Raw genomic sequence first — 121,896 nt, forward strand, 5'->3', positions numbered from 1 at the left:
TGTAAATGTTTTTAACCTGCATTTATACAGTTTATAGTGTCTTTCCAAAAGAAATAATATTTACATGTAAATAGGGTGGCACGGTGGCTCAGTGGTTAGCACTGTCACACTTCTAACAGCAAGAAGGTTCGCGTCCCGACTGTTGGTATTTCTGTGCGGGAGTATGCGTGGGTTTTCTCCCGGTGCTCCAGTTTCCCCCACAGTCCAAAGACATGATCTATAGTAGGTGAGTTGAATAAACTAAATTGCCCGTAGTGTATGAGTGTGTGTGAATGCGAGTGTTTCCTAGTACTGGGTTGTGGCTGAAGGGCCATCCGCTGTGTAAAATATATGCTGGAATAGTTGGTGGTTCATTCTGCTTTGGCGACCTCTGATAAATCAGAGACTAAAGGGAAATGAATGAATAACTAGACTCTTGTGTATTATAGGGCTCCTTTCAGGAACAAAACAATGTCATAAAAAAACTCTGCTGAATATTAGGCTACTGCAATCCACTTTTAAGTAAGTACACAAGGTTTCCACACAGTTTAAGAGTTTGCCATATTGTGCAAGAGTGTTTCAGGACATTTCTGACATTTCTATATTTAGGAAACACTCAACAAAGAGCAAGGTGATGGTGATAATAGGGGAGCTTCACAAAGGCTGTCCTGAAGCAGTTTTTAAAAGTTTTTTTGTTTGGTGTTTATATACATTTGTTGAATTTATTTGAAATGCCAAGACTGATTTAATAGCTATATTATTTAGATAGCTATAAATACTGGTATGAGAAATAACCATAGACGTACTATTTGTTTTTCCTACTATGGATGTCAATGGTTAAAGGTTTCTAACATTCTACAAAATACCACATCTTTTGTGTTCAACATATGAAAGACACTCATAAAGCTTTGGATGTTGAATCTCTTGAGGAAGCATTTGAGTAAATAATGAGTAGATTTTCATTCATGGGTGAACTATCTCTTTAATAGTTATATTAATTAGATAACAATAAATAGGCCTACTGATATAATTTACATTCTGTCGTTTTTAATTAACATTTCGAAATTTGATGCTTTTATATTCACTTTAATTTTAATATATAAACATGAATGCTTAACACTTTCTAGGAATTTATTTCAGGACATTTCTAACTTGTCTAAACTTAGCAAACACTCAATAAAGAGCAAGGTGGTTATATAAGAGGAACTTCTAAACAGGCTGACCTTTTATTTTTAAAAAGGTTTAGAGTTTAGATATTTCTGGCTTTATTTGAATTATGAATATTAATAAATAGTGATACAAGGTGCAGTTGAGGACAAAATTAGACATCCTGTGAAGTTTGTGTTCCCTTTCAAATATTTATTAAAGGTGCAGTAGGTGATCTGCCAAAATGTTAACCGGTTAGCATAATATATTAGAAACACATTTCCTTCTCTGCCATCCAAAGCCACACCTCCTGAAATCACCAACGCGGATGTTAAAGATGACAGAGACCCACTAGATCATGTCATTCGCCAGTTAGAAAACTTTATAGTACTTTATTATACTACAACTCCAAATAAAAAACTGTATTATAGCTAGCACATTTACAGTTGAGTAGCAAGCAAAACTTGTCACAATGTGCAATATTTCATGCATGCAAGGATCACTGGTCTCACTCTCTCACGTGCTTTGTCCTAAAGCGACTTCTGTATGCTTAATGGTTGGCCAGCGGCGTGCAGGAATTATACTTATTACTAAGTCATACTTACATGCCATTTCAGACCGAATATTCAGAGTAGCACGGTAAACAATATAGGGAGCGCGTCACAGGTTGTTAGGCGAATAATTCTGACTTCAACTGTATGAAATAATATACACTACCGGACAAAAAAAAAAAAAAATGTAAAAAACGACCCCAAACTTTTGACCAGTAGTGTAAATATAATAGGAAAAATTGTGAAAATGTCCTCGCTTCAGTAAACATCACTTGGGAATTTTATTATTTTTTTTGAAGAAATCAAATTTCACAGTATGTCTAATAATTTTGCCATTAAGTTTTTTTATACACTATTCATTATCATTCTGACAATGTGTGCTTTTAGATTAGCTGCTTACGTTTTAATTTTAATTCTCTTATGGTTAACACACTGTTGGAGTTCCTCAAATTGGGCAAGAAGTGTTAGGACATTTCTAACATGTCTAAACTTAGCAAACACTCAACAAAGAGCAAGGTGGTGATAAAAGAGGAACTTTAAAGAGGCTGACCTGAAGATGTGGGAAGGGAAAAGCCAGTTGCAGGAGTTCGCAGAAAGCGGTAAAGGGTTTCAGATGCCATTTAATGACTCATGATGTATGAAAGAGGCGTGGAAACCTGTCTACCAACTCTTGCTCTCTCTCTCTCTCTCTCTCTCCTTCTGTGTCATTCATACCCACAGACCAGCTTACACAACACAGCCAATATCTAGAAGAACTTTCTCTCTTTGCTTATTCATGTTAAGATATTAAGCCATTCATTTCATTCAAAAGTCTTTCATGGACCCGAGGGCTTCTTCTTCTCTTTGGATTTTTTTGTCTTTCTGAAGCACTCAAGAGCAACAGGGTCTGATTACGTTCCTGAGAGAGACTCTTTGAAGAATCTCATCTTCTCAGCAGGTTTATTTTTTCTCTTTTGACCCCACTCCTCTGTTTTTACTTCACCACATTGTTGTGAGGGAGAATGTTAAGGATCTACTGTGGCGCTTATATTGTTTTATGGATTTTTGTAGTAGCGGAGTGTAAAATTCCAGGTAAGAGTGAATTTATTTTATCTTTTTATTTCTGGTCTGAATTTGTTTGTAGAGAAACATACTCCTTCGCGTTGTTAAATCAGCATGATTTGCTCATGATTTTTTTTTTGCAATCATGAAAAAGCAAAAAACAGACAGACAAACCCTTCAAATAACAATAATTGGTGCAAAATAAAAAATAAAGCATGAAAACAAGACTAAAAGTTAGGAAAATGGCAACGTACAAGACTATTATGACCAACAAAAACACTCTGCAGTAAATGTAAAGAAAAAAAAAAATAGTTATTACAAGTCTTCAGAAATGAAACTGCATTATTAGTTCTTTTTTTAATTTATTTTTTTGTAAGCTGGCTTTGATTTCAGTCTCTGACGTTTTCAGTTTGGTCACTTATGATAAGTTTATGCTTGTGCGTCACAGCAGCCTGAAAAGTCAGCAGGAAAGACTTGCGTTACAAATATACCTAATTACGTAACTCAAGAATAGGAGAAAGCTGTGCATCTGGTTGGCAAGATCAGTGAGACACACATCTGTTTTCAGGTTACTGGATTTCCTCATCAGGAATTCTTGCCCGTTATAGCTAGTTTCCTCCATTTCAGTCATATTTTTGTATATTAATATATTCATTTTTATTTAAGGCAGGATTAAATAGTTAACAAAAACAACACTAGTTTAAGGCATGTGTATTGGTGTTTGTTTCATTTTACTATGGTTTTAGTTTGAGTACTTTCTAGCGCTGGGCAAAAATTAATCGTGATTAATCGCATCTAAAATAAAAGTTTGTTTTGACTTAAAATATGTAAATATACAAATACACACATGCATGCATATATTTGAGAAATTGTTCATTTATATATATATATATATATATATATATATATATATATATATATATATATATATATATATATATATATATATATATATATATATATATATATATATGTATGTATGTGACAGATTATATATAAATTTAAATTTATAAATGTATAAATAAATCAACATTATCTATACATAATTTTTCTTTTTATTTATTTTTGTTTCATTTTAGGTTGAATTCTTTCTCATATATATATTTTAGTTGATTCCCCAAAGCAAGTTTTTCATTGCATGACTCCAAGAAAATGCAGAAGTGCAACCGGAGCCAGATTATTGCATATGAGATTTACTCACCATTGTGGCGATCAGCGTTGGTTAAACTGTAGATAGAGAGTAATTTGAGTGTATTACTAGAGTATTTTTAATTTAATCTATTTATTGATAGCTTTAACTGTGTTATTAGTTAAAATTATTACGTTTGAATATTTATTTTAGTTAATTCATGAGGCAGGATTTAAATAGTTATCAAAAAACAACACTAAGGCATGTGTGTATGTGTTTGTTTCATTTTACTATGGTTTTAATTTGAGTAATTTTTTGTGTTGGGCAAAAAATAATCGTGATTAATCGCTTCTAAAATAAAAGTTTGTTTTGATTTAAAATATATGTATATACAAATACACACATGCATGCATATATTTGAGAAATTTATATTTAGATATAAACTATATATGTATGTGACAGATTATATATAAATTTAAATATATAAATGTATAAATAAATCAACATTATCAATACATTATTGTTCGTTTTATTTTTGTTTCATTTTAGGTTGAATTCTTTCTCTTATATGTATTTTAGTTGATTCCCCAAAGCAAGTTTTTCATTGCATGACGTCAAGAAAATGCAGAAGTGCAACCGGAGCCAGATTATTACATATGAGATTTACTAACCCATTGTGGCGATCAGCGTTGGTTAAACTGTAGATAGAAAGAGAGTGATTTGAGTGTATTACTAGAGTATTTTTAATTTAATCTATTTATTGATAGCTTTAATTGTGTTATTGGTTTTATTTTAGTTCAAATTATTATATTGGAATATTTATTTTAGTCAAGATTTAAATAGTTAACAAAAACAACACTAATTTAAGCAATGTGTATTGATGTTTGTTTATTTTTTTATTTTAAATTTTTAGTAATTTTTAGTGCTGGTCAGTAATTAATCATGATTAATGGCATCCAAAATAAAAGTCTGGTTTGACTTAAAATATGTGTGTGTACTGTGTATATTTATTATGTATATATAAATACACAGATGCATGCATATATTTGAGAAAATGTTCATTTATATTTAGATATAAAATATATGTGTATGTGACAGATTATATGTAAATTTAAATATATAAATGTATAAATAAATCAATATTATTAATACATAATTTTTCATTTTATTTATTTATTTTTGTTTCATTTTAGGTTGAATTCTTTCTCTTATATGTATTTTAAATTATTCCCCAAAGCAAGTTTTTCATCGCATGACGTCAAAAAAATGCAGAAGCGTAACTGGAGCCAAAGTATTGCATATATACAGTATGTATGTGACAAATAATATATAAATAAATAAATAAATAAAATTAATTTAAATATCTATGTAACAAAATTGTTTTGTATAGTTTTGTTTCTATGTATGTGTGTCGAATGTACCTCGTAAATATATATAACACACATATATTACGTCAAAATAAACTTTTATTTTGGATGTGATTAATCAAGATTCTTTGCCCATGCAGTGCTAGTATTTTTAAAACTTCAGCTTAGATATACAGCTGAAGCCAGAATTATTAGCCCCCTGAATTATTAGCCCCCCTGTTTATTTTTTCCCCAATTTCTGTTTAACAGAGAGAAGATTTTTTCTTCAACACATTTCTAAACATAATAGTTTTAATAACTCATTTCTAATAACTGATTTATTTTATCTTTGCCATGATGACAGTAAATAATATTTGACTAGATATTTTTAAGACACTTCTATAAAGCTTACAGTGACATTTAAAGGCTTAACTAGGTTAATTGGCTTAACTAGGCAGGTTAGGGTAATTAGGCAAGTTATTGTATAACGATTGTTTGTTCTGTAGACTATCAAAATGTATAGCTTAAAGGGGCTAATAATTTTAACCTTAAAATGTTTTTTTAATTAATTAAAAACTGGCCAAAATAAAACAAATAAGACTTTCTCCAGAAGAAAATATATTATGAGACATACTGTGAAACTGTGAAAATTTCCTTGCTCTGTTAAACATCATTTGAGAAATAATTAAAAAAGAAAAAAAATCAAAGGGGGGCTAATAATTCTGATTTCAACTGTATAAATTTGCTTTATGTAATTGATCTAAAAGTAACCAGTAAGTAGTTTTCTGTGTTTAGCTTTTCACTTCATTTCCTTTTTAGGTTTAGTTAATATTTAATTTGTAAATATCTATTTTTTTTTAAATAAAAATGTATTTACCTCATTTGTAGTTTTATGTAGTTTGAAGTTTGTAGTTTGAGTTTTTTATATTTCAGTTACCAATATAAAATGTAAAATGGTTTTATTCATTAGTTAACAATAACTAAGTACATTAAGACTGGCATTATGCACTTTACACACACACACACACACACACACACACACACACACACACACACACACACACACACACACACACACACACACACTTTGATTTTTGTTCAAAATTCTGTTTGCTTTGATTTTTGAACTTCTACAACATCATCAGGCCACTTAAAGTAAATCTGCATAAATCCTGCAATAGATCAAGCTGCCAGGAGAGATGAGTGCAGGTCATAAATATACCTCATTATGTAATTACAGCGGATGCTTCTCTTAGATCTCAAGTGGAGGCAGAATATCAGCTAATGCATCTCTGAGACGCATCTCAAATGTAGGAGACGAGTGAGTTTGCTAAAAGTTGTTCCGTCCCGTCATCTGCTTCACGGTTAACATTACAGCAAGCCAAAACCTCTCCAGGGACTCACGGTAATAGATCTAGACTAGATGTTTAGCACTAAATAAAGTGTTGCATGCATGACAGAAAAAGACAGAACTACACATAAAAGTCACCATTGTGGTGATACATATCCAACAAACTGCAGATACAGATAGTTTAATGCAATCTCAGTCTTGCAGTGCATGCAAAACCACTACAGTGTCACATCATAAAGGTCAGCTCCATCTTGCTCTCTGCTGCTGCTGTGTTTATTTAGTATTTATAGTCTTGCCGATAAGGTGAGTGTGTTGAACGCTAAATAATCAGTCGCAAGTGGTCATTACTGATACTGTATCTCTCCTGTCAGATTGATGTTCTTAGTCAACACACAGTTGTAGTCTGCAGGACTCTCTTTTTCTCAGAATTGAAAGGTGACTGGTGCACATATACAGTAAATGTTTTGTACACATGCACACCCACTCATGTGTGGTTAGGAAACTGATGGTGGAGAGATACATTGTTTTTTATCCCCTTATCTGTCAGCTTAGATTTGTTATTCAAACTTAAACGTTATAGGTGATATATGCATATAATGGGTTCAGGTTTAGATTTTTCTTTCTTTTTTTTTTTTTTTTACAAATATGAATACAGTTTTAAATAGTTGCAAATGTCATTTGGGTGATAAACTTAAAATAGCTATTTTTCTGCTGTCTCAATATATTGTAAATGATTTAAATATTAGATTAAAATATAATAAAAAATGATTTTTAGATTACAATATTTACAAATATTTAAAATAGTTACAGAAATATTGATTCTGAACGTTCCCAGCAGGCACACAATGTCATAAGATGTTAATATTAAGTTAGATTTAGGTTGTGATGTCGGGGGTCCAAATTTCAACATCTAGCCAATGTCTAAGGACAACATTGTTTTGATGACTAATAACAACGTGAAATGACGTTGATATTTGGTTGATTTTTAGCTTGTGTTAGAAAGTGACCAAAATCCAACCTCGAGCCAACATCATACACCAGCGTTGTATTGATATTAAATACTGACATTTATTCATCAGGAATGGCAACCAAAATCCAACGTCTAATAGACATTATTAAGCCCTACGTCTAGGGGAAAACAACATGGGCAAAATAAACAGAAAAACAAATGTTGTGGGTGGTGGATTTCCCAAACAAAACAAAAACTTAATGCAAAAGATCCCCTTCGGTCGACAACCAAACTCAGACAATAAGTTGAGAGTAATTGAATAGATTTATTATAGAAAAATAGTCATTTTAAATGAGCATCTCTTCAGGGTGGCCACAGGCCAAAAGAACAAACAAAAGAATCTACAAAGTAAATGAACTAAATTACCTATAAATATTTAAAGAAAAATACAGCTTAACTTTCTCCCTAAACATAAACATAGTCAAAAGTAATCAAATAAATAGGTAGGCCACCCCTACAAGCTCAAACTCTCAACAAAGTTGAACACATGAGCAATGGTACAAATAATAATGTTAAATGTTGGTCGTCGGCCGGAGGGGTAGAGAAATCATGGAGCTCCACTCCCAACAATCGTCACACCACAAATGAGCTTTCCGAAAACTGCCGGAGGTTCCTTTTTTATAGGCCTCCGCAACCAGCAGCCAATCAGAGCATGGATCACGGTGGAATGGGAGCCTATGGAATAACCAAAAACAACACAAGAAGGCGGGACGAAGAAAAAGACACATGCAATGTGCAATTAAATAAATAAATAAATAAACTTTAGTCGTAACAGACGTCATAGTGGTAATGTCCACACAACGTCAGGCTGTAACATCATTAGACGTTGATATTTGGTTGATTTTTAGGTTGGATGTTGGACATTGACGTCGGCCTGATGTTAGTTTATGACGTCAACCCAATTTTCATTTCCAAACAAAATGCAATGTCCCTATGACATTGGGGTTCAACATCAATCTAAGATCATGTTGACATCCTGTGCCTGCTGGGTTCACTGGATGTCTAGTGTTAGAAAAGTTAAAGTTATCTTTTTAATTGCTAAAATATTATTTAAATGTTGTCTTTTATAATTGCACAAACATCATGAGAAGGTTAATTTTTGGTTGGTGATCATTTTGAAACAGGTCGTAAATAGTAATATATACATTTCCAGTTAAATTATTTCTTTAGACACACAAAAGCATACAGGCTGAAAAAACAATATAATGAAATGTATCAATTCAACTACCCCCACCCCCCTTCTGGTCTCTTTAAACTGGGGTCTCCAATGAATGGAAATAAACAAAAAATAACAAAGTAAAGTATCAATTATACAAAATAAGGCAATCATTCTGGATCCTGATCATTGTTTTATGTAATAAATGTGGAGATTTTGTCAGCAGCTGTAGTCCAGATCTTTAATGTACTCATTTGTACCAAGTTTACTCGAGCTGTGGATAATCCCAACATTATAATGTCCTTGTAACAACCACGTGTACGTGTCCGAATTATGTGGAGTCAGCCAATGTTGGGCTAGTAGGTTTTTTGCTGAAGTTAAGCCAGTCAGCCAGCCAAACAGCTTTTTGTAGCTTGGTAAGATTCAGTGTAGAATCATCGCTCTGTAATAGACTGGAAGGATTCACCAGTACAGGATATTTAATCATTTTAGATAAGATAACACACACCTCATTCCAAAATTTTGTACTTTCCACAATTCCACATCATATGAAAAAAGATTCAAGTTCCTTATCACCAGTTAAAATATTTCTTAAAAAATATTCCATAAACAACATTGTGAGGACGTTATTAAGGACAGGATAATTGTGAGGAAGCATTCCATTGGAGGAACTCATAACTTTGAGCTAAGGTTTTGAAAAGTTTCCTGTCAGCGGGGTGCATTGAGTAATACATTTGTCATAGTTTCTTTTTCTTATTAATTCAGGTCAGCTAAAACAGTAAGGGGCTTTTTGAGAATGTTATTAAAGGCAGGATAACTAAAAGAAACAGTCTATTAATGTTACTACAGGAATGTTCATACATTTCAGAGAACCTTGCCAGAATTTTCTGAAAACATTTCCTGTTAGTTAAAAATTAGCAAAACATGTTTGTTTGTTTTTCATTTGTGTAGGCCAGCAATAACGTTTAGGGCATAACCCATTTGGTAATTTTGCATTATCATTATGACAAAATACTTTTGAATTCTAAACAATTTGAACTGATTAGTAAGTAGAAATATTTTTAAAATGTTAGACGCAACATTTGTTTAAAAAAATATCCCACTGAATGTCGTTGTGCTAATAACCCCTCATTTTTACAGTGATGTTATTAAGGACAGGATAATTATGAGGAGCAATTCTGTCACTGTTATTGCAAGAATGTTAATACATAACTTTGATTTAATAATTTGATATCATAATCAGTTTTTTTGTTAATATATAATATATACCTTTTTTATATAAAGCATGTGTTAAGGTAAGTCGGTGCCTTGCTTACGAAAATGAACAATATTTAACAATCGATTAAAAACAAACTGCTATTCAATTAAACCATGGTTACCACAAATTCACCTGATTTTGCTATCCTAACCATATTTTAACTGCAGTATTGGTTGTTAAACTGGTTATACATATGGTAATCATTGCACCAAAAACATACCCGATTTTACTAATATAAATTCATTTTCAAAGGGATAATGTTCTAGATCGTGGGTCTCAAACTAGATTCCTGGAGGGCTGCAGCTCTGCACAGTTTTGCTTTAACCCTAATCAAATACAGCTCATGCAACTAATCAAGGTGTTCAAGACTACTAGAGACTATAAAGCAGGTGTGATTTGGAGGTGGTTGGAGCTAAAATCTGCAGAGCTGTGGCCCTCCAGGAATGGAGTTTGAGACCACTGTTCTAGGCTAATAATTTGAAAGATGATGATACTAGTTAATAATTCTCATGCATGCTTTTTTTATTGGTATGCAGAGGTTCGCGTGAGCTGCATATTCTCTGAGGACTGCGTTCTTCCCTGCTCCTTTACATCTACTGGTGGAAATGCGAATGTTCAGTGGTTCCAGCAGGAGGCGCTGGTCCTCAGTTTACCGCATGTGGGACAGGGACTCGGCAATGGAAACATGCAGTTCATCAGCAACAGTGCCTCTGATGGCAACGCTTCGATCATGCTGAAAAAAGCAGACAAGACTAGTAAAGGACGATACAAATGTGTGGTCAACAATAAGACTGAGACGTATGTTATTGCGATGGTGGAAGGTTTGTCTCTATTTAAGAAATACATTGAGTCATATTAGTTTAGGTGGTATAAGGAGTAATTTTTCTTTTTTTATTTATGATGTCCAACACACTGATATCCCATTTAAAATAAGTGTGAAATCAAAATTTACCATGTTTATTTTGCTAGCGCACATTAATATTCTTTAGGTGAACAATTAATTCACTGAAAAATTAGTTTGTTTTGGTAATCTTTAATCAAAGTCTGGCTCTTCTCTGATGACATAATTTTTATGCAGCTCCCATCAGGATGATCTCCATCAACAGCAGTGAGTCAGGTTTTGTCCAGTGCTCCACCAGAGACGTGTATCCCGCGCCGGTGGTGCAGTGGAGCTCAGAGCCCGCTTTAGCTCCTGCTGCCCTGCAGCCCGTCACCCGCATCAGTCCTGGAGTAAACGGCCTTTTCACTGCCCAGAGTGTCTTAAAACTGCACAACATCAGCCTGGAGCATGTCTATATGTGCACCATCACCTCTAAATATGAAACCCAGACACTGACAGCGTCATTTAAGCCGCAAGGTAAAATGTATCATGTCAAAAAGTGAAATGAATGTCAATAGTATGAGCATAATGTGACAAAACCGATGTTGTCTCATACACTCAGAAATAAAGGTACAAAATCTGTCACAGTCTGTACACTGTTATACCACACAGGTGAAAATTATTACCTTTACACTTTTGTACCTTTGAAGGTTCACTTTTGTACCATTTAAGGTATTACAGGGTGTCTGCGGAGTCTTAAAAAGTATTAAAAGTTGATAAATCAATGTAGAGAAATGTAAGGCCATTAAAAAGAATTAAAAAGTCTTAAATGCTATTTTGCAAGGTATTAAATTTGATATCATTTTTGATTATGTAATGTATGGTTGTTTGCTAAAGTTTGTCTGAATTAAATCTGTGAATATCAGGATGCGGTGTAGTTTATGAAATCAATGAATTCCTGCTAGATTTGACATCACGCTGCTTTGTTTACTGCAGTAATCAAGGCAACACTGTTATCTCTGCAGTTCTATAGGTGCCAACCTGCTGGATTAGCTAGATTTAATAGATTTTTATTCAGTATATGAATGATGTTTTAGTTTTGGATTAGTTTCTTACATCAATTTTTAGTAGTTAAAATTTCACCAGTGATCCGGGTGAAACCTAAAGTGGTTATAAGGTCTTCAAATGTATGGAAAGAGTCTTATAAAAGGTCTTAAAAGGTATTGAATTTCACTCTTTGATTCCTGTATATTCTCTATTAATATGTACCTTTAAGAACCTGTTTAGAACAAAACTGTGCCCATTGAAAAGGTACCGCCCCAGTGATTTTGTATCTTTATTTCTGGGAGAACAGGAATGATCAGCCCTGAATAAAAAGAGCTGTTTGTGGCACATATTTCAAACAAATGTTTAATTTACTGTAAAAACATCAAATAAATCAATTATTTGTATATAAAACAAGATGGTATTTAATTTAATTTTATTTAATTTTATTCAGTATTGTCTCACAAACAGGATTTATCAGATCTGAAGGGCAAGATCAGGTTATTAAATGTGTGCGTGTGTGTATAAACACAAGTACATGCATATTATATAGTTTTTCATTCACATAGGATAATAATATAATTATTTTAATAGCAAAATATAAAATCTATTTAATAAGATGCTATTAAGTGAATCTCCTGCTGGGATTTTATTTTATTGTTATTTATTTAATTATTTTTATTTTTATTGATAATGCACCTTTTTTCTACTTCATATTTTATAATGTATATTAAAATGTCAGTTTAAAGTTTAATTTATAAACTAAAACCAGATCTAATTATACTGTACACTTTTGTTTAATTTTATTTTTGTTGTTGTTAGATATCTTTTTCACATTAATGTTTTATAATATAATAAAATGACAGTTTTACGTTTAATAAATAATATGATGCAAGATCAAATCATTTGTACATGTAATGGGATGAAGATATTTTATTTTATTATTTAATTACCAGATCTGAAGGGTAAGATCCGGTTGTTAAGTGTGTGTGTGTGTGTGTGTGTGTGTGTGTGTGTGTGTGTAAACACAAACACATGCATAGTATATAGTTTTTAATCCACAATGTATAATAATATGTTTAATTTATAATAGAAAAACATAAACTCTAATTTGATAAGTGAATTTGCTGCTGGGATTTTTTATTTATTTATTTATTTATTTATTTTTTTTTTATTTTATTGCTAATGATTTTTTTCACCTAAGTTTTTTAGAATGTATAATAAAATTATAGTTATAAGATTTAATTCATAGCATAATACAAGATCAAATGATATGTACATGTAATGGGATAAATATTTTTTATTTTATTTTATTTTATTTTGTCTCACAATTAAAACTGGAATTACCAGATCAGAAGTTTTTACAATCTATCATAATATATTTAATTTATAATAGAAAAATATCAATATATAATATATATTATATATTTATTATATTACAATATATAATATCAATATATAATATATTTGTACATTTAATAAGATTTTAATAAGTGATTGTTACATTTTTTTTATTTAAGTACAGTTTAGCGTTTGATTTATAATATAATACAATTTGTACTTGTAATGATAAGATAAGGCCAAGATATTTTATTTGTTTATTTAAAAATATATATTTTATTTTGTTTTATTTTATTTTAATACTAACATCATCTCTCATACAAAACAGAAATTACCGGCTATACAGGGCAAGACCTGATTATTCCATGCAAAGCTCCCAAGCACCTCCAGGCCTTCTCTGCTGTCTGGACATTTACAAGAGCAAACAAAACCTCAGACATCCTCACATATGACAGCCGGACCCACAAATTCAGCAGCTCACTGGATCATGCAAAACTACAGGAGAAGGACAAAGCTGTGATAGGAGACTTTTCACTCGTCCTGAAGAAACCTGTGGCCTCAGAACATGCTGGAATCTACACGTGTGCCTTCACTGGACCAAAGACACAGCATCTGATACAGACACACGTCGACATCACTTCCTCCAGACAGGGGAAAGGTATTTATGAACTCCTCCATACATGATTGCTCAAAATCAAACATATTTTATTTTTGAAAGCAGCCCCTGTAGATGTCTAATCACGGCCATACAGAAATCTGATTTATGTTCATGTTTGGGGGGGCTCAAGTTTTTCGATTATGTTTGATAATATGCTTCAGTGAACCAAAGTTATATATTTAATTCATTTACATCTAATTTATTAATCAAACTTTGGTTTTCAGTGTTTTGAGAGATATTGAGTGGTTCTCAATGACATTTGTGATATTAAATAAACGGTGAAAGACTGCACATATTTTTTATTTTACAGTTTAACTTCCATGTGCGAGCAAGACTATAATTAAGTACAAACTATGTATCTAGTTTTATAAACACCTACGGTACAAATGCCTGTTCTAAAAGAAACATGTTCGCGTCTGTTAGTGCTCTAGATCAGTGGTTCTCAAACTGGGGGTCGTGACCCCTGCGGGGGGGGTCACAGAATAATTTCAAGGGGTCGCGAGAGTGATTTAAAAATTGTGTAATTTTCAGTGATTATGATATATATTTTTCACTATAACAAGTGAAAGCTGATATTTTCAGATTTTTAAAAGATATTACTGATGAATTCCTAAAGTATTTAGGACACAAAACTTGTCAAGTCAACTTGCCGCAGTAAACAAAGCCCGCAACGCTTGACCCGCCTTCGCGATCTTCTTATTGGCCCACTGCTCTGGAACTGAATTGGTTAAAATCAGCTGTCAATCACTCAGTCAACGCCTCCTGTCTTCAGAGGACAGGAGCTACAACCGGGAAAATGTAAATTGCTAAAGATGAGAGAATGAAAACAACACTGACAGATTTTGTCTTAGAAACACCTAAAGCTACAAATAATGGCACATCTGATTACTGATCATGTGCTGAATGTTAATCCACCATCTACACTTTTTGAAGAGTGGATAAAAGACTTCCATTGGCTTTAAGTCCGCTATGAAAATAACTAAAGCGTTCACTGTAGATTTTCAGGTAACTGTTTGCCACATCTACACATTTTAAGCACAAGAGGTTCTGTTTAATCCTTCATTTAATCGCCAGATGCTGTCAGCCGTACAAGTGGCAGCTATATGTACAATTTAACACCACATACACCATCGCAGAAGGGCTTGCACTGACTAAGATTAAACTAATATTGCAGCTCATGAAAAGACCGGTATTGCTATTAAAATGACGTATGCAAATAATAAGGTATATGTCAAAAGCATCTGTGCAATATCAGACACCAGGCGTGAGAACACAGCACAGTTATCATTAACAGATTCATTCATGTCAAGCAGTGCGTGCAGGGCCGGTGAGCGGTTCGTGTATCTTTTAGTCACTCAATTATGTTATAAAAATGAATTTTCTTGTGATAACGGGATTTCATTGAGACATATTTTCCTCACGCATGCATATATATATATTTTTGCTTGTTAGTTTTGATTGATGTTGATTTCAAATGCAATAAATCTGTTTATAAAACTTGTAATAACAGTGCGATAATTGGTGGGTGCAACAAAATTTTGGCTGGTGCGCCGACATTTTTAAAGTTAGGATCACCAGTGCTATCAAGCAAAAATATTAATTTCGAGCCCTGTGATGTAGAGTAAATATAGTTAAAATATTGTGAAAAGCTTTAAAAAAGTTATCTTTATTGTTTGTATATACTTTGGTAGTGGGGGGTCGCGAGTTCTTGACGATCCTACACTGGGGGTTGCTGGTTTAAAAGTTTGAGAACCACTGCTCTAGATTTGCTGCTAAATTAATATTTTTGGCGCAAACCAAACATTCACAATGCATTCACAATGTTATGACCCATTAGAGGGGTGGAGAAATGTATATTTACGATATCTATTATTTTAATTAGTAATACTATTTAAGATACAGATCAGAGCAAACTATTTAGTAACTATTAAAGGGCAGACGTCTTGTTTTGATGTTCTTCAGGGGGGGATCAAGCGTTAATTCGGAGGGTCAGACCCCCCAACCCCCTGTAATTCGCACCCTGCATATATTTTGGTATTTGAAATTCAGATGCTTGAAAAAGATGTAAACAATATTTTGACATATGTTGCATATATTACATATATTTTATGTTGAACTCAAACATCAACTTGTGTGTCATATTCACTTGAGGCGCGATTCCACTGACGCGCTGTCTACCAGAAATGATAAATATTTTAAAATAGGCACTATCCCTATAAATAAACTGCATAGTTGCAATCTAAACAGCTACATTCTCAACTAAAAAAGCCTCAAAAGTACATAATGTTGTCCAACAGCAGCAATATTTGTCAAACTGTAGAGTGTCCTCTGATTGTCGCTGAATGTAGGCAGAGTAATACACAAGGGTGAAGGTGAAGAGGCGGTACGAGTGCTGTTATTTGCAGAATATCGCACTGCTATCAGCCAATCAGATTCTAGAACCAGACAGAACTGTTGTATAAAGCCATATATAATAGGATGATCTTTAATATAATATAATATAATATAATATAATATAATATAATATAATATAATATAATATAATATAATATAATATAATATAATATAATGAAAAGTAGAAATGTCGGAGCTATCAATATATTCTGTATATTAATATAAGCTATACAACTGATATTATTTTTACAATGTTATGCTTAAGAGGAAAATACTGCCAGCATTTACTAAACCAATTTCAGTTTTTGTCATTCTGCTGAACACAAAAGAGGATATTTTGAAGAATGTTGGAAACCTGTAACCATTTGTTTTTCTTACTATGGAAGTCAATGGTTAACAGTTTTTTTTTAAATTCTTCAAAATATTTTATTTTTTTCAATACTAGTAAAAAACACACTAAAATACTGTTTAAGTCTCTGTTAAATTAAAAAAGAAAAGGATAGATGGCCTATACAGACTTTAAACGATTTAACATCTTGTTGTCTGGTCATTTTTATTAGTGGTTAATAATAATAATTTTAACTAATAACTAAATTTTGAGCAAATTAAGGTTCATTCCACAAAAGAGGACATTTTCTTTGATTCAATTTTAGATCAACATTAATGCCTAAAATGCCTTTCAATTCAGTTTACTTTTTAAAGGTATAGTTCACCCAAAATGTACTCACCTTTTCCTCACCATCAAGTGTTTACAAAAGCACACACATTTTAATAAATGTTGGAAACCGGTCACCATTGACTCCTAAAGTAGGAAATAAAATACTATGGAAGTCAATGGGTACTGGTTTTTAACATTCTTCAAAATATCTTCTTTTATGTTCAACTGAAGAAAGAAACTTAAACAGGTTTGAAACAAGTGGAGGGAGATGAAATGAGGACAGAAATGCCATTTTTTGTGGGGTGAACATTATAACTATTACAAAACTAACTTTTTTTTCTCTCTCTCTTTTTAGATTCTATGAAGTATAATCTGTGGATGTTGGGTATCGTCATAGGATTAATCGTTCTTCTTGGCATCGTCTTGATTATAAAAAGATACAGAGGTAATAATGTGAATCTAATGTATAATACAAGCCCGATTCCAAATAAGTTTTGGAAAATGCAATGAAATTTAAGAGTCTGTGATTGAGTTATTATTTCACTTAAACATATTTAATTGCTAAAAGTACAATGAAAAATTCTCTAGTGTTTTCACTGACAAACTTAACCCTCATGTCGTGTTCACATCCCACCCCTTACTCTAGTGTTCCTGGTCAAAATTGAACTGCTCTTATATTAGCACAAAAAACATTTTTCACCACCAAATTTTTATTCAACATTCTTTAGCTGTGAACAATGTCTTAAAGTAGGGTTTAACATTAATGTATAGAATTAGACATAAAATAACTGCTGTGAAAATACAAATGGGCACTGAAAATGTTTACAAAATGAACGATAGATGAAAGAAATCAAAATACTTATATATAGTATAGTAGAATAGATTCATAACCGATAGACAGCTCGCTAAATTAATGATCTCTGGGTCTGACCAAAGAAATTGACATGTTAATCCATCTGAATGATCAATTTAGCAAAGCACAAACAAAATAGTATCCTTTCCTGTTTACGGAGTGCTCGAATTTTCATTCAGTCGTTCAATTGGACTATATTAGTGTACTAATGTAGGGAATAGTGACTGGGGGTACCCATTCATTTCTTATGAATTCCTTTACACCACAGGTGTAACAAGGTGGATTAAAGCACTCAAAATTCAGTGAAAGAGGTGATCATTGCTTTAATATGTTCAAGTGCATAGTGTGGAGGATATCATAAGGCCTTGAGGCAATCAGATGTAAAACACATTATTATTAGTGTTTTAAGTTGTAAAATGGTCAGATTTGACCCGAACACGACAGGAAGGTTAAATGTATTTTGTAATTTATTTATATTTTTTGCAAGTTTTGATTTTGCTAGCTGTAGTTAGAGTACAGAGACATATACTGCCATCAAGATAACATCTTTCATGGAAAGTTCATGGTTATTAGATCAAGTCTCATTGTGCTTGTGCTACAGCAGTGTGGTTTCATAGTTACAGAGTGAATGTGCTTCACTGGCCTTTCTGCAGTCCAGATCTGTGTCCTTTTGAAAATATATGGCTTATCATGAAAAGGAGAAACCGATATTGATGACCACTGACTGTTAAGCTGCTGAGGTTTTGCATTATGTCAGAAAGTTTGATTGTAAAACTTAATTATTATTCTGAATTTCCAGATGATTAAACATTATAATTAATAGGAAAAAAATTGAGTGGCACTGTCTTAAACATGCCCTTTTCCCATCTTTTTTTTGGAGTGTTTTTCAGCCATTAGTTTATACTTCCAGAATGCAATTTATTTAGTCACTGAAGTCATTGGAAATCTGTTTTTGTACTTTTGTCAATTACATAACTAAAGAGAATCAGCAAGTCCTTGATTTCATTCCCATTTATTTAAAAATGTCCCAACTTTTTTGTAATTGGGGTTGTAAATGGCTTGCATATTAGTGTTTATTTTTAAATGGGCTGAGAATTGACATGTATTAATAGCTTATTTTAATTGCTAACGTAAGACCTAAGAAACAAGACCTTCCCTGACTTCCTATAGTATAAAAAACGAGTGTCAATAAACTTCTACATGAAGGAAACTTCTTTTTTTACTTCCAATCAAAGGATGAACAGGTACTTTTCTGTGGGTAGATTGGCTTTTTGAATGGCATTCAGTTTTTCAGAATTACCTGTGTGAGCACACGTTATAAGATTTAAGGTTAGATTCAACTTTGTCATTACACATCTACACAACATGTACAAGGCAATGAAATGCAGTTTAGGTCTAACCAGGAGTGCAATAGCAGCAAGTGCAGGATGTAGATATAATTTATAAAGTGCAATTATTGAAAAATATGGGTAATATTTACAAATGCGTGTACTATGAACATTATATGCAGGTTGTATTAACTATGAACATAGATTTACAATAGATGAATATACAGTTGAAGTCAATATTATTAGCCCCCCTGAATTATTAGCCCCCCTGTTTATTTTTTTAACCGAGAGAAGACACGGTTGTTTTTTTTCCTACACATTTCTAAACATAATAGTTTTAATAACTCATTTCTAAAAACTGATTTATTTTATCTTTGCCATGATGACAGTAAATAATATTTGACTAGATATTTTTCAAGACACTTCTATACAGCTTAAAGTGACATTTAAAGGCTTAACTAGGTTAATTAGGCAAATTATTGTATTACTATGGTTTGTTCTGTAGACTATCGAAAAAAATAGCTTAAAGGCGCTAATAATTTTGACCTTAAAATGGTTCATAAAAAAATAAAAACTGCTTTTATTCTAGCGGAAATAAAACAAATCAGACTTTCTCCTAAAGAAAAAATATTATCAGACATACTTTGAAAATTTAATTGCTCTGGTAAACATAATTTAGGAAATATTTAAAAAAAGAATAATAAATTCAAAGGGGGGCTAATAATTCTGATTTCAACTGTATGCTATTAATAAGTTGTAGGTTTCAGTTCACTAAATGGCCACTGAAAACATTGTGTCTGAATTCTACAGACAGTCCCTTTGATATACACGGTTTACATATATTCAATCTATATAAATGTTGTTTATGTTTGCAGCAAAGTCAAAAAGAAGTCCAGAAAAAGCTCAAGAAGATGCAGAAATGCAAGGAATGAACTCAGGTACTGTGCGCTCAGGTGACGTTTACACTAATGTGTCTTTGTTTTAAAATGCATTTTTTAAATTTATTTAATTTACAACTAGTTTATTAATAAAATGGATTTAAGTTAAAATCAAATGTATATTTATGTTACCTTTTATTTTAATTATTAATATTATTATTTAAGATACAGATCAGAGAAAACTATTTCCCATTTTTTCCATAGTATTTCCTATAATATTTTTTCTTCTGGAGAAAGTCTGATTTGTTTTATTTCAGCTAGAATAAAAGCTGTTCAATCTGTAAAAATTTTTTAAAAAACATTTTAAGGTCAATATTATTTGCCCCCTTAAGCAATATTTTTTTTTGATTGTCCACAGGACAAACTATCATTATACAATGACTTGCCTAATACCCTAATTTGCCTAATTAACCTAGTTAAGCTTTTAAATGTCACTTTAAGCTGAATGCTAGTATCTTGAAAAATATCTAGTAAAATATTATGTACTGTCATCATGGCAAAGATTAAATAAATCAATTATTAGAAATGAGTTATTAAATGTATTGTGTTTATAAATGTGTTGAAATAAATCTTCTCTCCGTTAAACAGAAATTGGGGAAACAAATATAATGTATACAGGGGGGCTAGTCATTCTGACTTTCTAGCCATGTTTTCTGAACATAGATTTTAAATGTAATGTTTTCCGTTTGTCCATTTGTAGACAAAGCAGCAGAAGATCCACAAGCTGGAATGAAACTTCTAACAGAGACTTCAGCATCTCACAGTTAACCATGAAGACAAGAGAGACGAGATATGAGAGAGAAACCATCTACAGGACTCAGTGACGGACAGACTGTATTTCTATGCCTTTTGATCAAGCACAATGTCACAGAAAATAACATATACATTTCATGTGTATTTATTTTTTTAAATGAAGCTTTATTAAAGATTTGTTTTCATAATTTATTCTGAAAGCAATAAAAATATGCATATTATTTATAAACTATTCACTGTTCCTTTTTTAACAGATCTCCTGTTGGCTGTTAGTACAGTAATTATGGTGCTGTTCAGAAGGCTAGGGTTAGAAAGAAAGATTTTTGGTTGGTTTTTTGAAAGAAATTAAAGGAATAGTTCATTCAAACTGAGCATTTTCTGGTACTTTACTCCCCTCAGGTCTTTTAAGATGAAGGTGACCTTTCTCAGTAATTGTTATTATGTGGAACCATGGCCATGTATTTGCTATTGAGTTGTCTGGGTATTCTGTGTGGTTGGGAAGAGGAGGCTAGGGTGTTCTCTGTAGTTTCAGGGGTGTCCAAACTCGGTCCTGGAGAGCCGGTGTCCTGCAGAATTTAGCTCCAACTTGCCTCAATAGACCTGCATGGATGTTTCTAGAAATCCTAGTAAGATATTAGCTAGCCCAGGTGTGCCTGATTAGGGTTGGAACTAAAATATGCAGGACACCGGCCCTCCAGAACTGATTTGGACACTCCTGCTGTAGTCGCTAGTGATTTCTAAGTGGTTGCTTTGCAATTGGGTATTCTGTGTGGTTGGGAAGAGGTTGGTATTGTTGCTTTGTGGTTACTAGGGTGTTCTTTGTAGTTCGGGATTTCTGCACTGTTTTTAGAGTGTTGCTATTCAGCTGGAAGACCAATCAATGAATTATTTCTATGCAATCTGCAGGTTAAGCAAGTTAAAAGTCACAGAAAAAAACTTTTCTAAAGGTTTTTAAAGGAACTTTGATAAAAAATGTTTATATAAAATGAGTACTGAACACGTCATGTTTTTCCTGGGAATAATATTAATAGCTGCTGACATGGAATTGAAACAGATTTAGGTAAAAACCCAAACAATACAAACATAAAAATATATGAAAAATAAAATGACACAAGGAGAAAGTACTGAACTACTGAAATGTAATTAATACTTTATATAAAAGGCTTTTTTGGTGATGGCAGCTTAAAGATGCCTCTCATATGGAGAATGAAGTCACAGACGTTTTTTTCACAGAGTGTCAAATCTTGATGGTTCTGTGGGTCTCGTCTATCAAATCTGAGCATTAATTTGTATTTTCTATTGGATTCAAGTCAGGGAAATGGCTGGGCCATTCTACAGTTTGATTTTCTTTTTCTAAAATCATTTGAGAGTTTTCTTGGCTGTATTTTGGATCATTGTCATGCTGAAATGTCCACCCTGGTTTCATCTTCATCATCCTGCTAATGTAGATGTTGGACTGAAGCAGCTAATATTAATTTACAATTAATTGATGAAGAGCAGAGGGTTGCTGAAGAGCTACTGAAAGATTTCACCCGCTGTCTGCGCTTTTACTGCCTTTCTACACCTCTCTTTCTTCATGTGTTCAATTCTTTTCCCCTGCGTCATCTCATTTTATTACACATAACTTCATTTGGAAACTAATTAGATTTGTTTTCTTTGCATATATTGATTTCTTTAATTGTTACCAACATCCGGGGAAAAATTCAAGGCAATGGCACCTTTAGAAATATGTTTTCTGAGAAAAATGGTGACGTGTTTAATACTTCTTTTCCCGCTATATAGCGTGTAAAATAAGTATGAAACACATCATGCTTTTTCGTCATGAATATATTTCTAAAGGAGCTGTTGAAATTGACCCCGATTTTGGTAAAAACCAAAACAAACAAATAAAATCAGACAAAAAAAATCCTGTATGGACAATGGAGCCACATACATTTCTCAGGTGTGATTTTTATTTTATTTTTTCCCAAACTTCACCAGAGTCTACAAATATTGATGGTTCTGTGGGTTTTGCCTGTCAATGCTGATCTTTTGTTCTTATTTTCTATTGGATTCAGGTCAGGTGATTGACTGCACCATTCTAGCAGCTTTATCTTCTTTCTCTGAAACCATTTGAGAGTTTCCTTGGCTGTGTTTTGGCTCATTGTCTTGCTGAAATGTCCCCCTGCTTGCATCTTCATCATCTGGTAATGTAGATACTGGACCGAAGCTGCTAATATTCATTTACACTAAGGAGCTGCTGAAAACTACAGCGAAAAGACCCTTTGGTGGAAGAAATTAAACATTAATTAATGAACAATTTTTATTTTGCATGCTGTTCTTTTCTCTGTTTTTTGCTCTGCTTAACTGTGCCAGTTCTATGACCAGACCGGTTCAGGTCACTATATGTCCACTCATGCACCAACAGTTAATGATTGACCACTTTAATTGATATGTCCACAAGGGTTCTCTCTCCCCCATTCTCACGGCTCACCTGCACATGTTCTGAATGTAAACTGAGATCCGCATCTGACCATCATGGAGCTGCTGTTTCTTTCGGCTGCGTTTCTGCTTTTTCTTAGGACTTGCGTATCTGGGATCACAATCACTAATGGTAAGGCTACATGTTCCCCTGTCATACTTTTTAATGTGATACATGATGTCTGAAAAAACTACAATTATCATCTCTGTGTTGTCGAAAATCAAGTGCATTTATTTATTTAAAATATATATTGTACTATTATTTAAATAAACATGATTTTGTATTTGTATATTAAATATCCATGCTATAGGGCGAATATAAGTCAATATACAGTATTATATATTGTATCGTTTATATGCAGTAGTCAACATTTAAAGAGGATCTACTACTGATGTTCAGTAGTTTTAACTCTGATAATGGGTTTGAACCATATCACATTAAATGTAGACTACTGTATAATGTGAAGGGATGTTTCAATTTTATTTGCTGACAATGTATTTTTACTAGGAAAAAAATCAATAGAGTATAAAAAGTTCAATCAAGATGATATTGATTGGTTATTTAATTATATTTGTGTATTGTTTGTCTTCGTCCCCTGTTTTAATTGTGTGTGCTGGTTTAGTGTCTAGCCGTAGCTGTTTGCTCAGTGAATGGATGAAAGCAGCACTTGTAGGAAACTCCATTAGTCTCAGATTAATGACCTGGTGAAAGAGAGCAGTCTGTGATTCGTGATCCTCATAACCAGCCTACAAGAACACATCTCGCCACCTACATTGAAGCAAAAGGCTGCTTTTTAATGTGTGGGTTTGGAAGTACATAATTTTTCATCATTAATTCAATTCAATTCAATTAAATTCATCTTTATTTCTATAGCGCTTTTACAATGTAGATTGTGTCAAAGCAGCTTAACACAGAAGTTCTAGGAAATTGAAACTGCATCAGTCCAGTTTTCAGAGTTCAGTTCAGTTTAGTTCAGTGTGATTTAATTTTCACTGCTGAAAGTCCAAACTCTGAATAGCAAATCCATCGATGCGCAGCTCCACAAGTCTCAAACCAAGCAAGCCAGTGGCCAGGAAAAACCAATTGACGAAGTGAAGGAAAAAAAACTTTGAGGGAAACCAAGCTCAGTTGGGCACGACTGTCTCTCCTCTGGCCAAACTTTTTGTGCAGAGCTGCAGTCTAGGTGCTGAAGGCTGGAGAATGCTGGACGTCCATCGTTGAGAAGCTGCAGGTGTGAGTACTGGAGGTCACCGGCGGGTGTGTTTAGGCTGGCCCACGGGATCAATGCGAAGACTTGTCTGTCACTGGATCTTTCAGGAATCAGTCTCATGCTCTCCGCTCCTCTATGAGCACTAGGCATCTGCTCAGGATACGGCCTGGTCCAGGATTATGGATACCTTAGCGTCTCTTGAAAGGTCATGGATCACATCAATTAAGCATAAAGCAATAAGGCACCTACAACAGCACGTCTTCGCCAGACTCAGTTTACTGTTGCATTTATGTAAACAGCACATTTATTTTAATTCATTAGGCAAAACTAAATTAGATGTATGCATGAGAAAGGCCAGCCGAAAGTTTTAAAGTTTTAGGCTGGTTGCCAGGGTGTAGCTAGTCATACTATATTAGGATGTTCCCTTTGGTTGCTTAATACTGTTATGGATAATTGCTAGAAGTTACTGTGGACTACTGATATGTGGTTGCTAGGGTATTTTGTGTGTTAGCCAAGATGTACTGTAGCTAGGCAATTGCTACACTCAAAAATGACATTTGCTGTTTGATCAGCTTACTTGCATAAAATGAGCTGAAGCAACTCAATTCTTGAGTATTTTGGGGACAATTTAATTGTTTTATGTTCAATTTACTTAAATTTGTAAAAACTAATAAGAGCGTAATTTTTGTTACAATGTAGGATGTTCTGTGTGTGTTAAGGACGTTGCTCTGCGATTTAATATTGGTATAAGAAAAACCAGTGGAAAGTTTTAAAGTTTTAGGCTGGTTGCCAGAGTGTAGCCAGTCATACAGTATTAGGATGTTCCATCTGGTTGCTTTATGGCGTTATGGATGGTTGCTTGAAGTTTCAGGGAGTTACTGTGGAGTACTGATATGCGGTTGCTAAAGTACTTTGCGTGGTAGCCAGGATGTAGCTAGGCAATTACTACATGCAAAAAATTGCATTCGCTGTTTGATCAACTTACTTATATAAAATGAGCTGAAACACATTTCTTGAGTTTTTTGGGGACAATTTAATTGTTTTATGTTTACTACACTTAAATTTGTCAAATTTAATAAGTTAATTTAACATTTTTTTAAATGTAGGATGCTCTGTGCATTTTTAGGACACTGCTATGTGATTAATATTGGTATGAGAAAGGCCAGCCGAATGTTTTAGGCTGGTTGCCAGAGTGTAGCCAGTCATACAGTATTAGGATGTTCCATCTGGTTGCTTTATGGCGTTATGGATGGTTGCTTGAAGTTTCAGGGAGTTACTGTGGAGTACTGATATGCGGTTGCTAAAGTACTTTGCGTGGTAGCCAGGATGTAGCTAGGCAATTACTACATGCAAAAAATTGCATTCGCTGTTTGATCAACTTACTTATATAAAATGAGCTGAAACACATTTCTTGAGTTTTTTGGGGACAATTTAATTGTTTTATGTTTACTACACTTAAATTTGTCAAATTTAATAAGTTAATTTAACATTTTTTTAAATGTAGGATGCTCTGTGCATTTTTAGGACACTGCTATGTGATTAATATTGGTATGAGAAAGGCCAGCCGAATGTTTTAGGCTGGTTGCCAGAGTGTAGCCAGTCATACAGTATTAGGATGTTCCGTCTGGTTGCTTTATGGTGTTATGATTGGTTGCTAGAAGTTTCAGGGAGTTACTTGGGAGTACTGATATGAGGTTGCTAAGGTATTTTTCATGGTTGCCAAGGTGTAGCTAGGCAATTAGTACACTCAAAAAATAAAGTTTGCTGTTTGCTCAAATTACGTATTTAAAATGAGCTGAAGCAACTCAATTCTTGAGTATTTTGGGGACAATTTAATTGTTTTATGTTCAATAAACTTCAATTTGTAAAAACTAATAAGTCAGCTTAATTTTGTTTTTACAATGTAGGATGTTCTGTGTGTTTTAAGGACGTTGCTCTGTGATTAATATTGGTATGAGAAAGACCAGTGGAAAATTTTAACGTTTTAGGCTGGGTGCCAGAGTGTAGCCAGTCATACAGTATTAGGACTGTTGTGACTTAAATTTATATATAACAGCAAGATTGATTAAAATAATGCTTTATTTATTGTTTCATTGTCATAATGTGAAATTATTTATTCATAATGTGAAATTTAATTATTTGAAGTCAAGAGGAAACGGAGGTACGATGTGTTTGACTATTTATAGGGGTTTAGTCTTAAGCTGATTGGTTAATAGAATGATTGTCTGTGATGAATTAGCCTCGCTAAAGACTCGTGCTCCTCCCGAAATTTGCTTATAAAACATCACTATGAGAAAGGCTATACTGCATGTCTTTGGACTGTGGGGGAAACCAGACCACCCGGAGGAAACCCACACAAACACAGGGAGAACATGCAAACTCCACACAGAAATGCCAACTGACCCAGCCAGGACTCAAACAAGTGACGTTCTTGCTGTGAGGCGACCCACTGCGCCACCGTGTCGCCTGTTTTATATTCAATCCACTTAAATTTGTAAAATCTAATACATTAACTTAATTCCTTCACGTTGTCCCAACACAAATCGATGGTGTGGAACCCAGCATTTTTTGCAATGTAGGGAGTTCTGTGTGTTTCTGGATATTGCTATGTGACATATTGGTATGAGAAAGGCTAGCAGAAAGTTTTAAAAGTATTAAGTTTAAGTTTATTAATCCCACTACGGGCAATTAAACTAGGGCAGTAGCATCATGATACAAACACACAAAGAGACAAATCACTTACAAACAATATAAAAAAAAAAACACAATCCAGCATGCTTCATAATAATTTCATAAATACTATTAAAAAAACAGTATTAAAATAAGGGAAAACCCATACATTAAAAAATGTAAAACTTGCTAAAATGTAAGGTTAATAAAGCCTTATTGCCTCAGGAACAAAGGTGAATTTATATCTATTAGGACCTTCTTCCAGAGGGCAACAGAGGGCAAAAAAAGGCTTCAGAGGATGAGAATCATCTCCTATCACACTTTGAATTTTTCCTCCTCATTTGTTGTTCATATAACTCTGCTAGACTCCGCAGAGGCAAACCAATAATCTTGGAGCAAGTCTTGACTAAGCTTTAATGGCAATTTTTGTCTGTAACTGAAAGTGAGGAGAACCAGTATAAAAAGGAAAACAACCCGGGCTCATATTAAAAACGTACCTCTACAGACGTTTCTGGAGACCGTGAAATACGTCCCGGCAGTATGTTTTTCTGCAGTTTTTGTCCGCTGTGTACACTTTTTGAGATCTCAAATTTCCCTCGCTAGTGCCATTCGCGCCTGCTGTTCTTGTGTAAACCCACCAGAGGCCTCTGTCGACTGACTTCTTGACAGACTTTTTGACTGACTGAGCGAACGATCGACTGACCCACCCTCCCCCTTCCCTAAACCCAACCAATTTTATCGGTTGACCCGCTCACCCACTTCCCTAAACCCAACCAACACGTTTCAAAAGCAATCCAAAAAAAGGAAAGCCCTCGTCTGATTTTTTTTTTTACCACGTTTTCAGATTTTACCACATTCTCATCCTGCTATTTACTTGTTTGTTTACATTTTTGGATTCTGTTTTTGTCCTGCCCGCTTTCTGGAACCTGGAACCGCTCTTCACCGGACTCGAACCCTATCATCGTGGTCAACTCCTCTGTGCGTCTCAATTCCGCCGACGTACATGACGCGCTAACGGGACAAAATGATTGCAGCGGGAATGCCGTCCATGTGGATGTGTCCACCACCCCGTAGCGTTCGTTTAAAAAAAATAAATCAATGCAGCTAAACGTACCTCCGGCTATGTAATTCACGGTCTCCAGAAACGTCTGTAGGGCTACGTTTTCAGAATGAGCCTGTGTTGAGGGAAAAGCTTAATATACTCTCAATATAACATACATTCTCTGATGCACTTTCTTTGCATCAGAGAAAAGCTTGAAATGTGAAACAGTTTGAATAATGTTTATATTTAGCAGTTTTAAAGCTCAAAATCTGACATTTTTAGGCAATTACAAGAGTAATCTATTGACCTCATGTTGCTAATGGTAATTTGTGTGGTTGCGAAGTAGTTACTAGAGTGTTCTGTGCGGTAACTAGAATGGGTACAAGGTGGTCGCTTGGAATTTCTGGGTGGTTACTACAGTGCTGTTGTATAAAATTGTTGGGTGTTGTTTTGAGGTTGCTGGGTTGTTCCTTTTCAGTCTTCTAGGGTGGAATGTATAATTGTGTGGTATGTTTGGTGCTTCTATGTGATTGATAGGTTGTTTTAAAGCACAGTTGTCAAACTCAGTTCCTGGAGGGCCGCAGCTCTGCGCAGTTTAGTTTCCACCCTAATTAAACACACCTGACCAAACTAACCGAGTCCTTTAGGCTTGTTTGAAACCTACAGCTAAGTGTGTTGAAGCAGGGTTGGAACTAAACTGTGCAGGGCTGTGGCCCTCCAGCAACTGAATTTGACACCCCTGTTTTAATGTTTAGTTGCTGCAGTTGCAATTGTGCATTATTGCGTTGTTAGTATAAATAGATAGAACAACAAAGTCTCTTGTGGAACTAACTGTACATTAAAGTTATCATCATGAAATTGGCCTAAGCTACAAAAAAGTTAGTTTTTTTTATTACAGGTGTAATAACCAAAAAACTACTTTAATGTATACACAAATGTAAGCTAAAGTACATTAGGTAACACTTTACAATAAAGTCTAATTTGTAAACATTAGTTAGTACAATAAATCAACAGTGAAAAGTAGTCAAACATGCTGGGTTCCACACAATTCATTCATGTTGTCCCAACACAAATCAATGAATTGAGTTGTTTTTTTACAAATTTAAGTGGATTGATCATAAAACAATTAAGTTATCCTAAACAAAACTTGAGAATTCAGTGTTAGTTCAATTCATATTAAATTAGTAGTTTGAACAAGCAGCAAAAGTCTTTTTTTGTAATTGTTGTATGTTAAAGTTAATTTTATTCATTATTAACTCCATTTAATAAAATGATTACCACTTTTATTTTAATAATTTATTAGGCTAGGAAATTAGCATCACAGAATAATAAACACTTTTGTTAACGTGAAAAAGTTTGTATTTGAGAAATAAACAGCCTATTATGTCTGAAAGCATTTGGTGCTGTGATGAACAACCACTAATACAACAATATGAATATTCATAAGAGAGTTTAAATAAACAATTATTCACTGTATTTTAAAGTGCCCAATTTTGTCCATGTTCATGTTCACGATATATTGAATTATTGAATATCACCAGATGTCTACGCAGTATTTTTTTTTTTAAAACAAATAAATAGACATTAAATAGACTTAATGAAGAGTATGTTAGTTATAAAAGGTCAAGCATTGAGTTCAATTTTAAAATCTGATAATAGTGCGTGGTCGATGCAGTGGCGCAGTAGGTAGTGCTGTCGCCTCACAGCAAGAAGGTCGCTGGTTCGAGCCTCGGCTGGGTCAGTTGGCGTTTCTGTCTGGAGTTTGTATGTTCTCCCTGTGTTCGCGTGGGTTTCCTCTGGGTGCTCCGGTTTCCCTCACAGTCCAAAGACATGCGGTACAGGTGAATTGAGTAGGCTCATTAAATGGATAGTTCCAGTTCTTGATTTTTCGAACACCCCTTAGCTGTACTAAATCACGGCTTCACAGGGGTTTATTCCTTTATTTTAACACAGCTGGTCATCAATGATTTGTGTGAATATGTATATACAGTTAAAGTCAGAATTATTATCTCGCCTGTATATTTTATCCCTTCATTTCTGTTTAACGGAAAGAAGATTATTTCAATACATTTCTAAACATAATAGTTTTAATAACTCATTTCTAATATCTCATTTCTTTTATCTTTGCCATGATGACAGTACATAATATTTGACTAGATATTTTAAAGACACTACTATTCAGCTTAAAGTGACATTTAAAAGCTTAATTAGGCAAGTTATGGTAATTACGATAAATCATCGTATAACAGTGGTCTGTTCTGTAGACCAGTGTTTCCCAACCCTGTTCCTGAAGGCACACCAACAGTACACATTTTCAACATCTCCCTAATCAAACACACCTGAATCAACTTATCATAACATCAGAAGAGACTCCAAAACCTGAAGTTAATGGGTCAGAAAAGGGAGACATCCAAAATATGTACTGTTGGTGTGCCTCCAGGAACAGGGTTGGGAAACACTGCTGTAGACAATTGGAAAAACAATATTGCTTATAGGGGCGTTAATAATATTTACCTTAAAATGTTTTTTAATTAAAAATTGCTTTTATTCTAGCTGAAATAAAACAAAAAAGACTTTCTCCAGAAGAAAAAATATTATAGGAAATACTGTGAAAATTCCTTGCTCTGTTAAACATCATTTGGGAAATATAAAAAAATAAAATAAATAAAATTCACAGGAGGGCTAATCATTCTGACTTCAACTGTTTATGGAGCATGCTCTGTTCTCTGGTCTCTAGATGCCCACGTGACGTGTTTGTTCCTGGAGGACTGTGTTCTGCCCTGCAGCTTCAGGCCCACCGGAGCCGTGGTGATCCACTGGTACAAGCAGCAGATCCCCGTCCACAGCTACTACTACAAAAAAGATCAGTACAGCCTGCAGAACAAGCACTTCAGCGGCCGCACCAGCCTGTTTAACTGGCACATTGCGCAGGGAAATGCCTCGCTGGTGCTCCGGAAGGTCAAAGTGCAGGATCAAGGCAGGTATAAGTGCTACACCAGCATCAGGAAGATCAACCAGGAGACTTTCGTTAACCTGGGGGTCAAAGGTCAGTCGTGGGCTCATGGGTGGATTAGTGTTTTGGTCATCTAATATGAATGTATTTACAAAAGAGGTTTTTTTGATTAAGGGCAATGTACACTACCTGACAAAATTCTTGTCGTCGATTCCAGTTATAAGAGCATCAAATAATAACTTCTAGTTGATCATTTGGAAAAGTGGCAGAAGGTAGAGTTTTCCGATGAATCTTCTGTTGAACTGCATCCCAATCATCACAAATACTCACAAATACTTTTGGAACCCGCATAGACCCAAGATTCTCTGATATCAGTCAAGTTTGGTGTAGGAAAAATCATGGTTTGGGGTTACATTCAGTATGGGGGCATTCAAGAGATCTGCAGAGTGGATGGCAACATCAACAGCCTGAGGTATCAAGAGATTTGTGCTGCCCATTACATTACAAACCACAGGAGAGGGCAAATTCTTCAGCAGGATAAAAGCAAAGAAGGTCAAGGTGCTCCAGGATTGGCCATCCTAGTCACCAAACATAAAAATTATTGAGCATGTCTGGGGTAAAATGAAGAAAGAGACATTGAAGGTGAATCCAAAGAATCTTGATGAACTCTGGGAGTCCTGCAAGAACGATTTCTTTGCCATTCCAGATGACTTCATTAATAAGTGATTTGAGTCATTTCAGAGATGTATGGATGCAGTCCTCCAAGCTCATGAGTCAAACCCAATATTCATTCTTTTTCCACTGCAGCATGACTTTATATTCTATACTGTACATTATTTCTGTTAAGTGACAAGACTTTTGTCTAAGCAAAGTCAGACCTTACTGTCCTAATTTAATAATTACAAGACATGATCATATTTTATTTTGGTAAAATAAGCGTAATCTTAAAGACCTTTGCCTTTCATCTAAGCCTCTTCTGATGACAAATGATCAACTAGAAGTCAAGTTATTATTTGTTCATAAAACTTGGACAACACTTTTGTCAGGTCGTGTACTATGAACGGGCCACAGGAGGGCGCTAGAGGCTCTGTGGAAAATATTTAATAAAATAATCAAACTAGGGAAAACTGACTATACAATCAACAATCAATTAATCACAAAGAATTTGTAAGACTTCACTTCAGAAAGTGTTTTTAAATATGTATATATATATATATATATATATATATATGTATATATGTGTGTGTATATATGTGTGTATATATATATATATATATATATATATATATATATATATATATGTATATGTATATGTATATATATATATATATATATATATATATATATATATATATATATATATATATATATATATATATATATATATATATATATATATATATATATATTGCTTTTGTCATGTCTTTATTGGGACAAATTGAATTGTATTTATTGCATTATTATTACACTGAAAATATTTGTTTTCTCATTTATTTATTTTATGCCCTTTTTTGTTGCTTTGTTTACTGGTTTAAAGCACATAGTGTGAACAACATTAATAGATAATAGATAAATATTTTTCACACATTAAAAAAGCGTAACTAATGACATTTTCATCAATTAATTTGTACAAATTTCTATTCAAATTTACTGGGTTTAATTTATTTTTTCCACACATTTTTCATTATTTTGGTCAAAAATAAAAAGAATTAAACTTAAACTCACTAAAAATTACTGGGAAAAAATATTTATTCATTTTCTTTTTGGCTCAGTCCCTTTATTAATCAGGGGTCACCACAGTGGAATGAACCGCCAACTTATCCAGCATATGTTTTACACAGCGGATGCCCTTCCAGTTGCAACCTAACACTGGGAAACACTCATACGCTCTTGCATTCACACACATACACTACGGACAATTTAGCTTATTCAATTCACCTATAACTCATGTTTTGGACTGTGGGGGAAACCAGAGCACCCGGAGGAAACCCACGCCAACACGAGGAGAACATGCAAACTCCACACAGAAATGCCAACTGACCCAGCCGGGGCTCGAACTAGAGACCTTTTTGCTGTGAGGTGATCATGCTACCCAGTGCACCACCGTGACCCTATAAATTAAAATTTTGTTTCTATATTTTCCATATATTTATTTTGTTTAAAACTTTAAAATTGCACAGAATAAATACATATTTTACAGCTATTTTACATTTTTGTTTTTAAAATTTCATGACATGATACCTGTCTTTATATTTCATGAAGCTGATGGCATTAAAACAGAATATTTAAAAACTTGCATCATCTGTTACATGCAGCTCTGATCCAGTCAGTAAAGCTGGAGCTGGTGGAGGAAAGGCTCACCTGTCTGTCCCAGAACATCTATCCTGCTCCTGAGCTCACATGGGCCACCGATCCCCCCACTGACACCAGAAACTTCCAGAACTTCACTCGTAAAACCTCAGACTCGAAGGGCCTGTTTAGTGTGGAAAGCTCCATCAGCGTGATCGGGAACGTTTCTGAGCATGTCTACTTCTGCTCGGTGGAGTCAGCGGATGGACTGCAGGTGTGGACCGCTTCACTGCATCAGCAAGGTAAACACCAGTACACACTCTGTCTGTTCAATTTTTAGTGATTACTCCTGTTCTGAGATTAGTTTGAACAGCAGACGGCACTCTAGGCTAGTTTTTGACAACAGCAGACATCGATCTAGGCTAGTTTTAAAACAAAAGTAGATGCCACTCTAGGATAGTTTTCAACAACATCAGACCGCACTCTAGGCTAGTTTTTAACAGCAGATGGCGCTTTAGGTTAGTTTTATAACAGCAGATGCTGCTTTAGGCTAGTTTTAAACAGCAGACAGTGGTCTAAGCTAGTTTTGAACAGCAGATGATGCTCTAAGCTAGTTTTGAACAACAGATGGCCCTCTAGGCTAGTTTTGAACAGCACTCTAGGTTAGTTTTGAACAGCCGATGGCACTCTAGACTAGTTTAGCACAGCAGATGGTGCTCTAGGCTAGTTTTGAACAGTAGACGATGCTTTAAGCTAGTTTTAAAAATCAGATGTCGCTCTAGGTTAGTTTTATAACAGCAGATGCTGCTTTAGGCTAGTTTTGAACAGCAGACAGTGGTCTAAGCTAGATTTGAACAGCAGACAATGGTCTAAGCTAGTTTTGAACACCAGATGGCGCTCTAGGCTAGTTTTGAACAGCAGATGGTGCTCTAGACTAGTTTTGAACAGCAGATGATGCTCTAAACTAGTTTTGAACAACAGATGGCGCTCTAGGCTAGTTTTGAACAGCACTCTAGGTTAGTTTTGAACAGCCGATGGCACTCTAGACTAGTTTAGCACAGCAGATGGTGCTCTATGCTAGTTTTGAACAGTAGACGATGCTTTAAGCTAGTTTTGAAAATCAGATGTCGCTCTAGGTTAGTTTTATAACAGCAGATGCTGCTTTAGGCTAGTTTTGAACAGCAGACAGTGGTCTAAGCTAGATTTGAACAGCAGACAATGGTCTAAGCTAGTTTTGAACACCAGATGGCGCTCTAGGCTAGTTTTGAACAGCAGATGGCGCTCTAGGCTAGTTTTGAACAGCAGATGGCGCTCTAGGCTAGTTTTGAACAGCAGATGGTGCTCTAGACTAGTTTTGAACAGCAGATGGTGCTCTAGACTAGTTTTGAACAGCAGATGGCGCTCTAGGCTAGTTTTGAACAGCAGATGGTGCTCTAGGCTAGTTTTGAACAGCAGATGGTGCTCTAGACTAGTTTTGAACAGCAGATGGCGCTCTAGGCTAGTTTTGAACAGCAGATAGCGCTCTACGCTAGTTTTGAACAGCAGATGGTGCTCTAGACTAGTTTTGAACAGCAGATGGCACTCTAGGCTAGTTTTGAACAGCAGATGGTGCTCTAGACTAGTTTTGAACAGCAGATGGTGCTCTAGGCTAGTTTTGAACAGCAGATGGCGCTCTAGGCTAGTTTTGAACAGCAGATGGCGCTCTACGCTAGTTTTGAACAGCAGATGGTGCTCTAGACTAGTTTTGAACACCAGATGGCGCTCTAGGCTAGTTTTGAACAGCAGATGGTGCTCTAGACTAGTTTTGAACAGCAGGAGGCGCTCTAGGCTAGTTTTGAACAGCAGATGGCGCTCTAGATTAATTTTGAACAGCAGATGGCGCTCTAGGCTAGTTTTGAACAGCAGATGGCTCTCTAGGCTAGTTTTGAAGAGCAGACGGTGCTCTAGACTAGTTTTAAACAGCAGCAGATGACGCTCTAGGCAAGTTTTGAACAGCAGATGACACTAGACTAGTTTTGAGCAGCAGATGGCGCTCTTGGCTAGTTTTGAACAGCCTATGGCGCTCTAGACAAGTTTGGAACAGCAGATGGCACTCTAGGCTAGATTTGAACAGTAGATGGTGTTCTAGGCTAGTTTTGAACAGCAGATGGTGCTCTGGGCTAATTTTGAACTGCGGATGGCGTTCTAGGCTAGCTTTGAACAGCAGACAGCAAAAAAAGAAATGAGAATTTGCTGCAAATTTGCCGCACTTGCCACAAAGTTTCAGTCTCATGTTATTTTTTATTTTAGTCTCAAATATCTGATTTGTTTTTCCTGTGAAATCCTGGAAGAACTGTCTAAAAAATAAATACTATTGTCTAATTATACACTTGCTAATTAGACTACTACCTAATGAAAAACATGTTAGTATTTAATACTGTTTAGATCTAGATTAATTGCTAAAATGGCTCGCCATAAGAATAAATGTGAAAGTCACACCGCTCTGTGGATCATCTAAATCTCCTAGATGAGATATTTGCAGAGGAGGGCTCTGGTCTCCTAATTCCCTGCAGTGTTCCTCAACCACGCCACAATTTCACCCTCACCTGGAGCTTCAGCAGATCCAGCGAATCCATGGTGATCTTCAGTTTCGACAGCCGGAGTCGCCGCCTGCTGAACCTGTGGGACGGTAGAGCTGAAGTGGACATGGATCAGGCTCATTTGGGCAACGGCTCCCTTCATCTGCTGAACCTGGAAAGTTTAACACACAGCGGCTCCTACATCTGCACTTTCTATGGTTTTCAGATGAGGCATCAAGTCCAAACGCTCGTCAATATTACCATCCGCATCACTGGTACGATTTTCATTGTGTGTGTGAATGTTTGGAGCAGGATCATTTATTTTGAGGACTAAAATGTCAATATGTTGTATTGTATTTTTGTCCAGATGATGATGAGTATGACTGCAGGAGGTCCTGGTGGGGAACTGCTGCGTCGGTCTTCATATTTCTGATCACTGTATCTGCAGCCTTGTCTCGATGTTTTAGACTGAGAGGTAAGTAAAGTTGAATTATGGGTACATACAGTACAGTTAGACTCAACATTTTTGACAAAATTATAAACATTTACAAATTTTCCTAAGTGATGCTTTAGGTTTGAACAGAATTGCTAATAAATAATTTATAATACCAAATTATTTAGTCTTTTTTTATGATGACAGTGCATAATATGTTATGTCAGATACAGTGCTCAGTATAATTGAGCACAGCCCATTTTGAAAATGAATATTTTTATCCATTTCTCAGTGAATATAGGCAATGTATTTTGGTGCATTTAAACAAAACAGATTTATTAAACAGATATATTTATTACAATAATAGTTTAGTCACCAAACATATTTAGAAATTTAAAGAAAATACAATTAAATTCAAGCAAAATATAGCAAAAAAATAAAAAATAAAATTACAAGCTACAATGTTTCAATTAAATGTTTCATATTTTTGCTTCTCAATTTTTCCTCTTTTTTAAATTTGTATTTAACATTTTTTATAACATATAAATTTGGGTGTACTAGTTTTTGGACAATTATCGTAAGTTATTTTGTTATATAAGCTCCAGATTTGGCTTCAGTACTGACTAATCTAATGCATACAGTGTGCACAAATATAATATTGTATAGCTTTCTATTAAAAATATGAATTTAAAAGAGAGATTTGTGAGGGGTCTACTTATAAATGCTGAGCACTGTATACTATGTAAATCATTGGAGAACAGTGGTTTGCTTTGTAGCCAATCAAAAACAAACATTTCTTAAAGGCTCTAATAATATTAATCTTACCGTTTTTATTTATTTATTTTTTATTTTTTTACACTTTTGCTTTTTATTCCAGCCTAACTAAAAGTAGTAAGTAGTATCATAGAAAGCACTGTCAAAATGTTTTTGCTCTCATAAACATCACTCTAAAGTATAAAAAAAAAAAGGAAAATTCACAGGGCTGATAATTTTGCCATTAACTGTGTATGATACATAAAATGTAATATATTATAGGTAAAAATATTAGATATTTTTAAATACAATAAAATATGTAGGTTAGTATAGTAATTGCCTTTATATATATATATATATATATATATATATATATATATATATATATATATATATATATATATATATATATATATATATATATATATATATATATTTAGCACAATGTAGCACAATCGCCTCACAACAAGGTCACTGGTTCGAGCCCCAGCTGTTTGGCATTTCTGTGTGGAGTTTGCATGTTTTGTATTTGTCAAACTGTAACTCTACATTACTTCACTAACTTACTGTCCTCTGCTTGTTGCTGTATGTGGGCAGAGTAATAAACAAGGGTAAAAGGTGAAGAGGCGGTACGAGTGCTGTTATTTGCAGAATATCGCACGGCTATCAGCCAATCAGATTCAAGAACCAGACAGAACTGTTGTATAAATGTGTATATATGTACATACATAAAACTATGTAATTGCTTATTAAAATGAATATGTAGTCATACACATTAATTTTTCAGTAATATTATATATCACATTTTATTTGTATTATATGCAAAAATATATTATTTTCATTTTGTCTTTCAGGTGAACATTCAGTACAAAACCACGCAGACATCAATAAACGAGTCAGATGTAGTAAGAAACCCGGTACACAGTTATCCTCACTTATACCTTCATACTGCTGTGAATGCAGACCTTTCTAAAATCCTCTATTCATTTAAACAGAAATGCCACTATTTGAAAGACAAGGACAAGAAGAGCCCAGACGCAATGGTTTGGAATCACCGGAGACAGAAATTCATCGAGCGACATCCGACACAACGCCACTCAAACAAGATCTTGACTGCCTAAAAAATGACATCCTACAGAACAAAAGCATGATTATTAATGATTCATCTGCATCAGAGGAAAGACATGAATCCAGGCCTCAAACACCAACAGCTGCCATCATAACTCTCTTTATATCTGAAATCAACACAGACGCAGCTGATGAGAAGGAAAACGAGAGAAATGAACTGGAATCTGCAGATGGAGCAGAGATGGAAAATGCAGCGGTTCAGAAATGCCATAACACACCTGAGCTCGGACAGATTAACGGCTTCAGGTGATCAATATTTGATTGATTTAACGAAACGATGCTGAGTAGATATTATAATATTAACTAGATTTGAAATGGAGTTCATTTATGGACTTTCATTAAAATTAATTTAAGTACACACCAAGATAAAAACCCCCAAGCCGAAGAGTTCAGACTCACTTAAAGGTGCTGTATGTAAGATTTGACTCTTCTAAAGTATAAAAATAGCATGATATGTGTGCAGATATTTAAGAAACAGGCTAAGTGAACATTCTTGTTTATCTGAAAAACAAAGTTAAGGTCAGATATTCTACTTTCAAAATGTGAGTTATGTGCCAGAACGTCTGTCTTTGTGTTGGTCATTTAACCTGCTAAATGCCAGTTTAGCCAATTATATTTCAGCACCCCGGGTTGCCTTGGTGGAAAACAGCGTATTTGATTGATCATTTAGTCAGGAAGGCTCTCAAAGTGTGCATCCACAACCGAAATGGGACCTCCGGTGGACAGTAACCGATTCGGAAATGAAACGGAGATTCAGAGTTTCACATGAGGTGGTTATTAATTAGCAAATAATATATAAATATTACGAACGTAAACATTAGGCGAGCAGGTTACACTATAACACCTTGTCCTAATAACCCGCTACGTGATAAGATTTGCAGCGATAAGCAATTGGGCTGTTTGCACCAGATAAAACATGACAGAAATTTAAATAAAGCCATTCAGAAGCACAGAATAATGCACTCACTGCACTTCAACAAAATGGTAAGGTTTATAATCTAATAAATACATATTAAACCTCTTTAACATCATTAAATGTAGATGCTGAATCACTGATATGTGTTAGTTTTGACTAACCGTTCAGTTTCAAACAGTTTATTTTATTTTCAAGATCTGAAGTAAACTATCTGCTGCTGTTTTCAGTAGTATGACAATTACTGTCCGGTAAAATGGGATTTACACTCACATTATTAACATTTAATACTGAGTAAAGCACATGAGGTGTACCTGAGGTGATCATCTGGCAACCTGCGCTTGTGTTTGTTTTGAATCAGGTATGCAATACCTAGTTCAACCACTGGGTGTCAAACTTACATACTGCACCTTTAATAAAAAACAAAATACATAATAAAAATAGAAAAATACAAAAATAGACCAGGGCTAGTAAAAAGTTACTAGGGATTCAAATTTTGACAATTAAGTCCATTGACAACTAATGGAGTCCTTTTTATCATGACTCTACTGCCATACGAAGGCAAAGTGCAGTATGTATGCAGAAACAGAAAGTGAACAAAATGCCTTTAAAGATTTGACACTTGGATTTAGTAGTGACAGCAATTTTAACAGGACAAAAATGAACCAGGAGACTTTGTCACAAGACAGTACAGTCAATTTTAGGCTTTAAAGGAAACTTATTATGCAAAAATCACATTTATAAGGGGTTTAAACACCGTTGTGTTTCAACAGTTTGTGAATATAGTCAGCTTCTAATGGTAAAAATTTCACAAATGAATGCGGCATGAATAACTCTATTCGAGTTGATCGTTTTACTCATTTGATGTGCTTAACGTGCGTATCGAGCAAAACGCTCGAGTTAGAAAATCTGAACTTCAGTGGACATTCGCACCGCGTTAACCAATCACAAGCTTGCTCTTGTAGTAGGGGAGTGATTATGACCTAGTGCCTGTTGTTGGTGTCCCAAGGGGAAATCCTCCTATGAACACCGGACAACAAACGGCACTGAAGCACAGCTGAAATCCTCCATCATTCAGGTATAGTTTCTGGAGGAGTTGGGTGCACCTCTGAAAGGATCTACAGTAGTGCACTCAGACACGGCGCTGAACGAATCTACGCAGTTTTTCAGCCTTCCTAAAGCACATAAACACAGCTATTATCTCAATAAATCCATGTTAACAATTTACAGTAGCAACGAAGCTAGAGTCACCGGGCAGACAGAAGCCCTGCCCATGACACAAATCTACATCTATTGTGAAGCGAATTTGACGCGCAAATGAAGCGAGTAAACACTAAAGGGACATCAGTAACTTATTTTACATCTTATAAAAAGGGGCATAATAGGTCCCCTTTAAATCAGTTTTGACAAAATGTGTAGGTACTACACTTTGCCTTTGTAAGTCTACTTACTTTTCACTCAGACTATACATCTTGTAATTATTGTGGTATCTGATCGTATTTTTTCACCCAAGTACTTAAGTACCAATTCCAACCTCTTAAATTTATTAATTTAGCAAGCAATCATTAATAAGTGGTGTATAATTTTAAATGAGGACTGCAAGTGTAAAACATATTATATTCAGAGGTGCATAAATAATAAAAATGTTTCCTTTTACGTTCAAAATGGCCTAAGAAATGAGATAGGCCTACTGAAAAAAACAGCTTAAACCAGCTTAGGCTGGTTGGCCGGTTTTAGCTGGTCGACCAGCCTGGTTTTAGAGGGGTTTTGGCCATTTCCAGGCTGGTTTCCAGCCATTTCCAGCCTGGTCTTAGCTGGTCAGGCTGGAAAATGACTAGCTAAAACCAGTTTGACCAGCCTAGCCAGGCTGGGAGGCCATCCAAAACCAGCTATGTCCAGCTTAAACCAGGCTGGTCAAGCTGGTTTTAGCTGGATTTAGCTGGTCATTTTCCAGCCTGACCAGCTAAGACCAAGCTGGAAATGGCTGGAAACCAGTGTGGAAATGGCCAAAACCCCTCTAAAACCAGGCTGGTCAACCATCTAAAAACAGCCAACCAGCCTAGGCTGGTTTAAGCTGGATTTTTCAGCAGAGATAACTCATACTGAAAATATAAAAATTATTCCTAACATATTAATGATTATATACAAAATTAATAGTAGCTATTAGGAATGGTAATAATTGAAATTGGCTAGATTTGCTGGGGAGAATTAAATAATCAGCTTCCAGTTCAAATAAATGATGTCCACTTATAATATTTATACACACATTGGAAAAGTTATATGTCTTATATATGCATTTATTTTCACGGACCTGATAGGTAATCACACGTTAAATGAAATGTATAAATTATAATTTAGTAGTTTATATCTCTCAAACTTTAAGTTAGAAATTGACCCTGTAAACAGACCATGTGAAATGTACAATACACGAATTTTAATAAAAAATGTACAGTATGTAAAATGTAAGAGTGTATAACCAGCAGGTGGCGATATTTGTACTTGTGTCGTCTGTTTAGCATAACTTTGCTTCCTTCTTGGCTAAATGTGTTTTTTTCTGTCAGTGAAGAAGTAGGTCAAATCTTTTCACAATGTAAAAACTTCTAAACTCTCTTTTTAGTGTATTAAAATGCCATATTGTACTCAACCGTGTACTACAGATTGCTGTCACGTAACATAATGTTAAATAGCTAATGCACAACGATTTCTGAACGGCCTTAGATTGACCTCTGGCTGCTTTTGGAGTGAATCTCTTCAACTTTTGGCGAAGGGTTTTGACCCCCTTCTTCCTGTTTACAGCACCATATGTCCGTCCCTCGTGGACATGTCAAATTAAACAACAGTAAGTCCTTCTTCTAGCGTATTCAGCTGTGTGTCAGTGTTACTGTATGCTCTATGGAAATTAATTAAACAGGGAACCAGAGATTATTAAAGTTTGAGGGGACTACAAATACACAACAGGACATAACTGTGATCCACTGATGCCTGCAGGTCTGTCATGAGCATCTCCGGTGAGGTAAGATTATAATCAGGCTATTATTATTATTATAAACAGTTTCTTTTTCTTTTTTAAATAACGTCAAATAGCTTGTACAAATAGCTTGTACAGTATGATTATTTTGGATTGTTTGCCTTGTAACTGCTAGTGTGTTTCGGTAGCTTACATATATATGTGTGTTTAAATATATCTGTTTAGAGATTACCATAGCAGGGCATGTTTTCTGAACGTTGGTTTGTGGTCTGGTGAATTCAAATAATCTATAAGGGGGTAAAAGTTTCTTTGTGAATTATTCACTGAAAGGGTTTTGGAGAAACTTCTATTGAATTCTAGTGACAATTTTAAACTTTAATTTTAAACACTTATTTTGTAGTCTAACAGTTTGTCACTGCTAGACAAATGTTGGATAATGCTTTTTCGTTGTTTTAAAAATGTTTGTTTTGGTAATCTTCAATCAAAGTCTGAGCCGGTCTGAGCATTTGCTTCTGCTTGGACCCTGCAGGCACAGGTCGTCAACATGATGTCATAAATAATCATAAATAAATCATAAATAAAACGTTGTATCCCAATGTGGTGGGGACGTTGGATTTTGTTTGGAAATGAAAATCAGGTTGACGTCAGAACCCAATGTCAGGCCAATGTCAATGTCTAACGTCCAACCTAAAATCAACCCAAAATCAACCAAATATCAACATCTAATCAAGTTACACCTTGACATTGTGTGGACGTTATCACTATGACATCTATCAGACGTTTGATTTTAGTCACTTTCCAACACAACCAAAAATCTACCAAATATCAATGTAATTTGATGTCGTTATTGGAGAGTCAAAATAACACTGTCCTTAGACGCTGGCTAGACATTGAATTTTCGTCACCTGACATCATGACCTAAATCTAACCTAATATTAACGTCTTATGATGCTGTGTGCCTCCTGGGGAGTGATGGGCCTTCTCTGTTGACATCAGTTTGACGCTTCAGTTACAATATTCTTAAAGGGCACCTATTTTACCTCTTTTACAAGATGTTAAAAAAAGATGTAAAGTTTAAGCTCAAAATACCCATCAGATAATTTATTATAGCCTCCAGAATCTGCCCACTTTTGGTGTTTGAGTACATTGTAGTTGTTTTTATAGCCTGTGGCTTTAAATGCTAATGAGCTGCTTTCCCCCGCCCACTGTTCCCACGTACGTGTCTGCTTTGATGCGTTACGTCAGATAAACAGCAGTCAGTGATAGAGACAGACACCGATGAAGCTGAAATACAGCTCATTATTCAAAAATACCAAGTAAGTCACCTATTTGTGGTGGAGTTTATTCAGGCCTTTCTAAAATGATGAGTCTCACACAACTGCTATTTGCAGTACACACACACACACACACACACACACACACACACACACACACACACACACACACTCACACACACACATATTAGCATTAACTAACACCATGCAGCCTTGGTGATTATAGTGGTTAAGAATTACTTAGTGATTTTACTGTTTTTATTACAAACATGCTGTTTTAAAAACGTTTTAAACATATAAAAACCACAGAGAGTTGGAAGAGATATTTTAATCCCAGTTTATTTACAAAAAAAAATGTTCTGCAGGCATGTGTATACATGTTATTATAGAAACATGGCGCCTGTCAATCAATTTGATGGGTGGGGAAAACCATACTCCTACGTGACGTTGCGGTGGGCCTCAAAATCACTGGGATTTGGATCTTATTTTAACGTCAGGAAATTTTAAACAAGCGACTCGTGTGTCTATCACCCAAATATGACAGTGGACACACTATACCTACACACAGTTTTGTCCAAACAGCTTACAAAAGATGATTTTTATCATAGGTGCCCTTTAACCATGCCCCACTTCCTATAAGTTTACTATGTGGAATGATGCGGGAAATGAAAGCCCCGCCATCTATTCAATTTTACGTTTCTGTTGGAAGTTCATCAACAACATGCAGATGATGAAATTACATATAGATATACATTTAATATTGCTTTAATATATACATTTAAAAATGCTAATAAAATCCCTCTGTACTAACATACTAACATATTATTAAACAATAGAGATGATTGACTTTTGGCATCAACAAACAAGGCAATTGTTTTCAGCAAAAGTTACTGAAATTTGATCATAATCGCAAGACATAACACATATCTAGAGATTATTTTAATATAATGCAGCAATATATATTTTCTTCGGTCTTGACTAACTTCTCACACAAAGTGTATTTTCTGAAGGTGCCTTTTAAAAATGTATTTTAAATCATTTATATAAATATTTTAAATATTTTTTCACTAGACCATAAGCAATGTGTTCTTTGGATATGAATGATGGATCAGCTTTACTTTTTGCTGCGACATCATCACTGCTGTTTTAGATTATTAAGGCAATACAAAGTATTTTTCATTCAGTCTGCAAGTTTCTTTATTGCTGTGGAGAAATGGACCATCCCAGTGACCTCACTTACAGAAAGTGAGGGAGTCGAGGGCTCTCAGCTGTTTCTGATCCTCTCTTCCTCCCGGAGGAGCAAAAGGAAACACCCAGAAAACCAGCCAGCTGGAGAACAAGGGGATCAGCCCCGTTTCATCCAGTATCCCAGAGCAGAACCGCTGTGCTTCTAGTTTTTCAAACATACGATTATAAGAAGACTTAAAGTTAAACATTCTAGATCAAATATTCTAGGCTGCTTTGATAACCTTAGAGAATAATGGAAAGTTTAAATTTGAGGCTGAAGTTTTGTCCCAAATTCTGACATAGAAAGTGATGATTTTGTAAGTACTTTATTTAAAATAAAAGAAACGAATATGTTTAGAAGGTTTTTAAAAATGAAAAGCTAAATAGTTTCCTCTTAAATGACAGATGAAAAACAAAAGTAATTAGAAAAGTTTGTTAAAAAAGTACAAAAAATTATTTAAAAACTATTTAATTTCAAAAATTCTAAACAGAATCTGATTCTTTATTAATAGACTCAAAGCGCTTTACACATTTTTGGGGGAATCTCCTTATCCACCACCAGTGTAAAGCATCCACCTGGATGACGCGACGGCAGCCACACACCAGACTGCACACCACACACAAGCTGATTGGTGGAGAGGAGATGTGATGAAGCCAATTATGATAATGGGATGTTTAGGAGGCCATGATGGACAGAGGCCATTGTGCAACTTTGGCTAGGATGCCAGGGTTAAACACCTGTTCTTTTTCAAAGGACATCCTGGGATTTTTAACATCCACAGAGAGTCAGGACCTCGGTATAACATCTCATCCAAAAGATTGCGCTCACTGAGCAGTCTAGAGTCTCCATCCATAGACTGGGGCATTAGGACCCACACAGACCACAGATTGAGCGCCCTCTGCAACTTAGCTTTCCCATGTGGTCTCGCATCCAGGTACTGACCGGGTGCTTATCTTCAGTGTTTTATTGTCATTTTACAAAATACAACGAAATATGTGTTTGTCTTTCCTTACAGAGCAAAGTACTATTTGTCTTAAACAACAACAATAGTAGCAAGTAGAGATAAAAAAAGTAAAAGACAACAACAACAGTGATAATAGAACCAATAATAGTAATCATAATAATGATAATTGTGCATAGAAAGTGGCAAGTGCATTTTAGCAGCTTTCAAGTTAAAAAAAGTGAAATGATAGCCAGAAAGGCATACAATTTAGTTCATCCATTATTGCAACAGCCCTGGGATTTGGAGTATTTCTCAGAATTTACAATTCATGTAAAATGAATACTGAAAATCCTAAATAAACTGGCGACGCAGTGGCACAGTAGGTAGTGCTGTCACCTCACAGCAAGAAGGTCGCTGGTTCGAGCCTCGGCTGGGTCAGTTGGCGTTTCTGTGTGGAGTTTACATGTGTTGGCATGGACTGCGGTTTCCCCCTCAGTCCAAAGATCTAAGATCTTTTTTTAAAGAATGACAATACCACCATGAAAAAAATATACCATGAAAAAAATATAATATATAATAAATCTAGCAAAGAATTATTGCATGTGAAAAATACTCAAATAACATTATTTTATAGTAATAGTTAATTATTTTTTATGTCATTTCAAGTGAGTGTTTGCCTTTATAAGATGAATTATTAATTATTTTAATTTTACATTATTTGTGCTTTTTCTCCTCCATTATTTATTTATTTTTGGCAGAAGACAGAGAATGATATCAAGTTTTGGACAGACATTAGGGTGAGTAAATAAGGACAGATGTTTAATTTTTTTAGGGTGACGTGTCCCTTTAAGTAATCAGACTGCTGAAACGGTTGGCTTGATTTTAGGGGTTTCTTTGTTTGTTCATTTTGGCTGCCAGTCCTTTGCCTCCTCAAAGTTTTACCCGTGGTACTTTCTCTGCTATTTATTTGTTTTTCCATCAGAACAATTTATAGTAAGCCCTCTCAGCCTGGCCTCTTTTCTTCCCTTCTCCCTCAGTCTGTCCTTTTCTCCGACTCGGTCCCAGAAGATCATATGAAAACATTCCCCTACAATCGTTTCATGCCCTCCTCCTTCTTCTCAGCTGAAAACATTCTCAAAAACGTCTCTTTTGTCTTTGAATATGTGTGCATCTGTGAATTAATCTCATTCAGAGTCAATGGCAGATCAGCTCTTTTCATTTTCCAACACTGCAAGTGTGTAAAGAGTCTTTTTTCAGGCAGGCTGCATTAAATGGCCTATAAAAACCTGCTCCAGAAACTGTGAAACTTAATCAGTTCACCATGACTTGGAGAGCTTATGTTTTATATATATATATAATACTACTTTAAATCCTTAATTTGAATTGCAGATTTTGGTGCTTTTACTTAAATACGGTCAGTGATACTTACAAAAAATGGCAAAGATCATAGTCTACAAAGAAGTGAAAAATTTCAGCTTTTCTTCATGCTTAAACCTACATGGATTTGTGAAATTTGCATAATACAAACACTACTTTGATCATCAAATGTTGTAGTTTTAGTTGAGGCCTGGAAGAGTTTGATTCATGTTGTCGATATTTTGAGAAGATGCTGTTCTCAGACTTGAATTGATGTGTTGGGAATTGACGTGGTGTGTTTATAAGAGCTGAATTTGAAAAAATGGTAATGAACTTTTGGTTTCTGATGTGCTGTACGCTGTGGACCAGTCACGAAAGACTTAGCCATGATCTGACCAATCAGAGCAAAGTTTGATTTGAACACTTGAATGAACCGGTTAAGACACTTTGAGAAAGTGTTGATGCTGCAGTTGCTGTTTTGCCCATCTCTGCCACAGTTTTCATCATAAGGAGTGTCCATAAACATCATGTACAATGGAGCAATTTAGCCTACCCAATTCACCTGTACCGCATGTCTTTGACTGTGGGGGAAACCGGAGCACCCGGAGAAAACCCACGCGAACGCAAGGAGAACATGCAAACTCCAAACATAAACACCAATTACCCCAGCCAAGGATCGAACCAGCAACCTTCTTGCTGAGAAGCAACAGCACTACCTACTGCGCCACTGCTCTCACCTATTTACATATTGAATAAGTTAATATTAGTGAAGGCCATCTGCTGTCAGGTCAGTTGAGTTAAGGTATAAATGGAGGTTGGAGCCAAATGACTTGAGCTAATAAGTGGATGGTACAAACCTACTGGAGCTTAGGATCAATGCCTTGTACATGACACTTAGAGTATTTTATTAACATCTACACCTACCCAAACCCTAAATCTACCCTTCACAGTAATCTACTGTATTTTGTTAACATCTTTATTAACCACAACCCCAAACCTACCCCTTACAGTAACCTATAGTGTTTTATTAACGTCTACACGTACATGTACACCTAACCCAACTGTAAACTTACCACTTACAGTAACCTACTGTGTTTTATTAATGTCTACACCTACCCCAACCGTAAACTTACCCTTACAGTAACCTACTGTTCTGTGTTTTATTAACGTCTGCATTTACCTCAACAGTAAACCTAACCCTTACAGCAGGGGTGTCCAAACTCGGTCCTGGAGGGCCAGTGTCCTGCATATTTTAGTTCCAACCCCAATTAAACACACCTGAACCAGCTAAACAAGCTCTCAGGGTATACTAAAAACTTCCAGGGAAGTGTGTTGAAGGAAGTTGGAGCTAAACTATGCAGGACACCAGCCCTCCAGAACCGAGTTTGGACACTAAACCCCAACTCTAAACCTAGCCCTTACCGTAACCTACTGTGTTTTATTAATATTTACACCTACACCAACCCTAAACCTACCCATTAAAGTAACTTACTGTGTTTTATTAATATCTGCACCTACTGTACACCTACCCTAAACCTACCCCTAACAGTAAGGTATAAAGTTTTATTAACGTCTATATTTACCCCAACCCTAAACCCTTTACCTACTGGGTTTTATTAAGGTCTGCACTAAACCCCAACACTAAACCTACCCCTTACAGTAACCTACTGTCTTTTATTAATTTCTGCACCTACACCAACCCTAAACCTACCCCATATAGTAACCTATAGTGTTTTATTAACATCTACCCCAACCCTAAACCTATTGTTTAATTAACGTCTGCACCTACCTCAACCCCAAACCTTCCCCTTAGACTAATCTACTGTGTTTTATTAACATCTGCATTTACCAAAGCCCCAAACCTACCCCTTACAGTAACCAATTTTTTTGTATTAACACCTACACCCCTTACCCTTAACACCTATCCCAACCCTAAACTTACCCTTTACAGTGAACTACTGTGTTTTATTAACATCTGCATTTACCCCAACAGTAAACCTACCCATTACAGTAACCTACTGTGTTTCCTTGATATCTACACCAACCCTAAACCTACGCCTTACAGTAAGGCAAAAAGCTTTATTAATGTCTTTATTTACTCCAACCTTAAACCTACCCTTTACAGTAACCTTTAGTATAGTGTTTTATTAACATCTACACCTACCCCAACCCTAAACCTATTGTTTAATTAAGGTCTGCACCGACCTCAACCCCAAGCCTTCCCCTTAGACTAATCTACTGTGTTCTATTAACATCTACATCTACTGTAAAGTCTGCACGTCCCCTAAACCTACCCCTACAGTGAGGAAAAAAAAACAAACAGTATTTGTAGTCACAAAAATGACACTATATTGATGTGCACATACCACTTTCAGATCTCTCAACCTACTTGCGGTGTAGGTCCCTCCTACTTGGATAAGATATTATTGATAAGATAATATTGCAGTTATGACAGAGTTAAATGTGTTCAGATGAAGAAAATCTAAGAAAAATCTTTTGATCATGTTAAAATGACAGTTAATATGTATGTATTTCCTTCACATTTATTCACACGTTTGGATTACTGAGAGCAGGAAAGAGACAGGCTGCACTGGTAAGCTGTCTCCCCATAATATCGTTTAATTAAAATAAATGATCAACAAATAAATCTGTCCAAGTGAAGGGATTATCTACACACAATATGAATTCCCAATTAGAAAAGTACTACAAACTATGAAATACTATTCATAAAAATACTTAAAATAACAGACAAATCCAAATGCACAACACAAGCGAGCTGCGTTCCAGACCAGTTCAGCTTGATGACATATAATGTCTCTGACACTGCCTGTAGTCCCATTTAGCAACTTGATAGCAGCCGTCTTTTTAAAGAAGCATATCCATTTAAGAAAAATCAAGAGTGTGATGTAACTGATGTGTTTTATGTCGTATAATAAAACTTGAAAGTATCTTGAGTTTGTGTTAGCCAGGGACCTTATTTAAGCAATTTTACTGAAATCCCATTGAAAAAACCCATTGACTTTGGGACGAGGGAACCGGAACGGCTAAAATGTTAACTCGCTTCCGGGTTTTTGCATACAAATTGACGTCCATTCTATTGGGCCAGTTCTATGAAGTGTTGAAACCCCTGCTCTTTTTCTCAGGAAACCCTGTTGGATTTCTCTGACAGTGGGTGTGGCCTAAAGGTGTGGTCAGCCACACCCTTCCTGATCAGTCTGAACAGTGGCTGTGTTACTCTGATTCCTCTAACTAAAGGTGAGTGTATGTTGTAATGTGTGAATGTGTCTTGTCTTCTTACAAATAATAATACAGAGTTCACACTGTACACCTGTTAAAGCCGTCAGTTTGCCAATGTTTTCTCACTGGACAGGTAGCATTCGGTTGCTGCTAGTAATGGCAGAAATGAAGCTTTACAAAGGTTCAAACAATTGGACCAACAATTATTGTGAAAAGCACTATAAAAGTAAGCTTAAATTAATTGAAAGTGAAACCTGTTCAGTGTTTCATCACTAGGGGGCGATTAAAGTAAAACCGCATCATTTATGTGAATTATATGGTATTGCAGAGAAGTTTCGAAGTGGTAATGATGTAACAGCCCCGTTCACTTAAATCATGTGACCTTGCCACATTGATATGCACTCCAAACCACTGATTCGAAACAAAAGATTCGTAAGATTTCATAGCTTCATGAAGCTGTGTGTTCACATTGCATGGTGGAGTTAACATTGCATGCATTTACAATAGAAAAAATCACCAACAAGTCTGTCAGGTCTGCAATTTACATTTCACATCCAAATGCATAAGACTTGTGCACAAAGATCTGTTGGCTCTCTTTTACTTGCATATTGAGACCCATATAGAGTCAGTGTGTTATAGTTTAGCTGCTCTGAGCCCATTAAAGTTTCCAGACTGTGCACAGGAACTTTTCCTTCAGCCAGATTGGAGTAATGTAGGCCATTAAAGTGAGTCTGCGTGATGGATGAACTAAACTGGAGTGTGAATATGGACCCTCTTACTGCCTGCTGATTTTAATACCCGTTATTTAATAAGGGGCTTTTCAGAGTAGTGAGGTACATTCAGATATTTTCTAAAAGCTTGAATTAGCGTGATGACATCATAAAGGTTTTTTGTTTCAGTATTTCTGTCAGGAGTGTCATCTTGAAGGGTTTTTGGACTAAATCTGACAAACTTTTATCATGACGAACATCAATTTAATTAATCTATAGCGCTTTTACAATGTAGAGTGTGTCAAAGCAGCTTAGTATAGAAGTTCTAGTAAATTGAAGCCATGTCAAATGTCAATCCAGTTTTCAGAGTTAAAGGTTAGTTTAGTTCAGTTCAGTTCAGTGTGGTTTAATTTCCACTGCTGAACGTCCAAACACTGAAGAGCAAATCCATCGATGTGCTGCTCCACAAGTCCCAAACAAGCAAGCCTGTGGTGACAGTAGCGAGTGCACCATTACCTGTGACCTGCGTCTATAATCCTCAACCAATTTATTGTGTGGTATTTTATTATTTAGTTTTACCATTCATTTATTTGTATAATTAATTTGTTTTTTTTAATCTTGATGAACTTTTTTATTATTGCATGAATCTATTTTATTATTTATTTGAATATTAATTCAGTTATTTATTCATTTATTTGGACATTTTGTTGAACTGACAAATTATGTTTAATTTAATATTTATTATTTTGTTTAAATAATCCATATGTGTACATTAATTATTGTAGTTTTGCATTAATATATATGCAAAACTATATCGCATGGGTTTCCTCCGGGTGCTCCGGTTTCCCCCACAGTCCAAAGACATGCGCTATAGGTGAATTGGGTAAGCTAAATTGGCCGTAGTGTATGTGTGTGAATGAGGGTGTATGGGTGTTTCCCAGTGATGGGTTGCAGGTGGAAGGGCCTCCGCTGTGTAAAACATATGCTGGATAAGTTGGCGGTTCATTCTGCTGTGTAGACCCCTAATTAATGAAGGGACTAAGCCGAAAAGAAAATGAATGAATGAATGAATTTTTATATTTGATGTTCTTTCTGTGTATTTGTCTTGTTGCTACGAGTTTCAGACGTTTAAGTGGGATGCTGTAACATTTAGGAGAGACAGGTGTAATGTGTGTGACAGATCAAGGATGAGGCAGGAATCAATTCTCTATTTAAGTTTTTTTTACTCCATGGTTTTACAATATGTACAATAATAAATGGACAAAAGAAATAAACTTTTACAATTATCCTCTTTAAATGAAAACAATGAGTGTAAGCCAAAACAAAAAAATGAACAAAACAATCCTCAAATCTAAAGTCTAAACTTGGCGACAAAAATAAATAATGAAAAAAGAAACAGACGTCTTCAGTGCACACGACACCCGATATAAACTATTAAACTGCAAAACTCAAAATTACACAGGTGGCAAAACCCTCAAACTATTCTAACAAAAATCCATCTAAACTAAAACAAACCTAACAAGAAGGTCATAGGCTCAGTTTAGAATCACACAACAACCATCAAATAATTTTACTTAAAGCTAACGAAGTTTAACAAGTAAACTCGAATTACCACAGTAAAACTGAGATAATAAGTCTTTGTATAAGTCTTTGATAATAAGTAATTGCGTGGAGCACAAAAGGTACGCCGAGGCAGAGCGCACACCACACACTGGTCTGTCAGGGCTTTAAATGCTTGCGGCTTGTCCGGGGATTGGTGGAACCGACACCCCTATAATGATGATGGACAGATGCTGAACCAATAAGAAACCTAAGGGTTGAGTAAGAAGCGGCGAGGGTGAGAAAAATAAACACACAAAGAAAAAACTAACATCAAACATAACAATTGTTATATTTATTATTTTTAGTTATTTTTTCATTGATTTCATGTTGGCTTTTCATATATTTTATTAGTAACACTTTATTTTGATGGTCCCTATTGCACATTTTGTTGACTAAAAGTTGCTACTAATGTCATTTGGGTATTAGTAGACTGTCTGCTTAATATCTGCTGCTACTGCTCCTTCAACAGACATTTAACTGACTATAAGAAACTTTGCAAGTACATGTCAACTTACACTAACCCTAGCCCCAACCTTACAGTCTACTTATAATCTTATGAGAATTAGTTGGCATGTAGATGCAATGTAACTTAAATTCAACAAAATGCATAAAAGGGACCAACAAAATAAAGTCATACTATTTTATCTGTTTATTCACTCGCTAAACCTTGCTTCATTCCTTTTGCTAATTACACATTATGCTTAGTCCTAGATACTCCACCGATGCACTTACATTTTTTTTCTTCACATCACAGAATTATCAGTCATTGGCTGTGAGGATGCAGAGTCACCACAGAGTGTCACCGCCGATGATCGCGAGATCCAGCCAGACCACCACGGTGTCTTCATTACCAACACTGCTGGAGTTATTACTTTACACCCCAATGGAAACATCTGCAGTCTTGATGGAGCTCCAGTCACCAGTCCAACAAAGCTCACTCATGGTAACACACAGCACATTCAGTGTTTTATTTGGAGATAGAAATGCCTCAAGATGTCTCACTTCCAAGTTAATTTCTTTTTTTTCTTTATTCACCTTATGAGTAACTATGTGAGCTATCAAAGTAAACATTGTAAATTTTGATTTCACATGGATTTTAAAGGTGCATTATGTAGCATAGTGGTTAAACTATGTATTGCAGTCCAAATTCAAAATATTGGTGAGGGTTTTTTTTTCATCTGCCCCACTAGCTGTTTTCATCCACCAAAAAAAAAAAAAAAACGGTTAATAGAAATGACAAGATGTGTATACATTTTGAAAATGCGCATAAAAAACATATGTGCATAACTGAGTAGGATAAACTTTTTATTCGATAAGAAAAAAATTGCATAAACTACAATGGAAACACTTTTACTGAACAACTTCCAGTATGTGCATAAAAAAAGTCATGTGACTTTTTTATAAGAGATCATATAATGAGCACATTGTAAAACATCTGAAATGTTCTTTTGGTCATTTTAAAACACCTTAACCGTTTCATAAATGTTATTAGTATTAGTGTTATTATATTATTAATTACCTCCAGAACTGAATTGCATTTTTTCTTTTGATATTTGGTGCCAGTTGGAAGGAAACGCTGCTTTATTCGCATGTCTTTTATGCGATATTCCAGTTTTGCTCATAAATTTAATTCACATCTTTGGTTGGAAACATAGCTAATAACTCAATGCAAATGCAGGTTGTCAGATTGATTCAATTCAATTCATCTTTATTTAAAAAATGCACAGCACCATATGTCGGTGCATTAACCATTAGGCTATTGCGACTCAGTGCTTTTACAATGTGGATTGTGTCAAAGCAGATTAACATAGATGAAGTTCTAGTAAACTGACATTGCTTCAGTCCAGGTTTCACAGTTGAAGTTCAGTTTAGTTCAGTTCAGAGTAATAATGTAAATGTCACTGCTGATAGCCCAAACACTGACAAGCAACTCCAACGATACCATTTGATGGCACAAAAGAGATTGCCTGATAATTAAGCCTTACAATATAAGCTGCTCAGCTAATGTTTTACGTTTGTAATCTTTATATTATTTGCTAACTATAACCACCTCATGTGGATTTCGTGTGGAATATGCATCTTGTTTTGGATTTTCTACTGTCCTCTGAAGTCACATTTCTCTTGGTGCCTCCATACATTGAGGAAGCTTTCAAGACTGAAATAAAATATGCTGTATTTTCCACCAAAGCAACCCAGGGAGCTGAAATAAAAATTTGGCAAACTGGCAGTGGGCAGGTTATAGAGGCCAAAACAAAGGACATTCTGACACAGAACGCACATTTTCAAAGGAGAATAACTAACTTTAACATTGTTTTTCAGATAAACAAGTATCTCCACTTAGCGTGTTTCCTAAATGTCTGCAAACATGGTATTTTTATGTTTTGGAAAAGTCAAAAGTTACATACAGTACAGTATCTTTAAAGTACTGTCTTAGTATAAACCCGTCTGCCCACCAGCATTTCAGAAGTGCTCACTCTTAACATCATGAAGGAAGTTGATTGTTTTGATGTGGCCATGTCTTCTTCGGCCACTCAGCAGGTTCTGTGGATCTAACCTTGCCTGCTTACAGCTTCAGAGTGAAATCCAAACAAACAACGCCAGTGAATGACTTCCTGTGTACTGAAAGCACTCAGGCCTGAACAATAACATTTTTCGCCCACTTCTCTTTTTCTCTGACACCTTGTGCTTTGATTTTTCAGTCGTATATTTAGCAGGGTCTATAAACAAACTCTCTTTTGTCCCTGTTTTTCCTCCTGGGTTGCTGAAGGGCCTGACATGAGATCACTCATGTCTGTGTGACTTCAGACTTCCAGAGAATGTGTAAGTGTTTAATAGTTGATCAGTCACACTCCTCCTCCTCCTCCTCCTCCCCTTTCTCTGTACTCTACAGCATTCTTCCATCTCTACTTTTCTTAAAGAGATAGTTCACCAAAAAAAGAGAAAATTTACTTGCTATTTACACTCTTATTTTGAACACAAACAAGATATTTTGTGGTAAAAAGGAAACTGCTAGTTATTGACATCCATAGTAGGAAGAAAAAAATACTATGAGAGTAATTGGTTATCATTTTCCAACTGCCCTGAGAGTATCTGGGTGTGTTGCAAGTCCAAATAGGTTTGGAACAAGTAGAGGGTGAGTAAATGATGGCTATGTTTCATTTTTAGGTGTACTGTGTCTTTAAGAGTCACTAACTGTGAACTGTGTGTCCTGAAGCCCCAAGGTAATTATTTAGTGCAATCAGAAGATGCAGACAAGCATAAACAGATGCTGAGACTCACACGTTTTGCAATTCCCATCAGAGATAAAGACATTTTCCAAAATTACTTGCCATTTACATATGGTAGTACTTTACAATTAGGTCCACAGTTAACTTTGGTTGATACTGTGTATTAAATTAGGGATAAAATACATCCAGGAGGTTGTTAACACAGAATAAAACCCAACAGGCTTATCAGCTGCTCGATGCAAAACGGAGATTGAAAGGATTTAATCTGTGAAAACAATCATCCTGGATGTACTTTATCCTACTTATTTCACAGCTACTTGCCGCAAAACATACAAATTAGACACAAAACATTGTTCTGTGCTGTGATAGTATAATAATTCTTTAATCAAACATAAAGCAGACAGAAAGGAAAACAGCTGATGGAGTATACACTAACTTGCGCAGTATTCAGTCACAAGATGGTGCCAAACAGTCAAAAACATAAAGCTGACAGAAATAAAACTGGCTAGAGAAAGCACTGCAGTGTGACAGACAAGCAGATACATATGAATGTGGATGTAATTATATGGATTTGAACGTATTCACTGGTGATCAAGGTGATTCAAAGTTCCTGGATGAGCCTGAGTTCTTTAGAGGTTGTTAACTGGGAATAACATACCTTGGAATGTCAAGATTGACCAATCAGAATCAAGTACTGGAGGTGTGTGATAATATTGATTTATAAAAACCAAAACATTTGGTAAAGTATTGAGCAGAACAAAAAAGAAACTGAAACTTGTTTGGAAAAAGTAATGTGTGAGTAAATGATGACAATTTAAATTTTTGGGTGAACCATCCCTTTTTATTGTAGTTAACTAGAACTTAAGTGTACTACTGCTGTCTGTGTGTTGAGTGTTACTACTGTTTTAGTATCAATCAGGAAACTTTTTTAAATTTCATTATTTTTTCATCTAATATATTTATTTTATTATGTTTCAGCTTTGTTTTAATTACCGTTCTGAACATTTTTAACAGTAACAACACTGCATCCGACATGAGAAACATTCCTGATGATTCAGTTTTTAAAATGTATTATTCAGGATGTCCGCGGGGTCTTAAAAAGTATTAAATGTTGATAAATCACTTTAGAGAAATTTGAAGCCCGTCAAATGTATAAAAAAGTCTTAAATGCTATTTTTGCAATGTATTACGTTTTGTATCAGGATGCAAATTTTTTCCTGAATTTAATCTTTGAGTATTGGGACGCTGTGTAGTTTATGAAATCGATAAAATCCTGTTAGATTTTACATCAGATTTGACATTTGTTTACAATAGTAACCAGCGAAACACTGTTATTTATAGCATTTTTATAAAGCAAATGTGTAATATTTTAGTTGAAGATTAGTTTCTAACAATCAGTATACAGTAATTATACTGTAAGTTCAAGAGTTCACACTTAGCTGATGATTGATTATAAAGCTTGTTTGGCATGCTGTCCTGGGAGAGAGCCCTGAGCTCATTAGATCCTCGAGCCCGGGGCTCCCTCCCGCTTGCAAGGCGAGAGGGGAGTTTGAGCTCAGTTAGATTTCGAGAACTCCCCTGCTATAGTAGCTAATAAACAGATAGTGATTGCTCTTAAGAGATAACTACTTACTAGGTGCAGGTCTATGGTGCCGATTTGGATGCGTCAATTAACTTAAGTTGCCTGTTTTTGGATGGTGGGAGGAAACCGGGGAACCCGGTGGAAACCCACGTCGGCTGGCTTGATAGAGACAAGAACCAGTGACGTTCTTGCTGTGAGGCAAAACTGCTAACCACTGGGCCACAGTGCCACCCATCTAGGAAAGGAGGAGTAGGGATGTAAGGGGGGATTCTTCTAAACGAAGATGGCTGTTATATGGAACTTAGGGCATTTATAGTGGCTTAGGAATAGTTTGATTGGTGAACCATAAGTTGGATAATGCGGGATCAGCCGCAAGCAATCATAAGCATGTGATCCTCTTGAAATTAGTTTATAAATAAACTTCACTTAAAATGTCGGCAGTATTACCGGTTGAAACCTAAAGTAGCAATGAGGTCTTAAAATGTATAGAAATAGTCTAAAAAGGTATTGGATTTCAATCTCTGATTCATGTATATACCCTGTTGTTATTTTTTTATTCTAATATTTATATTTTATTATGTTTCAGCTTAGTTTCAATAACCTTACTGATAGCTTCGTTGGCTTTAGTTAACCATAACAACACTGCATCCGACATGAGAAACATTCCTAATGATTCACTCCCAGGCTCGCTGTTATCTGATATCTGTTTGTGTTTTTACCCACCGTCTCTATGGCTGACAAAAACTGCATCTGCCATGTATCTACAGTAGTTTACATAAGAGCACTCAGAGTGAAAGTATATACAGTTAAAGTCAGAATTATTAGCCCCCCTGTCTATTTTCCCCCAAATTATGACTTTTTTCAACACATTTCTAAACATAATAGTTTTAATAACTAATTTTAAAACTGATTTCTTTTATCTTTGCCATGATGACAGCACATAATATTTTACTAGATTTTTTCCAGATACTAGTATTCAGCTTAAAGTGACATTTAAAGGCTTAACTAGGTTAATTAGGTCCAAGTTAGAGTAATTAGGCAAGTCATTGTATAAAGATGGTTTGTTCTGTAGACAAAATATTGCCTAAGGGGGCTTATAATATTGACCTTAAAATGGTTTTTAAAAAATTAAAACCTTCTTTTATTCTAGCCGAAATAAAACAAATAAGACTTTCTTCAGAAGAAACAATTTTATAGGAAATACTGTGAAAAAGTCATCACTCTGTTAAACATCATTTATGACATATTTGAAAAAAATATTCACTTAAAAAAAATATTCACAGGAGGGCTAATAATTTTGACTTTAACTGTAATTGCACCTACACACCGTGCATGTGCAGCAGAATGAGTGCATATGTAGATGTCTGTGTCTGTGTGTTCAAATGTGTGTAGTTGAGGTCTGGAAGTAATCAGGTTGCAGGCAGAGCTCCAGCGCCCCCGACCCATGATGCAACTGCAGTGGTGCGGGTGATGGGGAACAGACAGACAGAGGGGGAGGGGAGCGTCTCCAAGACACTTCGACACTCAAGGAACTTTACTGTGGAAAATATGCCACTGCACTCTCCAGGTCACGGATTTAATGTAAGGTCAAGCAGGACTATTTGCAACTAGTGAAACACACACACACACACAACAACTTGTTTTGAACTGGAAAGAGAACTTCCTCTTTACTGTGTTGAAAGTGTGAGGAAAACTCAGCTTTTCTTTCATTGCTGTGTAGGATTTGCTTTTTGTGAAGAAGCTGAACATTATAGCAGTACTGTAATTACAACAGATATCTTTTAAAGGGACAGTTCACCCAAAAATGAAAGTTCCAGCATCATTTATTCTTCCTTTACTTGTTCCAGATTTATTTAAGTTTCTTTCTACTTGGGGTGTAACAGATCACAAATCTCACTGTTCAGATCACATTGTGGTTTTTTAGTCATGGATCGAACCATTTTTCGGATCAGCCAAAAAGAGGAGGAGACAAATGTAGTTTGCTTTCGATTTATTACAAAAACAGTGCTGCAAGAAACATTTGGGGTTAACAAACAGAACTTAGAACCTGTAATTCTATTAAAAATAAAATGAAGAAATAATCAGCTGAATAACAATAAATAGTAAACTATTCAGTACTGTGAATTCACTGTTACTACTGTTGCTAATAACGCTAAATGTATAAATTTAACATTATAATTTGTACAACCCAAATTTATTTTTAGGCTCATTTTCAATAAATGATTCAGTTATTCATTCATAAATCTTCAAGTTTCATTTCATTTTTGAAGAATTATTCAGTGGCATATTTTTGATGGCTGCTTGTCGCCACCTATTGATTAAATAAATTAACTGCTGATACAACTTTCAGTTTTGAGCGTCGTTAAATGCATATGATGGTGATTGTAATCTTTACCATAAACATCAGTGTTTTTTCTAAACTATAATCTGATATGCCAGTACTTCTGTGTTATTTGACTGTTTGTGACTTCATAAGACTGAATCTCTTTCTTGATTTTTGCGCTTTCAGGTTTGGATGCAGCGATTCGAAGGATTAGTAAACATATGCAAATCACCAATATTTATCATTTTTGTTGCGTGGGTGCTGAGATCCTGATCTTTAAATGATTAATCGTGCAGCTTACACTGTTATTTTTGTGAAGCTGCTATACAAATAAAGGTGAATTGAATTGAATTGAACACTGAATGCATTACTGCTGGCTAAACAAGTAGTGACAGAAAACACCTTTAGTAACCTAAGAAACCCACCACATCCTGAATAACCTTCCACAATTTCTTCTGTCATCATTCAATTTGATAGGAAATCCTAAATGCTTTCATGCATGTGATTTAAATGACGCTAGAGGCATTCTCTCTGCAGTCGTTGCAAATTTGGGATTAATCTACAAGTAAAAAAAAATATTAATACGCAGTTATGTGTGTTCCGAACCGTGGGGTTGTGATCAGTACGAATCACGGATTAACTGTGATCCGCGGTTACACCACTACTTTCTACAGTTAAACACAAAAGTAGACATGTTGAAAAATGCTGTTTGCTGACACCCATTGACTTCCATAGTAATTTTTCCATACTGTTCTACTATGGAAGGCAATGTGTGCCAGTAATCAGTATTTTTCAACATGTCTTCTTTTTTGTTCTATTGAAGAAAGTAAGTCATAAAGGTTTAAAACCACAAGGGAGAATAAATGATGAGGTAATTTAAAATTTTGGGTGAAGTATCCTTTTAATGTATGCTTATTAAAGCTGTTAGTAAACAAAAAGGCTGCATCTGAAATCGTCTACTACTCAGTAGGTACTGCATTTGAATTTAAATTTACTACTCGACTGTTAGAAAAGTACGGTCTATACAGTAATGTGATTAGTATGAAAGGAACTCGGACGTACTACATCTGCCATTTTATCATGATCATGTGACCTACCCGTGTCAGTAGTCCCTTCACTCCCATTCATGAATTCTCTCGCGGGACATTATGGGATAGCATGGTGTGCATCGGATGTGAACTTTAGAATCTCACAGTAAGTCATCCAGGTAATTCTCGCATACTATATTTCGAACCATATGAACCCCATAATCTGGGGTAGCCACAGTGGAATGAATCGCCAACTTATCCAGCATATGTTTTACGCAGCGAATGCCCTTTCAGCTGCAATCCATCACTGGGTAACGCCCATACACTCTCATTCACACACATCCAGCTTACTCATTTTACATATCCAGCATGTTTTTGGACTGGGGGAAATCAGAAATCCCGGAAGAAACCCACAGGAACACAAGGAGACCATGAAAACTCCACACAGAAATGACAACTGACCCAGCCAAGGCTTGAACCAGCGACCTTCTTACTGTAAGGTGACCGCGCTACCCCCTGCGCCACCGCGCCGCCCCATGCTATTTTTAGCGTACTATATAGTATGGAAGTATGCAATTTCGGACGCAGTCAATGACTTTTATTTAAGAAAAATCTCTACAACCTCTAGCAAACTAATTGAAATGGTTAACAAATTTAATTACAATTCATTAAGTAGTGTATTGATTAAAACTGACAAATAATATAAATCAATTAGTTTAATTATTGATTATTACTTCATTAATAAGTAAATAGATTATAATGAATAAATATATAATATATTTATAGATATACATAAAATATGTGAAGAAACTTTATATGCCTAAAATCATAAGAAATAATGAAAAAGATAATCATATAAAAGTATTACATAATCAAATAAAATTAATAGATATATATGAAAAGACATAATGACAAGAAATTGCACCACTGATATTACATTTGAAAGAAAAAATAATAAATTAAATTAAGTTATATATTTAAAATTTTATATATATATATATATATATATATATATATATATATATATATATATATATATATATATATATATATATATATATATAAATATATGTATGTATGTCTACTAAATTCATATTTATATTCATTCGTTGATTCATTTTTCAATGCCAAATGACCCAGCTGTGACTCAAACCAGCAACCTTCTTGCTGTGAGGCGACAGTGCTAACCACTGAGCCACCATGTCACCTTCACATATATATATATATATATATATATATATATATATATATATATATATATATATATATATATATATATATATATATATATATATATATATATATATATATATATAAAACGTATAATTAGAAAGAAATGGCAGTTAACGTAATGAATTAATCACTGAAATAAGATGATGAAAAAACCTTGTTAACATACTTCTAATAACAGTTTAAATTATGTATGTGTGTGTCTTTAGCCATCTGTAGTGCCATAATTACAGGGCTCGTTCAGATGGAAAAAAAGATGGTTTAAAAATCAAGTGATTTTTGTTTTTGTTGGCTTGCAAATACGTAGCCTATAGCTCGCAGTGAAGGGGTTGGTATGGTAATTGTTACCAGACCTTCGAGATATGACACACATTACAGTAAGGAAACAGCAAATTGAGTTAAAACAGAGGATGTGTTTTCAGATCAGCCTTATCAGACCTTCAGGATGTAGGTCGAGCAATTTCTGTGAGTCAGAAAAAGTTCAATCCAAGTGAAGTATCCCATGACATGCCTTGATTTGTATCGGTTGTGAGTCACTGGCTGATCAGCCAAAAGTCAGAGTTGCATTAAAGCAACACTATGTGGATTTTATAATGTGTTCTCTTTTCTGTAATATACAGTAGATTATATTCTCAGTGATTTTTTTTGTTTTGTTTTTTGAGGTATCTTTAAAACTTTATATTGTATTTTATATAACCCCTGCCATTTTTACTTCTTTTTTTGTTTTTGCATTCTGTTCTTGTTGTTTCAACGATTTATACCTTTGTTGTATATGTTTGTACCTTTGTTGATAATTCTAATTTAAAATATAAATTCTCGATCCAAGATGCGCGTTCCCGCTGAAAGGAGGCGTGTCCGCGTGCACGGTCACGGTCCTGCCGCACTGAGCATCGGGTCTGTCTTCTTTGTCATGCTAAACGCCGGACAGAGAGAAAGAGAGAGAGAGAGCATCATTCTCCTCCTGAGACTTCTTCTTCAATGGGACTTTAAATAAAGGTTAGTTTTATTCCTTCGGCCGCCATGAAAAGTCAATTCGAGTTTAGCGTTTAACTGTTCGGACAGTTTCATTCAGAGTTTAATTGTTGGGAAGTTAGTATGCTGTCTAATATGTAAGACTGGTAGATTCAGAGATATTCTTGACCGTTTTGTGTTGGTTTTGCTGTGTATTAATGTAGTTTGTGGAACTTTAGACTGTCAAACACGACGTGACGCTGGACAGTGCTGTTCAAACAGACGCGCGCGTGCGGTTGTTTGTTCTGCGGGCACGCGAGCAGATTGTTGATATTTAACCCGCTTAATCCCGGTTTATTAAAGCGATTAGCAGTCACTGAGGTAACAGACCCACTGTTATCATACTACTACTACTTTAACTTTTCAGCTTCAGTTGTGTTATTTTCTTTATTTGAAATTAAATAATGGCTGAAACTTATTTCATAATGTTTTATCCTTTATATAGGTTTGCATGCTTAGTTTTAAAGGATTGTTTGTTGTTGTTTAACATTTACATTTTAATAATTTTTAAATTATATCTTTATATTACAGTGTATTACAGATATAATTCATGGTTAACTAATTTTTTCTTGTATTTTGAAATAGGCTACCTGTTTTTTTTAATTAATATTAACTTAAAGTTATAGTTCACCCAAAATGAAAACATACTCACTATTTAATCGCCCTCAAGTGGTTCCAAACCTTTATGAGTTTCTGTGTTCTCTTTAACACCAAAGACGTTTTTTTAAAGGAAACTGAAAACCTGTAAACCATCAACTTCCATAGAGAAAACAAATACTATGGAGTTTAATGGTTACAGGCTTTCAGCATTCTTCTAAATATCTTATTTTGGTTTTACAAAAGAAAGAAACTCGTAAAGGGTTGGAACCACTTGAGGGCGAGTAAATCATTACAGGACTTTCAGTTTAAAGTGAACTGTCCCTTTAATACTTTTATCAATGCATTAGACATGTACAATATGTTTGGTAAGTATAGTTTTTGTCAAAATACCATAGTTAATATGGTAAAATCTGATAATATAGAGTGGCCACTAAAAAACAAGATCCTATAATACTTTATTATGGTTTTATTGAAACGTGATCAGTTATAGAGTTTGAAAAACCCATACAGACCAATATTATGAAACATTTGGGAGAATGGTTCCCCTCAGTGTTTATAGTTGTAGATATTGTACTATATCACAGGATTTGATGGAAATAGTGGTAACCATAATAATATTTAGGGTCAGTTGAAGGAGGAGTTGTTTGGCTCTAGTATTGGACTTGGAAAGTTTACAGACTTATAGAGATGGAAAACATGCCAATGCTCAAACTCAGAAAAAAGTAATCCTAGTGCATGGCACTTTTTGTTCAGTTTAAACAGGCTTTATCGCTTTGGCAGGGTCTTCGTGCTGTAAGGATGACAAGTGCTGCAAATCATTAAACAGAGAATGAATGTGGTTTGTACAGGCCCCGGCTCTGGAAATCCCAGAGTTTAGCAAAAACTCACTAGCAAACTTTTTCCCAGGACCGTAAACTAAAGCAAGCTGTTAAACATAAGTGAGCAGTGATTACACACACATGATACCATTATGGAGACATATAGTATGTAATTGTACACTCCCCCAGTCCAAGACTGTGCTGATCAGATGATGTGCGTCTGGCCGGGAGGAAAGCGAGGCTTTCCGTATGTTGGAGATTTTTTGTTGGTGTCAGGCGGTGATGGAGTGAGTGTGAGAGAGAGATCACAACTGGCACGTTCCAGAGAGTCTGTTATCATGTATCATAACATTTCTGACGTACATAATCACCTTGTTTCTGCATTGATTCACAAATTCACACAATTGTTAACAAATGTAATGGCGAAAATTCCCAGTGCTCTGCCTCGGTCTATTTAAAGCACTGTAAAAAATTTTTTAGGTGAATCAAATTAACTTTTCTAGTCATCTCAATATGTTACATAAGTCAAACTTACGATAAGCATGAAGTTAACCTTGTATAACTGAAAAGAATTGAGGTAAAAACTGATTAAAATGAGTTATATAAAGTATATAAGTATACTATATAAGTATATAAAGTAATATAAAAACATTTGTTGTCATGACTTTGACTTACAGTGAGGGATAGTTCACCTAAAAACGAAAATTATGTCATCATTTACTTCACTGTAAAAAAATGCTGGGTTCAACACAATCCCTTCATGTTTTCCCAACACAAATCCTTTGAGTTAACTTAATTGTTTTTAGAAATTTAAGTTTATTGAACATAAAACAGTTAAGTTATCCCCCCCTAAAAAACAAGAATTGTGTTAATTTAGCTCGTTATAAATATGTAGTTAAAACAAGCAGTGATGATTGAAAAAGAAGTGTTGTTTCAAACCTTTTTGAGTTCCTTTCTTCTGTTAAACACCAAATAAGTCATTTTGAAGAATGATGGAAACAGGTAACCATTGATATCCATAAAAAACTAATTGTCGCAGTTGGTGGGGTGGGGTGGGGTGGCCAAAGGAGCAAGGACTCAAGTACATGGGTTTTTATTAATAATAAAATAAAATAAACAGCAAAACAAACTTGACTGGGCAGGGCTGGCAAGGATTAGAGCTGGACAAACAGGACACCACTCGACAGGATACAACATATGACGAACTGGCACTGAACAGCAGATAAGAGGAGACTATAAAGAGAAAGAATTAACAAACAAACAAACAAACAAACAAACAAACAAACAGGTGAACATAATAAACTAATAATGGGTTAGCAAGGAGGGTGGGACTAGACAATAGACAGGAGAGCACACGACACAAAGACACAACACAAACCATGTGCTCAGGTAAAACGGGACTAGAACACGCAGCTAATGAGAGAACCCATTAACTGCGTGTTCACATGAAATACAACACTAAAGCATGCAATGTATTTAAACACCATCACATACTAAACACAAACCAATAGAAGCCTGAACGTAAGACATGAGTACACGATAAATGAAAACACTTACCGTGCACTCACACCTGCAATGTGCATGTTCCATCCCATCGGCAACCGAAACTAAAACCAACTAGACTGAGATGACGAGAATGAAACAGCACGTTGCAGACAGAACAAACACAAACACCTGGACGAGAGCGCCCATCCCGAGCACGCCTGGACCTAGACGCGGGCACATGCATGACCCGAGCGCCAGGGGCAGACTCAGACCGCATTTTCACCTTGGAAAATGTTACTGTTATTCAGGCCGCATCTGATAAGCGTTGGGGGTGGAGGGTGCACGGCAGGTCAGAGTCACGGTAACAGGCCAGATTGACCGTCAGGCCACCGGGAAATTTCCCGGTGCTCCCTTTGGCCAGTCCGCCCTGCCAAGTGCAGCCGAGACGGTGCTTGTACAAAGATGAATACAATGGCAGAAAATGAGTGCTTGACCCGAGAATACTCAAGCCGAGCACAACATACTAGATAAAACAGCGAATGTGAGAGTGTATGGGTGTTTCCCAGTACTGGGTTGTGGCTGGAAGGGCATTTGCTGCGTAAAACGTGCTGGAGTAGTTGGCAGTTCATTCTGCTGCCCCTTAGCCCCTGATAAATAAGGGGCTGAGGCGAAAAGGAAATGAATGAATGAGTGCTTGGTTGCTTGTTTTAAATGACAATACCACTAGAGGGGGCTGTTTACATTTTTGCAAAGCTAAAATAAGTGACGTTTTGTTGTACTTTTCTGACACAAGTCCTTCTTATAGACTTTGTCATACAGATCACCCTGAACCAGTGAATCACTGACCTAAACTCTTCCCTAAACCTAACCAGTAGTGTTTGCTATAAAGCAAACATAAGAGAAAGAGCACTGTGACCACAGAGTTTTACCTTGATTTTACATTGGTTTTATCTGTGTTGTGGAGTGTTCTTCACTGGACTTGAACCTGAGCATACTGCATCACAAGTACAACACTATACAAAGTGAGCTATAAACAAACGGATCATGGCAGAAAATTCAGATATAGATAGGATGGAGATGGATAGGTGAGCATCATAGACAGTGTTACGTTGTACAAAGACGAATACAATGACAGAAAATAAGTGCTCAACCCAAAAATACTCGAGCCGAGCACAACATACTAGATAAGACAGGACTAGTGTCTGGACTCTGCCACCAAAACAAGAATTAACAAGGCCGAAGTGGCAGAATCCTGACACAAATACAATGGAAGACAGTGGTTAACGATTTCCAACATTGTTTGAAACATTTTCTCGTGTTTACACGAAAATATTTATGCTACTTGGTCAAGCTATTTATGTAAAATGAGCTGAATCAACACAATTCTTGAGGTTTTTTTGGAAAATGCAATTGTTTTATGTTTAATCCACTTAAATTTGTAAAAACAATCAAGTTAACTTAATTAATTTGAGTTGGGAAAACATGAAGGAACTGTGTGGAACCTAGCATTGTTTACAGTGTAGCAGAACAAAAAAATCCCATCTGTTTGGAACAAGCCATAGTTGATTAAACGATGACAGAATTAATATAATTACATTTTTGGCTGAACTATCCCTTTAAGACTGTTGTCTCAGCCTTTGTTGGTTTAGAGGAAAGCCAGAGCTTTCTCAGGTGGCTGGCGACGGTGAACTCACGGTGAAGGATTGTGTCGCTGACAGCGTAAATGGATCCCCCTCTTCCTGCACAGACTCCTCATGGGCCGCCGCCGCAGACTGCAGGAGTGGGCTGAGCAGGAGAATTTGATGAGAGTTTGAGTGTGCTTCAGGAAAAGCCTGTGTGCTTACAGCATGCCTTTCGCAAATGGATTATTACACATGTGGTGTATTGGAGAGGGAGAGTGCATTTGTTTGAGGGAATTTTGTTATGGAGAGGGCCTCAGTTATTTTCCAAAGCACTCCCCAAATCTGCTGATGTTTTGAGTTTCACATACCGTAGACTTCTTTTATTTTAGCTACTTGATCTGTATAATCACTACACACTCTTAAAAATGAAGTGTTTTACTCCACAGTTCCAAAAGTGTGTGTTTTTTATTTGAGAAATTTCACAATCCTTAGCAGAAGAAGAGCTAATTTGAAAATATTTAGTGCTTACATTAGTAATGTTTCTATTAGTGTGAAGAACATTTATAAAAACTAAAGAAACTGTCCACTTTTCCAAACTTTTGTTGAATTGAAAGGTTCCATGGTAGTTAAAAGTTCCTAATACAATCTTTAAAAGGAAAAGTTTTTACATTGCTCATTGTCATCCATCAGGATGGACTGACAAGATTACTCCCAAAGCAGGCTCATTGGAAATATGTACCCATAAAGCAGGCTCATTGGAAATATGTACCCCGGTTTATATGTTAGTAAAATGTTAAGAATGTTTTGTTGGGCGGCACGGTGGCTCAGCGGTTAGCACTGTCATCATACAGCAAGAAGGGCGCTGGTTCAGGTCCCTTATGGACCAGTTGGCATTTCTGTGTAGTGTTGGCATGTTCTCCGTGTTCACGTGGGTTTCCTTTGGGTGCTCCGGTTTCCCTCACAGTCCAAAGACATGCGCTATAGGGGATACTAAAATTTGCTGTAGTGTATGAGTGTGAATGTGAGAGTGTATGGGTGTTTTCCAGTACTAGGTTGCTGCTGGATAGGCATCCTTTGCCTAAACATATGCCAGAGTAGTTGGCGGTTCATTCTGCTGTGGCGACCCCTGATAAATAAGTGATGAATGAATGAATGTTTTGTTGTGTGTTTTAGATGACAAGTCCACTAGAGGGCGCTGTGTACATTGTTGCAAAGCTGAAATATGTTTCGTTTTGTTGTACGTTTATGATTCACGTCCTCCTTATAGACTTTGTCATACAGATCACCCTGAACCAGTGAATCACTGACCTAAACGCTTCCCTGAACCCAACCAATAGTGTTTTCTAAAGCAAACATAAGAGAAAGAGCACTGTGACCACAGAGTTTTACTTTGACTTTAAATGGTTTTTTCTCTATTGTGGAGCATGCTTAACTGGACTTGAACCTGAGCAGAGCTCTGCTTCACAAATACAACACTGTACGAACTATAAACAAACTGACCATGGCAGAAAAGTTGAATATAGATAGGATGGAGATAGAAAGGTGAGGCAAAGGTATTCCATACACAGTGTTAAGTTGTTTTCTGGTATTTATTTGGCATTAAATAATCATTTATTTATCAATAATATGTTCTTGCATAGTAAATATCATTAGTGTGAAAATAAAAAGTTGGCATGATACTGCCCTATAGCATTTATTTTATCTACAAACTGCAGTGAAACTTATATTAAAGTAAGTCTTTTGCAGTTTCACACAAATGTAAGCTGAAGCACATACTGTATTTCCAATGAGCCTGTGTTGATTACTCTGTGGGTTTATTTGAGGGTCCATGAACATGCTACAGAATAGCATGTATTAGTATACACATGATATTTTTATTATACACATACTGCTATAGTAGCTGCTTGTTAAGTGTGACGTCATGCGAAGCGGCTTCCGGTTCCAAATGCTATATCAAACTGTATGGGAAGATTCAACAAATGGTAATAATAAACGTTTACTAAGCGATGTAATACTTACAATAATCAAAATCGCTAAATATATATCCATGCCTAATATCAGATAGCCAGAAAGTAATACATTTTTTATAAGTTGTTAAAATTTTGGTATTTGTGATGCACCAAGCTCAGAGACTGTTGTGTACACTATGGTTTGATATAAAAATCTCTTTAAAGTGTGATATGACTAAAAAGTGGTCATAAGCGAATATTTTCTCAACTTCTCAAATTCTCAAAATGAGGAGCAGCTTTTACCCGGAAACAGTATTCCATACGTCACTGATACGTCATGACTTAAAAAGCGGATAGTGTACATGCACAGCCCAGTTTTTGTAAGTGCATGTATAATGTTCATAAAGTATAATGTTTATTATCGCACTACTTAGTCTGTCCACATGGCGTGAACCATGCCATAATCCCATATTAAACACGTGCAAACATATTGAGTGCGTTTACATGGACACCAATAATTCGATTTTAATATGATTAAGACAATACTCTGATTAAGAGTCTACCATGAAAACAGCTATTTTTGATTAATTTAATCTGATTAGGGTCATAATCGAACTAAACAGAAATGGAATTAAGACATGTGGAGTATTCTGATTTTAGTCGCATTATTGAAGTGCAGTACAGACATGTAAACACATTAATCAAACTATTACCGACTTTTGCGTTTTGCGACAGGATAGTCCATACACACACGGCTGTTTGACACTATTCTCTGCACCTACCGAGTCAGTAAAGGACCACAGACATATACCACTCCAAATGCCGAGGTTTTTTCTCCCATTCAGCGTGCATTATCAAATTCCATTAAAATAACCCTCTTTCAGCAGTTCACACTCTTATCCAATATATCGTTTGTCAAAGGGGACATGCATTAAATGTTCCTGAATTAAAGTGAAAGTGCCGAAGTGCAGTTAAAGTCGACAAATTAAAAATAAAATGACCAAAATTACATGAAACTACAAAGGAAACGTGAATAGCATGGTGACGCAATGACGTTAATCAAATTATGTGCTATAACATGTAAAACGGGATCATGAAAGGAACATTCAAAAAGCAACTCATGTTGTAACCAAGGATTGTGACACTGACAACAGAGGTGCGGATCCACATGCAGGTTTAATAGCGAGGTCAGGTAAGCAGTGGTCAATGCAGGGACAAACAGCAGGGACAAACAGATGCAATCCATAAACATAGTCAAAGTAACAGGCAAGAGGTCAGATGGCTGGCAGCAGGCAGGGATAAACTGATAACAAGGCGAAGGTAAAAACACGGAAATCAAGACAAAGTAAACGTGTTGTAATGTCACTAAATGTAAACAAGACTCGGCGACTGGAGTGAGTGTATGTGCTGCTTAAATATTGTGTGTAATCAGTCCTTGACAATCCTCCGGTGGTGCGTGTGTAATCAGTCAGAATGAGGAATATCTGTGTGTGAGTGGAGTGCATGTATGAAGTTGTAGTCCAACAATGGCGGATTTGGAGTCCTTAAGTGATTTGTGTATGTTTACCAGCGATCTGAGGAGTAAAGATCGCTGGTGATCGTGACACATGTAAACGCCTTAATCATATTATTGTCTTATTGAGATTAAGTCAAATAATTAAATTACTGATGTAAACATAGTCCATTACATTTACATGGACACAAATAATCTGATTTTAATACTATTAAGACAATACTCTGATTAAGAGTCTACCATGTAAACAGCAGTTTTTGATTAACCCAATCGCCATAATCATATTATTGTCTTATTGAGATTAAAGCAAAAAATTTGATTACTGATGTCCTTGTAAACGTAGTCATTTTCACTTATAATATTTGAAGAGAAAAAAGAGCAGTCAACTCATGTGTTGAGTGTCTGTGTTTGCACACATTCAAATATTTTTGAGAGCTCATTGCACAAGCATTTTATGATTAAGAACGCTTTTGTTTTTTTAAAGTGTGATTACTAATGTGCAGCTCACTCCCAGAGTCAGACACAGCTGCTTTTCATGTAAAACATTTCCCATCATGCATTAGGATACCATTTATTTGATTGGCCAGGTTGGTTAAATTGCTTTCTCATCCCAACCAAACTGCTCCCGAGGCAGTGTTGCCAGATTGGGCGGTTTAGAATTGTATTGTGTGGGTAAAATATGACATTAGCAGGTTGACAAAATTTGGCCGGTTTTGAAATGTAAATTTTATATGCAACTTACTTAACAAAACATAACTGTGTGCTCCTACTCCATTCAGTTAGTAGTGACCAGTGCATAGTGCAAACCATGTGGGCCCACCTGCAAGAGGAGGTGAAGGAAAGTTGTATTAAAATCTGATTCACAGGACAAATCTGACTCCCTCTCGCGTGCACGCGCATCACACAGCTCCTGCAGTTAAACTCACAGTGGTTTATCTTGACACTTTCGATCATTTTTTCAGCAGTTGACAGCAAGAACAAACATAGAAGCGTTGTCTAATTGACAAGCAGCACCTAATTATGTTCAAAAGAATTTAAAACGCCAAATGAGACAAATTTATTACTCTAATACAGTGTTTCTCAACCACATTCCTGAAGGACCACCAGCACTACATGTTTTGGATGTCTCCTTTGTCTGTCACACCCATTACAGGTATTTGAGTTTCTCCTAATTAGGTGATGATCTGAATTAGGTGTGCTTTGTTAAGGAGACATGGAAAATGTGCAAAGCTGGTGGACCGTGGTTGAGAAAGACTGTTCTAATAGGTAGTGTAAGCTACACAACATTAAGTGCAGTGTGTGGGTGAGAGGAGGCAGTGTTTGATATGATCAGGTTATGCTGCTGGTGTTGTTTGCTGTGTGGTTGAAAATTATGACAGTTAAAGTAACTAGGTTTATTTCGATTTCGAACATTAAATAAAATATTAATCTAATGTTTTGGGTGTTTTTTTTTGCACGTTTTGGCGGGTTTTGGATAGCTTTTGGGCTGGAAAAAGTCGGCTGTATCAGGCTGTATCTGGCTGTCGCCAGGATCAAAATCTTAATTGTTTTTGTGTGAATCTGAGCACGATTGCAGTGTAAAAATACACTTAAACCTAGAAATTGCAACAAGTTCTCAAAAGATCCAGCATAGCATCTAACCCGTCAGGTCAAAGTACTGTTATTTGACAAATACACCTAAAATGCCTTTTAAAACTTTTTGTACATTATTTATATGAATAAGTTTTCCATTTGAGGACATTTCCAGAAGGAGGTTTTGTCAGATTAAGCTGACTTCTGGAGATAAAATCAGCAGTAAAAAGTGAGGAGAGGGGGGAAGAGAGAGGATGTGCCCCAGACTTAAGGGGAAAATCAGTCTTGTGGATTTAAATCTGCTGAAAGTAGACTCTGCAGACTTTGGTTGAGAAGAAACTTCAAGCAGCACTTGAAATCCGAGCTCCTTCTGGATCTGTTTTTTGACTTAATCAAGAGGCTGTCTTTCTGTTTCTGTTTTGTTGAGATGAATTAATCTTAAGAACCGAAGAGGGAAAATAGTTTGGTCTTTAAAATGCCTCTTATGTAACTTCATTTAGTCAAAACTTGAATACTACTAGAGAATGTGTATCATACTTGTGGGCTTGTACGTCTGAGGTAATGATTTATTGCTGCTTCATTTCCTCACCAGTGCCTTGGACTCACTTGTTTTAAAGTTAAAATGACTATGTATGTGATGTGGTTCTCCTCAGGGTGCACTGTTTGTCTGGGTAAAGCTTTTTTCCACTTCAACCACCCAGAAGAGTTGAATCGCATGAGGAACATGCTGCCAGAAAAGACTGCAGGTCCTGCGCTGTCCCTCAATACGGGTGAGCGACATCTTTCTCCACCTTTCAGCTCTTGGCTTTGAATCTTTTCATAAACAGAGTCATTTTGCTCACAGCCTAATTGGCCTCCTTCATTATCATGCCGCAGACTGTTTTATACACAGGAAGAGTGCAATTCTCTGCCATCTGTTCTGCTCTTCTGCGCTATTTTGTGTTTGTTTGCTTGCTTGTTAAACACGTAAATATGCTCATCAATCTCAATCAGTGTTGTTTTCCTCTCTCTCCAGTCACTCTTAAACATTACCTTTCATTTTCCATAAATAGAGTACAAATCGGGACCATGAGCTCTTAGAAGTAAGGGATTTTTTAAACAAAAGTTGGTGAAAGGAGGTGCTGGACTTTAACCTTAACAGTTTAAACAGTTCCAACTTCAAAGGTCAAACTGAATATCACATGAGATCATTTTATTTCTGTTTATTTTTTATTGGGTGTCTAAGTACAGTTAAAGGGCACCTTTTTTAGCCCTTTTTTAAGATTTAATATAAGTCTTTTGTGCCTCCAGAATGTGTCTGTAAAGTTTTAGCTCAAAACACCCTTCAGATTACTTATTAAACCTTTTTTAATTTGGGAAATTTGAGCTGTTAGGACATGGTAGCTGTTTATGTTGCCTGTGCCTTTAATGCAAATGAGCTGGTTCTCCCCGCCCACCGTTCCCACGTGAGTGTCAGAGCCACATGGGTGTAGCTTTTACGTAGATAAACAGCACAGTGACAGACAATAATGAAGCAGATTTCCCTTACTACAGTAAGAACTTTCCCAAGTGTTATTTGATATATTTGTTGTGGAGTTAATTCAAGCCTTTCTGCAACAATGAGTCACACACATTGTCGTTATAAAGTTGCATGCACAGACACACACACACACTAGTTTTGCACAGTTTTTGCATGACAAATGTGAATGGATATGGATATCTGTTATATTAATGTACAAAAAACTTTATTTAAGTCCACAAAATGAAATTGAAGCATTTTCTTTTTTAATTCTAATGACACTATGCGGCTGTGGTGGTGAATTACGTAGCAATTTTACTGTATTTATTACAAAAAGGCACTGTTTTAAAAATGTTTTAAACTTGTAAAACTCATTCTGAGGTGCAGATGATTACAGAGAGCCGAACAGATCTTGTAATCCCAGGTGCTTTTCGCATGTCCTGTCTTTTTGATATGATTATACGCGTTACTACGGTGACATGTTAATACACGGCTGTCAATCAATTTGGTGGACGGGGAAACCGCACGCCTATGTCATGTTGCGATGGGCCTCAAAATGGGAAGGATTTGGATCCTATTTTTAACGTCAGGAAATTAAAAAAAGACTTATTGGAGATGGAAATGGAGAATAAAGAAAATAATTAGCGTAGCTGCTGTTCATAGTGTATATAAACAAGGTGCAGAAACCTGTGTGGAAGCCTGCTAAGTGGTGCACTGAGTGTATGCTTTACTAAACAGATAGGTCTTTAATCTAGTTTTGAATCGGGAGAGTGTGTCTGAGCCTCGGACGTTATCAGGAAGGCTATTCCAGAGTTTAGGAGCTATAAATGAGAAGGCTCGACCTCCTTTACTCGACTTTGCTATTCTAGGTACTACCAGCAGCCCTGAGTTTTGAGATCTTAAAGAGCGAGTTGGAATCCTCAGAAGTGGTTATAAATATACAAATATTGCACACACAACAATAGGCCTATATGAACAAAAGCATTTTGACAACACAAAAAGTCTAACAACCATAGGCTATAATTTAAATAGTCATTTATTAATTACTTTAATTTAATATTAACCTCAGCTAAAGAGACTGGTGGTAGGTACAATGTTTTCAGCACAAGTCTATTCTTGGTTTAAATTTAGAGAATGCCACTCAGAGATCATCTTTAATGTTCAGGTGTGGCCTGTTTAATGTAATTGATTGCTATAAAGGTGTCAGAAAATTTAACCTGGTGCTATAAAATCAATCTGCTGCAGCTGATGCTATTGCTGTGTTGTTAATCTAACGTAACACACCGATCCTATAAAAATAAATTAAAAGGCTGATGGCTTTTTATTTGCATGTTGTTGCTTTTGTATGGAACTATTAACTACTATTTTTATCTTGTGTGAGATATGGATAAAATATGGTAATTCTAATAGTTTAATATAATTTATTTGACTTCACCTAGCTATCCCCTGTCATTGTCCCACAACCCCCCAGGGGGTCGCAACCCCCACTTAGGGAACCAATGGTCTATATTTATTGAGATCTACAGTTGAAGTCAGAATTATTAAACCCCCTTTGATTTTTTTTTGTCTTTTTTTTAAATATTTCCCAAATGATGTTTAACAGAGCAATGAAATTTTCACAGTATGTCTGATAATATTTTTTCTTCTGGAGAAAGTCTTATTTGTTTTATTTCGGCTAGAATAAAAACGTTTTTTAATTTTTTATGAACCATTTTAAGGTCAATATTATTAGCCCCTTTAAGCTATTTTTTTTTCCGACTGTCTACAGAACAAACCATTATTATACAATAACTTGGCTGATTAACCTAGCCTGCCTAGTTGACCTAATTAACCTAGTTAAGCCTTTAAATGTCACTTTAAGCTGTATAGAAGTGTCGTGAAAAATATCTAATAAAATATTATTTACTGTCATCATGGCAAAGCTCAAATAAATCAGTTATAAGAAATTAGTTATTAAAACTATTATGTTTAGAAATGTGTTAAAAAAAATCTTCTCTCCGTTAAACAGAAATTGGGGGAAAAATAAACAGAGGCGAATAATTGTGACTTCAACTGTATATAGATTTTAAATAGTATTAAGTCAAGTAATTACTAATAACTAAGTTACTTTTCTGACCAAGAATTTAGGAAAGTAATTTAAATGCAATTTTATAAATGTAATTGCAAAATTGCTTTTGTAAGTAACTTACCCAGCACTGGTTAAAACCCAACCTAACAATAAATACCTAATTTCCTTAATTTAATCAGAGCATGTAAAACTAGCTTTCACGCTAGCTTAATGTTCTTACAGAATGTTTTATCTAACAGATCTCATAACAAAAGCATGAGATTTGTGCCTCTAATGCTTTAAAAAGTCATGAGACCCAAAGTGTAACGTGTTCATGGAAAGTGCCACCTCTGCTTTTGCTTGCCTTCTTTTCCCTTTCTCTTTCTTTCTCCGTGAGCTTTGTGTTGGCTGAGAGACCTTGAGTTAATACAAACATTCATCTTACCACCATGTAGCCGCAGCTGTACAAATGACCATGTTACCCTGTAAATAAATGACAACGTAAAATCCCATCCATATGGCTCCAGGTCAACCACTTAGCTAACATGATTTACAATCTAAAACATAGATAAACATGCTGGAATACAGGTGGTCCAGACGTATGTGTGTGTGTTCGCTGATGAAGACCACCACTGCTCCCACAAATCACACTTTCTGGTTTTGGAGGAGTTCTGACCCGGTTCCTTTCCTCTGCTCCACTGCCAGAAAGTACAAACCCATCCTGGCTTTGGTTCTTCCATTTTTAGAAGACGCTTTTCCCCCTAAGTCTCAAGGAATCCATATTTATGTGGGCTGTGATTTGTATGAGAGTGCTTTTTCAGTTGTGTAGTCAGCTGAGCACATGTGACCCTTGAACTTCAGCAGAACCTAAAAATTAGCCAGAGGCCCACATTTGATTCCTCTGTTTATTTTGTGTTTTGCAAACCTATTTGTGCATGTGTCTAAGATGACCTGTCCAAACAAGAAACAAGAGGATTGCATTGAGGGTTTGTCATGTTAAAAACTCTTGATTGGTTCCAGTTAAATGCAAAAAAGTTGCGGTCTCATTTTAAATTTGCATGCTTCCAGATGTGTCATTGGCTTGGACGTTCCATCATGCATTCTTTCCACCAGAAATCAGATGAATTTATTGGTCATGAAGAGTCAAAACTTTCTTAGTCCTTTGAGATTCCAGGGCTTTAAAGTACAAATGAAATTTAAATTAGATTAAGATTTTGTGGTGAACAATTCATCTGTGCATGTCATTAAGAAAAAAATAGTGTAAAATCTAAAATTGAAATCTGAAAATGTACTTCCTGCTCGTTTCAGTTAAATTCTCAGATTATGTCTGTCTGAGGTATTTGGCGGGGCTAACATACTTAACCACGCCCTCCCCCCTCTACTATTAGTTTTGAAAATAAACAGAAATGGTCAGGAGGAGACACTAGCTATGTTTCCATAGTTCCATAGTTAAAACTGGATTATCGCATAAAAGACGTGCAAATAAAGCAGCGCTTCCATCTAACGAGTCAAATCGAACAAAATCGCCACTTCCTGATTATCTGGTGCCAAATATCAACAGTAAAAACTTGATTTGCTGCGATAAGAGAAGCTGTGTGAATCTTTTCTTCATTTAATAAATGGCTTGCACCTCACAAGGCAATCCTGACATGCAGTAAACGCGCAGGCATTTGAAGGCTTCAGAGGTGGAGCACAGACGCTTTTGATTTTGGAGGTCATTAATAATCTAATAACACTGAATATGGTTAAGGTGTTTTAGAATAATCAAAACAACAGTTCAGATGTTTTACAGTGTGCTCAGCCTGCTGGTTTATCCATTCACACACATTTTCATCATCACATGATCTCTTATAACAAAATCACTTAAAGGAAAGATGAGTAAAGGAGAGGAGTTACTGGCACTTTATAATGTGTTAAATGCCTCTTGATGCTGCATACTTTTGTTTGTTATGTACAAAGAATATAAAAACTTCATTTTCTTAATCAACTTTTCTTTTCTGTAAACTGACATTCTCACCCATTTGAAAGCTCTCTGTGGTGAAGAGTGTTGCCAGATTACGGCTAGCGTCATTCACGTCATCAACTGTATGCGAAACAAAGCTTCTATTGAGGTATAAAAATAAAGCTTTTCTGACATCATATTTAATTAAGTCATCACACTTAAAATCTTTTTGGTAATACAGCCTATAAATGACCACCCATGGATGTCTGAGATGTCTTTCATTTTCACTTTCACAAGCAGGGGAGAAGGCTTTTTCATGGCGTGTGGCGTGAATATGTTGGTTTGAAAGACATATCAGACGTAAAGTTTTGGCCAGCCGAAAGTTATGTTTTTGTTAGCAGGAAGTTGCTAGGCAACAGAGGCATGCATATTTAAAGTCACAGGGAAAAGTAGCAGACCCTAAAATGCTAAGTAGTTCTTGGTAGAAATAATCTCTTTTAGGTTTTGTAATTTTAATAAAATAACAATGGTAGAAAGAAATATACATGTTTGTTGAAAGTCGAAAGTTATTAAATAGCAAAATTTAAAAACGGTCAAAATGATCGCCTTGATTGTTCTAGTGTTAATTGAAAATTGGCTTGAAGTTTGCCAATTGATTGCTTATGTTTTATTGCTTAAAATCTGACTTGACCCTTCATTAATTATCCTTTTTACCATGCGCACAGCATTAATTAATTTAATACATTTTTTTCCAGACACAACAAAGTTCCATTCCAATGGTGGCTCATTGGTTGGATCCAGCCTACGCGGCACACGCTCCAAGGCAGAGCTTCAGGAATTGATGGAGAGCCTGCAGCGGAGGAAATCTGCTCTGGAGGCCAGCTTAAAGGCTACTGCTGACCGCGGGTACCTCACATTATCTCCACCTCCCAGCCCACAGTCAGCTTCTTCCTATCTACAGGACCGTCCACCACTTTCAATACGAGTCCCTTCCCCTTACACTCCCTCCAGCAGTTTAAGCATGCCGCCATCTCCTCACCAATCAGAGCGCCCTATAAGTCCAGTCCCAAACCAAACCCGTACCAGACACCAATCGCAGGATAGCTTGTTGCTTTGCCACTCTTCAGAAGGGCGACACCCCAACACTTCAAACTCACTCCTAACTATGTGGAATGGTTCTTCATCCTCCTACGGGACTGATGCTCTTCTTTCATCTCGTAGAGGTCCAAGTGGGGCAGCCAGCATGCCCTCCAGCCCTCGTTTGGGACGCCGGTTGTTAGCACGGGATGGCGAGTCCACAATTGAACCATCGCTCCGCCAAAGGAAATACTCCACCGGCTCTCTGAATGGCCTGGGTGGACATAGCCGCTCTCTGCCCCGGTTATATCGAGGAGACGCCCCAATGCTTTCTTTGCCACCTCGACGTACCACCAAACCACGGCGCAGCTTTCCGTCCATGGAGAAGCCTCCAGATGTGACTGTGATTGCCAATGTGAACAGCACCTCGCGCAGGGCCAGCCTCTGCTCCGTGGGATCTGCTCCATGTTTGGATCTGGGCGTTGGAGAAAGGCGACTGTCGTTTGGGAAAGGAGGCCTGGGGCCCGGCATGGGGCCAAGGAGGGGCAGCATCAGCTCTCTCAGTGGAAAAGAGGAGCTCAGAGATTACCATCAGAGACAAAGAGATGAGCGACTACGAGAACAGGAAGTGGAGCGACTGGTAAGAAGACCTGCACTCACTCAGAGGAACACTAATGACACTAACTTTTAGGCTTCAAAGTTTTTGTTTTTGAATATAGACAAGGCAAGTTTATTTAAATAGCTCATTTTATACACAATGGTAAGTCTAGTGCTTTACATAAACCACAATAAAATAAACAAGTACAGTTGAAGTCAAAATTATTAGCCCCCCTTTGAATTTTTTTTTTTCCTTTTTAAATATTTCCCAAATGATGTTTAATAGAGCAAGGACATTTTCACAGTATTTCCTGTAATATTTTTTCTTCTGCAGAAAATCTTATTTGTTTTATTTTGGCTAGAATAAAAGCAGTTTTTAATTTTTTAAAAACCATTTTAAGGTCAAAATTATTATTCTACAGAACAAACCATCATTATATATATTATATATATATATATAGTATATATATATTATATATATATATTATTATCAATCATCAACTTAGGATGAACTGTTGAAACGTAAAATATTTATTTTGAACACTTAGATTCAACAACTTGTATCTCAGCCAAATATTGTCTAATCCAGATAAACCATACATAAATGGAAAGTTTATGTATTTATTTAAAGCTTATTTCAGCTTTTAGGAGATGTATAAATCACAATTTCCAAAACTTTACCCTTATGTCTGGTTTTGTGGTCCTAGGTCACAAATATGTATTTTATCAGCTTTTTTCCCCTACAAATACGATTTAACTAAATTAACAGTGTGTTTTGGATCATTATCATGCTGAAAAATAAAACTATAACCACTGGGATGTTCTCTAGAACGAATGGGATAATGGAATAAAACCTCTTTGTACTATTCAGCATTCAGAATTATATCAGTTCAGACAATATTGCCAACAACAATGGCAGAAATGCAGCTCAAATGTTCATGTTTCACTGAAGGCTTCAATCACTCGTTCTTCCATCTCTCTCTATCTCTTAAACAATTTGACCAAAACTCTAACCTGTATTTTCTGGTTTTATTCTAATAATAAGAAATAATGATATATGTTTTAAATATATATAATTATATACAACATACCATCACTAAAACAACAAACATAATGGTGGCCTAGTCCTTTTCTACAGTGCTGTATATTTAGTGCCAGGTTTACTAACAGCGGGCAACAATCTCATAGATAGGTCGTGCAGTAAGTCTGGAGAGGTGTTGTTTTTTTTTGGCAGAAGAGGTAAATGTTACAGTCATATTTCTGCAAAATCATGATGTTTGAATTACTGAAATATTTGGTCCCAAATTGGTAAATACATGATTTGACATTATAATCATGGCTTGATTGAATACCTGCATGTAATTACATCTGTAATTCTGTAATTACATTTATTTACCATCTCTTACACCTTAACCCAGCCTTAAACCTAGCCATACCACCAAACCTGTTCCCAACCCTACACATATCCCACCTCAAGAGCACCAGAAGTGTACACATTGAGTAAATTGTATTTTAATTTGGTGTAAGTACATATTAGTTAAGGCCACTTATTTACTAAATATTGTAAATAAATATGGTATATATAATATACTAAATATTTACTAATATTATATAGTATAATTAGGGCAATAAATGATTATTAGATTTATACATTTTGCATGTTTTATATAATATATTTTATTTGAATATACTGTACAAGAGGTGTGCAAACTCATTAGCTGATTTATGCTGGAGTCTTTGCAGTTGTAGCTTACTTTTATATGTATATCAGAATGTATATGTCTATCAGAAGTCAGAATTATTAGCCCCCCTCTTTATTTTTTTCCCCAATTTCTGTTTCAAGAGTTCACACTTAGCTCACGATTTATACATAGCTTGTTTGGCATGCTGTCCCGGGAGAGAGCCCTGAGCTCAAGGGATCCTCGAGCCCAAGGCTCCCTCCTTTCACAGGGCGAGGGGAGATTGAGCTCAGGTCGATCTGAAACTCCCCCGCTGCTGAGGCCAAGGTGAACTTCCTGAGAGTAAGACATTAGAAAAAAGATTTAGGCTTATTTTATCTATAATATAGAGCACATTTGGATGATGGGAGGAAACCGGGGAACCCGGGGGAAACCCATGCGGACACGGGGAGAACATGCAAACTCCGCACAGAAATACCAGATGGCCCAGTGAAGACCCAACGCCATTGGTATTCTTGCTGTGAGGCAACAGTGCTAATCACTGGGCCACCGTGCCGCCCATTCTGGATAAAGGTGGAAGAAGGAGAGGAGGGGGGTTTCCTCTAGACGAAGATATTTGTAGAGAGGAAATGAGGATATATATAGTGACTTGGGATCCTTTGATTGGAGGATCATGATTAGCTAATGTGGACCAGCTGGGTCACTCATGAGCACATGCTCCTCTCGAAATTAGTTTAAAATTAAACTTCACTTAATGGAGAGAAGATTTTTTTCAACACATTTCTAAACATAATAGTTTTGATAACTCATTTCTAATAACTGATTTGTTTTATCTTTGCCATGATGACAGTAAATAATATTTGACTAGATATTTTTCAAGACACTTATATACAGCTTACAGTGACATTTAAAGGCTTAACTAGGTTAATTAGGTTAACTAGGCAGGTTAGGGTAATTAGGCAAGCTATTGTATAATGATGGTTTGCTCTGTAGACAGTCGAAAGCTTAAAGGGGGCTAATAATTTTGACCTTAAAATGGTTCATAAAAAAATTTAAACTGCTTTTATTCTAGCCGAAATAAAACAAATAAGACTTTCTCCAGAAGAAAAAATATTATCAGACATACTGATATATATAAGTATGTCTTACAGTTGAAGGCAAACAATTAGCACTCCTGTTTAATTATTTTGTTCAAAAATTTCCCAAGTGATGTTTAACAGAGCAAGGGAAAATTACACAGTATTTTCTATATTTTTCTTCTGGAGAAGGTCTTATTTGTTTTAGCTTGACTTAAATAAAAATATATATATATATTTTTTTTTTTATTTTAGAAGTTGTTAAAGTCAACATTATTATTACCTCTATTAAGAATTTTATTTTTGTTTTATTTTGTCTAATTAATCTAACTTGCCTAGTTATTTTACCTAGTTTATCCTTTAAATTGCATTGTAAGCTGATTATTAATATCTTTTAAAAGATCTAGTAAAATAATCTGTGCTATCATCATGGCAAATGCAAAATAAATTACTTATTAGACATTGATTTAACGAGAATGCACTGACCGCTGAGTAACCCCAAACAATGTAATCATACTGTGTAAGTGTTTAACGATATTTGACTGTGTTAATATGTGCATTGTGTTTGTTAGGATTTATTTTAGTATGTTTTTCACTTTCATTGTGTACAGCATGTGTTGACCTGTCATTATCTTGATGTATTTTACAAAATTGCCCTTTTTATTTATTTGTTTATTTATTAATTTTTATTTCATTCATTCATTCATTTGAATCATAGTCCCTTTATTTATCAGGGGTTGCCACAGTGGAATGAACCGCCAACTTATCCAGCATATGTTTTATGCAGCGAATACCCTTCAAGCTGCAACCCAGTACTGGGAAACACCACACACTCTCACATTCACAATTTAGTTTATTCAATTCACCTGTACCGCATGTCTTTGGACTGTGGGAGAAACCGGAGCATTCATTCATTTATTCATTTACTTTTCGGCTTAGTCCCTTTATTCATCAGGGGTCGCCACAGCGGAATGAACCACCAACTTATCCAGGATATGTTTTACGCAGCGGTTGCCACACATACGCTCCTGACAATTTAGCTTACCCAATTCACCTATACCACATGTCTTTGGACTTGTAGGGGAAACCGACGCACCTGGAGGAAACCCACACCAACACGGGGAGAACATGTAAACTCCACACAGAAATGCCAACTGTCCTAGCCGTGACTCGAACCAGTGATCTTGGGGCAACAGTGCTAACCACTGTGCAAATTTTATTTGGTTAGTAATACGGTATACATTTTTTTTGAAATAATAAAAGTATTATTAATAATAATAATAATAATAAAAGAAATTGTTTTAAAAAAATGCACAGGAAATATTTTAATAAGAATTTGAAATTCACTGGAGGGCTAATCATTTTGTCTTCAACTATATATTCAGAAGGTCACAGAAACGATTAAGCAAGTTTATTTAGTTAACTTTTAAACTTTGATTCCCCTCTTTTCTCGTGCTTCCAATCCAGCTCTTTGGGTTTGAGTTTGTGTCCTTTGAGACTGTGGTTAGACATGAAAGGCTGGAGAGGACTTTGATCTGTGCCGTGTTCATGGCACAAACCATTATAACTGCGGTTCACTGCATTATTCACACGCTTTTATGTGCTGCAGACTTAATGAATTTACATTCACAGCTAAACCAAAACTTCAAGTGTATAAATGAAGCAGCTGGTGTAAACAGCTTTTTATTTTCACATAGACCTTTACAAGAACTTGAAACACTGTCTCTAGATTGGAAAGGTCACATGATAAGTGAGTTAAAGCTCTGCATCTGTATTCAAGCATCTGATCTGACTCAGGGGCGTGTGCGCTGGCTGCTTGTGTGTTTGTTTGTGTGCTGCTAAATTAGGCCAAATCCCTCAAACCCCACTACTAAGGAGGCGTCTTTGATGCAAATCTAAACAGCACATTTAATGAATAATCTAGCATTTCAAAGATTAACTACAGGCTATTTAGTCAGTGAGATTTGTTTATAATATGTATCACACACACACACAAATACTTATATTTTGCGTTATGTTGTGTTATCTATGTGTTGCATCAACGGCATCTTAAAGGGAAAGTTCATTCATTCATTTATTTTCTTTTTGGCTTAGTCCCTTTATTAATCTTGGGTTGCCACAGCGGAATGAACCACCAACTTCTCCAGTTTATTTTAGGCGAAAGTGCTAACCATTAAGCCACCGTGTCACCATCAACATGAAAGTCATTCATTCATTTTCTTTTCGGCTTAGACCCTTTATTAATCTGGGGTTGCCACAGTGGAATGAACCACCAACTTATCCAGCACGTTTTACGCAGCGGATACCCTTCCAGCTGCAACCCATCTCTGGGAAACATCCACACACACTCATTCACTACTGATTATTTAGCACACCCAATTCACCTGTACCGCATGTCATTGGACTGTCGGGGAAACCGGAGCACCCGGAGGAAACCCACGTGAACGCAGGGAGAACATGCAACACAGAAACGCCAACTGACCCAGCCGAGGCTCGAAACAGCAACCTTCTTGCTTCTTGTCAGTTGGCATTTCTGTGTGGAGTTTGCATGTTCTCCCCATGTTGGAGTGGGTTTCCTCCGGGTGCTCCGGTTTCTCCCACAGTTCAAACACATGTGGTACAGGTGAATTGAATAAACTAAGTTGGCCGTAGTGTATGTGTGTGAATGAGTGTGTATGGATGTTTTCCAGTACTGGGTTGCAGCTGGAAGGGCTTCTGCTGTGTAAAACATACTGTGTGCTGGATAAGTTGGTGGTTCATTCCGCTGTGGCGACCCCTGGTGAATAAAGGGACTAAGCTGAAGGAAAATGAATGAATTTCATCTTGATTTATAATCAGTGGAATGTAATGTAATGCAAGTGCTTATACATTAGATCAGGGGTTCCCAAACTTTTCAGCCCATGACCCCTAAAATCACAATGACTTGTGACCTCCAATATTCTCTGAGGTGGTTATAAATATATAATCCTTGCACACAAGAGCGCACACATAGCGTGCCGTAAAGGTGTCAGAAAGTTTAACCTGCTGCCATAAAATCAACATGCTGCATCTGACGTTATTGCTGTGTCTTTAATATAATGTAATCACCCCAGGGCTTGCACATACAGTTGAAGTCAAAATTAATGTTGTATAACATTAATAATGACGTTTAACAGAGCAAGGAAAGGTTCACAGTATGTCTGATAATATTTTTTCTTCTGGAGAAAGTCTCATTTGTTTTATTAAGGCTAGAATAAAAGCAGTTTGAATTTTTTTTATATATATTTTAAGGTCAAAATTATTAGCCCCTTTAAGCTATATATTTTTTCCCGATAGACTACAGAACAAACTATCGTTATACAATAACTTACCTAATTCCTCTAACCTGCCTAGTTAACCTAATTAACCTAGTTAAGCCTTTAAATGTCAGTTTAAGCTGTATAGAAGTGTCTTGAAAAATATCTAATAAAATATTATTTACTGTCATCATGGCAAAGATAATTATTATTAGAAATGAGTTATTAAAACTATTATGTTTAGAAATGTGTTGAAAAAAAATCTTCTCTCCGTTAAACAGAAATGGGGAAAAAAATAAACTGCGGGCTAATAATTCTGACTTCAACTGTAAATCGAAAGGCTGATGGCTTTTCATTTGAGTGTTGTTTTTTAATGTGTCTTATTAACATGTAAACAATGCTACTATTAATGCTACTATTTACTGCTATTTTATATTATACTAATATACTATTTAAATATACTATTTAATATATACTATATTAACTACTCTTTTTAATATGGTAATTCTAATAGTATAATAAAATTAATTTGATTTTTAGAAATTGCCAAGCGACCCCACCTCATTGTCCTGCGACCCTTCGGGGGGTCCCACCCCCCTCTTTGAGAACCACTGCATTAGATTAGTCCATACTAAAGCCAAATCTGGAGCTGTAAATCCAAAATATTGTAGTCCAAATTTATGTTAGGGAAAAATATTAAATAAAAATGAAAAAAAAAAAGTAGGAAAAATCAAGACAAACAAAAAATGTATAAAATATTGTTAACATTTTGTAAGTTATATTTTATTTTTTGCAATATTCCACAATATTTTATCTTTATTATCTCTCTGTTTCTAAATATGTTTGGTGACTAAAATATTATTTTAATAAATATATCTGTTTAATAAATCTGTTTTGTTCAAATGCACTAAAATATATTGTATATACTCACTGAGAAACAGATAATATTCATTTTCAAAATGGGATGGTGCACTCATTTATGCTATGGACAATTAAAATTAGTTACATAACCCAGGATTTAAAGAAACTTCCTCATGTGATTTTTTTTTTTTTTTTTTTTTTTTTTTTTTTTAGTTAAAATTTGATATTCTATGACTTGATGACATATTTTCCCCCAATTTCTGTTTAACGAAGAGAAGATTTTCTTCAACATATTTCTAAACGTATTATTTTTAATAACTCATTTCTAATAACTGACTTCTTATCTTTGCCATTATGACAGTACATAATATTTGACAAAGTTTTTCAAGATACTAGTATTCAGATTAAAGTGACATTTAAAGGCCTAATTAGGTTAATTACAGCAAGTTAGGGAAATTAGGCAAGTTATTGTATAACGATGGTTTGTTCTGTAGATGATCAAAAAATATGTAGCTTAAAGGGGCTAATAATAATGACCGTAAAATGGTTAAAAAAAATTTTTAACTGTTTTTATTCTTGCCGAAATAAAACAAATAAAAGACTTTCTCCAGAAGAAAAAATATTATCAGAAATGCTGTGAAAAATGCCTTGATCTGTTAAACATCATTTGGGAAATATAAAAAAAAAAAAAAAAAAAAACACAGGAGGGCTAATAATTTTGACTTCAAGTTTATTTCCACTGTACTTTTGTAGGAGCGTCAGCGTCTGGAGACCATCCTGTGCCTGTGCTCGGAGCTGGGACGCACTGAAGTGAGTCGCATGGAGAGCGAGCCGAACACCTCTGCTGTCTCAGACCTGCAGAAGATCAACCGAGAGCTGGAGAAGCTGCAGGTGTCGGATGACGAGTCTGTATTCTCGGAGTCTGCTGCTGTGTCTGTGGATGGAGGAGGGTTTCTGGGTAAGAGTCGAGGGGAGATGCTGAACCAGAGACAGCGCAGAGTCAGCGGACACAGAGAGAGCAGGCCTCAGTCCCCCAGCAGCAGCATGAGGAGCTCAGCACCCTCACCATCACCACATCTCCGCTGCAAGGTCAGACGCAATCAATACTGTTATAAACAGGGTTTCTATGTTTTTTGAATGTACTTAAAAAGTACTAGAATTTTAGACATATGGATTCAAGGTCTGGAAGGTGCTTAAAAACAAACACAGGTCTTTAAAAGTGCTTAAATTAAATTTGAAAGGAAATATGTTTATGTTTTTTTTTCAACAATTGTAGTCAATTGTCAAAAACAGAGCAAAGAACTGTGAAATTCTTGTAAAAATCTTGTACAGTACGTCTCGTCTGACAAATGATGAACATTTTATTCATATTTTGGAAACTGCTTTTGAATATTACCAGTATTTAATTCAACAAATTTTACTAAATTTCTTTGAACATGACTGTTTAAATGGTAATTTGTGAAAATTACTCTGACATTTTTAACATAAATATTAAGTCTAAGTGTAATATTACGTACAGTTAGGACTTTCATGGCACTACACATGATGGGGTATGTCTTACAATGGTGCTTGGTTTAAAATAATGCTGCTTTTTAAATTCCTTGAAAGTCCTTGAATCTGCTGTTCATGAAAGTGTGGGCACTCTGTATAAAACACTGAGAATTATTTAGCCATCATGCTGCAAAACAGTCGAGATCACTGTCTGGGTCAAACTCACAAAAGACCAGATTATTGTGGTTTTAAGAAAATTATAATCATTCATTCATTTACTTTTCAGCTTAGTCTCTTTAATAATCTGGGGTCGCCACAGTGGAGTGAACCGCCTACTTATCCAGCATATGTTTAACGCAGTGGATGCCCTTCCTGCTGCAACCCATCACTGGGCAACATTCATACACACTCATTCACACACATTCACTACGGACAATTTAGCCTACCTAATTCACCTATACCACATCTTTGGACTTGTGGGGGAAACCGGCGCACCCGGAGGAAACCCACTCGAACACGGGGAGAACATGCAAACTTCACCCAGAAATGCCAACTGACCTAGCTGGGTCTCGAACCAGCGATCTTCTTGCTTTGAGGCAATTGTGCTACTTACTGCACCACCATAACACCCAAAATTATAATCATATTTATTAATAGTTCAAATTAAATATAATTAAAACGTCTTCATTTGAGCTATTTGCCAAGAAAATATTACTTGGTTTAATTCAGTTTAACTTATAAGTAAATAACAAAATGTGCAATAAAAACTAAAATAGAATCCATAATAACTATATAATAATTATATTAATGCTAAATAGGTAAATGTAAAATAGGAACTAAAATAAAATCCGTAATAATTATATTAAAACTAAATAGGTAAATGTAAAATAGGAACTAAAATAAAATCCGTAATAATTATATTAAAACTAAATAGGGAAATGTGAAATAGGAACTAAAATAGAATTCATATTTGCTTAATTGGATTAGTGATGAGACTCCATCGTTTAAAGGTTGGCACAAGATAATTTTTGAGTTATTTCCCCTGTATTACCCATATATTACACAGAAAAACAGGACAGTTTTCAATGTCTGGACTCTGGACATTGGATTACCTGGAAACTATTCTTTGCCTTATTATATTCTTATATATTATATTTATATTTAGTATTTATATTTATATTTATATATTATATTTAGTAACCGGAGGTACATCTGTTCACAGTTTTTGTTTTTGCAAATCCACCAGAGGCCAGTGTGTACACTTTTTGATAATCTCAAATTTCACTCGCGCATTCTCTTCTCACGTAAATCCACCAGAGGGTGCAATATACACTTCAGCTGACCAGGCCAGCTTACTAACAGACTGACTGACTGACTGACTGACTGAACAACCCACCCACCCCCCTTTCCTAAACCTGATAGTGTTTTCATAAGAAATCTAGAACAAGAAAAGCCGCTGCGTCATTTCAGCATGTTTTCATCCTGTTGTTGATTTATTTATTTTTTTGCTTTTGTTTTATCTTAGAGGTGTCAAACTCAGTTCCTGGAGACTAAATTGCACAGTTTAGTTCCAACCCTTCTTCAATACACTTTCCTGTAGGTTTAAAACAAGCCTGAAGGACTCAATTAGTGGTACGGTGTGTTTAAGTAGTGTTAAAGCTAAACTGGGCTGAGCTGCATCCCTCCAGGAAATCTGACACCTGTGCTTTACCTGGTTTCTGGAACCATTCTTTACCGTACTCGAACCCCGTTGTTGCGGTCAATTCTGCTCTGCGTGTCAAGTCTGCTGGCATTTACAGCAAGTGATTGGGCAAACGGTAATACCAGAAAAGCCATCCACATGAAATTTAGGGGTCAGCTGGTAGTGTGAAAAGGAACAGAAGCCGTCAGTGGCATCATACCGGCCAATAGTGTCGGTTTAAAGACTACAAGGCTACATAATTTGCACTATCCAGAAATGTAGACGGGTACGTATCCACAATAAGCCTGTGTTGCAAAAAAAGCCTACAACTGTGTAGTCGATATCCCAGACTAAAGTATTGATACAGTGGAAACTATGCAGTCCTCTGGGATCTAAAGTATGCAAAACAGTCTGAGAATGCAGAGTCTTTATACCTGACACACTCTCTGTTGATGTGTTTCTTAACAGCACGACAGAGTGAACTTTGACCTTTTGAAACACTGATCCCACACTCTTGCTGAAATGAGTTTTAAAACAGATTCTGTCAGCATTTGAAGCACATAAGGTGTCGATTCTAGCTGGAGAGCAGAAGCAGTGTTTTTCCATCCCATACCTATAATGACATAATGGTGCGTTGGAGTTTAATAGACTTTCTCGGGAGAGAAGAGCAGTCTTTGCCTTTCCTGCAAGAGGAGAGGAACAGGAAATGACTCTATTCCCTGTGGATTTGCTGTGCATATGTGTGTGCCAATGTGCTTAAGACACATGTGACAGTAATTGTTGGAAAGAAACAGAAATGCAGATCTGCATGTCATTTCCTGACGTTTATTCATTCCTTTTGGGAATTATTTCTTAGTGAAGGATCAAGTGACACAGTTGCAAATTGTAAATTACTGTGTTTTCTTTTTTAAATATTTCCAATTGATGTTTAACAGAGCAATTCATTTTTCATAGTATGTCTGATAATATTTGTTCTTCTAGAGAAAGTCTTATTTGTTTTATTTTGGCTAGATAAAAGCAGTTTGTAATTTTTTAAAAGCCATTTTAAGGTCAATATTATTAGCCCCCTTAAGCAATATTTTTTTTGATTGTCTACAAAACGATCTTTTATACAGTAACTTGCATAGTTAACCTTATTAACCTAGTTAAGCCTTTAAATGTCACTTTAAGCTGAAGACTAGTATCTTGAAAAATATCTTGTGAAATATTATGTACTGTCATCATCGCAAAGAAATTGGGAAATAAAATACAGGGGGCTAATAATTCAGGAGGGTTAATAATTGTGACTTCAACTGTTTATGCGCTTACAGTAAGTGGTACTGTAGGGGTGCAAAATAAGACAACTGCTTGGTAAAATGCTCATTTGTGTATATTGTGATTTGTGCTCATTTATGCACTAATATTGTGGGTGGCATTGGCAGACTAAGTCAAAATTATGCTTTACTAAGTTGAAATTATGATTTTTTTTGTATTATGGCACACTGCGTAAAATTTACCAAATAAAAACACAAAATTCTAACTTAAGTCATACTTATATAATAATGACTTTAAAGTTGTCAACTTAGTAAGTAAAGATTTGCCTTTTAAAGTTGCAATTTTGACATTGTGTTTCATAATTGGGACTTCAAGAATTAGTACACCCAGAAGTTAAACCTCTCTTATTAATTACTCATGTTGTTCCAAACCCCTGAGACCTTCAATAGGCCTAATTAATGTAGTGTTGGACTTGTGTTTGGAAGGACGCAGGTTCGAGTCCCGGCACTGGCAGGGATTGGAGGAGGTGGGAGGGTGAGTCTTTTGAGCAATGCATAGATCCCCCAACTGTTCCCCAGGCGCTCCGGGTGTGTGTTCACGCTGGTTAAATGAGGTGCACAAATTATTTAGACTTTTCACTAGGCAGTCGTGGCCTAATGGTTAGAGAGTTAGACTTGGGATCCAAAGGTCACTGGTTGGAGTCCCGGCACCAGCAGGGCTGAGGTGATTCCCTTGAGCAAGGCACCAAACCCCCAACTGCTCTCTGTGTATGTTCATGAGTGTAAGTCGCTTTAGTTAAAATTGTCTGCTAAATGCATAAATGGACTTTCACTTTCACATCATCTTATGGCCCATTTCCACTGAGTACGATACGGATCGGTATGGGTGACCTTTATTAGGCTTGTGTTTCCACTGCCAAAGTGTACCAATGGCATCCTTTAGGTGGGCGTGATGTACAACAGAAAGGTTCATTGACGTCATTCTCGTTCGAGGAAATGTCAAAATAAAGCTGTACGGGTAGTTCACAAATCATATGAGAAGCACTTCTCACAAAACAGATGCTTTATACCCACAAATATTTGTGTATTCATTTTCATTACTAACATTTCTATGAACATAGTTTGATTATAACTGCTGATCAATGACAGTGCAAGATGGCCTACTCTAAAATAAATAAATAAATGCAACATATATGAACCCATACAGCCCCTTACAGTCTCCAATATGTTACCAATTACAGAAAAACTACACACAGGATACATTTAGTCCTTATTTGGGTTCAAAAACGACACACAACATATAGTCCACAGTCCATGCAAACCTCTCATCTTTATCTTGAATCTTCACTAGCACATGTAACCTCTGTTAGAATGTAATTCCTTCATTCCGAGTTCATAATAGTCCAAAATGTGTGTTAAACATGGCAGTTTATTGATGTTTTAGGTTGCTGAAGGAATCATTGGCTCCTTTTTCTCCTTTTTTCACTACTCACTCTCGCATTTGTCAGTTTCTGAAAGGATGTCAGAAACACTTGAATAATCACACGCACATTATCGATAGCTCAAGAAGTTTGATATTTCAAATATAGACGTTCATGCGAGCTCTCTGGAGAAAGTGAAAGCGCTTTAGACGGTCTCGTAAACAACAAGACTTGCCTTTGTTCTTCTTGCCTTTGTGGCTGTTCATCAATACGACAACAAGGTTTGTTTAAGCTTGAATCGACCATGACTCGTTAATATATGTATATAGTATTAATGTCTCGGCTATGTATTTAAAATGGCTCGTCCTTTGTTTTAATTCTTCTGGCTTGTATATGTGCTAGTGATGATTCTCTGTAAACCAATAGCGTTCAGCTGCGCGTCTAGCTCCGCCTTTTGGTACCCTTTTGTTGTGCTAGGTACCCTTTGGAAAGGGTACCCAAAAAGTGGTATGGTACGGTTCGCTTTTTGGTACTTTTGGCCATAAAAGCTTACTGTCCCGTACCGTACCACTCAGTGGAAATGGGCCATTAAGGACACAAATCAAGATATTTTGGATGAAATGTGACAGATATCTTATGCAAGGTTCATGACTCATTCAGAGTCCAGAAAAAGAAATAAAAACACTATCAAACTTTCCATATGACTTTTGTGGTTTAACTTTAATCATGCAAAGCTTACTGTAAAAAATGCAAAGTTCCAGACAATTCATTCATGTTGTCCCAACACAAATTGATTGAATCAGAATCAGAATCAGAATCAGAATCGGTTTTATTGCCAAGTGTGCTTCACACACACAAGGAATTTGTTTTGGCTACAGAAGCTTCCAGTGTACATAAAGTGACAAGTGACAACACAAAATAATCTGAAAAAATAAAATAATAATAATAAAAAATGATGAACATTAAACAGATGCGGTTAGTGAAGAAACCTGGATGTTGAGTTGTGTGTACAGATTGTTATAAATATACAGGTTATAAGGTGCTGTGTACAAGTGCGAATGTAGAAAGTATTGCATTTTATATTGATATAAGGTGCTGTGTACAAGTGCGTATGAGAAAGTATTGCACATATTTATTGCACAGTAGGGGAATATTTAACTGTTCATAAGGTAGACAGCCTGAGCAAAGAAACTTTTCCTGTGTCTGGCTGTTTTTGTGCTCGGTGCTCTGAAGCGCCGACCAGACGGTAACAGTTCGAACAGGTAGTGTGCTGGGTGTGAGGCGTCCAGAGTGATTTTGCGAGCCCTTTTACTCACTCTGGAAGAGTACAGTTCTTGCAGTGTAGGAAGGGTAGTGCCAGTGATTCGTTCAGCAGTCCGGACTATTCGCTGTAGTCTACGGAGGTCAGTTTTGGCAGCTGAGCCGAACCAGACGGTGATTGAAGTGCAGAGGATGGATTGGATGACAGCTGAGTAGAACTGTACGAGCAGCTCCTGTGGCAGGTTGAACTTCCTCAGCTGACGAAGGAAGTACAGTCTCTGCTGGGCTTTCTTCACAATAGAGTCTATATGAGTGTCCCACTTCAGATCCTGAGAGATGGTGGTGCCCAGGAACCTGAATGACTCTACTGCAGCCACAGTGCTGTTCATGATGGTGAGTGGGGGGAGTGCAGGGGGGTTTCTCCTGAAGTCCACTATCATCTCCACTGTTTTGAGCGTGTTCAGCTCCAGGTTGTTGTATCTGCACCATAACGCCAGCCGCTCCACCTCCTGTCTGTATGCAGACTCGTCACCGTTCTGGATGAGGCCGATAACAGTAGTGTCGTCTGCAAACTTAATGAGTTTGATGGAGGGGTCTTTTGCAGTGCAGTCGTTGGTGTACAGGGAGAAGAGCAGTGGAGAAAGAACACATCCCTGGGGGGCACCAGTGCTGATGGTGCGGCTGTCGGATGTGATTTTGCCCATTCTGACTAGCTGCTGTCTATCTGTCAGAAAGCTGGTGATCCATTGACAGACAGAGCTAGGAACAGAGAGCTGGGCCAGTTTGTACTCAAGCAGTGATGGGACGATGGTGTTAAAGGCAGAACTGAAGTCCACAAACAGAATCCTTGCGTAGTTCCCTGGTTTGTCCAGATGTTGTAGGGTATAATGCAGTCCCATGTTGACTGCATCATCCACAGACCGGTTTGCTCTATAGGCAAACTGCAGGGGGTCCAGCAGGGGTCCAGTGATGTCCTTCAGATATGCTAGCACCAGTCTTTCGAATGACTTCATGGCCACAGATGTTAAGGCCACAGGTCTGTAGTCATTGAGTCCTGTGATCTTTGGCTTCTTCGGGATTGGGATGATGGTGGAGCGCTTAAAACAGGATGGAACTTTGCGCTGTTCCAGTGATCTATTGAAGATATGGGAGAAAATGGGAGCCAGCTGGTCAGCGCAGGTTCTCAGACAGGCTGGTGAGACACCATCTGGCCCTGGTGCTTTCCTTCTCTTCTGTTTACTGAAGATCTGACGCACATTTTCCTCACTGATCTGAAGAGCAGGGGGGGAGAGGAAGATGGCTGGAGGTGTTGATGGCTGTGTAGGGCGATGGTCCGGGCTGTGTTGATGTGGTGTTGATGGCTGTGTAGGGAGATGGTCCGGGCTGTGTTGATGTGGTATTGATGGCCGTGTAGGGCGATGGTCCGGGCTGTGTTGATGTGGTGTTGATGGCTGTGTAGGGAGATGGTCCGGGCGGGTGTGAGGTGTCTGGTCATAGGTGTCAAACCTACAGTAGAACATATTCAGCTCGTTTGCAATATGTTTATTGCTGTCGATACTGGGGGACGGTGTCTTGTAATTAGTGAAATCTTTTAAGCCTCTCCACACTGATGCAGGGTCGTTAGCTGAAAACTGGTTTTGCAGCTTTTTGGCATAGCTTTTCTTAGCCACACCAATCTCCTTTGTCAATGTGTTCCTGGCCCGATTGTACAGGATCCTGTCACCACTCCTGTAAGCATCCTCTTTGGCCTGACGAAGCTGTCTGAGTTTTGGTGTGAACCATGGTTTATCATTGTTAAATGACAAGTAGGTCCTGGTAGGGATGCATAACTCCTCACAGAAACTGATGTATGATGTTACAGTCTCTGTGAGCTCGTCCAGATCTGTGGCTGCAGCTTCAAAAACATCCCAGTCAGTGCATTCAAAACAGGCTTGTAAGACCTGCTGTGTGTCGTTGGTCCATCTCTTGACAGTCCTTAATACTGGCTTAGTAGTTTTAAGTTTTTGCCTGTAAGTTGGTATAAGATGAACCAGGCAGTGATCGGAGAGTCCTAGAGCTGCTCTGGCGACGGAGCGATATGCATCCTTTATTGTGGTGTAGCAATGGTCCAAAATTTTATTGCCTCTGGTGGGGCATGTAATGTGCTGTTTGAATTTAGGCAGCTCATGTGTGAGTTTTGCCTGATTAAAGTCCCCAAGTATGATAAAAGCAGAGTCCGGGTGTTGTTGTTCTGTCTCTGTGATCAGATCAGCCAGCTGTTGCAGCGCAGTACTCACGTGTGCTTGCGGTGGAATGTAAACACAGACGAGAATGAACGAGGAAAACTCTCTTGGTGAATAAAACGGCTTACAGTTAATGAAAAGCACTTCCACATCAGGACAGCACATCTTCTTTAACACAGTTACATCCGTACACCACCTTCTGTTGATGTAAAAGCATGTCCCACCACCGCGCGTTTTGCCCGTTGACTCCGTATCGCGATCTGCTCTGTACAGCTGAAAGTCCGGTAGGTTTAATGCGCTGTCCGGAATGGCTTCGTTTAGCCAGGTTTCCGTGAAACACAGGACAGCAGAGTTGTTAAAGTTCTTGTTTTTGCATGTGAGCAGAAGTAGTTCGTCCATTTTGTTAGGAAGAGAGCGGAGATTCGCCAGGTGAATGCTGGGCAGCGCCGTTCTGAAGCCGCGCTGTCTTAGCCTGACGAGCGCGCCGGCTCGCTTCCCACGCTTGCGCGTCTTGTAGCGTTTCCACAATGCGGCTGCTCCGCCGACTACAATGTTCAGCAAAACGCCACAAAAATCAAAATCCAGTTCTTGATTAGTTGGTGTGCACTGCCGAATGTTCAGCAGCTCGTCCCTGGTGTAACTGATCGTGTTTGACAAACATAAAACAGGACAGACTAACAAAAACAGTGCAAACACTGGAGAGCCCCCCGCCGAAGCGGCCATCCGCAGCGCCATCTTGATGAGTTAACACTTTTAACAAATTCAGGTGGATTGAACATAAAAAAATTAAGTTGTCCCAAATGAAATCTCAGGACTTGTGTTGTTTCATCTCATTTTAAATAAATAGTTTGAACGAGCACAAAAACATATTTTTTTGAGTGCTCCAAGAAAAATTTTGTGCTCCAAAAATCTGTAAAAACAACTTTGTTCACCAATGTCTTGTCTTTCATGTCAGGTCATCAGGGTGCACATTTACTACATTCAGTACAACATATTGCCACTAGACTCAGCAGCGGTCCCAGGGGTTTGGAACAACCTGAGGGCGAGTAGTTAATAACAGAAAATCAATTTTTGCATGAACTAACCCTTTAATTTTTTCATAATTGATCATTTTTATGCCTAGTTGTTTGTATCACACTTGCAGAGTGCCAAACCAAAATTCTGTTTCTTATGAGAACCAGACTGAAAAATTGAATGTCCTTTCCTTCATATGCATAAGCTCATCCGCTGATGGATATTTCTGGTAAATGTCAAAGCTTGGAGATCAGACGCCATTATCAGACAAAGATGGCTCTGTACTCCCGCATCTGTTTCAGTTACATTCCTCTGCGCTGTCACTGGAAACCTCGTGGCCTCAGAAACAGCCAAGTTAACTATCCATAAAAGCTGCATATTATTTTAGAGTTCAATCTGTGTCAGGTCTGAATGTCTCTGCTTATGATTGTCTTGTCCTTTTTTACAGTCAAAATCAGAAAGTTAAGTTTTTGTGTATAGCATGGACAGTATATAAACATAGTTAACCTGCAGTTAAACAGACATCACCTTTTTGGAAATGACACTGTATACTGATGATGTGTATAATACATTTACAATAAAGTGCATTGCTTAAGATTTTGTGTTGTTTGTTATGTAAGTGAAACAGTCAATATGTTCATGACATGGAAGGAACGTCTTTACAACTTTATTACCTTTAATTCATATAAATACTGTCCAATAGCAAACCACAACCATCCCATAAACTTCTCCTGCCAACTTTAAAGTATACCTGCTTATTTTCAACAGGTGTCTGAAGACATGCAGCTGAGGCAGGAAGTGACACGCATAGAAGAGGAGAGGATTCAGGTGCTCAACAACATTGAAGAACTTGAACAGAAGATCAGAGATCTGGACACACAGATGGACGAGTCTATCAGAGAGGTGTGTGTGCGTGTGTGTGTGCGTGCGTGCATGCGTGCGTGTGTGTGTGTGTGTGTGTGTGTGTGTGCGTGTGTGTGTGTGTGTGTGTGTGTGCGCGTGTGTGTGCGCGCGTGTGTATGTGTGTGTGTGTGTGTGTGTGTGTGTGTATGTGTGTGTGTGTGTGTGTGTGTGTGTTCAACGAGAAGTTTTATGTGCTGTAAACTGAGATGTCAAGTTTAGTAGGCGTCTGGTTAATTAAAGGTAGAATCTGAAACTATAAATTATATACTGTTATACCATAGTATCCATCTTGATACTAAAATAATAATGTTAAGCATTCCTGTAGCAGAACAGTAGAGCGTGGCATTACTAATGCCAAGATCATGGGCTCAGTTCCCAGAAATCGCAAGCCGTTTCAAATAAAAGCAACTGCCAGATGCATTAATGTACATTTTTTCATGTTTGCCAGCAAATAACTCTCACATATTATTTTCAAGACTTAGATCTGTTAAATAAATTCATTCTGCAGTGATATTTTTGTATATTTATAAATGGGCACAGAATTAAACAATATTGAGAAATTTAAAAAATAATAATAATTTTTATAGATTCATTTTAATTTTAGTTTAATAATTTCTAATGTTTTTTTGTTATGTGTGTTTATCATTTTGTAAATATTTCTGCATAGTTTTATTTTTATTTCAACAGAAGTACAAAACAAATTAATAATAAGAAAAATGAATGAGAAATTAATCTGGTTGTTATCTGCTACATGTATATAGAAAAAAATTCTATATACACTACCTGACAAAAGTCTTGTCGTTGAGAGCAACAAATAATAACTTGACTTCTAGTTGATCATTTTGGAAAAGTAGCAGAGAGTTGATTTTTCTGATAAATCATCTGTTGAACTGCATCCCAATCATCACAAATACTGCAGGACCACAAACCACAGAAGAGGGTAAATTCTTCAGCAGGATAGCGTTCCTTCTCATACTCCAGCTTCCACATCAAAGTTCCTGAAAGCAAAGAAGTTCAAGGTGCTCCAGGATTGACCAGCCCAGTCACCAGACAAGAACATTATTGAGCATGTCTGGGGTAAGATGAAGAAGGAGGCATTGAAGATGAATCCAAAGAATCTTGATGAACTCTGGGAGTCCTGCAAGAACGCTTTCTTGGCCATTCCAGATGACTTTATTAAGACGTGATTTGAGTGATTGCAGAGATGTATGGATGCAGTCCTCCAAGCTCATGGGAGTCATACACAATATTCATTCTTTTTCCACTGCAGCATGACTTTATATTCTATACTGTACATTATTTCTGTAACGTGACAAGAGTTTTGTCTTGGACCTTACTCAAAGTCAGAGCTTACTGTACTAATTAAATAATTAAAAATCAAGGCATGATCATATTTTATTCTAATTATTTTATTCGTAATCTAGAGGCCTTTGCCTTTCATATAAGCTACTTCTGATACAAAATGTTCAACTAGAAGTCAAGTTATTATTTGTTGTTCCTAAAACTTGGAGGCGACAAGACAGGTAGTGTAGTATATACATTTTCTTTGTTTCAGAATACAGAGAAAACTGCGTTATCTATAATCATATTTGACCATCAAAATTCAATAGAAATGTAACAAACATTAACTGATGCAATGTTTTTTGGGGGGTGAAATTGACTGATGATTAAATACTTTACTTTGTTTGTGTACTTTCAACATATTTCAGTCAACTGTATTTTTATCTCAGTTTTCTTTCAGTGAACTACACTGATTTGAATAGTTTTAAAGTAAGACCGTCTCAATTTGTCATCAGATGGAGGTGGAGAGAGCACTTCTAGATGGCGAGCAGGAGGCAGAAGTGACTCAACTACAGAGCGATAAAGAAATGCTGGAGCAGCTCAACGAAAAAATGGGCAACATGGAGAAGAACTCTCAAAGGAATCAAACTCAGGTAAACATCAGGCAACAATTCAATTGAATAGCTTAAAAAGACTGAATAGAGTATATCAAAGCCGAAGTATAAGGTCTCATTCACTATGCATACTTAAAGTGCCCATCTTAAAGTCTAATAATCCTAAAAAGAAAAAAAAACTCTTCTATGATATGTTTGCATCCATACAAGGCCAAAAAGCACAACTTTTCTCATTTACACTGCAACATCAACACTGCTTAGACCGTATCTGAAATGGGTTAAGAATCTAAGCTCTATTAACTCTTTAACCGCTTATGAAACAGAATTTTTAAATTGGTTTTTAACTTATAATGAATGTAGTAAAGCACACCAATTCTGATTTCTTCAACATTTGGAAACAATGCTGGTTAACCATATAAATTCAAGCTTTAGTCTTCATCCACAAGCCCAACTGCCTTTGCAAAATAGAAAACAGCATCTTCTTGACATCACTTTCAGGTCTCAGATAAAACTTCTGTGTTTGAGGGCCAAAGTAGATGTAGTTCACCAACAGTAGCCAGCGAAGACGAGGAGCCTGTGGAATTATGCAAATTCGGTATAACCTAATAAGATTGTGCAGGAAGTAATGATAGAGTTACTGACAACTAGTTTCAGGCCATTCAGAATCACTTATTACTTTAGGGAGAGAAAAGTGGACAGTAAAAGACTCTGAAATGAAACACAGATTCAGAGTTTCACGAGGTGATTATTAATTAGCAAATAATCTAAATATTACAAATGTAAATATTAAGTGAGCAAGTTACATTGTAACCCCATGTCCTAACAACACGGTATGTCACGAAATTTGCATTGATAAGCAATTGGGCTGTTTAAACCAAACGAAACACGATATAAATTTAAATACAGCCATTCAGAAGCACAGAATTGTGCACTTACTGCACTCTAATGAAATGGTAAGGTTTATAATCTAATTAATAGATATTAAACCTCTTAAACATTATTAAATGTAGATGCTGTTCACTGATATGTGTTGGCTTGCACTGAAATTCCATTTTAAATGGTTTGTTTTATTTTCAAGATCTGAGGTGAACTATCTGCTGCTGCTTTCAGTAGTATGGTAATATATGTCATGTAAAATGGAATTTACACTCACATTATTAACATTTAATACTGAATAAAGTGCATGAGGTTTACCTGAGGTGATCATCTGGCAATCTGTGCTTGCGTTTGTTTTGAATCAGGTGTGCATTACCTAGTTCAACCACTGGGTGTCAAACTTACATACTGCACATTTAAAATAATCAGGAAAATATAATAATTAATCTTCTTAAAATTAGCTTATGGGTGAAAAATATCTCATCAGTAAACTACAGCAAGTGACGGGGTGCACCATGTTTGGTTTGAACCCAGCATAAGTATTCGCACAAGTAAATTACATACAAAGTAAATGCAAAGACACAAATAAAGCAATGCACTTGCTGTAAACACACAGAAATGATCTCAATCGTATCCTCCATGCAAGTTTAAATCATTAAACTCAAACATAAAATGAGCTTGAGGTGAAAAACATCCCATGAGTAAACTAGAGCAAGGGACGGGGTGCTCTGTGTTTGGTTTGAACTCAGCATAAGTATTTGCATGAGTAAATTACACATAAAGTAAATACAAACACATAAAAAAGCAATGTGTTTGCTGTAAACATACAGAAATCATCTTAATTGTATCTTCCTTGCAAGTTCAAATCATTCAGCTCGAGCAGAAATATAGCTTGAGGTGAAAAGTGTTTGGTTTGAACCCAGCATAAGTATTTGTGCAAGTAAATTACATACAAAGTAAATGCAAACATACAAATAATGCAATGCGATTGATGTAAACACACAGAATTAATCTCAGTCGTATGTTCTGTTCTAGTTCAAATCATTCAACATGAGCAGAAAATTAGCTTGAGGTGAAAAACATCTTGCGAGTAAACTAGAGCAAGTGATGGAGTGATTCGTGTTTGGTTTGAACCCAGCATAAGTATTTGGACAAGCAATTTACATACAAAGTCAATGCAAATTTATAAATAGAGGCTAATTTTCATTGAATGGCGTGAATGATGACAAATTCAAAAATTCAACTTGAGCATAAAAGTCACATGATACAAAAAACTCCCACATGTTGATAAGAGCGAGTGACGTTATACGCATTGACTTTGCATTTAGTGTGAGCCCATTATAATAGATGCACTTTAATAAGTTTGCTCATGAGACTAAAGAAAACTTCAGTACTCTATTAGTGAATGGCACTCACCGACATTTCCAAAACAGGCTCATTCTGAAAACGTAGCCCTATAAATATTTCTGGAGAACGCTATGGGGTGGTATGATTCTGTTCCTTTTCTCACTTAACAGCTGACTGCTTACCTCCGTATGGAGGGCTGTTACTTTGTCTAGTAGCTCGCCATGTACATCTGCAGAATTAAGACGCAGAGATGTGTTGACCACGATGATTGAGTTCGAGTCCAGCGAAAAACGAGTGAGACAAAAACAGAAACCCAAAAATGAAATAAACAAGTAAATAACAGGGTGAGAATGTGGTAAAATCTCAAAATGTGGTAAAAATCAGACGAGGGATTTTCTTTTTCTGGATTGCTTCCTGAAACTGTCGGTTGTGTTAAGGAAAGTGGGTGGGCTGGTCAATCGGTGCGTTTGAAAACACTGTTGGTTAGGTTTAGGGAAGGAGGGTGGGTCAGTCAGTCAGTGAGTCATTCTGTCAGTCAGCCAATCAGTCGACAGCAGCCTCTGGTGGATTTTAGTGAGAACAGCAGGCGTGAATGGCACTTGCGAATGAAATTTGAGATCTCAAAAAGCGTACACAGCGGCCTCAGGTGGATTCCGAAAACATAAACTGCAAAAAAACGTAGCTCCTGGAACGTATTTGGCGCTCTCCAGAAATGTATATAGCGGTACGTTTTCAGAATGAGCCTAGGTTGGATATTTCATCTATCAACCTTTTTTCCAGTTTACCTCTTGCTTTAACCCGACTTTGTCTTGCACTTTCTCTGTTTCTGTGTCCGTCATTTTTGTGTCCGTCTCATATCTGTGTGCTCTGTACATGCACGTCATCCATTCGCGTATCCTGCCGCTGTGCTGTAGGACAAAGCCCTGTTGGAGGCTGAGAGAGATAAAGTAGAGAGGCTAGCTGAGCTGATCTCAGAACAGAAGACCCAGCTGGACTCCTGTCCTGAAGCACTGAAGGAGCAGCTCCAGAATCAGCTGTCCAGGGTCAGTCAGTTATGGTGGTCTCCGTCAGCCGTGCGGCCTGCTGTTCTGCTGTCTGTCTCTCACAAACTCTTCCTCTTGTGTTTTTCCTCTCTGCACCAGCTCTGGAAATACCATTTGTTCTTGTTGGTAGGCCTTTCTTCTCTGTGTCTTTGAAACATTTAAAACAAGTATTCAACTCATCCCCATTTTTGTCAGTAAACATATTTCTAAAGGTGCTGTTTTTCACCAGATGTTGATAACACCCAAATAAATCCTTATATGCAAAGAAAATAATATTAATTAGTTTACAAATGAAGTTATGCATAGTAAAATGAAATGACACAGGGAAAAAAGTATTGAACACATGATGAAAGGGACATGTAGAAAGGCAGTAAAAGCCCAGACAGCGGCTGAAATCTCTCTGTAGTTCAGCAATTATCAGCCCTTCCTCATTGTAAAATTTATATTAGCTGCTGCAGTCCAACATCTACATTAGCAGGATGATGAAGATGAAACCAGGGTGGACATTTCAGTAAGACAATGACAGCCAAGGAAACTCTCAAATGCTTTCAGAGAAAGAAAATCAAGCTGTAGAATGGCCCAGCCAATCACCTGACTTGAATCCAATAGAAAATACAAATTAAAGATCGGATTTGATAGACAAGACCCACAGTACCATCAAGATTTGACACTCTGTTGAAGTCTGTGAAAAAAAATCACACCTGAGCAATGCATGTGTCTTTGTTCTCCATATGAGAGGCGTCTTTAAGCTGCCATCACCAAAAAAGCCTTAAGGTATTAAATACATTCCAGTAGTTCAGTACTTTCTCCTTGTGTCATTTCATTGTTATTACACAATTTTTTTTTATTTTGTTTTGTTATATTTTTATGTTTGTATTGTTTGGGTTTTTACCAACATCTGGTTCAATTCCATGTAACAGCTCCATTAGATGATTTTTCCCAGAAAAAAACATGATGTGTTCAATACTTTTTTCCACTGTACCACTGTGTTTAGGGCTGGGCAATAAAACCATAACAAAAATTATTATGATACAATTTCCTTAATGAAATGATAACGTGTTTAATTAATATTTGATATAAAGGTAATGCCTTTCACTTCACTAGCTGTTAATGTACATTTTAAAATATCAAATGAGAAATGACTGATGGAAATGGCACATTTTTAATAAAAAAAATTGTAAAAAAAAGTTTTTATATTTACTTGAGGTAGATTTAAACTTGACATGAACACATAAACACTTTTGCTGAATAAACTGTGATGTAGAAAAAATTACATTTACATGACCATTGTTTACTGTTGGTTACAAGGTTATTAACACTACAGCCAGCTGTTTTAACAACCTGATGAAAATGCGTCTAATTCACGTTTGGGAATTTTACATTTTTGAGAAGAACTTTAAAAAGATTTCCTAAAAAAAATCTTAAAATAATGAACAAATTGCAGCATGAGTTTAGGTTAGTTAACATGTGGAAAACCATAAATAGATCTCACAGAACACGAATGTGATTTATTTACAGCCATAAAGAGAATAGGAGAAACACTTATTAGCTTATTCCATGGACTTACAATTGTGCCAGTAAATCTACTCCATGGTAATGTGGCAGGACTTGGAGATATAAATATTGATTTTATTAAATTGTTAATCTATGCATGTATTTGTTGTTGTTAAGCTGTAAAATTATCGCAGAAATCACATTCTGACATGCTATATGTGCACTCAAAAAATGACGTTTGCTGTTTGTTCAAACTACTTATTTAAAATGAGCTGAAACAACATAATTCTTGAGTTTTTTGGGGAACAGCTTAATTGTTTTATGTTCAGTCCAGTTACATTTGTAAAAACATATAAGTAACTTAATTCCGTCATGTTGTCCCAACACAAATCGATTGTGTGGAACCCAGCATTTTTTCCAGTGTGTGATTTATTTATTTTTTTTACAGTGTGTGATGATTATGATTATCTAAATGTATGTTATTTTGGATTACAATTTTAAATTTTAATAAAATTTAAATCTGAGTATTAATAACATTTTACAGATTATTGGTAATTATATTTACAGGTTATTGTTTTACTGAACATAAATAAACATTTGCATTGTGTGCTCAAACAATACCTCTTCATGATATGATATCTACTGTTAGAACATGCAGGAACTAAAAGATAAAAAGGAACTATATAGGAAAAAGAGTATTAAAAAAGACTACTAAAAAGACTTTTAAGACTAAAAGATATAGTTTTATTGAATTTTAAACATTGTTTGACCTGTGTTTGTCATGTTTTGACAATAAAAAGGGTAAATGATCAATAAAATATTTGGTTTCTATAGCTATCACTCAAAAATCTGACTTTAATCTCAAAAGAAATAGACATTTGGCACTTACTGTGCTAATTATCAATATCAGTGGATATAAAAAATGTATTATTATGGTTTTACTGTTTTATTTAGCCATATCGCCCAGCCCTACCTCTAGTCTCTTTGCTGTGTAGCAGAATCCTGTGAGTCATTGCTGACTTTTTTGTTAGTTTAGTTTGAAGTTGCACCACTATGCAAAAAATGTAAACTATTGCTAAGTGTTTTTCCCCCTCTTTCTCTTCTTGCTAGGACACTGAAGCTTTGGAAGTGGAGAAGAAGCGTTTTGAAGACCTGGAGTTTCAACAGCTGGAGAAGGAGAGCTGTCAAGATGAAGAGACGGAGACGCAGATGCAGCAGCTCCTTAGAGAGATTGCAGAATATCAGAGATCAGTCGTCACTCGCAAGGTGTGCAGCTAAATGCAATCCTAGAGTTTTTTTTTTTTTATAATTACAGTGTTCGTTCTTCACATATAAACTCTCTTCATTGTAGGAGAGGCTACTTACCCTGAAAAAGCAGTCGACTCAGATTACCCAGCAGGCACAGCGGGAGAAGGAGAACTTCTTAAAGGAGAAGAGCAACCTCATTTATATGCTGCAAAGAGTGAGTATTAACAAAGGAGTAGATGCAGTTTCACCATGATTTACATGTAATTCAGTGGAACATCAGCTAATAAAGTCTAAATTCTGTTTCTGTTTAAAACAAGAATCATTTGATGACATATTAAAGTCCTTTAGGATTTTAAAGGATCACTGTTTTCACCGTCTTTTAAAGTCTTTATATTTTGATGCAAGAGGTTTTTTAAATTTTTGAAATTGACAAAACACATCTTAATTCTTCTTTACTTTTTAGATCTGAAGAACCATTGGTCTTTGTAATTTATTTGATGTTGATGACAAAAGCTTATTTGTCACATACACTATTACATGCAGTGAAATTTGACCCCTTCTGACCATAACAGGCAGGAGGAAATAAGAGCGTCTTGTTATCTTGTTCTCTGGGGGAAGTTGTTTGTCTACAGCAACGGCCTTGGCTGAGGCTGTCTGGCAGGAGTGTCGGGGGGAAGCCGAAAGAGAAAAAGTTTCCAAATGAGGATCATTATCTGCCAATTTTGCAGATATCTATGTTTTACACAGTGGATGCCCTTCCAGCTGCAACCCAGTACTGGGAAACATCTATACACTCTCATATACTACAGCCAATTTAGCTTATTCAATTCACCTATAGCACGTGTCTTTGGATTGTGGGGGAAACTGGAGCACCCGGAGGAAACCCACGCCAACACGGTAGAACATGCAAACTCCACACAGAAATGCCAACTAACCCAGCCAGCACTCGAACCAGTGACCTTCTTGCTGTGAGGTGACAGTGCTAACCACTGCACCTCCGTGTTACCTGTCATTCCATAAAATATGTTAATTAATGTTCCAATAACAAAAAAGCGAGGTATACGTGGTATACAGGTATACGAGGTATACAGTTTTCAGTTTTGCTTGACACATTTTTTGTTCTTGCTAATTTCTCTTCAGGAACGAGAGAACCTTTCGTCTCTGGAAAGGAAGTACGCTGAGCTGACAGGTGGACAGGCATTTCCTCTTAACCCAGTGTCCATGAAGGAGGTAAAGCATTTCTTTGAGTAGAGAAAATTGTACTCAGGGTTCCTGCAGGTCATAAGATTTCTTGAATATCGGGGAATTTTAAAAGGTCTATTCCAGAAATCGAAAGCTAGGGAAGTTTTTTATGTTGTTGTTTATTATACTAGTCATGAAATATCAGGGATTTTTGTACCTCCTATTTATTAAAATTTCAGATTATTGGGGCAAAATAAATGACTGATTTAGCAACTTTTAGATTTTCTATAATTTTACAGCAATATTTGCAGCATTTCTTGTGTTGTCTTGCTGTGAATATTTGCACAAATTGGAAATGGAAAAGATCTGAGGATAACATATACCAAAATATTTTATTACAAATTTTTTTACAAACAAATATAAGAGGTGGTAGCGAAGGACCTTGTAAATATATTACATTTGGCAGGCAAAAAGAGTATTACCAGGCACTGGTATATAAGCATTATAAGCATTACTATTGGTGATTGGATACACATTGTGAAAGAAATAAGCAATTTGGAAGAATTTACATTTATTTTAGACTAAAAAAAAAAAGCTTATTTCTAAAACAAGTGAAGAAATGGATTGATTACTGCAATGTTAACAACTGTTAAATGCACTGAATCTAGAACAACGTTAACCCCCAGTCTTTCGTTTTTATTTATTTATTTATTTTTGTATTTGTTTGTTGTTTCATGTTGAATATTGTACAATTTTAACAGCATCAACAACAGCATCAGGAGTTAAAATTGTTAACTTAAGCGATCAATACAACAAACATAGCCTTGTTCAAATAGATTTTGGCTAAATGTGCAGTCTTATAATGTCATATAACATATCTAAACCGAGATGACAACTTGAAGTATCGCACACCAGACAAGCGCTTTCTATGCAAAAATATAATGTTATTTAATTGAATATGAATGAATGAATTTGAAGTGTCTTTGCTGGTCAAAGGAAATTTGCACCATTAAAAAAACAACAACAACAACACAAGTTTCCTTAAATTTTGCGTCATTTGCTTGATTTTGCATTTAAATTTGAGTCAGTGATAAAAGTCATGAAATTGATCATTTGGTTTACTGTAAAAAATGCAGAGTTCCACACGATTAATTCAGATTGTCCCAACACAAATTGACTAAATTCACTTAACAAATTTAAGTCGATTTAAATTTAAAACAAATTTAAATCTCAAGAAGTGTGTTGTGTAAGCTCATTTTACATACAGCCGTGAAAATAAGTATTAAACACGTCACCATTTTTCTCAGAAAACATATTTATAAAGGTGACGTTGCAATTTTTCGCCGGATGTTGGTAACAACCAAAGAAATCCATAAATGCTAAGAAAACTAAACTAATTATTGGGATTACAAATAAAGTTATGTTTAATAAAATAAAATGACACAGGGAAAAAGTATTGAACACATGAAAAAGGGAGGTGTAGAAAGGCAGTGAAAGCCCAGACAGCAGGTGAAATCTCTCAGTAGTTCCTCAGCAACCCTCTGCCCTTCCTCAGTGCAAATTAATATTAGCTGCTGCAGTCCAACATCTACATTAGCAGGATGTTAAAGATGAAACCAGGATGGACATTTCAGTAAGACAATGATCCAAAACACAGCCAAGGAAACTCTCAAATGATTTCAGAGAAAGAAAATCAAGCTGTAGAATGGCCCAGCCAATCACCTGACTTGAATCCAATAGAAAATACAAATTAAAGATCAGATTTGATAGACGAGACCCACAGAACCATCAAGATATTTACACTCTGTTGAAGTCTGTAAAAAACCCACTCCTGAGCAATGCATGTGACTTTGTTCTCCATATGAGAGGCGTCTTTAAGCTGCCATCACCAAAATGCATTTTTATATAAAGTATTACATTGAAATATATTATATTGTTATATTATATTATGATAATATATTATATAATTATATTAAATTGAAGTGGGCGACGCAGTGGCGCAGTAGGTAGTGCTGTCGCCTCACAGCAAGAAGGTCACTGGTTCGAGCCTCCGCTGGGTCAGTTGCTGTTTCTGTGTGGAGTTTGCATGTTCTCCCTGCGTCCGCGTGGGTTTCCTCCGGGTGTGTTTCCCACCCCACAGTCCAAAGACATGTGGTATAGGTGAATTGGGTAGGCTAAATTGTCCGTAGTGTATGGGTGTGAATGAGTGTGTATGGATGTTTCCCAGAGAAGGGTTGCAGCTGGAAGGGCGTCCGCTGCGTAAAACAAATGCTGGTTAAGTTGGTGGTTCATTCCGTTGTGGCGACCCCGGATTAATAAAGGGACTAAGCCGAAAAGAAAATGAATGAATGAATTAAATTGAAGTAATTACATTTCAGTAGTTCAGTTTTTTCTCTTTGTGTTATTTCATAATTACACATAACTCATTTTTCAGATTTTTTGTTTTGTTGTATTTTTATATTTGTATTGTTCAGGTTTTTACCAAAATCTGTTGGTAAAGTTATAAAAGTTATCTTCCCCGCTGTAAACGATTTGAACAAACAGTAAAATATTTTTTGAGTTTTAGAATGGGAACCCTCTGTATTGTAGGAATGTTAGTTTTAATATCTGTCTGAATATTGCAGCACTTTCGCACACTGGAAGAGAGGAGGCGGAGCAACGGCATTAAAGAGGGGGGAGTTCTGCTGAGTGACAGCGGAATGTCCCGTAAAAGAGAAAGGCAGAGCTCTGGAACCCTAAACTCCGCTCTTAATCGCAGTCTGTCTCCCAAGGTCAGACAACAGATACGCCACATAGGAAAAGTATTCGATACCATCTTAAGACAACAATCTCCATTTAAAAGTCATGTTTGTGTTTGTGGAGAGGAGGTTCAAACGGTCTCTCTTCTGGTGTGTTTTTAATCCTGTAGCCCCATATGCCACTGTCTCAGAGCTCTAGCTGTGGCAGCGTTATTCCGCGCACACTGTCAGTCAACTCTCGAGACCTGGACACCCGACGCCTGCTTAAGGGTAACACACTCATCACAATATATTATGACACTTTGGCTGCGTCCAAAATCGTTTACTACAAAATAGGTACTAAGTTTGAATTTGAGTTTAGTCCTCGACTGTTAGAAAAGTACTGTCTATATAGTATGAATGTGAGTAGTATGAATGGAACTTGGATGTACTACATCTGCCATTTTGTCATGATCACGTGACCTGCCTGCTTCAGTTGCGTCGCATACAGGAATTCTCTCGAGAAGCTATCTCATTGAATGTGTACTTCAGAATATTGCTGGAAGTAGTAAGACATCCGGGTACTTCTCGCATAATGTTTTTTTTTTTCTAACTTCATGAATTTGGGCATGCTACTCGGTTCGTATACGGTTTTTAGCGTACAATATAGGTACATTATAGTATGGAAGTATGCAATTTCGCATGCAATTTATGCATGTTCAAAGTCTCTTAAATCACCTTTCCTCCCCATTCTGATGCTCGATTTGAACTGCAGCCGATTGTCTTGACCATGTCTACATGCCTAAATGCATTGAGTTGCTGCCATGTGATTGGCTGATTAGAAATTTGCGTTAACAAACAGTTGGACAGGTGTACCTAATAAAGTGGCCGGTGAGTGTATATAAAGTATACATATAAAGTTGAAAAAACTGTCATGCTCACCAAAATATTTAAATTATTTTTACATTTAAAAAAATTTGTTTTTTAGATTTTAACGTATTTTAAATGTCATTTTTTCTGTGACGCAAAGTGTCCTTTAGAAATTATGAATATGTGTCGAATTTAAGATAAATACACCAAAACAAAATTTGAAATCCTTTCTTTATTTAATCATGCAGCAGGTCAGCTGTATCTGAATGACGAGAGGCAGAGAATGAGCGAAATGTCCAACAGGGCAGTTTCTGAGACAAACGTCTTCCTGGAGCCGTTTCACTACCTGGATAATGGACACAACTATGACACAATGAGTGTGGACAGTACAGAGAGCCTGGAAACCAGCATTTCCGCATGTTCACCGGACAACATCTCCAGGTGAGAACAGGACTAATATCAGCACAGTCTATTCTGACAGTTCAACATGCATTATTTTGCATTTTTACACGGCTGACTGGAATACTCAATTCTGATTGGTCAGTCGCGGCATTCCAAGGTATGTTATTCCGAGATAACAACTGCTAAATAACACAGGCTCGTCTGGAAGCTTTGAAAAATCCATAAAAAAATTTTCAGAATTTGAAGCCTTTTGAAAAAAAGTTGAAAGCTTTTTAACAAAGATTGTTTGCCTTTTTGTTTAAATAACTCTGGGATTAAATATTTTCATTGAAAACGAGGGTTAGATAAAAAGATTTCTATAAAATTATATCTTGTGTGCTATTTGAGCTAGCAAAGACGAAATCTTTCCCTTCAAAACTGTGAATTATTGTTTTACTCGCCTAATTTACTACTATATGTGTTTCCATTAAATGTTCTTCATGCAATATTCCAAAATGTGTGCAAATGTGTCAAGTGCATAAGAATCATGTATGTTGTGCTTTGCAGGAGCATTCATAAGAGTTCGTAAGGATGCTGTTTAGACAGAATCTGCCTTTAAGTAGCCCAGATATAAACACTTCCTGTCTGAGGAATTTTGATTGCATTCCGAGCTCGTTCCCAGTTCCTGAGCCTTAAGGTGCTCTGGAATAAACCGAGGGATTTTATTTGGACAATGCATTATTTTTATGTGCAGTTTAACAGGAAAAGCATCAAGTTTAAAAGGCTGAGTTTCACCAAGCGTGTGCATGTGTGTGTGGTCTATATAGCGCCAGCACAGCTAATATGGCGAAGATAGAGGAGATGGAGCGCATGCTGAGAGAAGCTCAAGCTGAGAAGCACAGGCTGCTGGAGCACAGGGTACATTTGGTTGTTTTTAGTTTTTTAATACAGAGATATCAATACGCAGATGCATTAAGGAGGAGCACTGTTTTATTCTTCCGCAGGAGCGAGAGATGGAGCTGCGCAGACAGGCTCTGGAGGACGAGAGAAGAAGAAGAGAAGAACTGGAGAGGAGGCTGCAGGAGGAGACCAGCAGAAGACAGAAACTAGTGGAGAGAGAGGTGAAGATACCTGACTAACCTGTTTACGGTTGCACTAATTCCAACACTAAAAATACTCTGGGTTATTATACAGTTGGACGCAAAATTATTAGTCTTCCAGTGAAATCTTTTTCAAGTATTTCCCAAATGATGTTTAACAGAGCAAGGAATTTTTCACAGCATTTCCTATAATGTTTTTCCTTCTGGAGAAAGTCTTATTTGTTTTATTCGAACTAAAATGAAAGCTGTTTTTAATTTTTAAGAAAACATTTAAGGTCACAATTTAATTGTAATAATTTTAATAATTTATTTCAGTTGTCTACGAATTAAACCATTCTTATACAGTGATTTTCTTTACAATGGTTTTCTTTCGTTACCCTCCCTAACTTGCCTAATTAATCTAGTTACGCCTTTAAACTGCACTTTAAGCTGATATTTTGTCTTTGAAAAAATATCTAGTAAAATATTATTTACTGTCATCATGGCAAAAATAAAATAATTTGTCATTAGAAATGAGTTATTAAACTATCATGTTTAGAAATGTGTTGAAAAAAAACTTCTTCCCATTAAACAGAAATTGGAGAAAAATATACAATAATTCAGGAGGGCTTATATCTGTAGTTACTATTAATCTTTTTTGTTTGTTTATTTTGTTATGTTTATTACATTGATTAAAGTTATTCTACTATCATCTTTTCTTTTTTCATAGACTCTTGTTGATCTTTTCTTGTTGATACACCAGGTTATTATAGTTAGGCAATCATTTATTTGTTTTGTTATATTTATTACACTGATAAAAGTTGTATTGTATTGTCATTTTTAATTTTTTCATACACTTTTTTTTGTTTTCAGAAAGAAAATACATACAGAATATACATAATTTCTCAGACAGAAAGACATTTTGTAAATGCTTTTAATTTACTTCCCTTTATTAGTCAATTAATCTCATCCAATATTAAAGTTTGTATTGAAATAATATGTGTGTGTACTGTGTATATTTATAATATACTGTATATATAAAACACTCATGCATGCATATATTTGAGAAAATGTTTATTTATATTTAAATATTATTTAAATATTTATTAAAATAAAAATTTATATGATACAAATTAGATTTAAATATCTATGTAGCAAAATTGTTTTGTAAAGTTTTGTTTCTATGTATGTTTTTATGTTGTTTCCATGTCACATATACATAATAAATATATATAATACACACACACATATTATGTCAAAACAAACATTTATTTTGGATGCAAAATATATATATGAAAAGGATTATTTCAGTTAGTAATTTAAATAAAAATTAATTTAAAGTAATCAAAATAAAAAATTGCTAAATTACAATTAAAATAAAAATATAAATCACTAGTTGTATAGTTTTATATTAGGATCAAAACCAACACCGGAATACATACAAAGAAATGTTCAGATATAACAATTCTCATTTGTAATGTTTTAAGTTTTAATGTTGTCTTTTTACAAGACACGGCATGCATTTTTTTCTTAGCAAAGATAACGTTTTGTATTTTTGCTGTCCATATTTAATACATTTCTTCTATTCTAGGGCTAGGCAGTTTGGCCTAAAATCAACATCTCAATTAATTGAACATTTTAAGTTGATTGTGATTATTGAACAATTATTTTATTTATTGATTTTTTTGCCCTCATAGTTCACTGACAGGTTTTGTACAGTAAATATGCTCACATATTACAAGTGAGAGAATTCTGAATGAAGGGCGCATTACTTGATTTTAAAATAATTGAAGTTGAATTTTGACTTTTGGAAACAAAATTAATTATTATTATCATGTTTTTCATATTAAAAGTAGAAAATAAGCAGTATCTCTTCTAAATAAATTAACTCTTGTATATCCTGTAAATAATAGTTTAAACAGTACATTTCTTGCATCTTCTGTAAACAAATATTTTAATGTAAAAAATAAATTTATTGTATCAGAAAATATGCCATCTCAAGGCTTTTCTGCCGCAGTTTACAATCTTTGTCAATGTAGTGCAAACGTGCAATGTGTAGTTACATTTTTTGAAAGGTGTGCAGGTATGCGACCGCGCGAAGGCTGCAGACCACACTCGTGCGTTCGATGCAGAAGTGTAAATCAGTCTTAACAGATCGGGGTCACATGACTCCACACATGGTAGGGAAAGTAATAGAAAAAATTTACTTGGAAAAAATTAGATCGATTATAGGTTCTGAATGTCAATTTCGATTATTTTTCAATTAATCGCCCAGCCCTAATTACTCCTTATTATTGTCATGATAATATTTTTGATTATTACCATTTTTATAAAGCATTTCAGGGTACTGAAAATCATTTAACATTTGTAAAAGCAATATAATGAAAGCTTAAAGATAGCTAAAGCAATATAAATAATAATAATAATAATAATAATAATAATAATAATAATAATAATAATAATAAAATCTGCAATGTAAGGTTTATCACACATTAAAATCTTACAGCTATTCATTTTATATAAAAAAACTGCTTATAAAAATCTGCTTATTTATCATGTGGCTGATAAATCAGTATATACAGTAACGTATTCTAGCACAAATTATAATGAATTATACTTAACAAATGTGCATGCATGTATTCACACAGACATAGTCTCATTCATAAGACAGATTTTATTAGATCTGTCTGTTTGTGTGTGTCCAGTCTCGTCCGCTGACTCGGTATCTGCCGGTGAGGAAGGATGAATTTGACCTGCGAGGACACATCGAGGCAGCCGGTCACCATCCAGAGACCTGCTTTCATCTGGCTATCACTGAGAAGACCTGCAGGGGCTTCCTGGTCAAGATGGGGGGCAAAATCAAAACCTGGAAAAAGCGCTGGTTCGTCTTTGACCGCAACCGTCGGACACTGGCATATTATGCTGGTAATTACACTGTAATTACTCAGTAAAGCTTAATAATCAATGTCAACGAAAAGCCCTGATTTTTCAAATGACAATCCATTATAAATTACATTAGAAATAACTCCATTATAAATACATCTATATATTATTATTATTATTTTAATTATAACTTGGCCTGTTTTGGGATTGAACTCAAAATTTTGCCTCGAATTCTTGTTCCTTGTTGACATGTAATGCTTTTTGCAACACCTCTCAATGAAATGTGGACCGTGAAATGTTCTCTGTTAATTAAAGAAGTCAATATTGATACTTCAATTTGCCACGAGAACAACCTTACACCACAAGAGGGCCACGCTGAGCTGTGTCCTTCACAAAAGTCACAGCAGAAACAATGGTGCATTGATGAGCAGCGAATCATACCAGATTTAGCATGCCAAAATTAGATCTTACCTGTTTATTTTACACTCAAGCTCTTATGCTTATCAACTCAACTATGTTACATCATACTGTAACGAGTAATATAATTTAGCAAAGGTTAAACAGTATGCTCTTTAAAAGAAGACTAAAATGGTTATATTGTTTTTCTTTTTCTCCAGATAAACATGAGACCAAAATGAAGGGTGTTATTTATTTCCAAGCCATTGAAGAAGTGTATTACGACCACTTGAAGAACGCACACAAGGTGAGCCAAAGAAGTGGAGACTTTAGTGAGAAATCAGTGCTCATTAGCCATGTTTGCATATTTTATTTAGAATTAAATCATACTGATTGCTGAATCTGAACATAGTGTTTAATGTGAACGCTGAATAAAGTGATTGATGTGTGTGTTTATATGCTGCAAGCTTCAGGTTGGGTTTGACCTTCTGACGTGTGTACACTGCATGCAGGAATATACAGTGTTTCCCTCTGCTGGTTTAAGATGTAAATACTGCCTCTTGCTTTTTTTCTTCTTTTCTTAAGCAGACGTGATATTTATCTATTTTGGGAGATGATGAACACATGAAGCGGTGTGCTTCAAAGTTGAACAAAACAAGGCATCTGTCAAACGGCGGCTGGGCGACATTGTCCAATGATATTTCACAGATTATGTTTTTTATTTCTACTTTTCTCCAACATCCATTTATAGAGATAGTAAGATTTCTAGATTTAAAAAAATCATCATTTAAAAATAGTGTGCTGTTTTCTGTCCTGTTTTGACACCAAACTGTGCTTCCTGTTGAGCAGCATAAATGTATAAATAATATATAACAGTGAAAAAACAGTGGTAATAAAATTAAAGCAAACAACTTTAAAAATGTAACAGATTTACTACATTTAAACAGACAAAAGTTTTGTTCCCTAAAAATATTTCACTTGTGTTTTATTATGGTTATATTGTCAAGATGTGCATACTGTACAGTGGGCAAAAAAACATGTTGAACCAGACACTATTTTCTCAGAAAATATATTTCTAAAGGTGCTGTTGATAAATATAGTACCTTTTTAACTTTTATTTAATGTTTACAATGCAAATCCAATTAGTTCCACTTATTTGGTAAACAAAGCAAGTCTATCAGATAATATATCTACTGAAAGACAGAAAATGTCACTTTATAAACTGTATTGTGAATAAATCATATGAAAATTTTTATATTAGACAATAACATTACTGAATTAATTTAAAAACTGAAAAAATATAAATTTACTCACATTTACACCAGTAAATAACAAAACTCAATGTTGGGCTAAAAATCTGCGGATTTCTCCTACCTGCCAACACTCCTGTTTTTCCCGGGAGTCTCCCGTATTTCAGCCCCATCACCCGCCCATCTCCCATATTGTTCTGTCTCCCGGAAAACTCGTGGAATTCCTCCTCCACCCCCCCAGCTTTTAGGTACAGTCCGGCGAGCTTTTTGGTTCAGTCCCCTTGCGCATCGAACCCAACTTGCAACTATCTTCAAACCCTCTCCCCGCTCTTCAGTTCGCACGCACCTTCCCCCCGGTCTTCATTTTGGCGCACCGCCCCCCACCTCCCCCAACCCCCCTCCTCTCCTGCATAAAATCTCCCGCATTTATTTATCTAAATGTTGGCAGGTATGGGATTTCTGTGTGCTCAGAATTCCGTACGGGTCTAGTTATGTGTAATAAAATGAAATGACACATGAACATAAAAGAAAAAATGCATGGAAGGCCCAAATGGCAGCTGAAATCTTTCAGAACTTCTTCAGCGATCCTGTCCCTCGTCAGTGTACATGAATATTAGCTGAAGAAAATAAAAACAAAAGATCAAAGTTGATAGACGAGACCCAAAGACCTATCAAGATTTGTAGACTCTGTTGAAGTTTAGGGGGAAAAAATCACACCTGAGCAATGCATGCGGCTCCATTCCCTATACAAGAAGCGTCTTGAAACACCATTACTCAAAAAGCCCTTCATACAATATATGAAATACATTTAAGTAGTTCAGTACTTTCTCCTTCTGTCATTCTTTGGTTATCTTCAGCACTTTTGCTGAAACACTCTCTGTGTTTGTTTGTGTATGTGTGAATGTACTTTATGTATGTATATATGTATGTATGAATGTTTGTATGATTGTGTGTATCTATCTATCTATCTATCTATCTATCTATCTATCTATCTATCTATCTATCTATCTATCTATCTATCTATCTATCTATCTATCTATCTATCTATCTATCTGTCTATCTGTCTATCTTTCTGTCTGTCCGTCCGTCCGTCCGTCCGTCCGTCCGTCCGTCCGTCCGTCCGTCCGTCCGTCCGTCCGTCCGTCCGTCCGTCCGTCCGTCCGTCCGTCCGTCCGTCGGTCTGTCTGTCTGTCTGTCTGTCTGTCTGTCTGTCTTTTGTATTTTCCAGAAATACTGTATTTCTGATAAAACCTAGCTGCATTCTAGTGGTGATAAAACACATTAAGACACAATTAAACGTTTTTAGTTGTTGTTTAAACACTTTATTTTGAAATATAATCTGCTTATATATTTATGGCAAAAAATGATCCATATGGTCATTAAATTTAGATGAAAAAGATCATAAATGCTGTTGGTGAAAGAGTAAATGACTATAGAAAAAGATGTGTCCCATTGCCAAACCAGCTGAGAACCACTGTTTCATGGCATCGATGCAAAAATCCCTGTTTTGTAACCTCATTTTTTTAGAGCGTAGTGTTGCAACTGACAGCTTTCCCTCCCATTAATCTTGTTTTCTCCACACTCAGAGCCCGAACACCTCGCTGACGTTCAGTGTGAAGACACATGACCGTGTTTATTACATGGTGGCTCCTTCCCCAGAGGCCATGAGGATCTGGATGGACGTTATCGTCACTGGAGCCGAGGGATATACACACTTCCTACTGTGAGCCGGACTCATCTTTGTTTAACAAACATTTAACAAACCCAAAGTGACCTTCACAGTTCAGCTCAGCCTGCTGAAAGGATCTCATTTTTCACGTCAGCCTTTCTGGAGAGAGGTTACACTTTTATGATCCTCTTTCTATCAGGATAGAGCGTCGACTGAACGTTTTTCCAGTCATCTGTGACCTAGTTTGGAAAAACTGGTGCTTTACCCACTGCGTCCTGTCCTGAGTTTACAGCTTTCAGACTACAAAGGTACCCACTCTTGAATTGTTTGCCCCCGTATTGTTCACTTCCGGGGTTAGAAGCAATGTAAATGAGAGATCACTCACTGCTCTTTGCATTTCTCAAACGTGCCAATGAAGTTTTGACCTGGATATACCTCAAAAGAAAAGACTGGTTGTGCTTGTTAAAACTAGACACCAAAGACAGCAGTGTTGCTGGTGTGCCATACATACTGCAACCATCAGGGTATTTCTCAGCTTTGTTTATGTATCCAACAGTGCTGAACATTTGTCCTATTATTGACCTTGTTTTTCTGTACAATTTATATCATTCCCACTTTCACCAAGTGCCTTGCATTTGTCAATATAGGATGAGAATATTTAGCTATATTATTGTAGTATGATATAAATAGACTGTGGTTTTTAGAGCACAAAAGTCAGGTCCGTGAAGCAAAAAAACTTCCATTGAACTTATTTTTGAATGAACTTATCCCTTTAAAAGCAAAATTCATGAAAAAAAATCATGAAAAACATTTCCCATTATGAATTTTCACAGCAAAGCAACCCAAAAGTGATCTTTAACTCCTAAGACTTATAAGTAAGTTATAATAAATTCTTATGGGAAACATGAATGGAAAAAAATCCTGAATCTGCGCTGCTGTAAAAGCGTGCAGCACTAATGCACTCTATTAACGTTATTTTCTATTGACCAGCTGTGCCTCCACGATGCTCAGGAACATTCCAGAAGGAAGACTTTAGCACCAAAGACAAGCTGAATATGTTTTTCAGCATGATATGAATGTAATGATGTACACCTGTCAAATAATAGGACATCCACGGAGGTTTATGAGCCTTTTAAATAAGCTTATGATAATGATATTTTATTAGATTTCTCATGTTGTTTTATGTAGTACCACAATCGGCCAGAAGAGGGTTTTGCTTATTGAATTTAGATTTTATTCACAGCGAGAGTCTCATTTGACCTTTTAGTTTTGTCCACATGCATGTCTGAATTTATGATTGTGTATCTGATATATATTTTAAAAGTGTAGGAATCAGTATCTGAAAATACAGAAATTATATGAATATTAGTGTAGATAATAAATGCAAGGGTTGTTGTAAAAGAAAACAATGAAGGCACATTTGCTTTCTGACAGCAGAACAGGAAAACAGAACAGGACTTTTGTAAAGTTGGATTAGTCCATTTATTCCACCATCAAAATATTGTGCAATTTTAAAAGCCCGTCCACATCACAATCTGTAACTGCACACTGTAAAATCAATAATTAATTTTAAGCTGAATCAAATTATGAGTCATTTGAACTCATATTATTTAAAACTGACTTAAATATTAAGTTGGAACATGATTAACTTAGTTTAATAAGTTACACTTAACTAAAAACATAGGTTGTCATGACTAATTGATCATATCATATTTTGGGTCACACTTTATTTTGATGGTCCATTTGTTAAATATAAATTACATTGCATCTACATGCCAATTCTCATTAGATTATCGGTAGACTGTTAGGTTGAGGTTAGGGTAAGTTAACATGTACTTGCAAAGTTTATATATATTTATATAACTGACTATATTACTTATAGTCAGTTAAATGTCTGTTGAAGGAGCATTATCAACAGATATTAAGCAGGCTGTCTACTAATACTCAAATGGACCATCAAAATAAAGTGTTTCCATTTTTTACAGTGAAGGAATAACTTATAACAACAGTTTTGTGGTCTTGTCACTTTAAATGCTTGATCTCTTTAAAGAAGGATGGATTCTGATTGATTTTTATATATATAATTGTGATGTGGACTTTATTATTCTTTTTTTCTAATGAATTCTTTATAGTTTATTCTTATAGTATAATTCCTGATGTAAATAATCTTTAAATTGCATTCATATGCATTAGTTTTTCCACATCCTGTCATAGTTTAAAATCTTTGAAGACCAAATTGTCCTTCATACAGGGTGTCTGCAGGGTTTTAAAAGTCTTAAAATGTCTTAATTCTCAAAAACTAAATTTAAGGCGTTAAAACGTTTTAAATCTACTGAAATATTGATGTGTAGGTCTTAAATCTTTTTAACAGGTCTTAATTTTCCCTTGTTCATGTAAAGCTACTCAATCTGTCCATACAATCGCCAACAATCCATCTCAGTCAAACTTTTTATTTTTAAATTTTTTAAAATGTTTTAACTCTATTTACAATAATAATAGTTTTATTAATATCCTTACAATAACATTTGTTAAAAGGTCTCCAAGTATTTACTGCTGAGGATACTGACCTGGGGTGCGTTTCCCAAACAACAACGTAACTTGCAGCTGAACTTTCATAGTACGATGCATCGTTTGGGAAATAAGCAATGTAGTGACGAGTGTTTCCCAAACCTGTTGTTTCTCTGTCGCAGATCCATCATTTGAACCACGTTAGTTATAATGTAAAACGCCTATAATGACGCTCTAGACCGGGTGGAGTAACATTTTTTTTAGAGAAGAACCCCATCATATCTTTGAGCAAATTATATTGCTTTACACGCACACACACTTAAAATAATCCAATATTAGTTTTGATAAAAACATGCACTCGCTTACCATATTATTTGAAATATATGTAAATGGCACACACCCTGTACAAAGCCTATGTTTCCTTTACAAATATTATTGAGAACATTACATACTCTATTCTAAAACATAAAATCACTTACGAAAGCTAACACATATTCTAATCTCATAAATAAATCATATAACTAAATAATTAAATAATGAGGCTATTTATTGAGAAATTAAATTTAATATTTATTATTTAATAGGAAATGAAAAAAAATCTTACTTTAATAATAATATTAATGATCATGATGATCACTATTATTATTATTATTAGTAAGTAGGATATTGTTTTTTTCTTTTTTCTTTTTTGAAACGTCTACTTTTTGACACATGCAAACCACTGCAGAAATGTTCTAACCAACAGGCCCATGTCATATACAGTACAGATACTTAATAAATAACCTACTATAAATGAAAAGCATTAACGTATGCTATGTTTTTTTGGTTTTCACAAGCTTTGGAGACGTAACGTAAGCTCCACTTTTAAATAATAGGTCACCTATAGCTTTTGTCATGAGACATGGCTGTGTTCAAAATGACATCAATGTTTTTAAAGTGCACAATTGTAAACATGAAGATCACTAAAACTGAACTGTAAAAATACTTTGAAAGCAAATTACACCTAAGAGAGATGACCTTAATGCCAAACCAAGTTTAAATGTTAGAATGTTCTAAATGAATAGGGCATGGGGGGATAACTGGAAATAGAACACAGCCAGGAAATCTTTTTCTAACTACATCTCCAGAGGTGTAGTTTCAAACGTACAAGTTTGCGAAGCAGTTTGCGATTGTTTGTTGGAACGATGGATTTGGGAAACGCCAAATCCACTAACTATGTTTGTAAGGACGGAACTTGCGGCCTTAGTTGGCAAATGATAAATTCCGGAAACGCACCCCAGATCTATATTTTATATTATTAAATTATAATTATTCTTGTTA

The 121,896-nt window shown here is 35.9% G+C and overlaps 2 protein-coding genes across 6 annotated transcripts in view; both read left to right on the forward strand.

Annotated features, from left to right (window-relative positions):
• hhla2a.1 (HERV-H LTR-associating 2a, tandem duplicate 1) overlaps positions 1-20,982 on the forward strand; it is a 49,732-nt gene extending 28,750 nt beyond the window's left edge. Inside the window, exons 1-7 of one of the 2 annotated variants that reach the window (XM_056466697.1) lie at positions 2,362-2,747; positions 10,503-10,787; positions 11,045-11,323; positions 13,500-13,829; positions 17,237-17,326; positions 19,938-20,000; positions 20,701-20,982. In XM_056466697.1, the coding sequence (XP_056322672.1) occupies positions 2,678-2,747; positions 10,503-10,787; positions 11,045-11,323; positions 13,500-13,829; positions 17,237-17,326; positions 19,938-20,000; positions 20,701-20,768 (1,185 nt within the window). In that variant the 5' untranslated portion in view covers positions 2,362-2,677 and the 3' untranslated portion in view covers positions 20,769-20,982. Of the gene's footprint in view, positions 1-2,361; positions 2,748-10,502; positions 10,788-11,044; positions 11,324-13,499; positions 13,830-17,236; positions 17,327-19,937; positions 20,001-20,700 lie in introns of those variants that run through there. The other variant, XM_056466698.1, reaches the window with a different exon arrangement.
• A 41,767-nt stretch (positions 20,983-62,749) lies between these two features.
• On the forward strand, positions 62,750-121,275 carry phldb2a (pleckstrin homology-like domain, family B, member 2a). 4 transcript variants are annotated; one of them, XM_056466392.1, is made up of 18 exons: positions 62,750-62,867; positions 73,095-73,211; positions 78,684-79,645; positions 87,247-87,582; positions 97,604-97,738; positions 99,535-99,672; positions 102,771-102,899; positions 105,504-105,659; positions 105,745-105,855; positions 106,782-106,871; positions 109,448-109,624; positions 109,732-109,831; positions 110,659-110,851; positions 111,619-111,709; positions 111,796-111,912; positions 114,576-114,795; positions 115,371-115,456; positions 117,986-121,275. In XM_056466392.1, exons 2-18 carry the CDS (start codon positions 73,157-73,159, stop codon positions 118,124-118,126), a joined length of 3,237 nt encoding a protein of 1,078 aa, XP_056322367.1. In that variant the 5' UTR covers positions 62,750-62,867; positions 73,095-73,156; the 3' UTR covers positions 118,127-121,275. The 4 variants fall into 4 exon arrangements, with proteins under 4 accessions (XP_056322367.1, XP_056322369.1, XP_056322370.1 ...); XM_056466394.1 differs by having other exon boundaries at positions 109,448-109,594; XM_056466393.1 differs by lacking the exon at positions 62,750-62,867 and adding an exon at positions 72,925-72,999.
• The last annotated feature ends 621 nt before the right edge of the window (positions 121,276-121,896 follow it).

Source organism: Danio aesculapii, chromosome 10, assembly GCF_903798145.1.
Source record: "Danio aesculapii chromosome 10, fDanAes4.1, whole genome shotgun sequence".
NCBI classification, from domain to species: domain Eukaryota; kingdom Metazoa; phylum Chordata; class Actinopteri; order Cypriniformes; family Danionidae; genus Danio; species Danio aesculapii.

What these genes read in the sequence shown, in the direction of transcription:
- phldb2a (XM_056466392.1), top strand. Translation starts at nt 73,157, where the DNA reads ATGAGGAACATGCTGCCAGAAAAGACTGCAGGTCCTGCGCTGTCCCTC. An exon ending in AGAAACTAGTGGAGAGAGAG is followed by an intron (nt 111,913 to 114,575) that starts GTGAAGATACCT and finishes GTGTGTGTCCAG; the next exon opens with TCTCGTCCGCTGACTCGGTA. An exon ending in ACTTGAAGAACGCACACAAG is followed by an intron (nt 115,457 to 117,985) that starts GTGAGCCAAAGA and finishes CTCCACACTCAG; the next exon opens with AGCCCGAACACCTCGCTGAC.